The sequence below is a fragment of the Schistosoma haematobium genome, chromosome ZW (assembly GCF_000699445.3).
Source record: "Schistosoma haematobium chromosome ZW, whole genome shotgun sequence".
NCBI lineage: Eukaryota > Metazoa > Platyhelminthes > Trematoda > Strigeidida > Schistosomatidae > Schistosoma > Schistosoma haematobium.
In genome coordinates, this window is record NC_067195.1 from 65,220,410 (window position 1) to 65,355,992 (window position 135,583).

General features: G+C 34.7%; 6 protein-coding genes across 9 annotated transcripts; 2 read left to right on the forward strand and 4 right to left on the reverse strand.

Annotated features, from left to right (window-relative positions):
• Positions 1-16,321: 16,321 nt before the first annotated feature.
• On the reverse strand, positions 16,322-64,914 carry MS3_00004160 (uncharacterized protein). Its single transcript, XM_035732376.2, has 5 exons — positions 64,749-64,914; positions 43,440-43,682; positions 25,442-25,585; positions 23,533-23,646; positions 16,322-16,790 (listed from the first exon to the last, which is right to left on the reverse strand). Exons 2-5 carry the CDS (start codon positions 43,531-43,533, stop codon positions 16,498-16,500), a joined length of 645 nt encoding a protein of 214 aa, XP_035587392.1. The 5' UTR covers positions 43,534-43,682; positions 64,749-64,914; the 3' UTR covers positions 16,322-16,497.
• Positions 64,915-68,265: 3,351 nt separating this feature from the next.
• On the reverse strand, positions 68,266-74,262 carry MS3_00001241 (uncharacterized protein). Its single transcript, XM_051208719.1, has 2 exons — positions 74,179-74,262; positions 68,266-69,087 (listed from the first exon to the last, which is right to left on the reverse strand). The coding sequence occupies exons 1-2, from the start codon at positions 74,195-74,197 to the stop codon at positions 68,807-68,809; spliced, it is 300 nt and encodes a 99-aa protein (XP_051072191.1). The 5' UTR covers positions 74,198-74,262; the 3' UTR covers positions 68,266-68,806.
• Positions 74,263-82,548: 8,286 nt separating this feature from the next.
• On the forward strand, positions 82,549-92,991 carry GTF2F2_1 (General transcription factor IIF subunit 2; the record flags this gene model as incomplete). 3 transcript variants are annotated; one of them, XM_051212052.1, is made up of 5 exons in its annotated part: positions 82,549-82,954; positions 87,713-88,060; positions 88,097-88,297; positions 89,091-89,234; positions 89,274-90,756. In XM_051212052.1, the coding sequence occupies 3 exons, from the start codon at positions 82,664-82,666 to the stop codon at positions 88,145-88,147; spliced, it is 690 nt and encodes a 229-aa protein (XP_051072192.1). In that variant the 3' UTR covers positions 88,148-88,297; positions 89,091-89,234; positions 89,274-90,756. The 3 variants fall into 3 exon arrangements, with proteins under 3 accessions (XP_051072192.1, XP_051072193.1, XP_012797272.1); XM_051212053.1 differs by having other exon boundaries at positions 88,208-88,297; positions 89,546-90,756; XM_012941818.3 differs by lacking the exon at positions 89,274-90,756 and adding an exon at positions 91,824-92,991 and having other exon boundaries at positions 82,664-82,954; positions 88,208-88,297.
• A 518-nt stretch (positions 92,992-93,509) lies between these two features.
• Positions 93,510-107,288, reverse strand: TNFAIP1 (BTB/POZ domain-containing adapter for CUL3-mediated RhoA degradation protein 2). The gene is made up of 6 exons (XM_051212054.1): positions 106,994-107,288; positions 104,198-104,612; positions 100,235-100,500; positions 98,316-98,368; positions 97,391-97,598; positions 93,510-94,507 (listed from the first exon to the last, which is right to left on the reverse strand). Exons 3-6 carry the CDS (start codon positions 100,388-100,390, stop codon positions 94,136-94,138), a joined length of 789 nt encoding a protein of 262 aa, XP_051072194.1. The 5' UTR covers positions 100,391-100,500; positions 104,198-104,612; positions 106,994-107,288; the 3' UTR covers positions 93,510-94,135.
• A 4,664-nt stretch (positions 107,289-111,952) lies between these two features.
• Positions 111,953-120,441, reverse strand: MS3_00001242 (uncharacterized protein). Its single transcript, XM_051208720.1, has 2 exons — positions 119,839-120,441; positions 111,953-115,870 (listed from the first exon to the last, which is right to left on the reverse strand). The coding sequence occupies exons 1-2, from the start codon at positions 120,234-120,236 to the stop codon at positions 114,355-114,357; spliced, it is 1,914 nt and encodes a 637-aa protein (XP_051072195.1). The 5' UTR covers positions 120,237-120,441; the 3' UTR covers positions 111,953-114,354.
• An 11,948-nt stretch (positions 120,442-132,389) lies between these two features.
• Positions 132,390-134,224, forward strand: SSR3_1 (SWI/SNF and RSC complex subunit Ssr3). 2 transcript variants are annotated; one of them, XM_012939417.3, is made up of 6 exons: positions 132,390-132,434; positions 132,480-132,692; positions 132,727-132,853; positions 132,887-132,979; positions 133,010-133,138; positions 134,020-134,224. In XM_012939417.3, exons 2-6 carry the CDS (start codon positions 132,572-132,574, stop codon positions 134,090-134,092), a joined length of 543 nt encoding a protein of 180 aa, XP_012794871.1. In that variant the 5' UTR covers positions 132,390-132,434; positions 132,480-132,571; the 3' UTR covers positions 134,093-134,224. The 2 variants fall into 2 exon arrangements, with proteins under 2 accessions (XP_012794871.1, XP_051072196.1); XM_051212055.1 differs by lacking the exons at positions 132,390-132,434; positions 133,010-133,138 and having other exon boundaries at positions 132,539-132,692.
• Positions 134,225-135,583: the final 1,359 nt, after the last annotated feature.

The following is a 135,583-nucleotide window of genomic DNA, read 5'->3' on the forward strand; positions in this document are numbered from 1 at the left end:
AAGGAAGAGAAGAGGAGAGAGCGAGGCGAAACAGATTGGAGAAGGGATGTTTAATCAAGTGAATCGATATCTATAGTCATACAAAAATAAGTCACAGACATGTGACGAGTAGGATAGGTAATGAAAGCAATCCAGGTTCATAAACAAATAAGTGAGGTCAAAATGTAACTCAAAAAGAATGAATAAATTGATTTGTCGGAAAGCTAGAATAAGCTATATGGGTTTGACATAGCATCCGACACTAAAAATATATTTTATTCCAGTCCAACCTATCCATTCAGATATAATCGTTACTATTTTATAGAAACTGAAATCTAAATTCAGTCAATTTCAAAGTGGAAATTTTATCAATTGTATTATTGAAATACAATAGCCTTATTTTGTTCTACCGCTAATATTTCTAGTAATTGCTTTCATCCTAACTTTATTAGTTAACAGAATTGAATTGTTAATTACACATGGTAAATAACAATGAGTAGAGGATGATAATAAACAAATGAAATTATTTTACAATTATGAACAATACAACAATGTACGTGTCAACATCAACAGCAGCAGCAACAACAGATTTTCTGTTACTATCTAAATCATTTTCTAAATAAATAGATTTTTCAGACTTTTTATTTTTGAATTTGTTTTACTAATCAGAACTATTGTATAAATATCATTTATTCTTTCATTAATTTAGGCTCTAACTATTGAAAAAAAAGTATAATTAAATACAATGAATGAATTAAACTATTTATTCATTAATATTCATCATTCTAAATGCAGTTTCTATATTGTCAGTAATGAAAAACGAGATTATTTGTGGAAAGAAAAGAAAGCTCATTAGTTAAATGTTGATTTGATCATCTAAATTGTTTGATTGACTTTGTATTTTCTTGTAAATATAATAATTAAATACTGTTGATTTGAATTGATGTAGTCAATTAAAAATAATGAAAATTTATAGAGTAGGTATGCTCTTTTTGATAGTGTAGTTTTTCATGAACTAAATAGTTAAATAAATAATATATATGTGTAATATCACAATGAGTAGAAGAATTAGATTTTTTGATGTTTTGTGACTCAGTGTAAGTCACTTCTTCAAAGAATAATTAGTACCTAATTGGATCAATTTTAATTTCATTATTTATTCTCTGAAGAATTGGCTTATATTGAGTCATGAAACGTCAGAAAATCTGATTCTTCTACTCATTGTGATATTACATATATATTATTATTTATAACGATCTAATCAATGCTCAATTTATTCAAAATTATCAAGTCAGACTTTGGTAATGATACCCATAAGTATTTAAATTTAAACATATTCACTCTTGTTTCATACTTACTTACGCCTGTTACTCACAATGGAGCATAGGCCGCAGACAAGCACTCTCCAGCCCACTCTGTCCTGGGCCTTCTTTTCTAGTTCCATCAAATTCTTGTTCATTTCTCTCATGTCTATTTCCATTTCCCGGCGTAATGTGTTCTTTCGTCTTCCTCTCTTCTCCTCCTTTGACATTGAGGATTCCATATGAGGGCTTGTCTTGTGACGCATTTGGGTGATTTCCTCAATGTGTGTCCTATCCACTTCCAACGCTTCTTCCTGATTTCTTCCTCCACTGGGATCAGGTTTGTTCTCTCCCATAGTAGTAGGTTGTTGGTAATAGTGTCTGACCAACGGATCTAAAGTATTTTGTGTCGACAGCTATTATTAAACACATGTATCGTCTGGATGATGGCTTTCGTTGTTCTCCAGGTTTCTGCCCCATACAGTAGAATTGTCTTGACATTTGTATTGAAAGTTCTGAGTTTAGTGTTGATTGACAGATGTTTTGAGTTCCATATGTTCTTCAGTTGTAGATATGGTGCTATTTCTTTACCGATCCTCGCCTCCACATCTGCATCACATCCACCGTGTTCATCAATGATGCTGCCCAAATATGTAAACGTTTTTACATCTTCTAAATCTTCTCCATCAATTGTGATTGGATTGTTGCATACTGTGTTGTATCGGAGAATCTTGGTTTTGTGTTTGTGTATGTTGAGACGTACTGGTGGTGAGGCTGCTGCTACACTGATCGTTTTCTCCTGCATTTGTTGTTGTGTGTGCGATAGAAGGGTCGGATCATCTGCGAAGTCTAGATCGTCATACATCATTGTTATTGACCGATTCAAGCAAAATAAATGTTATTTCATTAAACTAACCAATTTAAAGAAATTAACTTAGCCAATAATTTGTTACTTAAATATACCAACACTAAAAAGGTTCTATCACAAAATAACAGTCTAAAAAGAATATGATTAATTGATATAACCATAAACCTTTCTATACATTTTACTTTATGAAGCATTAGTATTTTTATTTTGAGACTTTGAAAAGTTGAGATCTACACAGTAAACCGATAACTATGTAACAATGTTAAATAAATTTGGTGTTTAACTTGATTTAATGTACTTGATGACGTATTATTATTACAACTTCATTTAAGGATGAAGCATATCAATCTCAAAAGGTTAGACAATAATTTAATCTAATGAGTTTAGAGATGGAGAATTTTATTTATTTATTCAAGAAGTATGAATTCACTGATCTTTTGTTTGTGTCATGAACTAATAGTTGAAAGTTAAATGACATCAATAACTTTTTATTTTCCTTTTAGAAACAATAATTAAGCGAAAAATATATTTTATTCCATTAATATCGCTAGTTGAAGTAAAATATGTAAATCGTCTTGTTTATAGTTCCTATCTGATTGCATTACTTATCTTCAGGTAAATTGCAATAGAATTGAACGGTATGTAAAGGTATTTTTCACTGTATAGAAAATTGTTTAATATGGGAAGTGTGCAATGTTAAATATCAGTAAAAGGGTCTAATACTTAACGATTTTCTATGAACCTAAAACTTTCAGATTGTGAATGTGTACGTTTAAAGAGTCCACTTTTGAGATGTACCATTTGTTCTATATTCTCTAGATTCTAATGATACCTTAGTCGCAATCGTTACATAATGAATTCAAGATATATGTTAGGTGGATCTTCAGAAAAGGCTTGCAGGAAATGAGTAATACAGTTAGTTAAAACCAGAATAAAAGCTACTGAAGCCAACAAGAATAAATATCATTTGTCAAAATGAAACTCAAATGATTTACAGTAGTTGTCATTCTGATTGGACACTTTAAGGACAATATTTTTCAAAATACTTGATATTTTTATAGCGATTGGTGCTTTCATCATTCGAGAGCGATCAACTATTCAGACTTATATTGAATTATTTTTTCAGTAACATTACGATTGACATGTTTCATGTATCTTATCGTACATGCTAACTGATAATAAGGCAGAATAGGTAGGCTAAAGCGGTATGATAACAATGAGTAAGTACTCAACGAAATTACTATGCTTTTCAATGACTTAATCATACGTAAATGGTTATATTTCACTTTGTGGGGTGAAATAAAACAAAAAGAACTTGTTTTTAGAATAAATGTTATTAAGTTGGTGCGATACGGATTATCAACATATTAAAATCCTAATTGTGTTAATACAAAATAAAATATTTATGGTATAATAATAAAAATAGTGATGTAAATGAAAATGGTGTCGAGAATAAATGAATAATTCCTGACTGAAATCTTGAAGATAATAAAGGATTAATATTTAATATAAACTAGGAGATATATTTTAGCATTACAAAATATAATACATACCTATCTTCATTTTGTATAATCCACTTGAATCTTGTATATAGAACTCATTTACTAAAATCTAAGTGTTTTTTATTTATAATTCTATCTCATTTCACGCTTTGATTACAAGCAAAATTTTATGATAATAAATGAAATAGAATTCATGGAGAATTTAGTTTGCTCAAGACTTTATTTTAAATTCATCTTTTTGTCCGTTTATTAATGTTCATAGAAACTTAAACAACAAAAGAATGAAACAATATATGAAAGCCAAGTAATATGATAACTGACAAATATCAATAAAATGAAATCAGTTAGTCGGCTTTGTGATTATTGGCGGTTGATTCTTTAATTGATTTTTCATGTAGATTTTTAATGCATTTAATGATAATGTATATCTGATTGCAGCTTGTACTGAGTTCATCAACACACACACACACACTCATCCATAACGCATTAAAATCAACTTTGAAGTGTAATTACTTAAATACATGCATTGAAATTAACGGATTTGTTTTGAATAATCGTTAGAGTTCAGTAAAGTAATATAAAACAAAATTATCTATAATCATTTAAAGATCCCCGTCATATTAAAAGACTAGTATTTGAACGAAGAATATTCTTTTCATCGTTTAAAGATCCCCGTTATATTAAAAGACCAGTATTTGAACGAAGAATATTCATTTCGATAAATTCTCATCAGGTTCTACAGTTACATATCCAAATCAATAATCCGAAAAATGGCCAGGTTAAGGGCAAAGTACATCGTTTAGAGCATGTGAATTTAGGATTGTGATATACAAAATACAATAAAATCGTTAATGTTAATATGACTCATATAGAATGTAAACTTGAATCAGCTTATATGTTAAGTAAAATTTTAAGATCCATGATCAGAATAAATATTGGGTCAAATAGGGTGAGACAGAAATAATAGTGAAATTACAATTCGATCAAGACGTAATACGGAAGGATGAATGCTAAGTGAATGAATCATGTATAGGGGAGATTAATGATGTTTAACCAATAATAATAATAATAATAATAATAATAATAATAATAATAATAATACAGAGATTTATGAATAAAGATAACAGGGACAATTACAATTGACTACGAAAGGTTATAGTCAAATTAGTTCATTCAATACTTAAGAGTACGATTGATTAATTGGCCTTGATGTTGGCCAGGGGAGGAGGAGTGGTTCAATATATTTAGTTGTGAAGTCTGATCAACAATTAGAACATTTAAAATCAACTCTTGTAGACTGCTGTTACCAATATAAGAACAATAAATTTAGTTACAAAAGCATTCTTACGAAGAAGCACAAGGAAGCTATCAACCTACTTCTTACGGATGAGACGTTACTGATTACAAAACCTGACAAAGGTTCAGGTGTCGTTCTTCTTAATAAAAGTGATTATATTGAAAAAAATGAGTACAATCTTAAATGACAAATCAAAGTTTCAAAAAACAACTGACCAGAAAGATTTGAATAATAAGATAGAGAATGAGCTTACCAGATCTTTGAAGAGGCTCAAGGACCAACAGGCTATCTCATCGGGTTTATATGAAATGATTAAACCAGTGGGAACCCATCTGCCGAGATTGTATGGATTGCCGAAGGTGCACAAACCGGGGGTCCCATTAAGACCTATTTTAGATATGTATAACTCTCCTTACCATACTGTAGCTAAGTGGCTGGTAACTGTATTGAAACCTCTACACGAAAAGCTTGTAAAATATAGTGTTAAGGATGTGTTCCAATTTGTTGATAAAATCAAAAATGCAAATACGTTGGGAGTAAAGATGATGTCATTGGATGTAACATCGTTATTCACAAACGTCCCACTCATAGAGACTGTAGAATATATAGGTGAACAGCTGATAGAAAATGAAATTGAAACTACTGTCCCTATTAGTGTCGTGAAAGATTTATTACTCAAATGCACCATGAATGTAAATTTCAAATTCAACGGTGAAATATATAGACAAACAAATGGTGTTGCCATGGGTTCACCACTGGGCCCTATACTAGCTGATATTTTTCTAGCCAAACTAGAAAATGGTCCACTAAAAGAGATTATTCGCAACTTCACATTTTACTGTAGATACGTGGATGACACGTTCATCCTCTGTAAAGATAATACGTCACCGCAAGAGGTTCTTAAGCGATTTAATGAAGTGCATCCAGTCATTCAGTTTACATCTGAAGAAGAGAGTGATGGCCGAATAGCCTTTTTGGACCTTCTCTTGACCAAGAGAGCGGATGGATCGTTAAAAAGGAATATAAACAGAAAAAGTACATGGACTGGGCAGTATACGAATTTCCTGAGCTTTGTACCTCTTCAGTACAAACGAAATTTGGTCAAAAACCTTAGTTACCGTATTCGCACTATATGTTCTGCTGATATAGTCGAACAAGAGCTTACCACCTTGCATAATACTCTCAGGGAGAACGGCTACCCTAGAAAGTTTATAATTAAATATATGAATACGAAGGAGAAAGTAGGCGAAATACAAACAGTAAAGAAGAAATCCCTGTTCATGCGTCTACAATTCAGAGGGGATGCGGCTAGCGAAATACCAACTCAGAGATTACGTAGGACAATACAAAAGTCTTTTAACGCCGGAGAACTACGATTAGTATTTTCTACGTGCCCAATAGTTACACCGAAGCTAAAAGATGAATTACCTAGAATGACCACCTCATTTTGTATTTATCAGTTCAACTGCTCCTGTGGAGCGAGTTATATTGGTCGAAGTTAGTTGGTCATAAATCTTTACTTCATGCCATTGAACTTCTGTAACTAAAGAAAAGACATAATTATTTGAAAAGAGCAAGAACAAAGTTTCCAGCAGAATAGCATGAATTCATTTTATTTCGTTGGTTCTCGTCAGTTGTTTACAACCCGTGATATTTAGAATCATAATTACATAATGGGTTTAAATTACATACATGAAATGGTTTGGTTGGAAGTTATATTAACGACATATTAGTATAGTATAGCAATGGTGTAAATAAATTTAATATACTGAATATTGTAAATATATACTTTATGTGAAAGAACACTCTACACCATTGATTGTTACAAGGGTTCAAACAGTCAGAAACAAATGGTTACATAATGAAATGAACGTTGATAGGAGTATAATGAGTAGAACTCAGTTGATAAAATAAGATTGTTAATTTGGAAGATAGTTGAAATAAAACTCAAATGCAAGAAAGAGTTTTAAAAAACTTTTAAGATGCAGCGAAGGAATATTTGTCACCAAGGCAAGGAAAGATTAATAACCATCTCCTTTTGAACATTTAAGTTAAGTTTTTGACGTCTGATAGCAACGGCTTCAGCAAACTTCAGAAGACCGGAGTTTGGCTGCTTACTAATCATCTTGAAGGATTGCAATGTGTCGACCTGATGTCCTGTATCAAGGAGATGTTTGGTAATTGAACTGTCTAGAGTCTTTCTTTCTTTTGTTCTGAGGCTTTTTGGAACATGTTCAAAAATCTAAGATTTTCTTTCCTCTCTGTTTGGCTAATGTAGCTGCTTTGGCATTTACACGTAAATTTATAAATACAGTTGGCGGTAAAATAATTTTTTTGGTAAATACAACACTGCGAACCTTTGTTAAAAAAACAGATCCTAGTGTAATCAAATGCGACACGTCAGTTATATATATGAGATTTCAATAACTGGTCATCTAATTTCAATTGAAGAGGAAAATGCTGTTTTATAAACTAAACATTAATACTAACCCAGAAAATGTACTTTCTATGTAATGTAGGTAATTAAGTATTAGTGGACGTCTGTGGTTGCGTGGGTTTTAAAATGAATGCTGTAATATGTTCAAACACACCATTTAATTAGTCATAATTATCAGCAATAAATCTTTCTATTACTTATGCTGTAATTTAATCTTAAACTGGATATTTTTATTAACGTTCTAGATGCAATCAAACATATTTGAAACATAAAGGAAACTTCTATACTCTATCAAATTTTGCGATTACGTAGAAGATCCAATTTTAGTTTTTTGTACGATGAATTTCAGGTATTTAACATTCCCTTAACGTAGACGAACAGTAAGTATGGCGAAGGAATTACACTGATGAATTGGACGTATTCTTTGAGCTAAGAGTTGCACAGTGTATTTACGATACTTTGTATCACGAGGTTAAACTGAAAAAAAGCAAACATTTTCTTCTTTATCGAATTGATTGTAGGGTTTATGTTGATAATGCAACAAAAATATTCTGATTATTTATGTAACAGCTGGAACTGTCTTGGGAGTATATCATGTTTGGAAACTGAACTAACCTAAGTAGTTTTGTGAATGTTTTGAATCAGTGAAAGATATGTTTCGTCAAGTAGTTACACCAGCTAGAAGATTAATAAAATTCAGGCAGCCCTGGGTAGATATTTGCATCATTTTATAACTCTGAGCAATACTGTGGTTAGAGGAAGGGTAGTACATAAGAATGGGAATTGAATTGATAAGGTAACGAAAATTTATCGATTGAAGTAGTTGGGACATATATTACTTGTAATCCCTTACTTCCCAGCTAAACACAAGATGTAGATTAAATTAAATATGGCTAAGCCAATACGCGGTAGGCACAGTGTTTGGACAGTGCCCATGATATAATTCAGACTAGTGGTTGGACATATCCGGTAAAAGGCTTCAGAAATGGTTGCAATGGTGTGGATTCATTGATCGTTTGTCTTCTTTTTGATCCTAAGTTTCTAAATGATCTCAGCTATCTTATTCCATATATTTTTTTCTTCTCAGATCATACTGCCTATATGTAAGTATTCTTTTGTCATGAATTATTAATTTCAGTTCATTGGAATTTATTTTAGGAACTTTGTCTCATTGAGCTGATGTGACACACCAATTTGAACAGATGCACATATATGCCTGATCGTACATTTCTTATATCTGACTGATTGATTAAAGTTATTACACACACAGCTTTCACAATGTAATACGACCGTTGAAGAAAAGTTGAAAATATCATAACACTGTATTCGAGTTAGAGCATCGCATGGTACGTATCCAATTTTATTAGATTATAATTTTATTTCAGAACTAGAATCTGAACTTTATAGTCTTCAGTTTGGTGTTTGGATGCCATCTTGTTAATCTCAAGCATTAAATTCGATCACTCATTGGACATACAATAAGGACGTTTCCAAAAATTCTATCCTCAATGAATGATATATTGATGATGCCTTGTTTTCGGTGGTCACTCAAGTGATGTATATTTGAGGTTAAAATTATTTTCGAGAAAAAAATTCGTGAAATTTATCTAAATTTTATTTCAAAATCAAACTCTAGTTTGTTAACATAATGTTTATATCTTGATGCCTATAGTTCTTCATTACAAAAGAAACTGAATATGGAATGTTTATATCGGTTGATCAGTATTTAACATGTATAGTTGAATATGTTCAGAATTAGGTGATTGATAAATGATTAAATATATCATCTCCTACCATATACCAAGACATTTTGTTACGATCTTTCGATTTTATAAGTGTAAATAGAGCAATACTATGTTACCCTTGAAAACTTGCTTGTTTACTATGAGTAGTTTATGTAAAATTCGTAAGGGTTATACATCAAGATGGTAATTTCCGGAATATTTTGAATTAAAAAACCAAGTTAAATTATATGTAGAACGCATATTTTACATAAACTCACAAGTATACTTTTGGATAACATAAATGTTAGATAGAAAAATAATCAATTTCTTCTATCATGAATAACAAAAGAAACATTTGACAGTTATGAGTAGTAATAAAAGCAAGATAAAAACTATGAGAAGCAACTAATTTTGAGCAACTAAAATAAAAAAAAACAGCAGAAACAATGATCGATTATGAAATAACTAGTATTTCGGCAGTAACCCTTTCAATTCTCAGATCCGAATTCTTTTTAATGCAAACCCACATATATACTGCTACTTGGAAACGTATGACTGATCCATGACACATCGTATCATATCTATCACTCCTGGTTATTTTTGAAAAGAAACAGAGTTTACGCTTATATCTCTGTTTTAATATCACTTATGTTCTATGTTTCATATTCATGTTTTGCTTTATCCTTATTTTTTATTTTATTTCTCGTATTTAAACTATATGTAATCTAATTCTTCGTAACTAATTAGGTGAGAAAATGTTCCATTAAAGTTCACTAGGTTCATTCGCTCTATTATTATGCTATCAATATCAAACAATAACTCCGCCTGTAGCTCTTCTAGAGTTACTGCCGGTCCCAAGCCCGGGTAAAGGAGGAGGGTTGGGCATGGGGTTAGCGTCCCCATCCCGTAGAAAACTAACTCGCTAAAAAAACGCTTACCAGAAAAAATAATTCAAACCATTTTAACTCTGCCCTGAGAGTTAGAAGGTCTTCATTTAGAAGAATTATGACGCTTCATGGTGAAAGCCGAATTCCTTCGGAAGCCACGAGGCCGATGCCCCTTCTAACAACCAGAGCAAAAATTTTTATAGGTACATGGAACGTTAGAACAATGTGGGAAACCGGGAAGACCAGCCAAATAGCAACGGAAATGAGGAGATACAACTTGGCAGTACTGGGAATCAGCGAAACTCACTGGACCCAAGCTGGACAGAAAAGGCTAGCTACGGGAGAGATGCTGCTATACTCCGGTCACGAAGAGGAAAATGCTCCACACACACAGGGAGTTGCTCTAATGCTGTCCAAAGTAGCACGAAATGCACTTGTAGGATGGGAATCCCACGGATCCAGAATCATCAAAGCATCATTCAAAACAAAGAAGGAGGGGATCTTAATGAATATTATCCAATGTTATGCACCCACCAATGATAGCAACGACGACATTAAAGATCAATTCTACGAGCGGCTGCAGTCAATCATAGAGAAATGCTCAAGAAAGGACCTCACCATTCTGATGGGAGATCTAAATGCCAAGGTCGGAATAGACAACACTGGATATGAAGATATTATGGGACGACATGGACTGGGAGAGAGGAACGAAAATGGAGAAAGATTTGCAAATTTGTGTGCATTCAACAAATTAGTCATAGGAGGCACAATATTTCCACACAAACGTATACACAAGGCTACATGGATCTCACCGGACCACACTACAGAGAACCAGATAGACCATATTTGCATCAAAAAAATTCCGAAGGACAATGGAAGATGTGAGAACCAGGAGAGGAGCTGACGTAGCTTCAGATCACCACCTAGTTGTAGCCAATTTAAAACTGAAGCTAAAAAAGAACTGGACAAGTGGACAAACAGCACTACAAAGGTTCAATACAGCCTTCCTTCGAGATACTGACAAACTCAATGAATTCAAGATAGCTCTCAACAACAGATTCCAAGCCTTTCAAGATCTACTGAAGGAAGAAGAAACTACCATGGAGGACAACTGGAAAGGCATCAAAGAAACATTGACTTCAACGTGTCAAGAGGTTCTGGGCCTAAAGAAACACCATCATAAGGAATGGATCTCTATAGAAACACTGGACAAGATCAAAGAAAGGAAGAACAAGAAGACAGCAATTAACAACAGCCGAACACGAGCAGAGAAAGTCCAAGCACAAGCTGAATACATAGAAGCAAACAAGCAAGTGAAGAGGAGCATTAGAGCCGACAGGAAGAAATACGTGGAAGAATTAGCAACGACGGCAGAAAAAGCTGCTAGAGAAGGAAATATGAAACAGCTCTACGATACAACGAAGAAACTATCAGGGAAATACAGTAAACCAGAGAGGCCGGTCAAAGACAAAGAAGGCAAGCCAATCACTGAAATTCAACAACAGCGAAACAGATGGGTAGAATACTTCGAGGAACTCCTGAATAGGCCGGCTCCAATGAATCCACCGAACATCGAAGCAGCACACACAGATCTTCCTATAGATGTCAACCCACCAACGATGGAAGAAATTAGAATGGCCGTCAGACAAATCAAGAACGGGAAAGCAGCAGGACCCGACAACATACCAGCTGAAGCACTGAAATCAGACGTCGAAGTAACCACAAGCATGCTTTACCCTCTATTCAAAAAGATTTGGGAGGAGGAACAAGTGCCAATGGACTGGAAAGAAGGACACCTCATCAAGATTCCAAAGAAAGGAGATCTGAGCAAATGTGAAAACTACAGAGGCATTACACTACTGTCAATACCAGGGAAAGTCTTCAACAGGGTGTTGCTGAACCGGATGAAGGATGCAGTAGATGCCCAACTTCGAGATCAACAAGCTGGATTCCGAAAGGATCGGTCGTGCACAGACCAAATTGCAACACTACGGATCATCGTCGAACAATCAGTTGAGTGGAACTCGTCACTATACATCAACTTCATTGATTATGAAAAGGCATTCGACAGTGTAGATAGGAGGACATTATGGAAACTTCTTCGACACTACGGAGTTCCTAAGAAGATTGTCAATATTATCCGGAACTCATACGACGGACTACAGTGCAAAGTAGTGCATGGAGGACAGCTGACAGATGCATTCCAAGTAAGGACCGGAGTCAGCCAAGGCTGTTTACTCTCTCCCTTCCTCTTTCTTCTGGTGGTCGACTGGATTATGAAGACCTCGACATCTGAAGGAAAACACGGAATACAATGGACAGCTCAGAACCAATTAGACGATCTGGACTTCGCAGATGACCTAGCCCTCCTATCACGTACACGTGAACAGATTCAGATAAAGACAGCCAATGTAGCAGCAGTCTCTGCATCAGTAGGCCTCAGCATACACAAAGGGAAAACCAAGGTCCTCAAATTCAAAGCGGAGAACAGCAATCCAATCACACTTGATGGCGAAACTCTGGAAGATGTAGAATCCTTCACATATCTGGGAAGCATCGTCGATAGACATGGAGGTTCAGATGCAGACGTAAAGGCGAGGATTGGCAAAGCAAGGGCCGCATTCCTACAATTGAAGAACATATGGAACTCAAAACAACTTTCAACCAATATCAAAGTGAAAATCTTCAATACGAACGTCAAGGCAATTCTACTGTATGGAGCTGAAACTTGGAGAACTACAACAACCACAATCAAGAAAGTACAAGTATTTATAAATAGCTGTCTACGCAAGATACTCAACATCCATTGGCCGGATACCATCAGCAATAGCCTTCTGTGGGAGAGAACAAACCAACTTCCAGCTGAAGAGGAAATTAGGAAAAGACGATGTAAATGGATAGGACATACATTGCGCAAATCGTCAAACTGCATCACGAGGCAAGCTCTAACTTGGAATCCTGAAGGGAAGCGGAAAAGAGGAAGGCCAAAGAACACATTACGTCGGATAATAGAAGCAGATATGAAAAGGATGAATTACAACTGGAAGGAGCTGGAAAGGATTGCCCAGGACAGGGTTGGATGGAGAATGCTGGTGAGCGACCTATGCTCCTTCACGAGGAGTAACAGGTGTAAGTAAGTAAGTAAGTAATATCAAACAATCTACACTCTTATTTACAATGACATAAATTTATTTAAACAGATAAACGAACATATTTTTTTCATTTTGTGGTAGTATTTTTGACCTTGTGTCTCTTAAACGTTCTATACTTTCGAGTCAATCTGTTGATATATTCATTTATCTAACTGATGTGAATTGTACCTAATGAAGTTCACACACTATACAACTATGTAATAACACATTAGAAATATTCATCATACCATTTATTTTACATAAATACGATTGCTTTGTTACGGTTAGATTTCTCTTCATTGAAGTGTTTAGTTTAGTTCCTAATTGTGATCATGCATTCGCTTATTAAAATCACTATGTTTAAAGTCTTTTACAAGTGATAACAAGCACCAATTTCATTCATCTTTTATAAAGATGTCAAAAATCAGGTTACGTGAAGTTTCTATAGAGTAGCTCTAAGTTTTTCCAATGTCTAGATAACCAACTTAACATAAAATCGTCACAAGCTCCATTCTTAATTATCCTGATAACTTGACAATCAACATTTCACTGTCAATAGGCGCGTCTATTCTTCCATGTTTTCTTTTAAAGATCTCTTAAATTTCCATACATACGGAGTTATGAAAACTTGGTGTAGATATATTTACTCTTTATCAAGCATATGAATATAGAAATAGGTACCGAGATCCGACTGCAATTATATTCGTTCCACATATCAAAAACATGATTTTTCAAATTAGATAGGATGGATAAATAATAGGTGGTCGAGTACCCATAAAAAACTCCCGGTTACGGAAACGGGGTGTGGTGGCATAGTTAAATATTAGAAAGGTCTAATACAACTTAAGCAAGACAGCATTAGTTCACAAAACATTGGACGTTGGTGCGAGTTATGTTTAGACATACAGAATCAAATAATAAATTCTTTCTATAGTTACAATTTAATACTGAGATTCTAATTCGCAAAAATCAGTCATCGTTCCACATAATTGCCTCCTTTCAAATTGCTTACTTTATATTTTTTCATTTATTTTCCACTTGATTTTATTATATTCTTCTCAAGTGTATACAATGTTTAGACATTACCATAATCAGCATTGCTGCTTTTACAAATGACATGAAGTGTCTCAAATTTATACATATTTATTCCAAGGATTTCGTTGTCGATTACTGATAAATTATCTTCCTTATTATAATTTTCAAAACTGACATAAAATGAAATCAATTAGATTAAAAAATCTTACATTCAAAGAAGACTAAAGGTAACATATGTGGCAAATTTAGCTTAGCAGTAGGTAGGTATTTACTAGTCGACTGATAAGGTTCACTGACTAATAAGAATAAGAATGCATTTACATTAAATATTATGATTGAGATCTTTGATTAAGATTATGGACCAACCCACGTTAGACCACCATTGAAAACCTGGAAGCATTGGAAAACCGTTTTGTCCTAGTGTGTGGCTCTTCAGAGGTGGGCATTCACCATTCCACACTCATAATTCGAAGTAAGGAACTTCGGTCTCGTCCACAAACGCTTAACCTGTAGACCCTTAAGCCGTCATCCAGCAGTGTTAATGTCTACCTTTAACCAGTCCACTATCTCATGCTGATAATTAAGTATTCTGTTATAAATTGAAACAATCTAAAGAATAAACTACGTTAATGCAATGAGTGAAATCATATTAAACTAAAATTTTATCAACTGTTTATGAATTTACTTTCTAACTTCAGAACATTTGTTTTATGCTTAAGCTTTGTGAACAATAAATGATTCTATAATTGATTACAATGAATTTAATTAGATTATAATTAATTTGTGATCATATAACATATTAATAAGTGTTTTTGACGCTGGTCAGTATTATGAAAAGCAAAGATGTTGTAAAATATGGAATTCACTAGTATTATGTATGAATATTTGATGAACAATTTCATAATATTATTACTTATTTTAGACTTTATTGGCCGTTTAGAAAACACATTCAATTAACAAAGAAATGTAATTAATCTGTTATTTTTAGAATGAGGGTTTGTGGAGATTGTTGTAATTTTATTGATTGAATTCATGAGTCAATCTAAGCTAGAGTCCTGCATGTAGGATCATGGATGTTCACTTCTGAAGAGTCCAATATTAGGACGAAACGGCCATCCAGTATTTCCAGGTTTTTAATGGTAGTCTATTTTAGATCGAATCATGAATTCAACCATTAAAATTATAATCTGCTATTTATCAAACTGTACATTGCTATCCCAAACGCAACAACAAATGCAGGAGAAAACGATCAGTGTAGCAGCAGCCTCACCACCAGTACGTCTCAACATACACAAACACAAAACCAAGATTCTCCGATACAACACAGTATGCAACAATCCAATCACAATTGATGGAGAAGATTTAGAAGATGTAAAAACGTTTACATATTTGGGCAGCATCATTGATGAACACGGTGGATGTGATGCAGATGTGGAGGCGAGGATCGGTAAAGAAATAGCACCATATCTACAACTGAAGAACATATGGAACTCAAAACATCTGTCAATCAACACTAAACTCAGAACTTTCAATACAAATGTCAAGACAATTCTACTGTATGGGGCAGAAACCTGGAGAACAACGAAAGCCATCATCCAGACGATACATGTGTTTAATAATAGCTGTCGACACAAAATACTTCAGATCCGTTGGTCAGACACTATTACCAACAACCTACTACTATGGGAGAGAACAAACCTGATCCCAGTGGAGGAAGAAATCAGGAAGAAGCGTTGGAAGTGGATAGGACACACATTGAGGAAATCACCCAAATGCGTCACAAGACAAGCCCTCATATGGAATCCTCAATGTCAAAGGAGGAGAAGAGAGGAGGACCAAAGAACACATTACGCCGGGAAATGGAAATAGACATGAGAGAAATGGACAAGAATTTGATGGATAGAGTGGGTTGTAGAATGCTGGTCGGCGGCCTATACTCCAATGGGACTAACAGGCGTAAGTAAGTAAGTAAGTACATCATCCATTAATTTACTTAGTTCTTTTAACAATTCATGCGAAAAATAAATCAATTTATTATGTTCATTTAGTTCACAGGTAAATAACTAGTGATTTATTATATTATAATAACTAAATAATGTATCACTGATCTACATACATTTCTGCATAAATTAACAACAGAACTCAATGTATAATACATTTCTTTTTTTGTGTATTGTTTATTTTAATCAATCAAACTTATTGCAAATATCATTATTATTATTATTATTAATGAACATATAGTTAACATAGATATTTAAGTTCATGTATATTATGATAGTAAAATCATTTTGTAAGCAAAAAATATTTATGTTTTTCTATTCTCAATAAAATAAATATTAATCAAGAAACCGTTTAACTTGTTGATAAATATGATTTCTCCAAAATTCTTCTTTTTGTTGTCGATTTAATGATTGAAAATTTTCAGCTGGTTCTAAATTATCTAAAAATCCACTAATATAAATACGATGAAATAATGTATATAATTCACTCCATGCACCTAATGGCATACCCAATAAAAATAATTCCATTTCTTTACCAGATTTTACACCTTCCATTAATTTAATTAAATTTTTTAATTGTGTCTCATTTAATTTTGCTGCTCTTGCATAATCTGATACCGTTTTACTTTCTAATTTATATATAAGAAAAATAAAAAAACAAAAAACAAACAAAAGCTATTGGATTAAATAAATAAATAGACAAGATTATTTTGTAATTACAGATTGAACAGTTGAGATCATGAGTCAATTGAAGCTAGACCACCATGGAAAACCTGAAAGCACTGGATGGCCGTTTCGTCCTGTTGTGGGACTCCTCATCAGTGCGCATTCACGAACACGCCTTTCGAGATTTGAACCCAGGATCTATCAGTCTCACAAGCGAGCGCCTAACCACTAGACCACTGGGCCGGCATCCAACGGTGTTACTATCTAACTTCAACTTATTTATCGTTAATACTACTTATTATCGTGGATGCACGCTTCTGAGGAGTCCCACAATAGGACGAAACGGCCGTTCTGTGCTTCCAGGTTTTCCATGGTGGTCTAGCTTCAATTGACTCATGATCTCAACTGGTTAAATTATTACAATCTTCGCAAAACCCTTTCTGATACTGATTAAAGATTGAATCTGGATAGTGATCACATAGTTATAATAACAAATTTAAAATTATTGAAAAATGAAAATCAATAAACAACTGTGAATTAGTTTCTTCCCAACTACAATCATCATTTGCTATTAAACTGCAAAAAAAGATGTTTGTTTTTCTTCTTTATATAAAAACTGTCATTATTCATTTAGGGTTTTAAAAATTAAACATTTAAAATTTATTCATTTAATTAATGAGAAACGTTCATTAAATTTAATGGACTGATTTCATAAGTCAGTAATTTTTTAAAATTATTTTTCATTTCATTTTTAAGCATTTTTTTTCTTTCTATTCTGTAATGAGTGATGTATTTACATTAAATATTTAAAACAGCATGTGGATATAGAAGCATTTGACAGTATAGTCTATTCGTATAATGAAATGTCAAAGAAAGTATGGTATATTTACATGGATAACAATGACATGTTCTGCAAACTGAATTCATATATTTCCACCAAAGGTTTTTTCAGAATACATTACACTAGTCGTATTTAATAAAGAAGTTAATCAGTCAATTAAGAGTTTTTTTAAGATCATTTCTGGTATTCGATTAAGGAAAAAGAATGAGTGTTTTCATTACAACAATAATTAAAAGCACCAGTTTCTTGAACAGAAATAAATAAATATCCATACTGAATAATCTGAACCGTCCGACCTAAGTGAACAAGAATACAAGTGGAGATAATCAAATGTATTTGAATACAAAATTACAGAATCCCTCAATAAAATCTAAGAACTAAATAGTAAATACTTCATTTGTAAAATGTTAATCAATTGTCTGAAACTTGATTATTCCTTCGTTTTTACACCAATCACTCTCTGTTCTCGTTCTCTTCTTTCTGATCTCCTTAACTATCTGCCGCCAAACATTCCAATTTAGTTTGGTGATACATACTACTTATATCTGTCTACGTCGGTTGCATATACCACACTACCATAACGAATGCTGGGATCAAGTATAATTATCGTTTTGATATGAAATATTTCTTTTTAACTCTATATAAAGTATGTTTATAAATTTTGACTTTAAACCACATAAAAAACTTCTTTGATCATATTTTGCCACCCGACGTTTTTGCACTAGTAGTGGTGAAGTAGGGCACTAGAATAAACTTTTACTATCTTCATTAGATATTTTAATTGTTCGTTTGTTTAACCATCTTTTTTTAGCTGTTGAAGGTTTTCTTCAAAACGTAATCACATTATTGCCAAGATTTACTTTCATTTATTGTTTGTAAATATACAACAAAAAAATTAAAGTAGTCAGTTACTCTGAAAAGAAATTTTTTGTTTGACCAACATTTACTTGTACTGTGTGTCAGTTATATATATGTGAAGATTGGATTAACACAGTGCTGATCCGATATCGTAAATGCATTTCAAACGAGATCAAAAGGATTCTAACTTTTCAAAATATAAGATTATTCTTTCGAACAAACCATACTCTATGATCAAAACTAGTAAGAATCAAAGATACAATACACAAGGAGGAACACCAGAATTGTGTTTAAAAAATCAAATGTAGTGACTGTAGTACAACGTATGTAGGTGATACATCAAAGCAACTGAATTTGAGGGTGAAGGAACACAATCTAAGCTTAAAGAACATTTTTTACTCTTCAGTTTAGGTAAGGAAACTCGAGAACAAATCAGCGATAGCATTACACTCGATACAATCGGGCCATACAATTGATTTCAATGTCTCAAGAACCCTTCAAAAAGGCTTTAATTCTTAAAAAGAGACTAACAGCAGAGGCCTTACATATATTGGCAAGTCCAAACAGTATTTATGAGATAGATGGAAGACAACTAGCTATCCCATGGCAACTAATAAAACCTGAACTCTTTATTCCATTTTAACTATCTTGTATTTTCTGAATAACAGAAATTGCATTCGACGATTGTAATGAGTTATCTTGTGTAAATATGTTAAACAATCAAGTAGAACATTAAAATGAAGCAAACTTTCAGTTACATTCTGTGCCTCTAGGTTTTCCACGGTGGTCTAGCTTCAATTGACTCATGATCTCAACCATTGAAATTATTATAATATCCACAAAAACCCTTCTGACATTCATGTTCTTTGAATTTATTCCTTTGTCTTGTTTATTTATCTTCATTTTATGCATGCTGTGACATTTTCGATTCACATCATTTATAAAAATTGTATGTTTTCTTAATGTTTACCGACCAAAGACGATATATAGTGAATGAACTTTTTTCTCCCTTATGTATCCACACAATATATTATGTTAACACTTTTCGTTTCACACCATATTTTTTTTACACACTAATGCAAATACATACTTTAAACATTGTTAACCTTGATTGCATGAAATATTCAGTATACAGTGAACCGAAGAACCATGTAGCAATTTATATTCTATAATTTTGATGTTTGATTAAATTTCCTTGAAAAAGTTTAGACCAGATTGATAGGCGAAACGTTGGATTTACTTCAAATTCATTCGTTAAGATTTTACAAATACATCACATTAACTTGGCGCCTAAATACTATGAAACTATTCGATCAAATTTAGACAAAACTTCTTATTTACAAATAAATATTATTTTCTTTTAATGTATATTTTTTTTTCATTTATCACTATCATTACCTATCTAAGAAATACTCCATGAACATAAAGATGTTAAACAACTTCATATATTAAAGAATTTCAAAAATCTCATAGTTTCATTTTCATGATCATATCTCAAAACATTTCGTACAAATAATAAACTAACATCATTATAATGTTTCTCTTTTTGCTTTGTATAGTCAATATAATGTTGGCTTTCTGGTTCTATTGTTTTCTTTTTCTTTCTTTCTTCCTTTCTCTCTTCCTTTCTTTTTACATCTTTTATTATAAAAATCTCAATTGAAATAATATTACCGGTTATACTTATATTGTTACAATTAAGTAGATTATAAAATTATAGAAGTTTTAACTGGCGACAAACTGGTATAAATATGTAGTTTGTATTGTTGTTTTAATGTTTAAAAATGTTTTATATAAAATGAGTTAAATTTGTTTAATGCAAATGAAATTTCTTCATGATTTAATTATGTTACATTTATTAAGTAGTTAAGACTATATATGAATATCCATGATACCAACTTGTAAATTTCAATTTTGGTGTAGTGACTAATAATAATGTATATATATATATATATATATATATATATATATATATATATATATATATTGGAAGCAGCGGGAACATTAAAAGCAGACGATATGCTGTTTTAATTTTGCGACAATAAATTAAATTTAAAAAAATATTTTCCAGAGTAAAAAGTTTTTTTTAAAAAAATTAAAAAACAACCCGAAAATTTTGTGATTTTTATTTATGGTCTTCGTTTCTTCCTTTTTTTAAATGTTGATTGGATATGAAATGAAATGTGGTTAGCCAATCACTGATTCATTTGTACTACACAATTTGTAGTCAATTGGATGAAGTAATTTAAGGGATAAGTTTCTTTATAAGTTTTATTTAAATAAAAGGGACATTTTACACTTTTGTAAACATGTTCTTAATAGTATCATAAGGTTTATTGACGGCATCTACATTCTTAGTTTAAAACACGAGCTGATCTAAACTGAACCACCATTGAATACCTGCAAGAACAGAATAGCCGTTTAGTTCTAGTCCGGGACTTTTCAACAGTACACATCCACGAGCCCGCATGCGGGACTCATTGCTATGTCTTAAGCTCCAGATCACTGAGGTGACAGTCAACGGTGTTGATGTTTAACTTTAATCAACCCATGATCTTGAGCAACTCTTCATTCATTCGCCGCAGTATATAACTATCTCACGTTTGCTTCGAATTACACTCGACTGGTCACGACATCTAACTAGAACTCTATGAGTTACATCTCGAAGCTAGTCACTAGTGAGCACATGATTGTTATCAGTATGAAGGATTTGTAAATTTTGTCGTATTTTCACAATCGTAATTACGGGTCAATGTGAGGTAGACAAGCACTAATAACCTGGAAGCACTGTTAAGGTGTCCCATATTAGGACCAAACAGCTGTCCAATATTCTAACTAACAAGACGATATATGCAACTGTTTGCCTCCAATGTATGTATGTGTTGGTATTTTATTTATATTCCAAAGATATTGTGTTCACATAGTATAATGATAATGAATAAATAATACAGTTAAACACTTTTTACCTAAACTCTTTAGTTACTATTATTTACATTCAAGAATGAGTACATCATAAAACAAAGTATAACTTTTTATTAAAATAATAAAACTCATCATTAAAGCAAAATATTTTAGTATTCTTTAAGAGTAGAATATATTCATTATGTAGCACTGGGACTTATAAATTCACTTAATCTTCATCATAATACTTAAACAGTACGTATAGTTATCATTATGTATCTAGAAGTGTAATCTATACAAATATAATAATCTCTCATTCATAATCATTGTTATTTCATACAGCAGTTTCATTAGTATATTCCTATCTTAACCAGGCAATCAACTGTAATCTTAATTCATAATGAATTATGAAGAAGTATAAAATGAAATGCAAAATAATTCTATTTGATTTAATGTGAAAATTAATTAGAAGCAGTTATTAATAGAAGTAATATAGTTCTAGAAAAAATCCAGGATAAAGAAAGAATAATATATGAATACAGACTAAGTAATAATGAGAAAAAGAATGAATACACATAAATTCGAAGCAGGAATAAGTATCAGTCATATGGAAATAACCGTTTTCTATTTTTTGAAAAGTTAATTACTATTACTCTCACTAATCAAGATAATGTCTAGACTTTAGTTAAGATTAGACTTTAGTGATTGTCTGGTTAATAAGTGGAATAAATGAATAATTAATGAAAGATTATAGAGTTCTATTAATTAACCATCATAAATTGAATCCAACTGTGTCTGGTTTTGTAAGCACTTAGAAGAAATGCTAAATGGTTTGATAACCCATCATAGAGTGTTTATGACTCATTATGCTCATTCAAAAATATTAGGACGAAACTTGAGAACCATGAGTCTTTCTACTGAAATGAAACAAACTTTGTCTTATAAACGTTTTTAGTCATTGCTAGGATTTGAAGGTTTTTAGATAGATGTCATCTTTTGTAAGACAATCCAAAAGAAATTTATAATTTTATGTTACTATGTAAAATTTGTCATACCTGTAGTTGACTGGTTGAAACTCAATTGCATTGAGCATCAAATCAATGTGACTCACTGCAAATCATTGAACGTTTACAAAACTGTTTAAATAAACAGTTTACGTATCAGTTCTATATTTACAAAGTTTTCTTTAGAATAAAATAGAGGTTTTTTGACAACACCTTTTTCTCCAAATATGTTATCGGTTTTAACTGTGACTCTAAAATGTCAGCTTCGAGAGAATTTCACTTAAATAATATGTCTTCTTCAAAAAGGCATTTCTATTATTATGTTGATCAGTTTTATATTGTTACATAATACAATAAATGATGTCATTCTTTAAAACAATGTGTTTATTATACGAATAGTCGTCAAATAGTTTGACAGGAATTGGGCGCCGAGTATAGAAAAGACATTTTATATAAAAATATGTTTATCAGTAAGCTGGTTTTTCAAAGGGGCAGAATTGTTTTCATAATAAATGATCACAGGAACTGAGGGGTATTTCGTTCTTACATTAGTATTTTCCTAACTAAAAAACAGACAACTAATATGAAAATATGCAGGTTACGACACAAGTTGATTTACGGTAGTAAAATCAATTTTGATTTATATCCCGAAACCTGTCACAGTTTTCAATGTAGTGAATCAAGAATGAACTCCTGCCACTTAAAGAAAATTGAAAAATACGCATGAAATGATGGGTTTTTAATGAATGAAATGAAATATAACTTCAGATGACTCTTTAGAATGATCACTTACGATTATGTGTTCATGAAAGAGTTACTGAATTCGATGGTAAGTGTATTCACCTTGATTTCAACTAGGAAGAGGGTTTAGGGGATTAGGTCAAAATTTTGAAAATGCTACAAATCTACACTAAACATTAATAACTTGTGTTAAAACTAATCATATTAAACAAGACTGACTAGATAATAAAGATTTTTATCATATTTTAATGATCGATATGACTACAAATAATTCGATTTTGAATTCTAACACAATTTTGTCTTTTTAGCATAACCCTGTGAACTTAAAATAAACATATCCAATCAAATAATATCTCTTACCAACAAGTTTGGCAGCTAATTCTTCCGGCGTTCCATATCCTAAAAACTTTGGTACTAGCCAGTTTTGATAACGATGTATGAATCCAGCTAAATGTTCTTGTGCTGGCCTTAACTCTATCAGAAAGTGAATAACAAAATTTATAAAAATTGGTCCTAAAAAACTGTAATGTTGGCAAATGAAATATATTTTAAAAGAAATATGATTAAATTCCCTTGGCATTGTTTTACTTGTATCTTCCAATTGTTATTTAGTATTGCAGTTGATCAGTCTCATGTTGGCATATGTAGATCCTGTGCGGATTGCATCGGTATAGCCTTAAGTCACAAGCTTTTTAAGCAAAGATGGATAATGGCTAGCAGTGGAATCCAGGACGAGCGTTTCGTCCTATTTGATACGTTTATTTACACTAAGTAGTAAATGAAAACCATCAGCATGAAGACTATTCTTTAAACAACTCGTCAGTTCATTTCATTGATACAGATTATTATGGATAATTTTATAGGAATTATACATGGCACAGCTAAAATTATGTGACCCAACAATAATACAATGTTTACACGTTTTTTGGATGTTTTTGTTAACTACAAACAACTGTTAAAATTTATGAAATAATTAAGCTTCATTGACTGTTTGACAAAACTTTAAATAATCATTATGAAGCATTTCTAGCACTTTCACTATCTGGTTTCATTGTTATAGGTAAAATCCATAGTTATTATAATACTAATTCAAATGATTATGGTATAATTTATTTTCAATTAAAATGAATTTGGAAAGCCATCAAATTAAACATTCAGTTTTGTTGATATGGTTCAACTGTTCAATAATTCATGAAAATAAGTAGAGTAGATATAACCGATTAGATTGAAATAAAATTTGAATAAAGCCAATTTTAGTATCAGAAGGGTTTTTGTGGAGATTGTAGTAATTTGACCAGTTGAGATCATGAGTCAATTGAAGCTAGACCACCATGGAAAACCTGGAAGCACAGTACGGCCGTTTCGTCCTATTGTGGGACTCCTCAGCAACGAGCATGCACTATCCCGCCTTGCGGGATTCGAACTTAGGACCTATCAGTTTCGCGTCAGGCGCCTAACCAACTAGACCATTCAGCCGGCATCTAACGCTGTTAATGTCTAACTTCAACTGATCCACGAAATTGAGCGACACATCCACGATCGTCATCAGTGAGTTACTACCTCACAACTGACCCGGTTGAACTCCACTGGTCGTCCAGTGCTTCCAGGTTTTCCATGGTGGTCTAGCTTCAATTGACTCATGGCCTCAACTGTTTAAAAGCCAATTTTATTCACTACAATGTAAACTGCTATGACGAGATGAAAATTCAAAATTAGATTGATTTACTCATTATGATTTTCATTCAACATTAATTCCGTTTGATTCAATTTGATAATCACTCAGTATAGTATTTGTTTCGTTTTTCTCCATGACATTTTATTCTATATCACATACGATATTCTTGTATGATTTATTCTGATTATCAATCAAAAATGGGTGTACAAACCAATATATAAATCAGCGTATTTCCGGCTAGACCTGTCGGGATTACTCGTGTTTCTGGTTGATTGCGGAATATATTTCCTCGTTTTGAACTTTGACTTCACTCTCTAGGTAGCAGAGCTGGAATGCGTCAGAATAGCTAGCTTATTGGTCTTTGGTCACAAAGTCTTTGTTCCGTTCACAAACTAGATGAACTCGTAATCGTTTCAAATATAGCATAAACATAACATACGAACTTTAGAAATCAAATGTTTCACTTTTTATGGTAATGAATTTTATAAATACGATACATATTTGATTTTTGTCTGGCGATATGAGTTCATTTATAATGAGAGTTAGTAAGAATTAAACTTCTTAGAATCTTAAAAATTAGTATATTTAACTTACTTGCCGTACACATTTCAGGATCTTCATCATATTCATCTGGACAATCTGGTTCTCCGTCACATATAAAATCAAAAGATAAACATATTCTAGGTGTTCGACATGGCCAAGGTTGACTTTCTGGACAGTCATTACCACGTTCTACAGCTAAATGTTAAAGTAACAAAATAATATATTGTTTAACAGAAGTTTTATTATAAAATGTTATGAGTTTATAATTTTTAATGAAACTTTAACTCTGAAATAATCAATCAAATGTTTTCAGTCATATAGTCAAGATATTTATGGAACTAATGAAACAATCCAAGTTAATATTTGCAAAGATCTTTCACAGTCTCTCAAATTTTATATTAAAACTAAGTATTATTAATTTCTGATGACCTTTTTGATTTTTTATCTTATTGTGTCAGACATTAGTTTATCACAGTTATATACTAATTAGTGATCGTATATCATCGTATTAACCTGAAATGAGCATTTAATATATAACATATTTTAGACTATTTGGCTAAATTTCAGTTTTGTTTTAAAATTTTTTTAATTATTTTAGCTACGAAAAGCTTTTTTTTGGTGATTTTATCAAAAAAGTCATTTCTAATTAACTTAACCTTTCAAATCATTCGACTAAATATATAAATTAGCGGGGAAATTAAATTGCATAAATATGTATTGTATGAGAACATTTTGGTAATGAATAATTTATTTTAATGATTAGAGAATACAATATTATAGTCTCTAGGGTATTCAAATCTTTCAAATTTAATACCCTTTAACATTTATTAAAATAGTTTGTTAAGTAACCTTGAATGAAATATATGGAATACTGTACAGTAGCAAATAATTTCATAAATTGATCTAGTTTGATTGTCATATGAACGGATTATAAAAATCATTTCGATTATTAGAGGATACTGTAACCAAGAATTGTATCTTTTATTAAAAGAAACATTTTTTTATAGGTTTCATTAAATACTGCGTAGTTAGTAGTTAAACATGAATTAATTTCAAATAATTTCATTAAAGATTTCCTCTATGTTTTTTTATAGCTCTGAATTACCTTTATTGTATTTGTACTGTTAGCCGTATATAATAAAAGTAAAACTGAATGCTTTTTAATTAGATGGTGGTTGGAGGTAGTCAACAGGAAACCCTGGACCCGGGTTTCGTGCTACTTGGCACTCGTCAGCAAGGTGTACCTGTAATCTTAAGGGAACTGGTGCTCCCTGACGGATTCGATCTCGAGTCACCCAGCTTCACAGTCAGAGACGTTACCACTGAGCTATCCGAGTCGTGACTAACCTCCTGTAGGACTGAGATGGAATCACAATTGATTGATCACTGGGTGGTGATCAATGTCATGCTTGTCTAGTCCTTATTAGTGCAGATCGAATGCTATCGATCATGTTGCAATGTGGCCAACAGTGTAGGTGACTCGACACTGTGGGCACTATGTATTGAGATTTAGATGGTGGTTGGAGGTAGTCAACAGGAAAGCCTGGACTCGGGTTTCGTGCTACTTGACACTCGTCAGCAAGGTGTACCTGTAATCTTCAGGGAACTGATGCTCCCTGGCGGATTCGATCTCGTGTCACCCAGCTTCACAGTCAGAGACGTTACCACTGAGCTATCCGAGTCGTGACTAACCTCCTGTAGGACTGAGATGGAATCACAATTGATTGATCACTGGGTGGTGATCAATGTCATGCTTGTCTAGTCCTTATTAGTGCAGATCGAATGCTATCGATCATGTTGCAATGTGGCCAACAGTGTAGGTGACTCGACACTGTGGGCACTATGTATTGAGATTTAGATGGTGGTTGGAGGTAGTCAACAGGAAAGCCTGGACTCGGGTTTCGTGCTACTTGACACTCGTCAGCAAGGTGTACCTGTAATCTTAAGGGAACTGGTGCTCCCTGACGGATTCGATCTCGAGTCACCCAGCTTCACAGTCAGAGACGTTACCACTGAGCTATCCGAGCCCCGACCGACCTCCCGATACTGATCAGCATTCGATCTGCACTAATAAGGACTAGACACGCATGACATTGATCGCCACCCAGTGATCAATCAATTGTGAGTAATTTAATTTTTATTGACTCAACGCTTAAACAATGACGATTCTAATAAAGATGGGAAAAAATATAAATCCATTTTAATACATATTAACGTAATTATCATATGTTTATTTTGTAATAACACAAAAAAGATGAATGAAATTCCAATTGTTATGTTGCTGGTATTTTATATTTAGCTATACGACAAGTTCAAAAGTTTACTATTTCTATTATTGATAAAGAATATATCTCAAGGAGAAGAAATTTACAATAATCCTCTTGAAAATCTGTGAAGTTTATGGTTTTTTAGGTGATAAAACAATGAACTTTTATTACTATCATACAATTATCGGTAGTCCAAATGTCAAATTGAAGAACATATTACAGGATGTTGTTTAAATTATTGAATTTGTTCATTATGTTAAAATTTGAACAATATTTCATGTCATCCTTATAGTAAGAGTTATTAATTAACTTAACCAACATTACAACTCTAAACTAGTTTTGGTCACCAGTTAATATCAGTTTGAAAAAAAAGACATTCTTTAAAAGGCTTTTGATCTGGTGAGTCGTAAAATTATTGTTTTAAATATCTTAGAAATATATTTTATACACTAATTATATTATTTGTTTTTATTGACTGAATTAAATAACTTTTCAGAAGATATTGAATATATCAGATGGGTTTTGTGGATATTATAGTGATTTCAATGGTTAAGATCATGAGTCAGTTGAAGCTAGACTACCATGGAAAACCTGGAAGCACTAGACGGCCGTTTCGTCCTATTGTGGGGCTCCTCAGCAGTGCGTATCCACGACCTCGCCTCCTGATATTGAATATATTCAAATGATTTTATTGATTAGACTATAATTTATGGACAACCTTTGAGCAAAACTTAAATGACCTTGAAAATGTTCAACTACTTACTAGGGTTAAATGAGGGTTATAAATCAGTGTGAGGGATTAGGATTTACATTTGAACGTCAGAGTTAGGAATTATATTTAATGTTTACACCGCGAACTGACATCAGCTATAATGCAGAAATGGTATTTAGTCAAATGAGTGTATGAATCTCGCTCCAAAATCTAAGACCTATTATCTATGACCTGATTGGTTTGTTCATAAATTATAATCTCACTACTATATTTCATAAACTAAAAATGAACAAATATCATTGTGATATAGTTATAATATAACTCGATGGAAACAATAAAAACCCTGATAAATCAAATGATATATGAATAGTTCTAGAACTAATAGTAATAAAAGTAGAATCGCTAAAAAAAAGTTGAATCATGTTAAATGGATTCAAATAACATTCTTTGGATTTAGTATTTTGGCAACGACATTTACAGTAAACATGTGATGCATTTGTGCTTTACATTTTTAGACCAACTGATAATATATCTAAATGTTTTTTGGATTTATTTACTAACTTAAATGAATAAATATAAAATATAGGAGGGTAAAACTGGCGAGAATAATCGTAAAAAAAAGTAATGGAAAATAAAATCGATATTAGATGAATAAATTTTTAAGTAAATTTGGTCTTCCAGTGAAGATAGAAGATTTTGAATTTTAATGTCAAACTGCTCAATAAATTTTAGTAGATCACTTCCGTGCTTTCATATTATGTAAAACACTGGTGCTTCTTTTAATTTGACGATAAAGATGAAGGGATATTTAATCTATAGACTTGTTTTTCCGTTTTAGGTTTGACTACCATCAATTTTCTATTACGACGAATCCACGATGAATCTATTCGCATTAAAAATAATTTTAAAGAAATAAGATGTGATGCAATCATTTACACGACTTAGTATTATTGCTTATTCACCTTTTATTTAACCATTAATCTGAAAAATATGCAATGCCAAATGCATTATTTTTAGGGATAGAAAGCGTAAAAGATTCTTAAAAATTACGGTCTTTCTACAAGTTTATAGACATTTTTGTTGACTTTACTGTATCGAACTTCTAGTTATCAAATTTACTCCATCTTCAGCAATATCTTTTGATTAAATACGATTGAATGAAATAAATAATCCGTCTAACAGGCTTTGTTTAAATAAAAATAGACAAATGCTTTTGAGTATAGCAAAATGTTCCATTCATTTTTTCAACAGAATAAGCATTCAATCTATGCATACGGCCTACTTACTGACAAATGCATTCAAGATAAGGAAATGTTTTTTTCCATTTATGCCTTACTTTAAGGTTGTCCTGAATCGTAGTTTGTGTAATTGAGTAGGAAATTCATATACTTACAGGTATACTGTAGCTTCCGTAACTCTAATGAAGAAACGTGTTTTTTAAAAAATATTCGTCTTAACGCTTGACATATAGACGGAGATCACCTTTACCCATCTACTGCTACACTGGTGGCACTGGTCCTTTAAAGAAACGAAAGACCTAATTCACCTCAGTTCAAGACCTAGAATCGTAAGTCAGGTCTAAATACTACACACCATTAAATGACACACAGACCCGGTGTTAACCCGTTAATAATGACAGTACTGAACCGCCAGCAACGAATCCCTTATACCCTTCAAGTTAATCGGTTAATTAAATGGTAAGTATCATTTCGTGACGGCGTTCTTTTTTAGCTGTTATATGAACACTGATCTCTGTGTAGTTGTATACTGTGTTCCCATCTGACTCGTGAAATGGATAGGAAGCTTGACATAACCTTAAGCAAAAGATATTGAAATAGTTAAACACTAAATGTAGAAACTCACTCAAGTTTTTTAAAAAAAATTGCCGATTCCTCAAAAGTACGAAAACAGACTTCAAAGCTTGTTCTATAAAGCGGCGGATTACGAATGAATCATCCAAAACCAGTTCAATAGTCTAAAGTAAACTAGCTATCTGATCCTAAATGAGTCATTAAGTATTAGGCTGTGTGTGGCTATGTCACCCATGAATTTGATGTTCATGTATAAAGTTTTCTTTTCTACTGTAGTTATCTGTGTTTTTGGCGTCTTTCGCTTTATGTTCTTATCAATGAAAATCTAAGGATATCCATTTTTAATAAATATCTCCTTCAGGTGGCCTAATTCTTCCTCTATGACGTCGTGACATTTATTCTCAATTTTAATATTTATCTTATCATGCTGAGCTATCCGTTTTCCTATCTATCTTTTGATGAATACTTATGTCATTAAAAATCAAACGATTATTAAACTTTCCTTGTTTTTTTTTAAAGAAGTTTTAATAACTTTGTTTATTCAACCTCACTGTCAACAGCTTTGAAAATGAATTCGCCGAAAAGAGAACTTTTCGCTGAACTAATCTTTCTTATTTGAAATGATCCAATATAGCAATTAAAAAAAAGGATGATTTGTTAATTAGAATAAAAAACAATCTGTTAGATGGTATAAATCTAGCAGTCATAAATCATTTTATTTTCAGAAATAAGTTGTTTTTTTATTGATTACGTTTTATTAAGTATAAATGACAATGTTAGTTTTTGAATAGGTTCATTATACAAAAAGATAAGTCCATTATGTAAATGAACATTCCCTATTGTTATTATTATTATTATTATTTTCATATTTCTATCCATTTAGCGTTTTTCTCGTTCCAATTATTATTAATCGAGAAATATAATGAACATAATACAAACAATAAAGTTAGAATGGAATCGACGTATTATAAAAACCTCCAATAAACACTAATGAATGAATAATAAATAAAATCGGTTTATCCATCCGTCAAACTTTTCAGTGATGCAATTAAAAAAAGAAATTTATAAAAAAACAATGAATTAAATTGACAGAATATTGTTTAATTTAATGAATGGATTCAATAAGTTTTACTATTTTATTTTAATAATAAACCTTATTGGATAGTGGCTAGCAGTGGAATCTATACGCACAGTATGCACATATGCCAATAACAAACTGATCAGTTTCAGTTTTAAACCTCAATGGGAAGATACAAGCCAAACAATACCAAGTGAATAATCCATATTATTAACTTAAATAGTTTTTTTCATAAATCTTACATAAATATTAAAAACATACATAAATTTATCATTGTAACTAATTAAAATAATCATAGATATAATATTATTCAATTAGTTATATTATTCTCTGAGAAGTAAATTCAACTGTAATCCTAATAAACATGACAACAGATAGAATAATAGAATAAAGTGTTTTAAAATTAACATTTTGTTACTATCCTAAAAGAATTGTTTGTTACTAAGACGCATTTAAATTTACCAAATAAATTTTAGTGGATCAATAAATATTGGTCAATTAATTTTTCGATTACTGATTTATTCAACATCAATGAATTTCATCTAATGTCATCTATAACAAGGAACTAACATGGATTATTTGTAAATTACAAAATTTCATCTAGATTACATTTGTTATGTTATAAATAGTGAATATATTAGATGAAAGATATTTTTAGTAAACACCAATTAAAAATGTGTAGGGTAGTTTATTGAAATTTAATTTATGATTTATTATATCACAATTGATTGATCACTGGGTGGTGATCAATGTCATGCTTGTCTAGTCCTTATTAGTGCTGATCGATCTACACTAATAAGTGGTAACGTCTCTGACTGTGAAGCTGGGTGACTCGAGATCGATTCCGTCAGGGAGCACCAGTTCCCTCAAGATTACAGATACACCTTGCTGACGAGTGCCAAGTAGCACGAAACTCGGGTCCAGGGTTTCCTGTTGACTACCTCCAACCACCATCTAAATGATTTATTATAGTTTTATTTTAATTTAGTTTATATGATTTAGATTAATGAACAACATTATTAGATTATTATTATTATTATTATTATTAGACAAATTCACTCCTACAAATGGTTTGAGAATTGAAAGCAATTGAGTACAAGGTTTGTATGTATGTAGAATAGTAATAGTAGAATGATTTATTATAACGAACAAACAAAAAATAAACAAGCAGAATATCGAATAATCTAACTAGAATCATGGATGTACAAAATCTCTTCAAGTGCTCACATCTATATGGATCAAATTTTGTAAGATATTTTGAGTCGAAAGACAAGTAAAATGTGTATCTTAAATTTTGTGTCAATAAAACTATGAAACCTAAGTATTTAAAAGGTTTTGCTTTAGTTAATAAACTTTATTATTGAACCTTCAAGTATCACGGTTACCAAAGAAGATGAAATGTACTAATTAGCGGTTAAAATAAAAAAAGAATATTTAGTTATTCGTTTAATGTTTTATGATTTATTCAAACTAAATTGCTGACTGGTAGATCTCCAGCATCAATAAAAAATATACGAATTGTGAATGTGTATGTCCTTATTGTATTGGCTTCATTGTTTGTGACGGATTCGAGAAATTGTGCCGTCTGTGCTCAACGTGTAATTGGGTCAGCTACTTTGAGTTCGTTCGTCGAATGCATAGTATGCGGACGTTTTTTCACTGGTGTAGTTTTGCAGATTGTTTCATGTTCGAAGAATGGCTCACCACTTTAATGGTTCGAGATCTGATGTGCGATAAAAACATATACTGCCGTGATCGATGATTTGAACATAATAATGAACGTCAGTATTAAGGTACGATGCCGAAAAGATAAACTGTATATATAGTATGAACATCACCAAATGACCTCAGTTATGTGGATAAGAATATAATGATGAGACGAAATAACGTGAAAAAATAGAGCAGACTCACTTTTAGCGGGGAAACGTTTTGAGGTATTGGATAATAAAAAACAGTCCACTGAGTTGTGAATATCATGAACATCATCACCAAACAATCTTTTTGGAGTTAGATAGTGAGACACTAAATATTTATGGAACTGGAATAAATTTTATCACTTTTATCACTATCTTTACTTATCACAGCAATCATAAAACACGCCTGTATAAATTAAAGTTGACTACTCAAACAAGTATATCAGTATATGTTTCAATATTAAGCTAACCTTAGTCTTATATACATAGAGACAAAAATAATTTGATGTTACAGTAAGAGTTGTTTTTTTTTCATAAGGCCTAGCATTTATAGTCTAAATTTTGCAGTTTATTTTAAATGGCTGTGTTTATTTATCTTGAACTGAAAAATTATAATCTGTAAACCATATTTGCTAGAACTATTTTTGAATTATAATTAGACAAAAAAATATTACTATTTTTTGAAATCATTTAATCTATTGAAAGTAGAAAAGTTCATGCTTCGGTAAACTTGTGTTGTTATTGACAACATAACTACGAAGTTAATTAAAAATTAAGAATTATACAATCACAACTAAATTGTAGAAGTAATCAACTTTATTGCATATTAAAAGATTTTGAGATGATGGAGAAGAATTGTAGCTCAGATAGAAGTTTGTGCTGATGATGTCGTTCAGAAGAACGATGAAAGCTCCACGACCAAACCATCTAGCTCAGAGAACAAAACTACACCAAAACCATATTAAAAGATGTTAAATTTGTTAAATACTTCAGATAGAAGTTTATGCTGATGATATCGTTCAGAAGAACGATGAAAGCTCCACGACCAAACCATCTAGCTCAGAGAACAAAACTACACCAAAACCATATTAAAAGATGTTAAATTTGTTAAATACTTGAAATTTATCTTATTTCATTGTTTAATTTCTCTTAAATCATAAAATATATTTGGATTTAAATTTAGAATATTGTTCTATTTAAAACAAAAATAATTTTATTTTCAATTAGACTCAAAAATGGTGTCAACATTCATTTGTAATAATGATGATGATAATAAGTAATGAATTCTCTTTTCAAAAATGAAGAATATTTGAGCGAACAATTGTTTTCAATAAATTCATCATCAGGCTCTACAGTTATAAGTTCATAATTATAATATTTTACAAAGGCTAAAAAGAAGGCATGTATTAATGCATTTGACAATGTTACGTGTTAAAAAAAGGTAAACGTTTGCATCTGTTACGATATATATATACTTCAAAATTGTATTATTTGCAAATTAGAAAGATTATTCAATAAAGGTCAGGATGATTTGGAGTAAAAGTGTTCAGTCACCATAAGTATAATAGTATGAAAATGCAAAAAACTTGTGTGAATAAAATGGGTTGACATAAAATGCATAGTAGGAGAATTTAATCTTATCAATTGAGATAATAATAATTTGTTGTGTGAATATAATATGTAATAAGGGGGGTGTTATTAAGGTAATTACGATCAACGAATTCGGAATGATGGATGTGAAGATTAAGATAGAGATAATAAAAAACTATGATCATAAGGAAAAAAATTAAATAAATAAAAATAAAGGAAGGGGGTAAGAGGTTTATAATATTCAGTCTAGGTATTTGGTGATCCAGTCGTAGGCCAAGGTAAACAAAGAGGCTGAATATATTTTTTCTGGATACATAAATTTGGTCTTCTGGAGTTCATCCGGATGGCTTCGGCTATGTAAAGCAGTCGTAATCTAGCTCTGTGAGGTAGATATTTTGGAACCTGATATAAAACAGAGAAAGCTTCCTCTATTTTCATATGATGTTCACTATCTACCAAGTGAGAAAAAATGGTGCTGTTAATCGATTTGGTAACTCCTTTTCCCAGCCAAGCTGGTACATGTTCACGAACACGCAAGGATAAAGCCCTCTGAGTACGGCCTATGTAACTAGCTCAACAGGAGCAGTTGAATTGGTATACACACATGAAGGAGCCCATCTTCGGTAACCTATCCTTGATTAGCTGTGTGAGTACTGGTTTCGTCGAGAAAATTATGTGTAGCCTGGCGGCGTGAAACGTCCTTTCGACAGATCTTTTGAGTCGACGTGTTAAAATATCACCCGATATGTCCCCTTTAAAGTCTAGTCTTAGATATAAGGTGTTTTTACTGACTATGTCACAATTTCTACTTTTTTTTGGTACTTTATACGAGGTATTTTTTAAAGAAATTATCAGGATAACCATTATTTCGTAATGTGTTCTTTAGTATATCTATTTCGTCATCCATACTGTCTTCAGAACACAATAACTTGATTCTGTAGTTGAGACATTTAACCAAATTTATTTTATATTGAAGAGGTGTGAAGCTTTGGAAATGGGTATACTGACCCGTCCATGTACTCTTTCAAAATACATTTCTCTTTTGTTATTTAATATCAAGAATATAACAGTTACTCATATTTATTGGAAGTGAATAGGATGATATTACAAAATGATAACAATCAAAAATTGTTAAACTTATAATTCGAACCTAATTATCTATAGTTACATTCTTTGTTCAGTTTCCATTTTATGTTATAGCTATCTAATATATAATAAGAACTTCAAAATAAGGACAAAACTATTGATTTATTGATATTTATTTTTAAGAAGTTATCTAAAATGATTTCATTATACTCCAAAAGTGTTTCCATAAAAACTCTTTATGAATCTATACCTAATGAATTAACTTTTATTACAAGTGTTAATCGTTAAGAAAAATAAACAAAGAGTAGAACTATTTACTATTCCGTTTGTTTTTCTAAAGAAAACTACAAGTCTCAAATCCAAAAAAAACGAAATATTCAGAAAATAAGCTGGCTCTTTGAATGAAATAGATTTAATAACTATTCCGTTTTTTTTTTTGCATAGAAACAATTCACTTATTATCTGTCTCTAGTAACTATATAGATAGTTAAGTAAATACACAAAGCTAATCAAATTATTATGACAATACAGTGAGTACTTTTCATTGTTCAAATGTTTAAAGACATTCTATTTATTTCTTTTGTAAAAAAAAGGTATTATTTAATTTAATTCACTTAAGTAATTGAATAAAGTAGTTGATAAGAAGTAACTAACAAACAAATGATACTCATAAATAATTCGGCACATTTTAAAAAAAAAACCTTTTAAAGTTAAATATAAATTAAACCTACCTATATCCTTTTTAGAAATATTGTAATAATTCCTATTTATATAAATTTTTTTTTGTTTTTTCCTCCTTTTTTTTCTTTAAAATATAAATCAGTAGTAAATAAATAATCATGAGAAGAAATTAAGTACACCTAATAAAATCAGGAAATAATGCAATTCTTTAAATCAACCCTAAAAAAATTGAAATGCCTATTAGTTTTAATGGAAATTTTGGTATAATGACTTTTATCAGAATGGGTTTTGTGGAGAGTTTTAGAAATTTCACAGGTTTAAATCATAGTCAGTTGAAGCTCAACCGGTCTGTTGTGAGATAACAACTCACTGAAGACAATGGTGTACGGTGGCGCAACTTCGTGGATTGGTTGAAGTTAGACATTAACACCATTGGATGCCGGCTCAGTGGTCTAGTGGTTAAGTGCTCGCGCGCGAAGCCAGTAGGTCCTGTGTTCGGGCCCCGCGTGGTGCGGGATCGTGGATGTGCACTGCTGGGGAGTCCCATACCAGGACGAAACGGCCGTCCAGTGCTTCCAGGTTTTCAATGGTGGTCTAGCTTCAACTGACTCATGATTTCAACCTGTGAAATAATGACTTTTATTATTCTTACTGAGTAGATTTTAAAGATACAAATAATACAGAGATAATTAGTTAGTCATATTCATAAATGATAATCTTCTAGTTTTATATATTGTATCAATAGTTTATGAATAGTTATTGTAAATAGAAGCTTAATTGTTTTGAAATTTTAAAGTAAACTGTAGTTTAGAATAAAAAACATTTTATGTATATCTATGTAACAATCATCAAATTCGAATACCGATGATCTGTGAAGGAATAGGTATAAACGTTTATGAAGTCTGTTTTAGCACTGAAATCTAGAAAATGACAATAAAAATGGACAATGTGAACCAATACTAAAAGCTATCAAATATAATAATATGGGGATCTGTAGAGTTTGTAGTATTTTAACGGTTGAATTCATAAGTCAATCTAAGCTAGACCACACATGAAGACTTGAGATCAATGGATGGCCATCTTGTCCTAGTATGGGACTCCTCAGCAGAGCATATCCACGATCCCGCACGTGAGATTCGAACCAAGGACGATCGGTCTTGTCCACTACCACGGATGGATTGAAGTTAGGTATTAACACCGTTGGATGACGACTCATTAGTCTAGAAATTAAGCGTTTGTACATGAAATCGAAGGCCATGGTCTCGAGTCCTACGTGCAGGATCATGAATGCACACTGCTGAGAAGTCCCATACTAGGACAAAACGGCCGTTCATTGTTTGCAGGCATTAAATGGTTGTCTAGATCGACTTACGAATTCAACTTTTAAATATACACTTATATCACTATTATATTTTCAATGACCTAACGTAATTCAATGAAGCATTTACTGATGACTAGATTGATTAATTAATAAGGATGACAAGAGCAGACATTGGTGAATATGATATCATTTTTCAATACATATTATACGTATCATTATCGATATTCCTACCATGTAACTAAATGAGAAACGTTTGTACTAAGCTAAAAGCATTTTTCTTGACAGGGAAAAATCAAAGTTGGAAATAATGGCTTATCAAAATATTCGATAATTCGGAATCGCTAATATGTACTGAGATATAGTTCAATTTCGGTCAATAGTTTAGAAATGCATTCAGCTTCAAAAAAATGGGATAAATTAATATTTATTTATTTGGAAAAAAATAAGTTGGTTCTATAATATCGTATACATTTATGACTATTTATATCAATAATCACGCTTGATTAGTTTTATTGATTCAATGGACTGTCGCATTACCAATCTAATATTAGATCGGTCGTTAATGTTTAAATAATTTCAACAAAAATGATTTTACAAGCTGAGTTTAAGAAATAGTGACCAGTGGAGCTAATCCGTGTCGAGTAGAGACAGGTATTTACCTAAGTACAATGGAAGATGATCGTACAGTTTTGTGGATTGGTTGAGGTTAGACATTAACACCACTGAATGCCAGCCGAGTCAGTTGTCTAGAAGTTAGGCGTTCGCGCGCAAAACCATAGGCCTCGCAAGAGTTCAAATCTCGCGAGCGTGATCGTGGATGCACACTGCTGAGGAGTCCCACAATGAGAAGAAACAGCTGTTAAGTGCTTCCAGGTTTTCAATGGTAGTCTAACATCAATCGGTTAATGATTTCAATGAAAAACTTAATAATCTCCACAACCCTATGATGATAAATAGTTAACAGAACTTTTACAATTATTGTTTCAATACTTCCTTCAAAATTGAATTGTAGACACAATTGAATATAAATAACCAGTGAAATTAGACTAACAAATTCATTAAACAATAAAATTAGAAAGCTTTCATTAAGTCATTAGATTTATGACTTATATTTATATGAACGTTTCGCTACTTAAAAAATAGAATTTTTTTCATTTCATACTAATCTTTTAGTTTCTAAATATTAATACTCTTCATTTGTAGTTTATTGTGGATATTTGTAGTAAATGTTAATATCAGTGATCTGGTTAAGTATTATTGACTGGAAACATTTATATACTAGATTTTACTGACCAAAAATATTACCCGTTTGTATAAAGTATCTGTATAGAAAATAATGTAGTTTATACGGTTAAACTACAATCATCTTTCATAAACCATGAAAATGTTCTATTTGTAAAGCTTTCATCTATTGAATTTGAATAACCCTTACTCTACGCTGGGTAGTGCGATTTCAGCCTCTTCAATGAAATAATCAAAAATCACTAAGTACAAATAGGATCACAAAACAACTATGTGAACAACTCTTATTTGAAAATCAATTATCATATTCACCCTTGGGCTACAGTTGAGACCAAATATGTCACTTTGGTAAATACGCATAGAAATGATCTATCAAAACGAATAGATTAAGTGGAATTAATAGACAATTAAACTCGCTTTGTGTTACCATATTAGTCGGGAAGGTTTATGAAGACATATAGAAGTATAATAAATTATTAAACAATTGAATGTACTTCGTTGTTGTCAAGTTTAGTTTATGCGTTAAAAATGGTTTTAGAACAAACAAATGCAATTCATATTTGTTCATTAATAAGTTGAAACTGCAACACCAACTGCACTCCATCTTGGCTATCTTAATTTTTTATGTTTGGCTATATAAGAAGGACTTTGATCGTAAGTCTTCTGTCAAAAGACTTAAAATGTTTTTAAGGATTTTGGTTTTATTTATATAAAAGTTGTGCTTTTTTTCGTTGAATGTACTGCTATCGATCTGTTATTAAGTTCTCTTCAATGTTGCAATGATCCAGGAACATATTTTAAACATATTTTGTGTTCCTCTACCCTCATATTTACCAATCAGCCTGTTTCATTTACATAGTAAACACTAGAGTCAGTATAATAGTATATACAGAAACAAACTAATTGTTCCTTTCTCGATACTGTATCATTTACTTCCACCAATGATAAGTTGTAAGTATTGTTCGTTTGAAAATATACTTTTATATCTTGTTTATATTCAATTCATTAATGATAGACCTTTCGTTGTTTCTCAGCCTTTCACTTTAATTTTTTTACATAATTCGCAAGATAAGTATTTATCTTCGGTGCAGATATGGCTAGATTTAGTTTTGTCTTTTTGTCCAGTTTTCTATAACGACATTATAAACTCTGTTTATTAGATTTTTAGCAACTATCATCTCTTTTGGTAAAGCTTATACTGACATATAGCCTAGAAACATTTTAGAATACGTAAGCTTTCAGAGAACACCAAATTTTAAGTATTTATTCAGTTTTCTCAGCCATCCAGTCAAGAAATCCTAGATTATGGTATAGATTCAATCTCCTCACTAGACTTGACGTTATTAGATATACCAATAACATGTTCAAAATGTTCCTCTTATGCATTTCGCTTCGTTATGATAGAAATAACATCTACATACAGTCATTCGTTTATTAGCAAAACTACAAATTTTATAATTGTCATTGTTTTAAATATGTGATATGCAAACTTATTAATGATTTCAGAAAGAATTAATAGGCACCTCTAATTGAGATCGATATCAAATTCTAAACACACATGGGTAATAATAAATAAATGTTTTTGTTATATCCCAATGAGTAGAAAAATTGTATTTCCGACGTTTCGTGACTTATTGTAAACTACCTCTTCAGCGTATGTAATAGATAATATTTAACGATCTTTTGATAGAATGATTACCAAATTATGAGAAAACAACAAAAGTTATGATTAATACACTGTATTCTACATGAATTAAAAAACCTTCAAATGACAAATAAAAAAACTGAGATCGTACTTTCATATTAGTTCATCATAATATAACAGAAGACTACGAAATTTGGATACCTTAATTAGTTTTATAGACAAAAGATGGTTGTATGGATCATGATAACATAAAAACTTTAAGTTTCAATTCATCAGTTTTATCCATAACCATCTTACTTATATTAACAATAATACAAGAAGTTAAATTAAAGTAGATTTTTACGAGATGTTTCTTCAAGACTTAGGAAAATATATTTTGTTCTCGACCAATTACTCTTCATGTTTGACCGTGAAATGCGGTAGTATTCGCATAAATTGTTATTCCATATACACGATTAAATAATATCGAAGACGAAATTATTAACAATAGTAAGATGATAGGTATGACAATAATGCTGAAACTTGGAAGATAAGCAATTAAAACTGGTACCTATCATAAATTATGTACTAACACAACGTAAAGTTTATGAATAATCTAAGTCCAAATTTATGAATAACGGAGATCAGATATGAAAAGAATGCAACACGTCAACATCGTCTTATGAATCACCTGAGTGTGCTAAAAAAGTAGAGTTACTTAGGCCTTTTTTTAATACAAAAACTTAAGGTTAATGGCTCAACTACTTATATGTAAGAAGTGATTTTGAAACATATTAGCTAAATGTGATTGAGTAAGACAAAAATATCAAACTTTTTTAATTGTATCTACAGGGTAACGACCGGGTATAGTGAAATGAAGCTGATTGTATTCCTCGTTCAATCCTGTCGAAACCACGATGATACCGTACGCTTGCATGTTGTATGGAGTAAACATTGAAAGTAGTATTAATCTTTTATAAGGCAATTGACATTTTTGAAATGTTTCTTCACATAAATTTCAGTTTAAAATTATTTTTTGCTTATCTTGTGATGATTAAAATTTCCTTCCTATGATTTGCAGGACAGAAGCCTCATAATATCGTAACAATTTCAACTTCGGCTTCCAAATATAACTTGCTTATTTATGGAGTAAATACTGCTAAACAAGATGCTCAAATTATACCACCTTGACTTATCTGAGAATTTAAATTAGCAATATCTATAATTGAAGACCTCCTACTTCATGTTCATATCTATTTGATGAATTCACACATAAATTCAATCTGGTTACCAATCTATACGTTCAATTCATTAAAAAGATCAAAGGAATAAGAATTAAACTTTCTGAAAGATTATTAGTTTCTTCATGGTGTTAAGTAATAAAATACAAGTATCTTTAAAATTCGAAGCAAAGAATAACGATTAAAGTATTAGTGTTGTTAACATTTCGATGAATTAAAAGGCTTCTAGTTCGATTACATTCATATCGCAATAAAATGGTTTAAAAACCAAGTTCAGAATATATATATATATATATATATATATATATATATATATATATATATATATAGTCTTTAGTCAATTATTTATCAGAAAGGATTTTGTGGAGATTGTAGTAATTTAAACAGTTGAGATCATGAGTCGATTGAAGCTAGACCACCATGGTAAACCTGGAGGCACTGAATGGCCGTTTCGCTCTATTGTGGGACCCCTCAGCAGTGCTCATCCACCACCCCACCTTGCGGGATTCGAACTCAGGACCTAGCAGTCTCGCATGCGAGCGCTTAATCACTAGACCACTGAGCCGATATCCAACGGTGTTACTATCTAACTTCAACTTATCTATCGTTAATACTACTTATTATCTTCTTTATAATACTGAAGTTGATTTTTTGTAAACTACTGACAATATTAACATGTCTGGCTAACTTTAAGATGATGTAAATTCATATTGTAATATTTCAATAAGGATTAACCTGTATTATTCATTACTAACTTTATTTTAAAAACTTTTCTTGGAAAAATACAATGAACTGTCTGGACACTTGTAGATTTATCCAAAACTGAATGTTCTTTTTCCTTCCTCTTTAAAGAAATAACATGCTTCAGTTTAATTGTCTAATAATAAATCGGGAAACACTCAACATAAACATAAAAATTGAATTTAAAAAAGTGTCCACTTTTTGTTGTTAATTTTCACTTGTTATACTTTACTTAACAAGTAATGTTAATTTCTATATGAATCTAAAATAAAATCTCATTGTTTATTAATTGCAGAAGTTATATTATTAACTTAAGAAACAAGCTGTATTAAAACAATGATTTGTGAAGTCACTCTAGCCTGAAGTTGTTTTCTTTCAGCAACTCGCATCAGCTATTAAACGTCGAATTCCAAAACAGTGGTCTTAAGTTACCATTATCACGGTGTTATATACAGGAACAGGGTTCAAGCTAGTGTGAAGTTGCAGAGATAAACTGCTGTGGAATTTGAAATAAATGGAAACAGCTGTTCAGTTTTCTTACCTTTCACTTGTTCTCTATCTTACATCAGTCTACAATGTATGAAAATGTTTAATAATATGAATTTTATTCACTCTTATATCTTGAGGTTTTGACAATCAAAGAATTCCAAGAACATTTCAAATATAATTCACATATGAAATAAAGATAAATTAAAGCTGATAGGTTCAAAAAAACGTTTTCCTGAAGACACTCCATAGATTTTTAACTGAAAATGCACGATATTATCTTTTAATGCTTGACTCAATAATGAAACAACATTATAAGCTTTGCAAAATATGAAAAACTGAAACTGAAATAAACAGCTGTTAGAATGAGCTATATTTCTCAATAGTTCTTTATTTAGGAAGTTACCAAAGAAAATTATTTTCATTTTAAACACGTCTTCACAAATTAAACTTTAATAATTTCTTGAGGACTTACCCGAACTGACTGTTGATTGCCTAGACACATAAATTGTCAATGATAGTAACACCAACAAATGATTGTAGCTTCCTTTCATTGATAGTATGATCATTGTTTTAAATTATTCGAAATGGTATTATAAAATAATAACAGACGTGTAAACGTTCACTCAGTTTTCAAAGTAAACCATTCATTAATCGAATTCAGTATTGATGAATTTGATCACTGTGTGACTATTAATTTGTCCTGTCTTACAGTTAGCTAAAATGATTTAAAAGAGATAACATTAGTAATTGTAGTGACGGTTAAAATGTATGACTGATATACAAAATAAAGTCACCGAAATAACGTCTTTAAATAGCTGAAGTGTGTTTTGATAAACTAATAAAAAACAAAATGTTCAATACCGTTCGCTTTAACTGAAATATTTAGGTACTGTGATAACACTATACTTGTTACGTTCAAGATTTTGCTCTCTTTCGTTATTGAAGTACGGTATATCGATCTATTTGCAATTTACAAACTCAAATTAACAGTAGAACCAAGCTCAAATTTAGGTACCAAGGTTTATTCGCAATTTGCAAATAGTAGACTTAAATACCGTTCTAACAATAGTTGTAACAATTACGGAACAAACCTTCAATTTTGTAGGTTCCCGGAGCAAAAACTCTCGAAATATGCGAAAATAATGATATAAATAAGCAAGTTCAGAAGCTGAGTAAAACGAATGCATCCAAAAAACACAGTGAGATTAATTATATTCAATATAAAAGTTTTGGTCAGCCAAATGTCTTCAGTTCTCCTGTAACAGTACCCTTACCAGTAAAGATAGGTTTCCAAATCTTGGATTCATTTAATAAAATTTCTGCTTCAAACCTATAATGATTACTATTTATTTATTTGATATCATCACTATAATGATTTTTATTGCGGAATAGTGGATCCTCTAAGTTGAAGTATCTTATACTAGGACAACAAAGACTTCCAATGGTGGTCTGACTTAGATTGGATCATGATTTTAATGAAATTCAACAATTTCCACAATCTCATACTAAAAGTTAAATATCTTTATTCATCAACACTGAAATTAAGGGATATGAAATTTATGATCTCATCTACTTAAGATCATATTTCTACTGACTCATCTGAAAATAATTTCTATTCGATTTAATAAAAATTAAGGCATAACTGACCTGTTTAATATCAATCAACTACACAATTGTATCAGAGGTAAGGAATGATGATCAATAAATTGATTTCGAAAACGTTCACAATATAACACTAATTAGAAAGTAATGAGTTATATTGTTTGTTTTGTGTTATTCAGTAAACGACTACTTAGGTTTTTCATTTTGAAAATAAGGAGCCGTTAAAAAGTGTGACAAAATGTTCATAAATTTGTCACCTTTGATTTACATTTCGTTAGTTTATTACACAATGGTGAATTTTTTTTGCTGTTACTAATACTGAAATCTTACGAAAAGTAAGCATCCATAAATTATGAATATGGATTTTATTTGCCTTTCTCAATTTCTGTTATTATTTATTCCTTTGCAGTTTGCTATGTGAAATAATATAGAATATTTAGTTTATCAGTCAGTATGATAAGTCAAAGTTTATTCGGTTAGATTTTCATACAGCCTGATACAAAAAGTTATAGTTACTCAAGGATTTTGAGTTTTCTTAAGTTTGCAAGTTTAATCGACACATTCATTTTAACTGGTAACTTTAACGATACAACGATTATGTAAACTTCGTTTTGTGATGATGTAACTAACTCTCTGATAAGTTAAAATGAAACTGTTATCATTGTTAAAACAGATTAATTGTATAAATAAATAAATCTACCACTATTTTATGACTAACCATGTAATAGCACCATAATATTCCAATGTTTGTCATATAAATTAATATCATCTTTTATCAATTAGGATTGTAAGATATCTATACCATATACTGAATCACACTATGATTAAGGACTTTTATAAGATATAACGTGTTGGATGAAAAAAATCCCCTTTTCATTTGACAAATCTGTAGAAATTATCCAAATTAAGATACATTGAAGTCATAATTTTATCCTAATTTAAATAGAGCGTAATATGTTCTTCAAGACATTAGAATAATAAAAATTATCATTGTTATTATTCTTAGTAAATTTAGTGACATCGTTTTTGTTACTCTTATGTAATACTGTAGAAATACTGCAGAAATGTCTATTATTATTATTATTATCAGCTTTATTCAATATTATATTTTTGGTATAATATAAAATTCTCAGCGTAAAGTATTTCAACAAGTTTCCGTTTCTTTCTTCTTAGTCGGTCCTGGCGATAAATATTGAGTGATCGCCAGTTAGATGTTAGCAGTTCAGTAAATGAGCATCTGAATAATGTGCATTCTTTTCGCTGTATATTGCCAGCAACCACATTGGCTCTTATTGAGTTTTTTGTAACTTTGACAACGAAAGGTTGTACACTTTTCAGAAACTCAGCAGAATAGGTCATGCGATTAATAAACATAATGATATATTAAAACAAACAAAAATAGATAACTTGTTGAAATATCTAGATGGCAGGAACAGGTAGCCCAGATGCTCAAGCAGGCCGCCGTCTATATCACACAACGAAGACCACATATGATGTCAAATAGATGTCATATTGAGATAGTGGAGAAGATTTGTAGACCAGCTGAATGATTTTGATGGACTTTTGTTCTCTGAGCTGGATGGTTTAGTCGTGGAGCTTTCATTGTTCTTCTGAACGACATCATCTGCACAAACTCCTGATTGACTTCCGTCTGAAGTTTGTACTTTGTTTATTTTCTTAAGAATGGCCAACTTCAAATGATATCTGACTGTATTTCAAAAATCGGATACTAACCATATTTACACTTGCTTGTAAGTTATTATCGTGTATTAGTTACTAAAGTCATCGACAAAATCCGCGATTGATTTGATACTTTGGAACTATATATTATTAAGGTTATTCAATATGAGTGATTTCGTGCGTAAAATTTGTCAGTTTGTATTTAAAACTCGTCTAATTAAAACCTAAGATGACCTTTTATTCAATTGGTTTCCGAACGTACATGAGAAAGTTTAACTTTTAAGTAATTAATCAGTTTTCTTTCTTAAACATCCATACTCCAACAGTTACCGAAGCTGACCTTTTATTTATTTGTTAAGCTATGAAATATAACTCTTCTGAGACATGAGCATTTTAGTGTAAATCGTATAGAGTACAGGTTCTAAAATACTGTCAAGTACTAAACTGACAAAAAATGACCATTCAATGCTTCTTAATTTTGCTACTTAAATTCCTCACACATGAATTAGTTATACTTAGATTAATAATCGAATGATTTTAAACTGTATATACTATAAATTGATGTAACCAGGTAATTGTTTGGAATGTAGGATTCAGGTGTCTTACCTCCTATTATATGCTTTTTTCATTTTCTATTTAAAAAAAAAAATAAATAAAGCATTATCTGTTATTTATTCATGAATAGTAAACTGATTTCCTCCGTCAGTCACTATAGTTACCACACTTTATAATTTCCTGGTAGTTATTTTTTTATTCAATAGCATTATATTTGTGCTCTTTTTATATTTCAATAATCCATTTCCTGTATACTAGTTAATTGGCTATTTATTTTCAAATATTTAACAATAAAAGTTCAGTCAAACAAATGAATAAGTAAAATCAAAATGGTGGTACAATACTAAATTGAATAAGTTTTATACTTTTATTTACTTTTTAAAAGAATATTAGATAAAAAGAGAATAACTTTGTGAGAAAAATAATAATGGATTATTTAATGTAGCGATTAGTAAATGAATTATTATCTCTATCTTTACTATTTCATTAATTAATCAGTTATAAAATAACAAAGGTCTAGTTTTCAAATATCTATGAATTGAATAGTAAAACAGAAGAATTTATAAAAGTTATCAAATCTTTTTAGTTAATTATGGAATACATTTTCCTGGCAAATCATAGGATTTAATCTCAAAACAACTGTAGTTTAGATTACTTAAAGATTTATATTCAACATAAATCTTGATGACGTTTTGTTCTTTGTGCTAGATGGAGAACAAAACACCATCAATATCATCCACTTGAACTGTAAATCTTCACCATCTCAACATAAATCTTTTCATGAAATAAAAATTAATCATGATACAACAGTGAATAAATTTTGTATCACCACCAAGGTTTGAGATAAAACTTTTGCTAAACATTCGCTGTTTCAAAATACAATATATATATATATATATATATATATATATATATATATTCAAAGAAATCTAGGCAAACTTAAATTTTCAATATAAACAATTTCATTTCGGCAATTAGGTTATGAAAGTTGATAAACTTAGAGAATATTAAACAGATGTGACGATTTTCTAAACAGTAATAAATGTGTAATATGTGTGTATACCATGTATAATCTCTTAATATATATATTCATGTATCAAGTAAATTATGAAACTAATCTTTTCAAACGTTTGTTATTCCAGAGTTTTTATGTTTGATTTAATGTTTCTGTCAACTAGATACATGATCAAGTAATATTTTCTATATAATGTCAATAACCAACGCAACGTAGCAAATCTATAAGTCAATGTATACAATTATTCTTAATAAATAAAACCTCACTAATTAGTATTGTTCTTGAGTTTTTATTTCTTGTCCTAAAATAAAATTCATACTGATAATGATGACAAACATTTCGACTTTTTAATTGGAATTGATACTCATGATTTGATCAAAAGAAGTTAGTTTCAATGAAGAAGATTTTTACTGCAAGAATTACTCTGTTGAAAAGTAAGATTTGGGTAGTTGTATAAGCAGTTACTAGAACTTTTCCTTATCAAGCCTGATATTCAAGTTCTAATCTTGTTTTCCAAACATTGATCAATAAATTTTAATAACTCCTAATGTCTCATCAGCCCTTGTGGTCTTGTGTGTGACGAAATCTCAGCACGGATACAGAAGGCTCGACTAGCTTTTGCCAACTTGCGTCATTTATGGCGTAGGCGAGATATCCGTCTATCAACGAAAGGACGGGTTTACTACGCAGCAGTTCGTTTCGTCTTACTTTATGGCAGTGAAACTTCATCAGTTGAGATGGCTGGGACACGTGTTACGTATGCCCAACCACCGACTGCCCTGACGTGCGATGTTCAATGGTATAGGTGTAGGTTGGAAGAAAGCTAAGGGCAGCCAGACCAAAACATGGCACAAGTCCATGAAGTCACTGACAAGTGGACTGAGTCATGTTGGCAGTTGCAGACTATCTGGTTGAGGACCGCGAGATGATAGCAACCGATGGTTAGAGACCTTGAATGACATGGCTCAAAATCGTTTGCAATGGCGCAGGTGCATACACAATTTGTGTTCTTCCAAATTCTAATCTTCTGATTTCTTCATGTCCCTTTCTTTTTTCTCTTTCCAAATTTATTTCACTGGATTATACTCCTTGAATAACATCTTCAAACCCTAATTTTTCTGATTGCAGCTTATAATTTTACTACATCTAGCACTACGGCATTTGAATCGATCACTGCATCTCTGTGCTAATGTGGTGTGGCAACTCGAACTGATGTACGTACGTACGAAGTTCTACGTTGTTACTGACTGACTGACTGAACAACTCCTAATGTTATTCAGAAGTTGATAGGAAAACAAAAATCTGTGATCTACCTTTTAATACGTAATTAATGCTAATATACTTTTTATACTGAACTCATCTAAATAAAATTTCGAAACAATATTAAACTAACTAGCAATAACTGTATAATCCATCATTTAAATATTGAGGATAAAACAAAATTAACTGTTCACATCAAATGATATAAACATACATCAATGGGTTTTCACTATCCATTATTATTATACTGAATGTTACAATAATAAATGAACCATATTGCTTAAGTAAACATCAATTTGACCTATTTCAGTGATTTCAATTTAATTTTATGAAACAAATAATATACTTTTTTTTATTATTTTTAATCTAATTTAACTTTAAATAATAAACGGAAGTTCATTTATTGAATTGTCGACTGGATTCACTATAATTCCCTTAGATACTTGACCCAGAATTCATTTTACAATATAATAGCTTTATATGACTATAAACTACAGTTCATCTTTTAAATGATCAGTAGAAAGCATACGCCATAATTTTATGAAATGTTTTTCTCATAATATGCATTATTACAAATGACAAATATATTATTTAATTAAATTGACAAATTTTAAGTTTGTACAAGGCACATATTAAAGCATCAAGATTAATTTTGTATGGAATAGAAAATAAAAAATGATTATGCGGTGAAATAGTCAACTGAATTGAAAGTCTGATAAAAACCATATATGTAGAAATAAAAAACAGAATGAAACTTATGGATTTTGAATAACATTTGTACAAGCATACTTGACAAAATGACAACGATATAAGTTAATGTGAGTCTTGGCCGGTGTGTGATCAACAACAGTGGTTATAATAACTAGAAGAATAATTCAGATCGATTTCAGTTGAGATGTCTATGTAGATTAATTGATATTGAAATTAGTTTCCGTCACATAATAACATAAACTATGAAACCAGTGAAAGTTTGAAACATAGATGTTTCTATCATTGAACGTTAGAAACTTTACAGCAAATGGAACCAAAGTACTTAAAATTTTGAAAAGAACTTTTAATCTTTCAACCACTGAGATGAAATTCTGTGATTCACATTTTCAACTTCCGTCGATTCGTGTTAGCAAAGAAAATTATCCGATGACAGTATCGAGTAAATGCTTAACTCCCAACATGATTGAATGTTACTTCTGACGACTTCAACTACTTATCTAATTTCGGATGTTTTCATTTCTGAAACCTAGTGGAAATTCATAACATTTATTGATTTTTTTCTGATTTCTTCTGAGGATCAACGTGATTTACAATGGATCAACGATAATACTTGTAAAATGAGCTTTCACAGTTATCAGTAAGAAAAAAATGTATTCGACCAAACATTTAGATAATTATATTCAAAACGATAAACAGATAAACCACTATCTAATATTAAACAAGAAAGTTCTTCCATACCTGACTACAACAATCTAATATAATGAAAAAAATTATTACATATAACACATACAGAATATTTTGGTGGAGTTTTGTTCTCTGAGCTGGATGGTTTGGTCGTGGAGCTTCAGATAGAAGTCTATCTGAAGTTTGTGCTGATGATGTCATTCAGAAGAACGATGAAAGCTCCACGACCAAACCATCCAGCTCAGAGAACAAAACTCCACCTGAGCTACAGATCTTCTCCACCATCTCAAAATCATATGAGCGTAATGCGCTTCTCGTTGTTCGGAAATGGGAGAATTTCGCCAAAAGGCAGGCTTCCACTCAAGAACAACTATATTTTCTCCATGAGTGTCTTCGCCGGCATGTTCTACCAACAAGTGTAAGATATAGACCTCCAATCAGCTGCCCATTAGGATGGAGAATAGCTGAACAAAGTGGAAGAAAAATGGTACACATAGAGAACATCCTAAACAGTTTGTCCTTGATGTTGATCACATCAACATGTAATGTCAACACTTATTACAAACAAAAATTTCAATCTCGCCAACAACTTAAATTAAAATCAATACTATTTTGGAGAATTTATTGAGATAAGTAAATCTTCATCAAAATGAAACTTGTATTCACTTCATACAAAATCAATTAGTTGGGAAATGGAAACTATAGTGTAAGATATCAGAAACAAAAGAACAAGAATAACTAAGCGTCATCTTTACTCATGATAAGCTTTCATTTTTATAGGATCTAAATATCTTTTTTACCAAAAACATAAAATAGACGTTGACTACTGTGAAAATTACAAATGTAGAATAAGTTTCTATTATTACACTTTCAACATTTTTTATAGTTTGAATTTCGATAATACAATGAGAAGACGAAGTTTATCAGAATTTTGCGATATATTTGCGCAATACATTTCGAACAATCTGATCACACATATACTTGCTAAGACATTTTTATATGACAATTAAGAGGTCAATTAGACAGATTAAAGGTAAGTCGTATCAAAGAAAAAGAAGAAAATAACAATAAAGCACACAAAAACAATGTGATTATCACTCTGGATAATAAATCAGTATTACCAGGGTAGGTTAAGGGTAAGGACAAATTGTTTTTGAACGCACAAAGAGGGTTTCACTTTCCGTATAACCAAGGCTTCAATAAACCTTAGTATACGTCTTTGAAGGCTTTTGTATAACACAACAAATGCTGATATGATGTCAACCTCATGAACAGTCTCAATCAAATGTTTCGCAATGGAGGATGATGTCTGTCTATCCTGTGATCTTATTTGACCATTGGAGTTCATTTGCTTCTTCAACCATTTTGGTATGTGTTCACCCTCCCGTAATTGCAAATTACGATTGCCCCTCCCTTGAATTGTTATAACTATCATTAAGATATTCGTTTCTTGACAAACTTCTTATGCTTATGTACAGCTATGCATGAATGGATATTTCAATAAAATTGTATAATTTTCAATTATCACATTCTTCATATTCTCATCAGATAAATATGTACACTAAAAAGTGTTAATATACCTAATGAAATTCGAGCATTACATTTATCTTTCAAATCTTCTGATGTATTTTTCCCTATTACTCAATTAAAATCAAAATATTGTAATGAATAATTTTTAATCATCCTTTTTTATTTCCATCTAATCAGAAAATAAAATTCATCATAAATTCCATATTAAACAAATGGTCAAATAATCTGTTATAACTTGTGGGCTTGTGCCCTGTTAATGTATAATGTAGTGATACCGGCAATTAGAGAATTGTGATTTATCGACCAGACCAATGATGCATAAAACAAGTACGCGCAGACAACAGTCTTTATCGGTCCTTATTTCTGCCTGGTCCTGCTTGTTAAGTCTAGAACACCAGTTTCAACCTCTGCAATATCAATCAGGTATTTCAAATATAATGGGTTTATATACAAACCAAACAGATCATATCGTACCACAAAATAGAAAATAACATTTGTACAACTTTTAGCCAAAAGTGGTTGTGAATATGGGATAGACTGTAATTGATAGACTGAGTATAACTCAAGAACGGTAAGTCGTATAATAATAGTTCATAGATCAAATTAAAGCTTATCATCAGAGAAACACGAATATGAATAATTTAGTGACTTAACAATTATACAATAAAAATAAATGTATAATATTCATCCAGAAATAGATTCCAACAGTTACTATTCATTATTCTTATTGGGATATAACATAATCAATATAAGACAAAAATATGATAACAAATTTAGATCACAAACAAAACAATTCATCAACAAGGGACAACTATAATAAAAGTTAGAAAAAAAAACTGAATGTAAAACAAAGAAATATAACCAATGATAATAATAAATCTATTCAATAATAGTTAATCATCAAAGTGTTGTTTATCTTTTCAACTCTCAAAATAAGATTGTCCACTTTTCAATTAAAAATCATAATTAATGATCTAAAAGATATTTTTCAATTAGTTTTATATTCATTGTTTTGTGTATTAAAAACATCATCTCATTAAAACAATGAAAATATAAGATAAATGATTTTGTTTACCTTTTTTTTTCATTGTAGAGGGTTTCATGAATTAGTGTTTAATCATAGTCATGTTAAGAATAATAATAATAAAATAACAGTGAAACTCACATGATCATCTTTATCAACAAACTAGATTCTCTTATAGAAAACAAATGAACAACTAATCACACATAATAAAAATGTGAAGAGGATGTCATTAACTAATTTGTTGTCACTAAACCCATATTTACTTATTTTGAAACTGAAATTAAAGTTAATTTTACAAGATTATTGAAGGATAACACATATAAACTTAATTGATATTATCTTAAATAGTTTTTCTTAAGTATTGAAATAAATTGAAAAATCAAAATGCTCTAAATGGGTGTTTTTCACACAATTGAGACTTTTCAGAAATACACACTTATGACTTCATGAGGATTTGGGATTTGAGCGTTATTATTTATAGCTTTATAAGGATAGCTAATGCACATTATTAATATGTCCCGAAACTAGAAAAACACACATCTGTTTAATGATTTCTGTTTCTCAAATTATTCTCAGCTAATTTGTAAATTAAAATGTTTTTAACGAGTTACCATTCAGGACGTTTTTATGAGTACAGGGTTGTGGATATGAGATCATGAATCGATCAAACCACCATTATCGATTTTGTGGATTGGTTGAAGTTAGACAATAACACCAGTTGATGCCGGCCTAGTGATGTAAAGGTTAAGCGATCGTGCGCGAGGCCGGAGATTTTGGGTTCGGATTCGCGCAGAGGATCGTATATACCCACTGTAGGGAGGTATGAAATGGCCGTTCAGTGCTTCCAGGTTTACAATGATGGTCTAATACTGGCAGATTCATGATCTCAATCAGAAAGTTTTAAATCAGAATTCTTAGCTTATTAATTTCTATCTACAATCGGTTAACAACAAGACTGAACTATGCCTGGAACTTTAGGGTGACTCCTCTTATCGAATCATCTCAATCGTTCACCATTTGAATTTATCGTAACTATATATCCATTTTATGAAAACAACTTAATTGTAAAGTTAAATATAAGAACAAATATCATTTTTAACATTGTCATCAGCTGTAAACTAAGTCTCGTTTTTTGAATAAATTTACATAATTTAAATCATCAGTCTATTCAATTTTTCTTTTGACATTAAATTTTATCTCTTGTCATGCAATAACTTTTTTTGAAGTAGGTGTTTGATCCCATTTTTGTACAGTCTAATGAGTTATCGACTCTCAATTTAAGTACAATCAAATATTTTTTTGTATTGAAACGACAATTGAAAGTGAAAGAGTTAAACTATGAAGCTGAGACATCAGTATCATCGATAACCCTATATGCCTTAAAATTTATAATTTTATACCATTAAACGAGAGAATAAAATTGTATTGTCAATTTATTTTACTCATTTCTGACAAAACAAAAACCATTGCAACTTATAATCAACATTTGTAACTTTTTTTTAAATGACTAGTCTATTTGATCTTAAATTAAGATGTTTTTAAGAGATAATTCATAAAAATCAGTCAGTCTTTTTATTCGAAACGAAAAGGGATTTTGTCTTAATGAGATATCTATACGCAAAACCTAATACTATATTACTGCAACGATTATTTAATAGATTCACTTTACCCTTTTCATTGTTTTTATCTCTTCAATAAATCTATAAATAATCATGTTTACATTTAAATAAGGAATGAATTCCACCGTTAAACTAATTTGGAAAATACAGTTACTTATTGTTTAACAAGTGATACAAGATATAATGTAGTGATGACCATACCTTCTTTTCTTACAATGATCATTTTAAACAAATATAATTGTGTTATGATAAGGAATAAAAGATTTTCTGCCCTGTTTAAAAAAAAAAGACAAAAAAAGGAAAAAACCAAATATTCGATATTCGAATCAATTTATTTATCTGCAGTAACCAGATATATCTTTCATTAACAAAAAAAACAATGAAAATATCACTCTAATTTCCATTGTGAGTAAACGATAACGAGTGTACTATTTATGATTTCATTAGCTGATATGTTTCTGAATTTTTCTTTTTAGTTGTTGAATACACTAGGAAACTATTTCTAAAAGAATAAGTGTATAATAAATTATTATTATTTATTATTTGAACAGCATTTTCTGTTACTCAAATGGGACTTAAATCCATCATATACATTTGTGAATACAAATGTTAAGTAAATAACTAGGCATTATAGTGAGCTTCGTAAATTAAAACGAATTTTCTTCGTCTTAAAGGAGTCTTATTGTCAACCATGAAAATTATTTAATTTCATGTATAGATCATTTTATAACGTCATGTGATAATCAAATATTGATTATTATTTATTATATTTATTTAAATATATAAACATTACTACAAGGAGGCACCAAATAGATATGCACCACGTAAATCATTCGATTTTTGTGAAGGCTGTGATACTAAGTGCTCAAGCCGAAGTAGGTGGTTTTCTTAGGGGGCCACAACCGGACCCTTCGACCTAAAGGTCTAATCTACAAAGCAGTGGAGCATCGTAAGGAGATGCAGTCCCATGGTAGCCTGTGACCAACGATTGGTTCATACGTTATTTCTTCCTTCAGGATCCTGGAGCCGAAATGTACCATTGGTTTGAAGTCAGGGTTTCCCAACTCCCCTGAGTGGACTCTCCATATCCACCAATCCGGTTAAAGTGTCGGACATTCGCTTTTCGTCCGCTCACTTTCGTAAACAACACTCCCGCCTCGACTTCCCTGGCAGTGGTTGTATGCACATGGTCATGTAAGAATGTTTGGAGAGGGAGAGCGGACTCTCCTCACTCTCCGTCATACCAAATCACTTGAGGGCAAGCAAATATTTTAATGTTTTATACATTACCAACAGTAGAAGTATAAAATAATTTGAATAATAGAATATTCATCAGTGTATGGACAAATAATAAATGTTATAAACTGAATAAATGATTGTAAAATGTTAGAAGAATCACATAGATATATGGTTAATATTAAATAACATAATTATAAAAAAGAAAGAGAGAAAAAAATCTTGGACAAAAAAATTACTAATTAATCTCTGACTCCGGAAAATTATTAATATTGATTAAAATCGATAAAAGTTTACTGTTTATGAGTTAGTATTTGCTTTAACATTACATATTCATAGAACTGTAATAGGAAGATGTATATACTCATGTAATCCATAATAGAAATAACGTTTTTTTTTAATTTTTTTCTTTTTATTTTAAAAATATAATCCCTCTATATATGAATTACTGATCATTTAATTCAATAGGTTTCTTGTTTATTTAAAAAAGATAACCTACAAAAAATATTCAATAAGTTACTCTAATCCTTCTAAAAACTTTAGAACATTCTCAATATTTTATTATTTATTAAGTTCTTAGTAAAATAATTACTAAATTAGTTTTCATTAAAATAGAGGTAAGATCTTATTATTATCAAGTATTTTGTATATTCAATCGTTGAAGTCATGAATCAATCGAAGCTAGACCACTATGGAAAACCTGGAAGCACTGGACGGCCGTTTCGTCCATGGTGGTCTAGCTTCAATTCGCTCATGATTTCAACCATTGAAATTTGTAAAAATCTCCACAAAACCTGTTCTGATAATAATCATCTGCTCACTGGTGATTGACTTCAGGAGACACTCCTGGAGTTCTAGTGAGAAGCCGTGACCAGTGGAGAACAACCAGGTCTGTTGTGAGATATCAGCTGACTGAAGAAAATGGTGTACAGTGGCTTTATTTCGTATATTGGTTGAATTTAGACATTAACACTATTGGATGCCGGCTCAGTAGTCTAATGGTTAAGCGCTCGCGCGCGAAACTGATAGGTCCTGAGTTCGAATGTCTCGGGAGGCGGGATCGTGGATGCGCATTGCTGAGGAGTCCCATACTAGGACGAAACAGCCGTCCAGTGCTTCCAGGTTTTCCATGGTGGTCTAGCTTCAATTGACTCATGATTTCAACTACTGAAATTTGTAAAAATCTCAACAAAACCCCTTCTGATATTTTGTTTATGTTTATCTTACAAAAGTGAAATTGTAGTGAATAAGAACACCAGTAGGGACAATCAAATGTATTTGACGGGAAATTACAGAACTTGTTCATAAAATTTAACAATCATATAGTAAATGCTTAATTTGCGGAATCTCCATCAATTGTCTTAAAATGACTCATTCTTCATTGTTCTTGCATTTTCATACAAATTATATTCTATTTCCATTCTTTACTGTTCGATCTTCTAGTCTCTCTGCTGTTAGACATCCTGTTCTTAACTAACCTCATATACTACTTACGTCAATATAAGTAGCACATATCACAAAATTACTTATGATTAATTTGACTCTAGTGAATTTTTTTATAAATTATATTTATAATTCAATAGTTGTTAGTCGTATGAATATTTAAACAATAACTGTACACCACTAAAACATCTTGTTTAACTATAATCTATTGCATTATTTAAAATTATTTAGAAAATAAACCAAAGAATAAAATAGGATTTGATTCAACTATCAAATGATAATCAATTAAATACTTTTATTTGAGTTTCTATTTATAACTTTTAGAAAATTTATTCAATGTATTGGTATCATTTGAATAGATGAACTAAGGGTTCATAAAGTAGATTCATTTGAAGTTGTTGTATTCTGTGAGTTTATATTTCTTACTTATAGTTGTTCTGGACAAAAATTAATCACGTCTAATCGAAATGAAAATCTTTATATACTTTTTCATACTAAGTTGCTTTGCATTAACTATCTAGAAGTGGTTATTAAATAATGTTTAAAGAACAGTTATACAAATGAATAATGTACAACTAATTTAGTCGAATTTACATTTTCCTATTGTGCTTTAGTCTTAACAAAGTGAATATTTGCAAACCGGATGACTCATTTTGTCAATGTTCACTTAACGAGAGAGGGGTTTTGTAGAGATTGTAGTAATTTAATCATTGAATTCATGAGCCAATTGAAGCTAGACCACCATAGAAAACCTGGTAGTACTGGACTGTCATTTCATCCTAGTATAGGACTCCTCAGCAGTGTACATCCACGACGCGCCCTGCAAGATTCGAGCACAGGACCAATCAGTCTCGCGCGCGGTTTAATTTATTTATAAACTTTATAAGTAGTTAAGAAGATTAAACAATATGAAAAATCTCATCATTACTTAGTTACTTATTTACTTACGCCTGTTACTACCAATGGAGCATAGGCCGCAGACCAGTACTCTCCAGCCCACTCTGTCCTGGGCCTTCTTTTCTAGTTCCATCAAATTCTTGTTCATTTCTCTCATGTCTATTTCCATTTCCCGGCGTAATGTGTTCTTTGGTCTTCCTTTCTTCTCCTCCTTTGACATTGAGGATTCCATATGAGGGCTTGTCTTGTGACGCATTTGGGTGATTTCCTCAATGTGTGTCCTATCCACTTCCAACGCTTCTTCTTGATTTCTTCCTCCACTGAGATCTGGTTTGTTCTCTCCCATAGTAGTAGGTTGTTGCTGATAGTGTCTGGCAAACGGATCTGAAGTATTTTGTGTCGACAGCTATTAGTAAACACTTGTATCTTCTAGATGATGGCTTTCGTTGTTCTCCAGGTTTCTGCCCCATACAGTAGAATTGTCTTGACATTTGTATTGAAAGTTCTGACCTTAGTGTTTGTTGACAGATGTTTTGAGTTCCATATGCTCTTCAGTTGTAAATATGCTGCTCTTGCTTTACCGATCCTCGCCTTCACATCTGCATCACATCCACCGTGTTCATCAATGATGCTGCCCAGATATGTGAAGATTTTACATCTTCCAAATCGTCTCTGTCAATTGTGACTGGATTAGTGCATGCTGTGTTGTATCGAAGACTCTTGCTTTTCCCTTTTTGTATCTTGAGACCTACTACTGCTGAGGCTACTGCTACACTGGTCGTCTTCTCCTGTATTTGTTGTTGCGTTTGGGATAGAAGGACCAGATCATCTGCAAAGTTTAGATCGTCTAACTGCATCCTAGAAGTCCACTGTATTCCGTGCTTCCCAAAATCTCATCATTGGATCTTCAATTTCTTTTTTTTCAATTAAGTAAGTATAATTTAAGAACATAAAACTTGTCTTTATTATAGAGAAAAAAGAAAACAGTAATTCTATAATGTCACCTTTTTTTAAGTTTATCAATGTAAATCTATTGAGCTAGTTGTTTCCTTTTTTTTATTGATTAATTACTCTTGTTAATTGGAAGTCTATTCACTGTAAAAATAAATAACTTAATTGAAAAAAAATCATTTATTCATATGATTTTCATTGGTTGATTTATGTATTTTCATTTATTCAATAATAAATTCTAGAAATGTCCATTGGATTTATTTTAAAATTGTTACTGTACTACTGTGTTTCTATAGTTGGTTCATCTGTCAATATTATGTTCACATACATCATTAGCTTCATGTGTAATCATTCATGTATGATTATATATATATATATATATATATATATATATATATATACCATGATATCATAAAAAGTATACTTACGTCAGTATGCAGTAAATTATCTTCTACATACAAAATAGTTATACTAAACAACCCATGAAAGTATTAGATATAAATTAGTAATCATAGTTCCCCATATTCCTCTTCTAACAACTTTTGAATCTATTCAATGAAATGTTCAATACATCACATTTTTCTCTGTTCAACCATTTTTTTTAGTCAAACTTTGTTACTGTATTTAGATATCGCTGAAAAAAAGACTATAATTTCATGGACTTCATATGATTTTTGGTTGTAATTTGATATGATGACATTACAAAACAGATATAAACAAGTTATCATTATTAAAGAGGAAGAATGTATTTGTAAAATATCAGCGAAAGAATTTGAAGTAATTCCAACGATAATTTTGTTGTTTGATTATATTTTTCTTGAAAACGCTTGGACCAAATTGCCAAGCGAAACGTTGAATTTACTTCAAATTCTTTCACTGAAATTTTACAAACACATTCTTTCTCTTTAATGACTCACATTAACTCGGCGCCCAAATATTGTGAAATTAATCGTTCAAATTTAGACGAAAATTCTTATATAAGTTATCATTATTGTTCAAAAATTCAATTTAGATATTCTAATAAAGTGTTATATATTTCGAACGGTGATTCTAAATAATGTGGAGAAATTCAATTTCATTAGCTCTATAAAATATAATGATTTTCATTTGAGTTAAACATGAAATAATTCGAAAAATGATATTTTTATTAAATTTCTAGGAACTAATGTTATCAGTAAATAAGTCAATATAAGATTTAGACAACGTGTATGTAACAGGAATTTAGTACATTTACCGGTAATGGCTAAATTTGGAGGTGATCAATACAATTTAAGATGTGTATTTTGATTTATTTAACAGATACTAGTTATAAATTTCAAACTGAGTATCAAATATTTGTATTTGTTCAAAGATAATGACAATCTTTTATACAAAATTTTATCTTAATCTTGTTAAAAGTAGCTTTACTCAATTTTGTTCTTATATAAATAGAATAAGTTTCAAATCTACTTTGTAAAGCTTAAGTAAAAATCAATATAAAATTAGGTAATTTATTTCAGATAAGATGATCTACAACCTAACGCCTATGATAAAGCCTTACATGATCAACTGAAGGAAGAAGAAACTACTATGGAGGACAACTGGAAAGAAGCATTAATTTCAACGTGTCAAGAGGTCCTGGGCCTCAAGAAGCATCATCATAAGGAATGGACCTTTATAAAAACACTGGACAGGATTAAAGAAAGGAAGAACAAGAAGACAGCAATTAACAACAGCCGAACACGAGCAGAGAAAGTCCAAACACAAGCTGAGTACATAGAAGCAAACAGGCAAGTGAAGAAGAGGACTAGAGCCGACAAGAAGAAATACGTGGAAGAACTAGCAACGACGGTGGAAAAAGCTGCAAGAGACGGAAATGTGAAACAGCTTTCCGATACAGCGAAGAAACTAGCAAGGAAATATAGTAAACCAGAGAGACCGGTCAAAGACAAAGAAGGCAGGCCAATCACTGAAATTCAGGAACAGCGGAACAGATGGTAGAGTACTTCAAGGAACCCCTCAAAAGGCCGGCTCCAATGAATCCACCGGACATCGAAGCAACACATACAGATCTTCCTATAGATGTCAATCCACCAACGACGGAAGAAATCAGAATGACCATCAGACAAATCAAGAGCGGGAAAGCAGCAGGACCTGACAACATACCAGCTGAAGCACTGAAGTCAGACATTGAAGTAACTACAAACATGCTTCACCTTCTATTCAGAAAGATTTGGGAGGAGGAACAAGTGCCGATGGACTGGAAAGAAGGACACCTCGTCAAGATTCCAAAGAAAGGAGATCTGAGCAGATGTGAAAACTACAGAGGCATTACACTACTGTCAATACCAGGGAAAGTCTTCAACAGAGTGTTGCTGAACCGGAAGAAAGACGCAGCAGACACCCAACTTCGAGATCAACAAGCTGGGTTCTGTAAGGATCAGTCGTGCACAGACCAAATTGCGACACTACGGATCATCGTCGAACAATCAGTTGAGTGGAACTCGTCACTGTACATCAACTTCACTGATTATGAAAAGGCATTTGACAGTGTAGATAGGAGGACGTTATGGAAACTTCTCCGACACTATGGAGTTCCTGAGAAGATTGTCAACATTATCCGGAACTCATACGACGGACTACAGTGCAAAGTAGTGCATGGAGGACGGATGACAGACGCACTCGAAGTAAGGACCGGAGTCAGACAAGGCTGTCTACTCTCTTCCTTCTGGTGCTTGACTGGATTATGAAGACCTTGACATCTAAGGGAAAGCATGGAATACAATTGTTATAATCTCTTTCTTCTTACGGTAATGACCCAGCTATTCCTATTGCTTAATATTCTTGGACACCGATTCACTCGACAAGACCCCAAATCAGAACACGGTTGAACAGGAAAGAGATTATATTCCAAATAGCAAGTCAGAAGCCAGTAGGAAGCACAATAGAGAAAACGTCAGTATATTTATAGTTTTTACATGAGAAGATTCTTGAGTATTCTCCAACTATCGACTAGTGCTGATTGGATAAGAATTAGCCAATCAGAGTGCACCAAAGCAATCATGCATTGAGCATGTTTTAATCCAGCCTATGTCCCGCTAACAACAATGGACACCTCAGAATCAATTAGATGATTTGGACTTCACAGATGACATAGCCCTCCTATCGCATACACATGAACAAATGCAGATAAAGACAGTCAGTGTAGCAGCAGTCTCTGCATCAGTAGGCCTCAACATACACAAGGGAAAAAGCAAGATTCTCAAATACAACACGGAGAACACCAGCCCAATAACAAACAATTGGTGGAGAAACTCTGGAAGATGTAGAATCCTTCACATACCTGAGAAGCATCATCGATAGACAAGGAGGTTTAGATGCAGACGTGAATGCAACGATTGATAAATCAAAGGTCACGTTCCTACAATTGAAGAACATATGGAACTCAAAACAACTGTCAATCAATATCAAAGTCACAATCTTCGATATGAACGTCGAGGCAGTTCTACTGTACGGAGCTAAAACGTGGAGAACTACAACAACCATCGTCAAGAAGGTGCAAGTATTTATAGATGATTGTCTCCGCAAGATACTCAACATCCATTGGCCGGATACCATCAGTAACGGCTTTCTGTGGGAGAGAACAAACCAGCTTCCAGCTGAAGAGGAAATTAGGAAAAGACTCTGGAAGTAGATAGGACATATATTGCGCGAATCATCAAACTGCATGTCGAGGCAAGCCCTAGGTTGGAATTCTGAAGGGAAGAGGAAAAGAGGAAGGCCAAGGAACACATTATGTTGGAAAATCGAAGCAGATGTGGAAAGGATGAATTGCAACTGGAAAGGGTTGCCCAGGAAGGTTTTGGAATTAGAGTGCTTGTGAGAGGCCTATTTTCCACCACGAGGGGTAACAGGCGTCAGTAAAAAGTAAGTAAATTTGTAATTAATATACTGAAAACATTGAATAATCTAAACAACAGTTTGGTGGTAATTTATATTTATCAAAAACATTTTACAATGAAGTATTACAGCTTACTACTTTAAAATTGACAAATTTTATAATCACATTAATCACTTAATGAGTTTTAGATGAAAAAAACGTTTTAAACATTTACTGAATGTTTAAAGTTAAACGGAAAAATTATTTACACTGATTTATTTGGTCATATGCTCAAAGCATCTAAAATAGGTGATCTTAATCAATGATGTATAGTCTACAGATATGAAAATAAGGACATTTAATAACCTTTCATCTGTACTTTCTAATACGGAATTAGTAAGTAACCTAACTTTTTATTCAATGAAGAAAGATTGGATAAATTACTTGAACGCATCTTTATTAAAATACCTTGTTTTCAGCTTAGTTTGATACAATCTTGTACATATGATGAATTGACTTTTTTATCACTGAGATATGGAAGAAGTTATTGATGTTTTCTTGTTGCATAGTTTGATTTGATAACATCCTATTAAGAGCTATATGAAAGATTAATTTCTTAATATTCAATTTTTAAAACTTCTGTAAAGAGAAAAACATTTGTTTACATTAATATAAGTGGTTACTTCGGAATATGATAAAAAGTTTTCCAAGGGAAATTAGGTAAACAGTAAAAAATTATGGAACGACAACAGTCTTTTCAAATTTTGATTACCATAGTGACTAATTAACAACTAATTAATAATCAGTTCCATATAGTATTAACTTCTTTGACAAAGATCTATCTGTTATCAGTACATCTACTAATCTTTAAAAAGTCTATTCGTGGATTGATTGAAGTTAGACATTAACACTGTTGGATGCCAGTTCAGTGGTGTAGTGGTTGAGCGCTCGCGTACGAAAACGATAGGTCCTGAGTTCGAATCTCGCGGGGGGTGGGATCGTAGATGCGAACTGCTGAGGATTCCCATGCTAATATGAAACAACCATCCAGTGCTTCCAGGTTTTCCATGATAGTCTAGCTTCAATTGACTCATGATAACCATTTAAATTACTACAATCTCCACAAAACCCTTTTTGATATAAAAATCTATTCGATTATATCAACTTCAAAAAAGTTAAAAACGCCAAATAATATTTCATTCCATTCTGTCGATTCATTATTCATATAGATATATTTAGAGAAATAAATAAACACAATCATTTTTACTTAATTCAATAAGTAACTTTCTAAAGCTAAGCATTTATTTAGTTATAATTAATTTAAATAATCAATAATTATATAGGTATCATTACCAAGGTTTGATTTGATAATTTCGAATAAATTGAGCATTGTGTAGATTGTTATAAATAAATAATATATTTGTAATATCTCAACGAGTAGAAAAAATAGATTTTCTGACTTTTCGTGTCCTAGTGTAAGTCATTTCTTCAGAGAATAAATAACCAAGAATAATAATAACACATATTATTCTTATTGTTCCATTGTACTATTTAAACTTGGATTAATTTTAATTTGGTTATTTATTCTCTAAAGAAGTGACTTACACTAAGCCACGAAACGTCAGAAAAATCTAATTGTTCTACTCATCTGGATATTAAAAATCTATTAATTTATTTACAATAATTATATATCCATTTTTAAATAAATCACTTACCTTGGAGATAATTTTAAAAACAAAATTTAATAAAAAAAATTTATTCCTCAAATTATTGTTTATTTAACATAAATTAAATGTTATTTAAATTGTGTTTAGTTTAACGTTCATTTACTTAAATAGTGAGTTAATTTCTTGATAGAAACTAATTAAATGAACATTTCCCATTTTATTTAATTAATTTTATGATAAATTAATTTGATTGGTTCATTTTTATATAATTGAAATTATATGAGACGATGAATATGATTTGAGTAAAGTGGGCGATATAGAAAGTTTATGAATGGTTACATAAATTTATTAAAATAGAGAATTGAAAATTTTTCTTTACTTTACAATATAATAAAATGAATTTCACAAAATCTTTATACTTTTACTTTAGTTATTACATTGGTAACAAAGAATCTTATCTCTTATTCTTCTTCTTATTTATTTATTTTAACACATAAATATTGGTACAAGGAGGCACCAAATATATATGCGCCACACAAATCTCATTCGATATGTGTAAGGGCTGTGATACTGCCCGGATGCCCAAACTGAAGCAGGTGGTTATCTTAGGGGGCCACACCCCGAGCCTTCGACCTAGAGGTCTGACCCACAAGGCAGTGGGGCATCGTAAGGAGATACAGTCCCAGACCAACAATTGGTTCATACTCCATTTGTTCCTTTAGGATACTGGAGCCCATGTGCACCATTGGTTTGGAATCCGGTTAAAGCGCCGGACATTCGCTTTTCGTCCTCTCATTTTCGTAAACAACACCCCCGCCACGAGAATGCGGTGAGTAGGACTTCCCTGGCAGAGGCTGTATACGCGTGGCCATGTGAGAGCGTTTCGAGAGGGAAAGGAATCTACTCATTTTGTATCATTTGTGTATAAATTCTACTATATTTTACTTGAATTTCATTATTATCTTTGAATTTGTTTTAATAAACTTCTTTAAAACTTATTTATATTATATATATATAATCTCTAATTGACGGTAACCTTATGTCATATCGGTAGCTGACAAGTTTCACTTTCGTATAATTTAAAACCTAATTTTAAATGAATCCGGATATTCTTTTTTATGTCACAGAAAGTGTCAGTACACTAGATGATAAAAATGAATTTAAAATCTATACTGTCGGTTTAGAATATCGACTTTATTTCACTTAGGTTTAAATAATTCCTGTGATTGTATATTTATTTTGTCTTTACCGCTGAGTAACTAACTGATGACAATACTTTATTTTTCCACAAATAACTAATATATCTATCTTTTGGTTGTTTGCTTCTTGTTTAATATAATAAATGACAGTGATCTTATTTAAATCTCAATATTATTTTAAAAACACCTGTTACATTCTTTATTCCTTCTAAACACTAAGCAACAAATACACGTTTTTCTTTCCATTTTCAATCATTTCAAACTTCCAGAAGAAAAACATAACCGCCGTCAAAACTGTCCAACTATGTTAAGAATGATGATATGATAGACTTTGTTAAATATTATTTCAGGTTACTTCATTCTGCGCTCTAAAATAATGTGGATTTTAAAGCAAGAAACAACATTTACTGTTTAATAAGATAAAATGCATAAGCACAATTTAAGAATTAGACTATATTCAATTTCTCCATTAGTTTAGTTATATCTACACTTAAGACATTTTATTTATTTCTAAATATCTCCATCTTTATAATTGCTAATGAAAATGGTATTAAAATATATTCGAAAAAGTAGTCGGTATACGTTTATACAAAATTAAATATGAAAATAATATTCAGTGAGTTCTACTTCTGTAAAGCAATACAATAAGGTGAAACCAGCCAGTTAGAATAGCTTATTTGGTCTTTAGAATCTGTGCTATAGTGATTACAAGAATCTTTTAAAATTTAAAGATATCCTATATTTGTCGTGTCAATTACCAGTACACCATTGAAAAGCTCCTCTTTACTAAAAATCAGATATCATGATACTAGGAGCTAATACTACAAAGGACTTCAATATTTAATTTGTTACTTCAGTTATATAACTCTTTACTGAATAGCTTATTTATACAATATCTTACTGCGTTTATTGGATGATACCCTTAATTCAGTGAACATGGAAATGAAGTTCTCCTAATTATTATATTTTCACAGTTTAGGAAAAAAACATTTATACTATAACATGAAGAAAGAAAGCATTAAAATGAAATAAATTCAAAAAACTTTCGGGCTGTTTTTTAAGTGTTTCAACCCTCGAATATATATTTTGAATGAAACGTTTATTAAAAATAGTCCTCAATATACTTTTTATTTTGATACCTTTACGGTTACCAATCAAACGACTTACTTACTTCTTACCTACTTACGCCTGTTACCCCTCGCGGAGGAGCACAGGCCTCCCACAAGCACTCTGAATCAAACACCGTCCAGGGCAATCCTTCTCAGCTCTTTCCAGTTGTTATTCATCCTTTTCATATCTGCTTCGATTTCCCAATATAATGTGTTCCTTGGCCTTCCTCTTTTCCTCTTCCCTTCAGAATTCCAACCTAGGGCTTGCCTCGACATGCAGTTTGATGATTCGCGCAATATATGTCCTATCTACTTCCAGAGTCTTTTCCTAATTTCCTCTTCAGCTGGAAGCTGGTTTGTTCTCTCCCACAGAAAGCCGTTACTGATGGTATCCGGCCAATGGATGTTGAGTATCTTGCGGAGACAATCATCTATAAATACTTGCACCTTCTTGACGATGGTTGTTGTAGTTCTCCACGTTTTAGCTCCGTACAGTAGAACTGCCTCGACGTTCATATCGAAGATTGTGACTTTGATATTGATTGACAGTTGTTTTGAGTTCCATATGTTCTTCAATTGTAGGAACGTGACCTTTGATTTATCAATCGTTGCATTCACGTCTGCATCTAAACCTCCTTGTCTATCGATGATGCTTCTCAGGTATGTGAAGGATTCTACATCTTCCAGAGTTTCTCCACCAATTGTTTGTTATTGGGCTGGTGTTCTCCGTGTTGTATTTGAGAATCTTGCTTTTTCCCTTGTGTATGTTGAGGCCTACTGATGTAGAGGTTGCTGCTACACTATTTGTTTTCATCTTCGTTAAATCGTGTGTATGCGATAGGAGGGCTATGTCATCTGTGAAGTCAAAATCGTCTAATTGGTTATGAGCTGTCCATTGTATTCCATACTTTCCCTTAGATGTCGAGGTCTTCATAATCCAGTCGACCACCAGAAGAAAGAGGAAGGGAGAGAGTAGACTGCCTTGTTTGACTCCAGTCCTTACTTAATTTGCCTCTAGCTCTTCCAGAGTTACTGCCGGTCTCAAACTCGGATCAAATACTCTATCCCTTAGAAAAACATTTAGTTAAAAACTACCAACCAGACAAATTAAACGTGAAGAATATGAATTATAATAGTGTTATATAAATCGGAAGACTAAAAACAACACCGACATTAGAAGTAATTGTAAAGAGATTTATTAATTATGAACTAATGAACAGGAAATTTACATGTAATCTTTCTCTAGAGATATTTCATCATATATATTAGAATGGAAGGATTTGAAAATTGAAGAACTAATGAATAGTTAATTATGTAAGACAATACAATGAATCATTAAAAGGAAGACCAATTGAATATTAAATTTACTCAATTAATAAAACATAAATATAAAGTAATTAGTCCCTTTTATAAATTTCGATGGAACAATGAGAAGACGGAGTTTATCTGAAAAATGTGATGTATTTGCGCTATACATTTCGAACAATCTGGTCACATATATACTTTAAATAAGAAAGATTAGTTCAGCGAAGAGCTCTCTTTTCGGCGAATTCATTTTCAAAGCTGTACAATCGCAAATATATATACTTATTTTTACAGGGTGATAATAATACTGATAATAAACTTCTGTTATACATGGTGACATATGTACTTGTTAGGCCATTTTTATATGAAAATTAATAAAGGTCCATTAAATGAAAGTTCAAGTATGATGACAAAAGGGGAGAGAAAGAATAAGAAATTGTCGCGTTATCAGACGCCATAGAATGACTTAAGGATTACCAAGGTAAATTCAAGGTTACGACAAATTGTTTTTGTACACATAAGGGGGGGTAAATTTACGAATAGCCAAGGCTTCAATAAACTTAAGAATTCGTCCTTGACAATTTCTACACAACGTTCTAAAAGCTGTATTAATGTCAATTTTGTGCCCCGTTTCAATTATATGTTTCGCTATCGATGAACCTGATTTTCTACCTCCCACATTGATCGAATCATTTGACACACATTGATTTTGAAGCCATCTAGGCACATGTTCACTGACCATTGATTGCATTATTTGATTAATATAATAAATATCTAGAGTAAAGTTAAATTGGACATTCATAATTTTGAATAAGTGAAATACATTTAAACTTTTTTTGATTTTAAATGGTTCAATTAAAATGATTATGAATGTACTAATTAATGAGCATAATTTTTAAAATAACAAATTGTGCATCCATTTTCCATATAACTATATATACGAATGTACAGCTTAAGTAAATGATTTCGTCGAAAAGAAAACTTTCTTCGCTGAATTCTCTTTTTCTTATTCAATGATACTAACTACTACTTTTGTTTAGTTTAACAAGTTTTACCTTAGTTCATAACGTTTTCGGATCTGATGTTACAAAAGTATGGCGATCTTCACAGTATCTTCATCACTTGCCAACAAGTGAAGATAACTCTATTTTTTTAAGCAATGAGGGATAGCAGTGGAATCCAGGGCGCGCGTCTCGTCCTATTTGGGACTCGTCAGCTGGGTGTACCTGCATCTCAGAGTTGATGTTCACTCCCAAATAGGACGAAACGTGCGTCCTGGATTCCACTGCTAGCCACTATCCATCATTGCTTACTAAAAGCTTGAGAATTAAGGCAATATCGAGGCATACGCACAGAATGCACATATGCCAATAACAGACTGATCAATTGCAGTTTTAAACCTTAACGGGAAGATACAAGCCAAACAATACCAAGTGAATTTAACTCTATTTTTGCCTTCATAATTTTCATCAGATTTGTTTAATTTGACATTTCACTAAAACAAAACACTAGGTTTTTTTGTGAAAAGAAAAGGCGAATTGATTCACTATTATACCATACAAATGAGAAATACTACAATACACTTTTAGCTAATCTGTATTTCTCCCAACATTATACAGTTGATTTTAGCATTCTATATGGTGCTTATATAATTCTTACCTATTGAAGTGACAATTTGTACTTGTTTACTAGAATAAAACAATACAGTATTTCACCTCATATACAGCAATATGAACTGCCTAAAAAAAGTCCTGAATTTTACTACTTTACAAGTGAGTCTCTTCATAAGTTCAAATGACAATCATACAGTATGTACATTACAATATGTTCATATTTCTATGAAATTTCTCATGAGGTTTTAGTACCTATGACCCTTCTCTCCGAATTATTTTTTTTTAAAAATAAAACATTAATTAGAAAACTCATTCAATACAAAATAACAATTAATTCTTATAAAGGCTAATATTTCTTCCGATATTTTATTTAATTTCACTATTTTAAACAACTTTGGCTTTTTTCATCATTTAAATTCTTGTATAATATATGATGACAGCTAGTAATGAAATGAAAATTTTATGTTTTATCAGTTAGATACACATGAATTGTATGATTTGTCATTAATTTTTCAGATAACTAATGTCCAATATATGTTACTTTAAATATTAAAAAAATGTTATATGTATATAAGTAACAAAGTTTTAAACAAATAAAGGCGTATCCCGTATTTCAACATCAATTAATTTATTCACTTTTGTAAATTAATAAAAGGTGTTTAGTTTCCTTATATACACAATAGTCTCCAACAGAACAGGAAAATAGAATGCTGATATTGATAGAAAGTTTTTTTTTCAAAACTTTCAGAACTCATTTATTTCTCCTTAAACATAGTGTAGGACAAATAAAAAGCGTCATATTTTCTTGCAAAATGTAATGAAACAATATGCTTTGAAGGCATAATAATTGATTAAACAATAGATAACCTATTGTTTATCGGTGATTAAACCTTTTACTTGGTCACAGTTACATCTATGTTTATTTTATCCTCTTCAATAAAACAATTATGTTTATATCATCTGAATTAGAAGCACGGTTGACTTGTTTCAAACCTGTTTATAATATGATCAGAACATCCATTTTCATTTTTGGACTTTTAAGTAAGGCAATAGATTTTGAGGGGAAAATAAAGGAACTAACGACAATAAGGTTTTATCCGTAATAACAAAGAGAAGGAATCTATCGACTTCGTTAACATCTTATTCCACTGATTTATTTAGTGTACCAGTTGTAATAGGGTTCCATACACAAATATGCACAGATGTTTATTTCCTTAACTTGAGGATGTTTTCTGATGAATATACGGCTTCATCAGGATACTATCTCAAGGACCACTATAGTGACCCCTGATTAAAATTAGTGTGTTAAGGTGACTTGTTTTGCTCAATAAATTATAATCTGTGAAGCTTCTGCTTCCTTCACATTTGAAAAAGGCTATAAGAAGTCTATCTTTAGGTGTCATAGATTTAATGTAATCTTCTTACAGCCGATCTGTTCTAGATCGGTATTCACACCTAAATTTTTCAAGGCCTATTGACCAGAAAAAGTTCCAGAATTGTTTCCTACACCCCAGTAGCTTACGGGTTTCCTTGTTGATCAATGGAGGGCGACGTGGCAGCCTACGGATTTATAGCAGACATCCTATATTCAATTTCGATCATAGTTAATTTTGGTTAAGACGTTTTATTAACTTAACAGACAATGTTATTCGAACAGTAACAATTCACGTATTTCTTTATACTATCATGAACACTATCATATCTATATAAACGTGTACGCTTGAGCATGTAGTGACTCACATTTATCACGAGAACACGACTGGTTTAATAAAAACAATTATTATTATAACCAACTGTACCAGTGTTTGTTTTAACGTGCTTTTGTTTGACTGTGCTAATGACAGCTATTTTGTGCTTCCATTCTTATACTTACACTTTGATTGTAACTTCGCGCGAATTCGGTTACGTTCTGTAACCAAGCTCGTATCCTGGCACGATCTCGGTATCCTTTCGATGCCACGAGATCGCCAGCAAATAAACCTCGACTTGGTCCATTAATTGCCTTCTGGTATTCGGCTTCTCGGGGATTTTATGGAGTCATTTGGAACGAGCTTCTTACGCCTTCTGATCTATTTGGCACGTGTTTCTTGGTAGCGGTATTCATAGTTAATCACAACTCGACGCCACGCTACAAGCACATGTGACAGCCTACGCACATAACTCTCTCTAGCTTAAGTTTCGATAGCTTAAATACTGTTCGATGAGTCATTCACTTTCCTATGTATATGTGTACTCCGATTCTTGATTCGATTTGACTATAAATTCGCCTTTATTTGCTCGCACACACACATTCACCTCTCTGCCCCAAGTTTGCTCGATGTGCCTATAACCTTGTTGTCTGTGCTATCCGCTAATAAGCTATTGCCACCGCTTCTTATTGCCTTCTGATTTAAAACACTGTTGAGATTTTTTATGATAAAGGTTATAAAGATGATCGATTAACGAATCTGAGCCACCACAGGTTGACCATGGGATGTATAGTGATGCTATGGGCTCGGACGTGGCTTTAGACTTATCCCACTCGTCTTCGATAAATCCATCTGCACTGACCCACCAGTCTGTTGAAATAGCCCAGTTTCTGATTTCAGGAATGTCAGCTCGCCAGATTTTGGTACGGGGTGGAGCAGATATATACTGTAGTCTCTGTGTCCAAAGCCCAGAGTACAGTACTATGTCATCACTATTTGCTGATGGGGGTGATGCTGGACTTAAAAACAAAGTCCAGTAATGGCGGTTCACGTTCAAAATAGATATGTATCGGTTTTGCGATACATTGTACAAATGCACACCGAATAATAGTTGACAGCAGGTTCCCGTTAAAACATTCACCCGAAGTTGTAAGCTCTATCCAATTGATATTTTCAACGATGAGACCACATTTGGCCTTACTTCAAGAACGAATTTGTCTTAAGAAAAAGTTGTCCGCATGATGACACGGACTACTTTATATTTCTCCTATAGTCACTAACCCGTGTCTAGATTTATTTGTACAACGATCTACCTCTTATGTACCTCTGTCATGCATCTCTAATGTGCACAACTGTACACGAAATTGATCCCATACACGTAGAATTATGCCTTTTCCCCATGCGATTTATAGCTCTATCACTTCCAATACAGATGTAGCCTGTGATGATGGGAGAATAGTTTATATCTATAATGGTCCATGTTTCTGTGACAACAACTATATCGGGAATAATAAATATATTTTTGTTATACCTCAATGAGTAGAAAAATTGTGTTTCTGACTTCTCTTGACTTAATGTAGTCCACAATGAAGAAGTGCCTTACATTAAGTCAAGAGACTTCAGAAACACAATTTTTCTACTCATTGGGATATTTGAAAAATATATTTATCATTAATACTACCCAATGCTCAATTTATTTAAAACTATCAAGTCCTACCTTGGCATTAATACTTATAAAATTATATCGTGACTCAATTTATACACCATCAAACTTAGCTCATATGTTTTATTTTTAAGACTATGAGCGTCCGTGTAGCGCACATTTAAAGGTTTTGAGAATCACTCGTTCTATCCATGCGGATCTCGGAAGCATTAACTTTCAAAACCCGACTACATAAAACCCTTACTATTACGGTTTATTTTGCCACTTAGTTTTCCAGTTTTTTGACTCCGTGAGGGCATTCTCCTACTTAAGTTGACCTTTAAGTGACCAATCCGATCGGATACGAATATTCGAATCACAAGTCTCGATTGTGTTATTTAGTAGGACATCCCTTTCTTCGTAACTTTTGAGTACTAACTCAAGTATCCTTCTTAGTGAGATCCTTCCTTCAACTTACTTAATGAGTCTTATTACTTCAGTCATATGTAAATCTTAAACATCTTCTGGCAGTACTTTTTGGAGAGCAGATTCAACTAAATCTAAATTGTGTGGATCCTTTTTACTTGATCATTTTATTTGGCTTCTCCAGATTCGAAATATGTAATCTGGGAACGAATTTGACTTCTTAATACCAGGTCCATACATTAACGATGTCATTAAAAAAACAACGTTCTGTCTTATGAGATGGTAGTGACTCACATTTATCACGAGAACACGACTGGTTTAATAAAAACAATTATTATTATAACCAGTCGTGTTCTCGTGATAAATGTGAGTCACTACAAGATAATCAGAAACACAGATTCAATACTAGGTTACTTGTTCCTTGTAAATTATGCATGAAGGACACTGTCCCCCAAATTATATAAGTAAATAGGTCTATGCATACCATTTCGCTTACTTAAGGCCAAATCTTTCATAAAAAGACTGGACGTTAGATTTAGTTTTACGAAGATTTCCACTAATCAAGTGTCCTCTTTTATCCTTTATTCTCAGAAGGACTATATGTGGTGTTTGAATGAATTAATGATTCCTTTGTACTTGTTAAATGCTTGGTTTCGAATTCCAAATACAGTACATTTTTCTGTGCTTATCGAGTACTTCTTGATCCAATTGAGTTATTTCTGGGATTCCTAGTTCATATTACAATTCAAATACTCCTAACTACAGTATTGGCGTCGCGATGGAGCCTGCGATGGAACAGTTAGATATCCATTCAACTCCTGAAGCTTTTGCTGATTATTTGGAAAGGTTTGGAATCTGGAGCATGACCAAGAACGATGTTAAAGGTGATAAAATTGTGGCACACTTCCTGATATTCGTCGGAAGAGAAGCGTACAGTTTATTAAAAACTTTGGCATATCCAGAAAAACCCATCTCACTTCCTTATGCAAATCTTAAGGAGCTATTATTAAATCATGTAAAGTGCACTAGTTTCGAATGCCGTGAAAGGGCGAAATTTCATAAGATGGTTCGTCAAAATGACCAAAAGGTTGGGGAATTCGTCTTTGAATTGCAGAAACAAGCTGCCAAATGTAATTTCGGTGATCAGCTTCATGTGCAGCTGAGAGATCGATTGATTGCAAGAATTAACATACCGGGTCTGAAGAGAGAGCTGTTGAAAATGCTGAACTGTTCCTTTCAAGATGCTAGAACTGCGTGTATTATTTATGAGGCAGTGAATGAATTTGATATCCAGTCGATGAAGATTTCTGATACTTTGCTTAGTCGTCATGATGAAATACAATCTCAGGGTCAATCAAACTTGCGTTCGTTTAACAGTGATTGCTGTTCTCGTGTAAATATGAAAGCTGTTTCAACAAGGAGTTAAAAAGCAAGTCACGATGGTGAGATGAAGTTTGCTAAATGTTTATCATGTGGAAAGTTTCATTCTCGTAATTCATGTGCATTTCGTAATGCTAAATGTTTTAAATGTGATAAGATAGGACACATTCAGTCAGTATGCAAAGCTACTGTTCATTTTGCTTCAAGTAGTACTAGATCTTGTAATTTAGATCCCAATAATTTGGCTGTTTCTAATGATCATATATCTTTGTCCACCATTTCGAAAGGTAATGCTTATATCCAAAAGCGATTATATACATTGCTTGGTTCATGTCATGACCTCATTGTGGACACAGGAAGTATAGAGTCCATTATTTCATTCAAGAACTTGAAACCTTTAGATCCTAACGTTGTGGTACTACCCACTGAAGTATCAATATTGGGGGTTACTGGACACAAACTGCCCATACGAGGATGTTTTGAATCGCTAAAAAGAGATGATAATTCCCCATACATACCTTGTGAATTTTTAGTTAGCGAAACAGAACTGTCAATACTAGGTTTAAGGAATTTGAAAAAGCTTAAAGTGGAGTTGTCTTTCCTAGTTTCTAAAGAAAGTTCTGATGCTTTACTTAAAGATTTGATAGCTACGTGTGCTAAGTGCAGTGGAGGTATAAAAATTCAGCCTATAAATCTTCAAGTACAGGGTGATCCAGTCTTTCTTAAAAGACGAATAATTCCTTATGGTCTTCGAGAGGCAGTACATAAGACATTAAACGATTTGTGTGAGAAAGGCATAATTGAACCGATTCAGCATGAAACCACTGAAGTCGGACGGCAAGACCACTAGAATATGTGGTGACTATAGATTGACATTGAACTCCCATTTGTTGAGACAAACGTGCACAACGGTAGAGGCTGAGAATATTCTAAATTGACTTCATGGTTCTAAAATGTTCTCGAAAGTTGACCTAAAAGATGTTTATCTTCAAATCGCTTTACATCAATCTTCATCTATTTTGACGACATTAACACTCCTTTCGGTCTGTTCAAATACAATTTCCTTCCATTTGGTCTAAGTTGTTCTTCATCCATATTTCACGAAGTTATGAATAAAATAGTTAGTGATCTTGAAGGTGTTGACGTTTATCAAGATGATCTCAGTGTTCATGATTCTGATAAGGTAGTTCATGACCAGAGACTTATTGCTTTATTGCGTCGTTTAATTGAGAAGAATATCACAGTGAATCCAAATAAGTGTTCATTTTGTGTATCTAGTTTTGAATGTCTTGGATACCTAGTTGATGGTAATGGTTTTAGACCAGATATGAAACGACTAGCTCCAGTGACAAATGCACCGTCTCCAAAGAATCTTACGGAACTACGTTCACTAGTGGGTGCTCTTCAATACTATCCCCGTTTTATTCCTAATTTTTCTTATCGTGCAAATTGTTTATTTATTATTTTGACATCCAATTCATTCAAATGGGGTGAGGAACAGGAGTTGTGCTTACGAAGTCTACTAAAGTTTCTTCAAAGTGATGTTGTTCTCAGAACTTACTTCCCTAGTGTACATTCTGTGCTTATTACTGATACATCACCTGTAGGTATTGGCGCAGTTTTGGAGCAGGAAGGTAGACCACTTATTTGTGTTTCACGCAAACTTACTGTTACTGAACAAGGTTATTCACAGACTCAGAGGGAAGCATTAGCTGTATTTTGGGCTGTTAAAAGACTTCATAAATATTTACTCGGAAAGAAATAAACTATTGTTACTGATCATGAAGCTTTGAAGTTCATTCATCATCCTGAAAAATCCTTAGCACGTTCCTCAGTTTCTATGGCTCATCGATGGAATATTGCTTTGGGTGTCTATGACTATATGTTTCAGTACAGAAAGGCCAAGCAAATTCAACACGTTGACCACATTTCTCGACAATTATTACAAGATAGACCCGTCAATACTTCAGACTGCTTGTTAGTGCAACCTTTCCCAGTGAGACATCCAGATCTCATTAGAGAAACTCGTAGATACTTTGGATGTATACTCAATGCTATACGGAAAGGCTGGAATCCTAATTTGAAACGTAGATTTCCTGTCTATTTTTCAAGGCGGGATGAGCTATCTACTACTCCTGATGGTATTCTGTGTTTAAATGATCGTGTTGTTATTCCTTCTTCATTGAGTAAATCTGTCCTTGAAGATCTTCATAGTGCATATTTAGGTGCTGAGAAAATGAAGTCCTTGGCAAGGCTCGCATGTTGGTGGCCAGAAATAAATGCAGATGTATGCCGTACAGCAAACAATTGTTAAAAATGTCATCAGTTGAAAAATCAGCCTTTGAAGTGGACTCCATGGCCAGTATCGTCTGAGACCTGGCAGAGAATTCATGCAGACTATTGTGGTACATTTCTTGGCAAATACTATGCACTTGTAGTCATTGATTCTTCTTCAAAGTGGCCTGAAGTTTTTTCCACAACTTCACCAAATTTTGACTTCACAATCCAAGCATTAAGGACGGTGTTTAGTCTAGAAGAGGTTCCTATGGTGTTAGTGGCCGATAATGGCTCTCATTTTGCTGCAGATGCAGTCAATACCTTGTAGAATGGTATAGGGTGCAAACATCTGTTTTCTACTCCCAGACATCCTTGTCCTAATGGTCGGGCAGAAAATTTCGTCAGGACATGAAAGACTGCTATTGATTCTATAGCCGCCTCAACATTTAATGAGCTGGGAAATGGAATAGATACCTTTCTATTGCAATATAGAAACGCCAGATATTCGGTGACAAAGGAGACTCCATCGAAGCTATTGAAAGGAAGAATTCTTCGGTCGAATATGAAATGTTTGGAGTCTGCAGAAGTTACATATTATCGTGGAAACGATCTTCGACCATCCACGGGGATTGTGATGAAGAATGTCGGATAATATATGGTGCGAATTCTATATATCAGTGACTTAAGTACACACAATCGACATGTTGATCAAACACAATTCCAGAAACCAGGTGAGTCTGTTCCAATTTCGGTTGTTAATTCTTATACTAATTAGTACATTCTTGATAAATCAAAATCCTTATCCAAAACACTGTCCGACAGACACAGGATGAACTTGAGAAGACGTACAATTGATTATAGACACCCAGACTTCAATTTAAGCTGTGGCGGATGTGGTGTTTGATTGAACTATTGATTCCTTTGTACTTGTTGAATGCTTGATTTCGAATTCCAAATACAGTGCATTCGTCTGTGTTTATCGAGTACTTCTTGATCCAATTGAGTTATTTCTGGGATTCTTAGTTCATATTATAATTAAAATACTCCTAAATATCACACTATACCATTTTGTGATTAAGAACTGGCCTTTGATACCTACACGCTAACGTCAATGGACAATAAATAAGTCAGATCAGCCCATCAAAATTTGCAACTTAACTCAAAAAATAAGATGTTTCATATACATAACACTTTTATGATTTTGTAGGTCAGCTGTCTGAATGGACCGAAACGACGAAAATGTAAACGAATATTACGGAGACTAGTCTAAACTTTAGAAACCCTTCTTCTAAATCTATTCGTCTTGGCAAACATGACCGGGGATCCAGGACCAAAGTAATCAATTGTAACAATCTATCACTAAAATGAAAACTAAGTGAACAAATGTTTCCAGTTCGCAAATTTTTATAATCAGGAGGGTCTGGTCCGCTAATGCTACCAACTCCTGATATTTCCAGATCACCTTAAGCAATAATGAATATTTCCCACTACCTAGTCCCCAATCAACACTACAACTACTTATTCATAATTGTTTCTGGATATCGTCATAACGCATTATTATGACTTGACAATCACGTGATATGATTGGTAAGACTGATGAAACTACAACCAAGCTCGGTCGATAAACCGACTTACGATTATCATAAGGTATTGTTTTCTCGTATTTATCTTAATCTTGTGGCGGTAAAGAAATCCCCAAAATAAATAGCTCCACAAGTCCTCAACTTTTAATACTGACCTCATCAATTAACTGGGTACACCTAACTAAAGGTGCATTGTCACGCATCCCCACCAGACCAAGAGTACGCACACCGTATTGCCCATCCCTTCCAACCGTTAACTAGCTTGGGATAAACCCTTCACGATCAATTGGTAGTCTTCCAAATATATCTTCCAACCACTTCATTTCTGACTTCTGATTTGACTGGGTTGACATACTTAGATTATAAAAGTGTTACGTGTAAAGGCGTTGTCCAACTCCGAAAACGTGTATCACCTTTAATCTGTTTTAGATTATTTCAGTAAGTTTATCTATCAGTTGCTCATATAGTAGACATCTTGGAACCTTGTCCGTCTAATTGGAAGTTTAGTGACACAAACATCCATGCGAACTGTCAGTATAAGCAGTTGATCAAATCTCCTGCAAACTGAGAACAACATTTTCAAATTTGCCTCAATACTAACAAAGATACATGTCATTATCTCAGACCTGAGTTGAGTTTTACTCCTCTTAGTTACAACTTACGCGCTCTCTGATAATCTCATGACCAGCACTCACTGTTTATCATCTTGTAGGGATTGATATGGTTGAAAGCATTGCATAACGCCATGTCGCATATATTTGTTGCCTAAAAGTATAGCTGATTTCAACACCTTATAGTCACTCGTTCATGCGAATCGTCTTCTATATTACCACAAACTTGATACACCACCAACCAGTGTGTATGAATACAAAAACCTGGTTCGTCGTACATCAGAACATTGATTCTAGAACATGTCTCTCATGGATGCGATCACGTTCAACGAACTACCATCAGTTATCTGTCGAAAATCCATATAATTATCTGTATTTCCACGTATTAAATGCAGTTTTGATAACAGTTCGTATGTATTATTAGTACTACTAAATCTTATCACGGTTAAGCAATAACGAGGTTGATAAAAGCTCCCTTTAACTAAATAAACCGAACTAAACTTAATAAACTAACTGAAACGCTAGTTAGAATTCATGCTCTTCAAGACTGTACTTCTGTTCCTTCAGTTAGCCTATCAATACAAATGCAATCGAAAATCAGCATGCCAATACGAATATTAAAATTGACTTTCTAATTACGACCAAATAAAACACTGTTATCAGCATCTCTTTGCAATATTGATTGTTCTCCTAAGAAGAGGCACACATCCCACATGCAACTTGCAACTAGTGCTGAGTATAGTGAGCCGTGACGAGCCTGGTATTATACTTATGTGGTGTTTGAATGAACTAATGATTTATTTGTGTTTCTTGAATGCTTGATTTCAAATTCTAAATACAGTATATTCGTTCGTGCTTGTCTAGTACTTCTCGATTCAGTTGCGTTATTTCTGTGATTCTTAGTTCGTACTATAATTCAAATACTCCTGATTACCACAACTAAATACACTGTCTCCGAATATTATCGCACTAATAGGGTTACGTGAGTATATCACACATCATCCACCCTCCTTATGGTGTCGGTTGAGAGATGAGGTGTGTATTCATCTGTACTTAGTTCTTCATTTCGTATTGTAGACGGGCCCCACGTTTTCGTTATCAGGACAATTTCTGGCTAGGTAATTGAAAGAGACATCCTAGGTTCTGTTGTTTTATTACTTACCCGACGTTTCCAACGGCCTGAATTAGTCAGAGAAACCTCTTGATTCATTAAGCAAACATTACGAACCCGTGAGCTCTTTATATTGTGAAAAATCCTCATTTTATTCAGGTTTTTGGGTTAGCTTACTTTTAGGACATATTGTACGGAAATTATTATGGTAACCAGATTACCTTGACATTTAACTCTGGAAGGTCATATATTATCCATAACTAATCACTCGTATATTTACGTTTTTAAGCGTTTTACGTGTCCACTTAGGCATATAACGTGTACGTGATCAAGTGTCATTTTTCTACTAATGCTTACCAACACAAATCACTTGATGCAGTAACCTGATGTTGATGGACTCCTAGTAAGAGTGTACATGAGTAAATGAGGTAGACAATATAAAAAATTATGCATGACAACGTCACAAAAAACCCACGATCTTGATACCAGCCGCATACAACCATATTCAAGTTTTTTCGAGTAAACTGAAAAGCAAAGTGTAGTTCAAAGCCAAAAGTCACAATAAGACTGACTATTAACTAACTGTATAGGGACTATTTTTAGGGGAATGGAGAAACCCGTGAGTTATGTTCTTCTGAATGAACTAGTTGGTTAGTACCACTCACCTATTGTTTGTTTCAATCTGACGATTAAGCTGATTGAAGAATTAGCTGCGATTCAGCACACCAGTGGATGGTCACAACGGTTGCTGAGGCAGGACGAAGAACGCAACAGGACAATATATACCTATTTATCAAGAAACAATGATTAACTGCTTACCCAAAATAAATAGTTCATGACCAGATAGAGAAGTGAGATCAGCAATTGATGAGCTAAATGAAAGTCTATGAAATTAGACCGGTATTAACTTCACTTTGCTTCCGTTATATATTTAATCTGACTCTGCCAACATTTCAATATTGTTCAGCCATATTGATGTTGTGGAGGTTGGACGTAATGGATTTGATGAGGTCATACAAATTTCGACTACATCAATGGACCAACCCCATTGGTGCCTGTAACATGTTGAGTGATCTGCAGTTACTACCACTGACTGATCTTAGTTAAACAACTGTTCACCATCGGAAAGCATTGAATAACTGCTTCCCTGCAGCATGGGACTCCATATTGTTGGGCACCTATGACCCAGTCGTGACTAAATGCAAGACCTTCATTTTTATCCATTAGTTCACAAGTTTAACTTTCATACCTTCTCATGGCCCATGGATACTTTTCGCCATCACTAGTGGATTACGGGCTCATATATATACTCCTGACTGAAGAACTATATAATACTGCTTTGAAATTTACCTAAGACGTCATTTCGAAAAAAATCTCTCATTGTGTGCTCTCACATTAAGAGGTATATTCCCGTCCTTGTAAAGTGTTCGTTTATGTACCAAATTGCACTGAAGTAGACATCTGTTTAGGATAAAAAAATGTATAAGTTCTAAAAAAATCTGTGCAAATCTCTTGTGGGCAAAACCGCCAAACTGTCGAACTCATCATCAGATGTGGCAGTAACAAAACCTTTTATGGACTCTCCTAAAAAATACCCGGCTCCTACTAAAATTTTGTAGGCATCAGAGTGATAGCAGTATGTGATGCTCTACTATCACTTCCACCATTCGTAACTAACCAGTTTTATCCTACAGGCTCAGAAGAAACACAAGAAGAATCATAACTTTAGATTAATTAAAACTCTCCTGCTTCCCAGATATAAATGTCAAGGAACAAATAGCATGCTCATTCTTCCAAACAATGTTGGTATTCGGAAGTCTTAGTCGTATGTCCAACCCCGATGGTTGTGGTTGCACACAACAGAATAGTTCCACTATGGAATAAGACAATTGTTCAAGGCTTTCTGGGTTTCAGCGGTATTCTAAGAACGATCAGTTCGTGACGTAAACTCTGAATTCCACTATCCTCATAGGCTGACAACTAAATTTTGTGGCGGGTAGTACGTCATTCGAGGTCATTATGTCCAATGTAAAACCGAAGAGTGTGTCGGATATATTTTGTGATGCACATGCTTTGCATGTAGTTGACACAAGCAGAGCCAAAGACGGAGTTTGGTTAGTCAAAGTTCCAAAATATTTGGCTGAACTTTGGCATAATGCTGGTCCTGATGGTGTAGTTGGCAAAGTTGTGATCGCAAGTTCAACTAGTGCATCTCAGAATAGTAACAAAGGCCCAGGGTCACAAGTCACTCTTGTTACTGATTCAGAACTATTAAATCAAGTCGGAGAGTCCGGAAATCTGATACCAAAGGTAGGTAGTACGTTTTATACAAAACCACACGTTAAGATTGTAAGGTTGTGTGTAATTTACTGTTTCTTCATTGTACTACTAAAAATCAGTTCAAAACAGTCCCTGAAGCATCAGTCTTGATTCCTTTGTTCTTCCACATCATACAATGAACTTCGAATATCGTATTTACGTCTAAATTTACGCCAAATCATCTCATTTTAGTCTAAACAGAAACCGTTCACGCACATTTCTATGCTTGTAGCTCTAAATTTCTTCTGTGGTCGCCTTTATTTCTATTGCAAAACACGTTTAGAACAGCAGTAAAAGGGTTTCATTTCAAATTAGTACTTACATCTTTTGTTTTCGTTCAACGACGCTTTTGTAGTTTATCTCATGTGAAAGTCCCCTTGCGTCGCGATATCAGCGCGCCTAATGAATATGAAGGAAAAGCACTTTTAATTCGTAAGTCTGCACCCCTTAAATACCAACTGGTGTTAAGTGGTTGGCAACGTCAGGTTTCACGAGTCCAACACAGCGTATGCGAGCTTTATTAGTATCATCCACAAGTTGCGTCACCATGCACATCTGGAATGTAATGCGATAATCCGATAAATATGATAGCCCTTCAAATTTGTTTCTCATATCTCCTTGTTGAAGAGATGCATCTAACGTCCGTAGTTCCTCTTCAGATGACAAACGGAACTGTACACTTGGAAGTCCAATGTTAAGTTTCGTGGATAATCACATCCATCAGCTTAGACACTAGCTGCATAATGTTTTCACACTAGTCTGATATTTCTGATAATATGTCCGGCAGAACAGCATGTAGTTTTCTGAATGTTCAACATTAACTTAAATCCCAAATGTGACATACTCAGCCGTTAACCCACTGTCAACACGCTTTGAAATGGACGTGGAGGACGACGTTTCTAATTGTTAAAAACTTGTTTATTAGCATTATAAATAAAACACCCTTACTTTTCAATTAGTGGCACTGTAGTGTCTAGTAACCTAAACTATATTTCGAACGTGGCTGTTTCCAGCCTGCATTCCAGACACGTCCATATCAACGGAATTATACAAAAACCCTTGTTTCCGTCTCAATGCCTCCACAAAAAATTAGTACGGTTACTAATAGCCTCTTAGCCTTCTCTATGTTTAGTGCATAGTTGTTTTCGTCCGTCAAAATATTGACATGGTAGCCAGCCAGTTTACTGAATAAAACAAGTCCTCAGTTTGCTTTTGTTTGTTGAGGAAACGAATGCCTCTGTAACTCACTATAGCAGTTGATAAACTTGCATTTGATGATTGGCCAGTTGTCATTTGGTTGAGCACTTATCCAGGTGAGTATCCATAAAGTTGTTAAGATACAAACGAAGTTCTTTTTTACTTGCTGCGATTGGAACCTTCGTGCTTGACGCACTGATGAGTACAAACTGACTAGTAGTACGCTTGACAGTATATAATAGTTAGGAATTTATTCAAAATGATAACATTAACAAGAAATACAAAAACATATTCACATGAATGTATGTAGCGACAGAATGATTACTACATTATTAAAGCAGTTTACGGAAATACACTTACAGTATATATCGTTAGTGAAAACCCACATATGCTCATGACTAACTTCCGAGCACACAAATATATCTATGCTACTAGAAGAGAATGCTTCCGTAAAGTAATCTCGTGAGTCAGTGAGTTCTAAATTTAATTAGTCTATTTTCCCCTATGTCAATGATTAGCCCAGGTTTATTGTGTGTTGTTATTACGTAATCCGACTTAAGTGACTTTAGTGTTCTTAGGCATAACTATTCATTTTTTGTGGTCGTACTTGACGGACGTGTCTATATTAATTCCCGACATGCTAGCTCAAGGTCTACCAAAGAAAGATATATTTTCCTCACAACGCTAAGCTGCTTGCTTTGTTATAGCTTAAACACTATGCACCGATTTCTTAATCTACCTCATATAACAAATCCCAAGTCTCATGCTAACGAACGTCATCAGGAAGGTACTTTAACAAATGAGCATTATAGATTAAGGGTTCCGGTCCGCAACACCCTTCATATTGTGAGAAACTTAATTAACTCATTTCTAACTGAATCCGTTGCCATGATGCACTAACATATATCGTTGATAGTAAACTTTTAAAATTTAATCAAGATGGTAGTGGTAGAAAAATTTTAAGAATTATGGAGCCAAAATAGAGAAGGAACAATGGAAATTATATCCCTTTCCATACGGAACTGAAGTCTAATGTACGACATTTATTTATACCCCGTGATTATAGATTTGTTCATGTTTCTAAGTCTGTTGTAAAAGAAACCTATCCATAGATTGATTAGTCTTCTCATCACTCCCAAGTACACTATGTGTATTAGGTCTAGAAAGAATGTTTTTAATTCATATTAGCTGGAAGTGTCTAAAAATCAGAAAGTCCTTGATGGTTAATTGGTTGAATCTGTTGACGGGAATTGTCGTCACTTTGCAAATTGTGTTCGTTTGAAAACGTCCATCTTTCGAGGTGACGACCTACAACATACATATCACAGCCTAATTTTCTATTGTGGTTAACTGTGCATCTAACATCTGAATAAACAGGTGCGTCACATATAACGATTACTAGTTTAATAGTTATATATTTGTTGAACTTAACACTGTATACCCCCAGGTCGCCCATTTCCTTTATTTCAAAAATGTTGTCAGCAGATATGGTCTATATTAAGACCGGTCGTTGCCCTTAGGTTTAGTGATGTGTTCATGGTAGATGCTTATGGAGGGAATATTAAGCCGGCCAAATCTTAACAAAATTTCTGTTGACACCATCTCTGAAATAAAATAAATAAGCGAACTTTCATCATGAAGCTTGAAGTTTCCAGCTACTTCACACTATTTGGCATTTAAGAAGTGCAGGCTTACGAATTAAAAGTTCTTTCCCCTTCATAATCATTAGGCGCACTGACAAGGGGACTTTCACGACATGAGATAAACTACAAAAGCGTCGTTGGACGAAAACAAAAGATGTAAGTACTAGTTTGGGATGATAACGGTTCATTGCTGTTTTTATAGGTAGTGTTCAGTGTTGATGAACATTACCATAAATCCGACCTTTTTGGCAGTTGTTTAAAAAGCATGTCAATTAAACACTTAACAATAAAGACGCATTCTTAACAAATAACTCATTAGCTATTACCTGTAACTGTCTTTGGCAGATCATCGTAAAGGACAGCGGAGCTTCGCAGTTACAATCAAAGTCCGTGACGAACATCTGTATGTCATTAATCCCTTTAAACGATTATGTTATTTCCTGCCAATGAATATCCTCAACTATGTGTCGTTTTTTAATCCAGTCGACTATGTCTAAACGTTTTTTCGCAATGGCAATTAAGGGGACCACATGGGACATTTGGGGCTACAAGCATAGAATTGTGCGTGAACTCTACCCGAACGGATGTGATAAGGAGAGAATTCGGCGCAAATTTCAATAAAAAGTAGATAATTGGCAGTAATAAAAATATACAGCAATGAAAGGAGGGTGTCGTACTATTTTCATACACGAGTCGAAAAATAAGACTCTTTAGCACTTTTTACCGCTTATTTTCCTGCTGAATATCCCCTTTGTTTCTCTTTTCAGTTGCTTAGGTCACTCCAAGCCCTTGTCATCAAAAACGTCGCATTGTATTAATCCATGATCTTAATTTCATGAAAAGTATCTGAGTTACTACAAAACCTTTCTGTACAGTGATCAGTCTTGCGGCTTCCTTTGACAGATGTACTTATGTTCTTAATAATCCCAGGCTTTATCTGAATAAATATTCCGTCCGGTTCTGATGATTGAGTGACCGATTTTTTCAAATAATAAGCCAATGTTGTTTTACTTAAGGCAATTGAACTAGCTCTCTCCACTCAAATGATTGTTTCTTCGATTCATTCAGGAGCACTTGTGACTAAAACTGTGCCACGTGCTCTACATGCAGCAGATTTTTGTGTCTCCCAATTTTCAATAGAAAAATCACTTATATCAGTTGTTTTTTTTAGTATAAATCACTCCCATTTCTATGGGTCTTGTTTTATGTTGATCGTATGTAAATTTCTGGTATTACACATTAAGAGGATGATAACCTCTAGGGTCGAAAAGTTTCTTCTAGAAACAGCTTCGTAGCACTAGAAAAAGTTAATCTACTTTCAAAATCCAATTCATGCTAAAGTTAACCGGGGACCATACCTAACTTCACCTATAGTTCTCAACAGTGGAAAACAGTTTCACACCAGAATTGTTTTGTGCGAGACTGATTCGTTAAAAGCAAGTAGACGGACTATTTTCACTCGCAGGTTCTTAATAAATAATTAACATTGAATCCACAGGCCACTTAGTTTGCAGATGGAGCAACACGTTAATCGGTTTCAGCAATTTTAGATTTCCTCGATTTTAGGGGTTTCTAGTTATCTATATCATTACAGAAATCTCCTTGCTAGAAAAAAAAACGTTTGACCTTACTGGGAATATTGTTATCATAATTGGTAAAGTTCGATAATATCTTGTCTCTATAAGAAGTACTGAATAAGAATTCTATGGTTGGTAATATTGAGAAAAGTATCTCTAACCAAACTTCTGACCTTTTACGTGTAAGTCTCCACATTTTATCTGGGTGATGCGTTTATATACTTTTGTATTCACTTTATTTGATCTTGACATCATCACATTGTAACTGTTACTTGCACCAACCAAGTAAATCTATGTTTAATTAGTGAATGAAGTCTTATTTATACTTTCAGGAACATCAGTTTCTGATTCAAACTTCTGCATCATCAAATAGTACACCTGGGACTGCTCGCCCAGGTCAAACTACTCCAAGTTCGACAGTTCAAAGGCGTCCTGGGACTATATCTGGACAAGAACTCATAATTTTATGTGAAGACGACCTTGGATGTGCTCAAACCAACTCGTTTCCATCTTCGACGACCAACACAACTTTAATTTCCTCTGCAGCCCCACATTCTCCATTCTCAAATAAACCGTACGCTCGTTACTCTCGGCGACTATCTTTGTTTGGTCGTGTTAACAGTAGAGCTGAATGCAGACCACCACCCAATACAAGATATATGATGCTCAAAGCTCAACAGGTAAAAATCTTTGATTTTATCTAGAGGCTTATGTAGGTTCATAAAATATTTCCTAATCTTGAATGTCCTATTTTGTACCCATCCTAGTTCTAGAAATACTTAACCCTCACTCTTGTCCTAGTTTTATATTTCTTTTATTTCCTCAAGCTCAAAGCAAAGAATCGACCGCGACATGAAGTCTGTCTCCTTTATGAACCAGTAAGAAATTACAAACCAGTTTCCAATCATGTCAACAATGTAAGTATATTTTCTTTATTTCATTCATGTTACCGTCCATTTTCTTTGCAACTTACTATTCATTGTTGAAACAAAGTATTATTATGGTATAGTGATATATATATTGAACTCGAATATTATCTCAACCTAACATAGATATAACAACGGTAGTTTTGCGATGTCAGTGTTACGTTTTCCTTCCATTATTCTCGTAAACAGGTAGTGTAATTTAACCGACACTTAGCAAAATTTTCAGATTCATAACCGCTGACTTGATTTCTCACTGGTATCCATAATAACTTACAAATTTGTTGATTTCATGCTTAAATTCCATCCGCTACTTGGTTTATACTATGGTGCTTCCAATTTCGACTTAGGACTGATACGCATAGCTCGTGAAATATATCCACTTCAGTTTATGTGACGACTAGAAACAAGACTGATTCGTGGGGGTTGTGACTTGGCCTAAATGCTAATGGCTGCTGCTGGTATGACTGGTTAATAAGTGTCACCTCACTATTTCAAGTAATAAGTTGATAAACCATAGATAACAGCTTGCTTTATGTTACAAATCCACTTTTACCCTGATTAATCAAAGGAATAGTCTTTTTAGACTTGTCTACTCTGTTATAGATTGCTGACCTTATACTCTCTATACTTTTGTCCACCTGAAATCTCACTGGAAACTTTACATTATTAACCACCGTCTATAATATCAACAAATTCGTTTGCGTTTGTATATTAATGTATTTTAATCACTGCTAAGTTTCCGCTGACTACTTTGCATTAAAATCATTAAATATTTGTTTTCTAGATCGAGTATGAAAATCGGAAAAAGGTTGAGGGTAAAAATCTTAGACGTGAAAAAGAAGACGTTTTGCAGGATTTGTTCAAAGCTTTCGAAAGACACCAATATTACTCTATTAAAGATTTGGTTGTACTTACTAAGCAACCATTGGTAAGCATCTACATAATTTGCTCTCTATATCTTTGTTAGTTTCAGTTAGTTTTAATCATAATCCTGATCAAATTCGAAATACGTTGATACCGTAGAATCTACTAACACGTATCACGTTCGATGATTGGTCGTATATGTCTCATCGTCGTTTACTTATAACTAGTCAAAATCCTCAGTAATTATTGGTTAAAACTGTGTTTATTATATCCATTATTTTTAGATGTTAGATTAATTCTGTCAATTTATTGTACATATAATCACTGATATGTTTTTCACCCTTAACCTTCTCTTGTTTATCTTGCGTTTACAAGCAAAAGCACCATCATAAAAATGAATTTCTGTCGATAACCATGACGGGATTCAAGAAAGGAAGAACAAGAAAACAGCAATTAACAGCAGCCGAACAGCAATAGAGGAAGTCAAGGCATAATCTGGACACACCAAAGCAAACAAGCAAGTGAAAAGAAGAATTAGAGCTGACAAACAGAAATACGCAGAAGACCTGGCAGCGACAGCGGAAGAAGTTGCTAAGGGAGAGAATATGAGACAACCATATGACAAAACGAAGAAACGAGCAGGGAAATATAGTTAACCAGAACAACCAGTCAAGGACAAAGAATGCAAACCAATCACTGAGGTTCAAAAACAGAAGAAAAGTTGGTAGAGCACTTTGAAGAACCCTTGAATAGTCCAGCCCCACTGAACCCACCGGACATCGAAGCATTACACACAAACCTCCCTATAGCTGTCAGTAACAACGATCAAAGAAATTAGGAGTGAAAAAGCAGCAGGACCTGACAACATACTAGCCGAAGCAGTGAAGTCATATCAGGCGGCCTGTTTGAATATCTGGGCCTACCTGTCTCTGCCATCAAGATATTTCAACAAGTTACCTGTTTTCTTGTTTTTCTTAACACATCATTATGCCCGTTAGTCTCATAACCTATTCAGGTGTGTTTGTGAAAAGTTTACTGCATTTCGCTGTACAACTTACGAAAGAGCCTAATCAGAGACACCGTGGTTGTTGGCAATATGCTTCGAAAAGAATATACATGATTCAGATGTCGATTCCTGCTAACATCTAACTGGCGACCACTCAATATTTATCGCAAGGATCGGTCAAGAAATAAGAAAAGGAAACTTGTTGAAATACTGTGCTGAGAATTCTATACTGTACCAAAAATATAATATTGAATAAACGTTTCTAACAATGTATCAATAAACCGACTGAAGGATTCAGTAGACATACAGCTTCGAGATCAACAGGTCGGATTCCGTAAGGGTCGGTTATGCACAGACCAAATCGCAACACCAGAGGTCATCGTTAAACAACCAGTTAAATAGAACTCGTCACTGTGCATCAACTTTCTTGACTTGAGTGCTGTTAGAGGTATGAGGGTGGTTATCACTTCCCGGTTGCCTACACCGTGGAAGGGTTCTTCTGGAAATACCTGAAAAGGAAATTGGATTAGAGGTGGTCTTAGTGACCTGAGGGCGTGACCGCAGTGCCCAAGGGACAACTGCTTGAGGTCGATCACACACGACCTTTTTATGAGTAATTTTTGTGTTAGCTCCGCACTTGTTGAGACCCTACCGCGGGGGACGGATATCCGTGGGATAAGGCGAGGTGTGCATTTTTGGGGTCGACCTTTTCTAACTCCACCCCTCCTTGTGGAAAGGCAGCATCGCTGTCATGTTGATTGTCTGAAGAAAATACCTTACTGCTATCACACCTCTGTACAGTCAGCAGTACGACTTCGCCTTCGGACCTTAGGTTTGTTGCTTTTAGTCTTACCGCTCTTCAACCGACCTGTCTGACATGGTAGGGCCTTGAGTAACGGTTGTTCCAGTCAGTATAGCTCGGTTGCTTCATCACGATAGGCAAGCCCGACCACCACGCCAAGGTAGCACCAACAGTCGGTGTCCATCTTGTTGTGTTAATGAGGTATGGCAACTTGGACCGATGCATATGTGTGCCTGGTCCTACGTTGTAGCTGACTGACTGACTTCCTTGACTGTGCGAAGGAGTTCGACAGTATGGATAGGAGAAACTTATGGAACCTTCTTCGACACAGGTGTAACTGAGAAGATCGTCAAAATCATCTGAAATTCATTCTCTTCTGGTGGTTGACTGAACTATAAAGATCACATCTGAGGGTAAGCACGGAATATAATGAACAGCTTGCATGAAACTAGACGATTTGGACTTCTCAGATGGCCTAGCCCTTCTATTCCATACACTCCAACAGATGCAGGTCAAGGTAACCAATGTAGCGTATGCCTCTGCATCAGTAAATCTCAACGTACACAAGGGAAGAAGCAAGATTAACGTTAGATCCACATCTGATTGACGCAATGAAAATTGAAACATAAAGTAAGACTAACTCCACAACATAACGCCTTTGAAGTAGATGCAAGGTATTTAATTTGTTTTGAAATCTAGGCCTGTCGTTCATGTACCCTCACATTAGCAAATATTAATCTGGAAATATTCACGTAACCAATAAATTTGTTTCGTTAGTTTTCTATAAACTAAAATATTTAATTTCAGTTTTTCATGTGTATGATATATCCTTTTTTTATTTTCAGGCCTATCTTACAGAGATACTAAAGGAAATTGCTATCTTCAACACTCACATTCCACACAAAAATATGTGGGAGCTGAAACCTGAATACAGACATTACACACAGCCTGAAACTAAGACTGAATCTAACATGGAATAAACCATGTAAACGTACACCAATTTGTAAATTAATAAAGGCGTTCCTTCCTGTAATTGTTTTTACCTTAACTCATTACTTAATTTGCTTAACTCCCAAGTTTCAAGCATAATTGTTTCCACTGTTTAAAAAATGCTTTAACTAACTGTTTATATCCATCTGCCTTCAAAATTTAATTTGAAAAGTTCTCGATTGCTTTATGTTTAAATCTGCCACCACAAAATGTTGAGAATGTGTATAAGCTAACTTTCAGATAGCAGGTCGGGTTCCTTACTTCAATGACGTTCTCATTAACCACTAGACGATACAACCCAAAGAAGTATTGCAACCAAATCTTGTATGAACTCAAAGCAAGACTGCTCTCCGTTTGTTGGACAAAACTGTGTTCCGTGAACATATCTTAGAAAAAGGTTTTGTCGTTCTCAATGCATTATACAGAACATCCAATAAAAAGCATGAAACCACCAACGCATTGCTGACAACCAGGAGTTAAAGAGTGTTCTTGTCCATCATCACCAGCCTTCCCTTAGCATTACACTCGATGACGCTCTAGAAGCAGTTTCTGGAAGTACTGTAGCATTGTGGGTCCACAGAACCTAGAAATGCCATAATCTGTGTTAGTGTATACCACAATACAACGTATAAGATTGTCACATACACAATCAGACGCTGATCAGGATTATTGTGGTATCTGCTTCGAACTAAATTGTGAAGTACATCTACCATAAAGACAAAACTGCTATCATTTACCATCAGTGAACCATTGGGAATATGGTAAAAGAAGTTATGGGATTGCTGTGATGATAAAGTCCATCTCTTTAGCAAACTACAGAACAACACACACCGCCTTCGGCTACCTTTAGTACCGATACGAAGTTAGTTTCTCTGAAAGGTTAAGTAAATACATCTTATGTATGGCTTTTTAGCAGCTGCTATATCGAACAATGGTGGTAGTCAGAGTGAGACTATAACTAATTAACAAACCAATCGAATTTAAGATTGCGAGTTGTGGACATTGGCGCGGGATCCATTCATATCTATTTGGCCAAATAGCATTTTAGCACCATGGCTGGTGTCAGTTCGTTATGTGAACCGTAACCCTATTACCGAACCTTACTCCCAATTCTAAATCCCGATTCAGATTTTGCACTCATTTATAACCCTCTCTTACCTTGGTAATCTTGCAAAGGTTACTTGGGCATCGCTCGAAGGTTGTTCATGAATAACAATCTCGCCATACTCAATACCGGCACAGTCGATCCCTTGAGTTCACCCGTAGGTATCAAACGTTTCAATGACTCCAAATGCCAGATTGTTCGAAGCCGGAGTTAACAGCCGTCTTACCGCAGTCGCTCTGTGTATTTTACGTAAGTTGTACGACTTGATAGCTGATGATATTAGTGGAGTTAGTGTTGGCTGTTTTTACATCTTGTCTATATCCTTTAAAGGCTTTTCGCCGTACAACTGTGTTATATTTTTTATGAAGATACCTTGTTTTCTATACACATTTACTGGTCCCTGATTGTATTAAGTAATTCTTTACATTTAAAAGCGTTTTTCTGTGAAAGATTTTTATTTTTGGTAATTACAATTTATCGTCTGTTGGGTAAAGGAGATCTTGTACAGTTACAATAGTTATGATTAGTAGCATTTTTCTGTAAAAATGCTCAATACATAGTGATTTCATTGGAGTATAGCCTGTACCTTAACGTGCTGGCACAGTTCACTCGAGTAATTTATAGGAAAATCGGATAGATGCATAACTTTAACAGAATAAAGAAGGCATAACATCTACAAAAGGTAACATAAGGTGTCCCAATTTGATGTGTTTATCTTTAATGAGAAAAACAATTTTCCAGCTTTGGGTTTCATTTTTGAACAAATCATAAATAAGAAAAAACAATATCACATTTCGATTTCTGATGTATTTTGTCGCATAAATTATGCACTGGTTACTGAATATTTCTCATTCATGTATTGCACTTTACCGGGAATTCCGGTTTATTCGATTACCTAGAAGTGTGTGTACATAAACGCAGCAAAGTTGTAATGCAATAAGTAGGTAAGCCAATGGTTTTCTCGCACACAGCGATAAAATAAAAATGATATATATTGTTGATTGTCATCTGCAGTCATTTTTGGCGCTTTACAATTCGAAAGGAGTAGGTAATGAGCAAATATTAGCGCCTCCCAAGGCGAACTGATGCTCCGAACGAACTCCGAGAACTCCCAGCACTAAGTGGATTCCCATGGTTGTCTAGAAGACCAGTTGCGGTAGCTGGTCGTGCAGGTGGTATTGAAGTGCTCAAAAGGCTTCCTGTCGTTGTGGTATTGGTGGAGGATTGATCTAAATCTTGATCTTCTGTTTCCTGCTGCGAGTTGCTAGTAGTCCCGGGAACAGAGTAACTGACTAACGCACCACTAACTGAACCTGAAACACAATTTGCTTTCCGCATGGCAATTTCCAGAAGTTCTGCATCACTTAAATTTCGGCTTGCGACTGAAAGTAGTGAGAGCATTTCCTCATGAATACGTGATTCTGGGAATTCTACCTGGATAAATGTATAAAAACGAAAGCATCTGTGTAAATAAAAGCAAACTATACATGAATATAATTAAGATACACTACTTATTACGAAAAGTTAATAAATATGCAGTAAGAGATGGTTATTTAATAAACAGGTGTTAAAGTCTGTGGAATTTGGTATTTCTGAATGATTAGAGAAGTCTCGCCAAGTATAAATTACATATGCCAATTTCAACAACTAGTTCCTTTCACACCCTTTAAAGACGCTACATTTTTATGTTAAAATTCGTGCCAAAATCACCAGCGCTTGTGAAGCGCAGGTTACGGAACTTGCTGTACTAATAATCTGATATATATAATGAACTAGATCGATTGACTTTTCCATCGTAATTACTGAAATAATTTTGTAAGTAAAGGACTGCTCAGTATTTAAGAATTGTCATTATGGATGCACAGAAACGATTTATTACCGCCAAGTTTGTATTTTACCAGCAATACTTAATAAAATACCAACTGCCTGGAGGTCAGTCAGCTACAACGTACGATCAGGCACATATATGCATCGGTCCAAGTTGCCATAACCTCATGGTGGTAATATATAAAAGAAAGATTGCATATAAGGATATAATATACAGAGGAAAGAATTAGTTCGTAGAAAGAAAGATATGAAGCGATTTTAATCTCTTAGTTTAAGGGAAGACAGAGAGTGTATAGACCGATGCCGTTGTGATAGATTCTGAGCCATGTCACCAAGAGTCTCCAAACAATGGTTACAATAGTCATTCGGACCCCACCCAAGTAGTCTGCATCTCCAACATGGCTCAGACCGGAAGTTAGTGTCTTCAAGCACTGATACCACGTTTTGGTTTGGCCTCCAATAACTTTCTTCCAACCATCCCCTACACCGGTTAGCATTGCACGTCGTGGTAATTGGTGTCCAGGCATATGTAACACGTGGCCCAACCATCTCATTCGATGAAGATTTACAACCTCATCAACGATCGTTCCCTAATACCCTGCGTCTAACCTCACTATTACTTACCCGGTGATCCCAGCAGACGCCAGCAATACTTCTAAGGCATCTGTGGTCAAATACTAATAGCTTACGAGTATCTCCTACTCTTATTGGCCACGTTTCGCAGCCGTAAAGTAAGACAGAACGAACTGCCACTCAGTATACTCGTCTCTTAATTGATAGACGGATATCTCGCTCTCGCCATAAGTGACGTAAGGTGGCAGAAGCCAGACGAGATTCCCGAGTTCGTGCAGAAATTTCGTCAGACACCAACCCATTTGGGCTGATCAGACTTCCAAGATAAGTGGAGTTATCAACGCGTTCGACTACTTCACTCCCTATCCATAGTTCAAGTGTTGACGCAGGCCAGTGTTGAAGCAACAGTCTGCATTTAGAAGGGGAAAAACGCATCCCAAACATTCTGGCATTGTTGATCAGTGTTACCAAAAGACTCTGCACTTTAATAGCATCTTTACCAAATAGGACTATATCATCTGCATATTCTATGTCGATAAGTGGACCTCCTGGTAGGAGATTAATACCTGAAAATTCAGTCGACAAGAACGTTGTTTTCATCAGTAGGTCTATGATGATGTCGAACAAAAATGGAAATAATGGACAGTCTTACCGGACACCACTTGGGGTTGCAAAAGCAGATGACAGTTCTCCATAAGCTATGACTCGACTGGTAGTGTTCGAGTTAAAAGCCTTCACAAGGTTTATGTACTTCCGAGGTACGCCTTTCAATGACAGACACTGCCACAGAATTTCGCGATCAACAGAGTCAAATGCTGCTTTTAAGTCAAGAAAGACCACCATTGTCGGACGCCGATAAGCATGCCTGTGTTCCAGAACCTGACGAATGGTGAATATGTAGTCTATGCAGCCACGACCAGATCTGAAGCCAGCTTGATTCTCTCGTCTTTGCAGTTCACGAGTCTTAGTCAGGCGGCCGATAATCATTGAGGCTAGTGTTTTAGGTGCTATGTTAGTCAAACTAATCCCTCTATGGTTGTCACAGGATGATTTTGACCCTCTCTTGCATACTGGGACGATAAGTGATTGTGACCAGTTGCCTGAAGTAAAGGTTAACGGTTGGCCAAACTAAAGTAGGTGGTCTGTACCCACACTATTAAGATAATGAATCATGGCCCCAGGTAAAACAGAAACTGAAGTGCATTTGAAAACTAACTGAAATATGTACATAAGTGAGAGACTAAGAAGGGGAGTTGAAATGTTTAAGTCTTTAAGGGTAGAAACCAAAGAGCATGAGCGCTAGTTGAAGTTTCACGCAAAATTGCAAATCTGTTAGGCACAATGTGTGTGCTTAGCAGCAGTGAGAATGCAATACAACAAACTAATATTTCAACATTTAAAATGAATATATCATTAAAAGTTGGGGAACGCTGAAAGACGAAGAGTGTAGATACACAAAACACAAACGTAACAAAAATAAAGTCAATAAATACGAGATGGAAAGGATCAACCCAAAATCATTTGTTAAGTTTGTTCATTTATGGAGAGAATAAAGCAATGTAAAATACTTTCAAATATGAAAACCATGGTTTTTAGTTCGAACCACTATACGTAAAAGGAAAGTTTGGACCCTGTCGGTAAATAATATACATAATATACATATTTTATTCGAACTTAAGGAATGCATATAAGGCACTACATTAACAAATAACTTTAAGTCCATCCAACAGTTGTCTCTGTAAGTTTTGACGGTATTCCTAGACCATCCAAAGTATTGTATATCAAGAATGATTTAAACTCATGACAGAAAATTTGTAGGTCAGTTGCCTGAATCATAATCTACTGACAACTCAAGATGCATAGGGTCCCATACACACTATTAGTGCCAAAATTTCACAAATAAGTAGTAAGATTTACCTTTATAAGACGCTTTTCTGATGAGTAATGAATAGCTATACAGTCTATACTTTTCAAACGATGACCCCGACAGTAATAGCTCCATTCACAAATTTCATTCTGCTCACTTTTATCACGAACATCCTTCACGAATAACACAGTAGCAGGAAACATAAGAGCATATTTCTCCAGACATTCAATATTGCGCAAGAGATTGTCGTGTGAATTACTGTATATGGTAGTGAGAGAAATAAATTTAAAATCATTAAAGTAGATATTAACATCCATTGGCAAAGGAAATGTGTAACCAAATACGCTTCTTTATGAAGCCTGAAATATATGGTGTACAATTAAAATTGTAAAGCATGGTTAGCAAGAAGTGCGTTAGGAAGAGTAATAAATCATTACATCCAAAATAATCCATTGTGAGGATAGAAACATCTTAAGTTGAATTCGTAATAACTAAGTGAACTATCTAAACAGATTTGGAACAAGCCCCAGTTGTTTGATAGCCAACTTGAAGATTTTATTGGCTACCTTATGAATTACGCACTAAATTTGTTGCTCCAGAAAAATCAGACTAATTTAAATATGATAGTCGTTTGCTTGTATACCAGTGTCCGCACTCACTTTGTCGGGTTGGGGCATACTTTGTTATTCTCTGTAAAGATAAAAATTATCATCTATCCGGTTCCTAAGCTGAAAACAGACTTACATGAAATTACCACGTTTCTCTATTACTACACTAATCATATAAAAATACATTATAGTGGACATTAAGATAACAATTATAAAAATGATATTCGTTAATATAAAACAGCAGTTTATTTAATTTCTACAGGTAACTGGTGCTGGATATAACGAAAACTGTCAGTAGACAAGTGTAAGGTTACTAATAACAAGTACTAACGAAATCACCGCGCAAAACCTTTGTATTAGGACTTACCTTGTGTATGAAAACACGTTATTATACCGGTTCATTGTAAGTTTAACAACAGGCTAGAAAGAACGAAAAAAAGAAATACTAATCTGGAGATTAGCAAATAGCATACATTTTTATTTTGTCGAAAAACTATAAGTAGGGTAATCATTTACTTATAAACAGACAAAGGTTTTGCCGTAGTAGTTTCTTATATCATATTATTAAGCAAATACTTTAGTTTTAAATATATACTATATTTTAACAAAGTTTTAGCAGTTACAATAATTCAGCATCAGTATATGAATAATGACACAGGTTTTTATTAGCTCGTACATTAAAACACCTACCCAGAAATATTAAAGGTTAAATAAATCGTGTGCCATCACTGGGAGTTTTGTTATCTGAGCTAGGTAGTTTGGTCGTGAAGTCTTCATTGTTCTTCTGAACAACATCGGCTTCAAAAACTTCATGTAAAGGTGGAGAATCTGCATTTCTCCACATATGGTTCTCAACTTGTCCTGCCAACCTCGATCTTGATTGGTTATTGTTGACCCTTAACCCATCATTATCTGTCTCTTTATTTTGATTGTATCTCCCTTTGATCTGATTCTTGGTCCTATATTTGTCCATGATTTTTCTGATTGGTTGATAGGTTGGATCGATCCCGATGTGTTTGTTGATTGCTGACTTACCTAAGTGCCAAGATTCTGAAAATTCCCTGGTATTTTTAGTATTCTATCTATCCAAGATTGCAACATTTTTCCAGTCAAATATATGTCTACACGTATTGATATAAGCGAAGATATGTCATGGGGTTCGGCAGGACAAAGTGAGACATGTGGAGAAATACGAATACTCCACTTCTGCTGATGCTGTTCAGAAGAATAATGAAAGCACGACAACCAAACCATCCAGCTCAGGAAACGAAACTTAACCACGATCATCCACCTGAGCTACAAATCTCCACCATTTCAAAACCATATGATTGTGTTAAATTAAAAGATAAAAATGAATAACGAGATCGATAACTTATAGCTCGAGATTTTTGGGATGTAGATGGAAAGTTAGCATCAATACAATTAGCTGAATAGACTTTGCATAAGATAAGATTATTCTATAGCTCTATTAGGAAAGTGAGTGGAATCTAGGAAATTTCACACACGTGAGATACTATGACACATTAACACTGTCTGACTGAATCATTCTATAAATAGATTTTAAAATATAGAACGCTCCTAGGTTAGAACTTGATTTCTAAAAAAGATTGTACACCTTATCATCCTTTAACCATAGTGATGAAATTTAAGTCAACCAGAGTCTGTGAGCAAACGAGTAATCCAGGAAAAGCTCAAATTCATTACCGTCATCAGCGACTAAGTTGAATACAAACATTTAACGAATCATTCCGGAATGCCTATGAATGTCGTCAGGTCGTATCAGTACCAAATAGTGCATTTGAATAACCACGTACATGATCATGTGCTAGACTGAGTTATATCTGTTCCAGAAGAGAGTACTTAAGCCCTAAAACATCCCTAGATGAATCTTGAGATCATTCTTCTTATAAAACTGTAAGTCCTCGAGTACAAGGCCCTTAGTATCATGATATCTAGACTAGAAGCTTCAAGACTATGCATTGTCACAATACCAGAAAATATGATGAAAAGAGGTGTGTAGGTTAATTAATATGTTGCGTCTTCAACAAACAAGTGAAGACAGAACCGATACATTCCCGACTACCAGCTTTGAAATAAATAAACCTTCGTTTGTCGGCAGAACAATTACTATTTGAACAAATAATAAACACTAAAGGATGTATGGCATAAATCCTCGTAAACCAGTTCGAGTTTAAAGTGAATTTCATAGCATGTTAATAATACTGCCATTCATACGCATAGAATAGCAACATATTTAAAGGAGTTACCCGAATAACCTATACTTACCTTACGGGTAGTAGAAAGCAAAGATTTTGCTGCATTAGGACATTTGACGATAATAATGGTTGCACGATTTTGAAGGTCTTCGTAATTTGTCAAACGACCAAGCGCCTCTTCACATGCTAAACATAAACCTTTAACGCAGAAATATTTGGCTTCCATAGCTAGTTCTTCTAACTCTTTCCTATTTTCTGGCAGAGGGGCTGAACCATCTCGAATATAGTTCAAGATCGTCCCAAAATGTTTGCCACTACGGTCAATAAGTACCCAGCCTAAAAATAAGAACCGATACCCTCTGGTTATAAGAAAGATTAATATTCACAAATGCTACATTTAACTACCAAAATGTTCGGAAGCGCAATGTGGGTAGGAAATGCACTGGCATGCGTAACCAACAAACAATAAGGCTTAAATAAAGGTTGAATATATATAATCTCGCGACTAATTATCCTATCTGATGTCATATTTGCAAGTTTCTAGTCTTCATAAATATTTGTCTGTCTTTTAATATTGACTGGTTTCTGTAAACCAAGCTTTTGTGTGTCACTGAATAATAAATGTTAACTCAACATTAGATACCGATGCCAAGGCTGAACTTGACCGAAGCTGTTACCTTGACGCGGTGGTCGGGCTTGCCTATCGTGATGACCCAACAGAGCTATATTGGCTGGAACATATGTTCCTGTAGGTTCTACCATGTCAGGCAGGTCGATTGGAGAACGGTAAGACTAAAAGCAGCAACTCAAGGTCTGGGGGCGAAGTCGTACTCAGTCAGTAATAACGTAGAACTTCGTACGTACGTACATCAGTTCGAGTTGCCACACCACCTTAACACAGAGATGCAGTTGTCGATTCAAATCCCGTAGTGGTAGAGGTAGCAAGAGTATAAGCAGTAATCGTCTCTGCCTAATCTCCCACTGACTGCAGCTCAGATGATGTAAAAGATGAGTTTTACAGAAAGCTCTCCGACCTTCTTCGAAAACTAGGCGCTCGGATGTAGTAATAATGGCCGGTGACTTTAATGCTCAAGTAGGTAAACTAAGCGATGGGGAAAGACACCTAGGTGGATCTTATGGTGTCGTGGCTCAAAGAACAGATAATGGCGACCGTCTGTTGCAGCTATGCTCAGATAACCGCCTCTTCCTTGCAAATACTAACTTTAAGCATAAGGAAAAACATCTTTTAACATGGCGACCCCCTAATTCGTCCCAACGTTGGACCCAAATAGATCACATCGCTATCAGCCACCGATGGAGGGGCTCGATAGAAGACTGTCGCTCATTTTGGAGCACATGCTTAGGTTCAGATCATGCTCTAGTACGAGCGCGTATCTGTCTGCGTCTTACTGGACGTAGGAAAGACGCTGCAAGGAAACCTCTTAGGGCCCTACTTAATGATAGTCAAGCTAAGAGTATATTTCAGGAACAACTAGGAAAACAATTAGGCAGCCATGTATGTGATGCCCACCCCGATGCAGCATGGAATGATATCCGAAAAGCTGTGGAAACAGCAGTGATATCTGCTAGTAAGGTAAACCGCAAGGTTAAGGAGCAACACTGGATCTCAGCAGCATCTATTGCACTGATAGATGCTCGGAAACTCATTCCACCTGGCTCTGAACATTGTGAAGAGCGGAGTCAGCTTAAGCGCAAGCTGACAAGAAGTCTACGCAATGATCGTGAACAGTGGTGGGTAGCGAAAGCAGGAGAGATGGAAAAGGCAGCGGCAATAGGTAATAGCAGACAATTGTTCAGACTTGTTAAGGAAACCGGTATTAGGAAACCGACTGTTAGCGAAACACTCTGAGAGAAAGATGGACACATTATACATTCTCGATCCAGGGGATTGTATCGATGGGCAGAACACTTTAGGGATCAGTTCAAGTGGCCTTCAGCCACACTTCGGTTTCCCACGATCTCCAGTCAACCTGAATGGCAAGTTAATGTAGGTCCTCCGACTCTTTACGAAGTTGAAAAAGCTATAGGAAATCTGAAGCGAGGGAGAGCAGCAGGCCCTGACAAGTTTACTCCTGAGATTTTTAAGGATGGTGGTTCAGTATTAGCAGTGAGATTAACTGAGGTCTTAGGTAGAATTTGGGAACCGGACGTAATCCCATCTGACTGGTCTCAATCACTGATTGTGCCAGTCTATAAGAAAGGACAAAAGTCCTCTTGTGACAATCACAGAGGAATCAGTTTGACAAATATTAGCTTCAATAATACTTCGACGCCTAACTAAAGCTCGTGAAGAACAGGCTAGAGAAAACCAGGCTGGTTTTCGACCTGGACGTGGTTGTATAGACCAGATATTCACACTACGTCAGGTCCTAGAACACAGACACACGTTCAGACGCCACACAATCGTAGTATTTCTCGATCTTAAGGCGTCATTCGACTCTGTCGATCGTAAGGTTCTATGACAGTGTTTGTCACTGAAAGGAGTACCAAAGAAGTACATTAACCTTATAAAGGCTCTCTACTCGAACACAACTAGCCGAGTCAAAGCTTATGGCGAACTGTCATCAGAATTGATTACCTCAAGTGGTGTTCGTCAGGGCTGTCCACTCTCTCTATTCTTGTTCAACTTTGTCGTCGACGTACTTTTAGAGATAACATTTTCCTCGTCTAGATTTCCAGGGGTTGAACTTCTATCGGGAGGTTCACTTGTTGACTTAGAATATGCTAATGACATAGTTTTATTTGGCGAAGACGCTGACAAAATGCAGAGTCTTCTGACCACTCTAAGCAACAATGCAAGCATGTTCGGGATGCGATTCTCCCCCTCGAAATGCGAAATGTTGCTTCAAGATTGGGTTGCATTGACACCCGAACTAATGATAGGGAGTGAAGTAATTGAGTGTGTCGATCGCTTCACTTATCTTGGAAGTCTCATCAGCCCTTGTGGTCTGGTGTGTGACGAAATCTCAGCACGGATACAGAAGGCTCGACTAGCTTTTACCAACTTGCGTCATTTATGGCGTAGGCGAGATATCCGTCTATCAACCAAAGAACGGGTTTACTGCGCAGCAGTTCGTTCCGTCCTACTTTATGGCAGTGAAACATGGCCGGTAAGAGTAGAGGATATTCGCAGGTTACTAGTATTTGATCATAGGTGTCTTCGAAATATTGCTCGTATATCCTGGGACCACCGAGTAAGTAACGCAGTTGTTAGGAAACGGGTACTAGGTAAGGATGGCAAATCAATTGATGAAGTAGTGAAACTTCATCAGTTGAGATGGCTGGGACACGTGTTACGTATGCCCAACGACCGACTTCCTCGACGTGCGATGTTTTCTGGTGTAGGAGTAGGTTGGAAGAAAGCAAGGGGCGGCCAGACCAAAACATGGCACAAGTCCATGAAGTCATTGACAAGTGGACTGAGTCATGTTGGCAGGTGTAGACTACCTGGTTGGGGACCGCGAGATGATAGCAACCGATGGTTAGAGACCCTGAATGACATGGCTGAAAATCGTTTGAAATGGCGCAAGTGCATCCACTCTTTGTGTTCTCTCAAATTCTAATCTTCTGAATTCTTCATGTCCCTTTTTTTCTCTTTCCAAATTTATTTCACCGGATTATTTTTTTGAATATCATCTTCGAACCCTAATTTTTCTGATTACAGCTTATAATTTTACTATATCTAGTACTACAGGATTTGAATCGACCACTACATCTGTGTGCTAATGTGGTGTGGCAACTCGAACTGGTGTACGTACGTACGAAGTTCTACGTTGTTACTGATTGACTGTTTAAAATAAATTGAGCACTGGGCAGGAAATTAATAACAATTAAATATGTCACGATATTCCAATGAGTAGAAACTTGTTCTTCTGACATTTTGTGACCTAATTTAAGTCACTTATTAAGAGTAAATAAATAAATAACCGAGATAAATTCATACAAGTCTGAATAGTACAAAAGAAATAAAGCAGAATATTTTTAATACAGTTAACATCATAACAGCCCTTACCATATCAATGTCATGTTATTTCTGGTCAAGGAGACTCTGTATGAGACGTCACTGTGTTTATGATGCTGGGTATGGAAAGTGAATAATTTGTAGTATGAAGTAATGAAGTTAAAATGTTGAGTGTATAGAAACATGGTTGTTCGGGAAAACAGTACAAGTTTGATGAATAGTTAGGCCTTCTTTCCTGTTGAGGGCAGAAAAATTAAGCCTCTCACCTGAATCACTTCGATATTTTCAATATTGACTTGGTGGTTATTGAAAATATTATGTATCGCCATTAGTGATTTGACTTGTGAATTATCCACCTCTATAGGATTATTAGGTCTTTTAGTGTAGCTCAAGTGTTCTTTAGCACGAGTCAAGATTTCACAAGAAACTTCCAATGAAGAGAACATCGCAATCGACAGAGCCTAACCTGTAGACACAATTTTGTGTGGAAGTAAAGGGGATCTTATCTTCAATTCTAAATAAAATGTTTTGTTGTGTTTGTTGCTTTATAGAAAGTTTTATTACAACATTAAAGCTATTTATTTAACGACAGACCGATGACATTAACAGGTTCTTTTCGAGTTGGAAATATTGCCATACTTTAAGAAAAATTAGTTGGCTCCTCGATAGAAATACTTTTAAAACTTTTTTTAGTTTGATTGTGAAATGTTTTCTGAATGTTTTAAATAAGTATGAAATCGCAAGGGCAAACAAATGCATTTTTTGGTGCTCTCGTTTTTAAAAATGGTGTTTTTTTCACTAGTTGACAAATGGATGATATCCAAGTCAAGTTTTGTCTGAATGCCGTGGCTTTTAATTGGAAATGGAATTCCCATACTGAAAGACCGACTGACTGTTTATCACGGTTGTTTAAAATACACGTAACTTGAGGCAATTAGAAATGGGACTGAACCGGTTATCTTTAAAAGTCTTTAAAAAGTAACTGACGATTAGACTGAAAAAACACTGGTTGGAGTGCTGGCACCTTTTACTTGGAAGTTTTCAACCGACGATTTTTCTAGTTTGTGAAGACGAATATCCTCATATCAGTTATTAGAAGCCAACTTAAGTAACAAATTCTTAGGTTATAGAATTTCTAACTAGAGCCATAGGAAAACGGTGATGAAATTAGGCGAAACTTGTTTTCAACTAAGTCACAAATTTACCATCTGTAAAGACTACACGATAAAAATTTACCAGCACCAGACTTCTGAAACACTTTTTAATATGACGGCTACTTATAAATAGCAAATTAGTCCCAAGTTCTTACAAGTGTTGTGAGAGCATATTACATCACTAAATACTACTAATTTAGGCACTGATGGTTGTACACTGAAGTGGTAAAAATTATACAGACCCTTTACATTGGGTGATGCTTGTTGAAGACACAATATTCAATTCCATAGACTTTATCACGCTTACAAATGTAATGAATATATTGGGTTTTCAGTTGATATCTAAAAGTACTTTTCTCTGTACAAGTACATAATAGTTTTGTTACGTGTGGATGCTAATAAAATAAGTCAAATATTTCGAGCAAAAGCTTTAGAACAAAGTACTTCCCAACCTAAAGCGCTATCTCAGTCATTTATGGCCAGTTTATTTATTTATTTGAACACATAAATATTGGTACAAGAGAGCGCCAATATATATGCGCCAGTGCACAGCTCGAGATAAGGTATTGAACAAATTAAACCCACTGACAATTTGACTCAGCCGAATCACAGTAACCATATATATTTTATTTAAATTTCCTGTGGGCTTTTTCATTTATTGAATTAACGTGTTCACCAACTGCTTGAGCGTGAGTTACACGGATAATAATAGTACCCGGTTGCCCAAACCGAAGAGGGTGAGGGAGGGTACGATATTAAAAACACGGAAGTTTATTGCTTCAACTGCTACGTCACCGATGGGCAAAGAAATTATAGGCTGTACGTTTTCAATCTAGGAGTACCATAATCAACAGATTGGTGAGCTCTGTCTTTTCAAGATTATAAGATTATTCTAGATTTTGTCTCCCAAGCTGAAATCATGAACTGTTCATAGCTAAACCCCCATTAAAAACTTGGAAGCATTAGATGGCCATTTTGTCTTAGTATGGGACTCCCCAACAATTTTTACTCAAGTCCCCGTACATGAGAATCGAATCCATGGCCTTTGGTCTAGAAAGTAAAAGCTCGAACTCCATACCACTGAGCTGGTATCTAATGGTGTCAATATCTAGCTCTAGGTAATGCAATCTTCACTCATCGCTCGCTTTATGGTTTCAGTGGAATCCTACAACCTTCATAACTTCATAGATACGATTATCATGTACTCACAAGTGACTAGCTTGAAGAGAAATTTCGAAAAATATAGTGAGAAGTTATGACCAGTAGAATCTAGCCTTGTCAGGTACGAGGGAAATACTGGCCAAGGACAACAGATGGTTGCGTAAAATATTATACTGATTACAGTCAAACTTAAGCATTATTCGATCCCGGTTCAGTGACCTGATAGTTGAGCGCTGGCACGCGAGACTGATAATTGTGACCCTGACTCCAGTCGACGTCAATGAGGATTGCTGAGAAATCCCATACTAGAATAAGACAGCCGTCCAATACTTACAGGTTTTCAATGGTGGTCTAGATATGACCAGTTCATGATGGGTATGGTTTTCGCCCTTTTACAACCGTCAGTTTGATCTAGAAAATTCCATTTCCAAAGATCGTAAACCACAACACATTTCGTTTAGGCGAAAAGTATAACATGCACAGATTGTACGTTATAAGTGCGTAAAAGGACAAACCTAGTTAATAAACTTACCGTCATCATCAGTTTTAACTTCCATTCGACCACTAAACATTGCAGTAAGCATTGTGCCACCGCGTAGAAGCGTTCCAATAGTGGTATAGAACAAGCATCCACCGACATTAAGCTTAACGTAACTATTGAGGCGCTCTACAGTACCCGACTCCGCAGACATTTTAAAAGAGCAAAAACCCTGCCTTTCGAATCTTCCCCAATATATCCTATTCAATATCCAATTAGCGGAATAAGGACAACTGTTCAGTCTTCAGTCTTCAGTAATAAGGATAGGAGGTCTGTCGACCTATATTAATCCTTGCAGTTTGTAATGCTGTGGAGGTCCAATCTCGTTTTGAATATATTAACAGACGGTGCTGATATTACGTGTTCCGGTAGGGAATTCCAGTAATTCACTACTCGGTGCGAGAAACGGAACTCCAGACGTAAACGGTTTGATCTCGGTTTTTGAACTTTCTTCGAATGTCCTCTCAAATGATCGGTTCTAGACGGAAGCAAAAGATAAGACATGTTAATACCAAGGTCATCGTTCAGTATACGATAAGCCAATATTAGATCACCCCGTACTCTACGGTAAGATAACGGAAATAAGTTAAGGTGTCTCAGTCTGTCTTCATAAGATAGGCCAGATAGACCCTGTACCATCTTAGTACCTCGTCGTTGGACTCTTTCTAGCATATCTGCTTCATATTTGAAACAAGGACTCGCTGCTTGAATCCCGTATTCTAAATGTGGTCGCACATAAATCGGGTATAGTAATCCAAACATTTCATCATCTAAATACTGAAAAGACCTACGAATTGACCATGATACCCTATAGCCTTTTGCAGCAGCAGCCTTACAGTGACTAGTCGTTTTGAGATCATTGCTTAATATAACTCCTAAGTCTTTATAGTTTCTTGCTTTGGGTAGCACGAATCCACGTAGTGTATAGTCGTACGATTCATCAGAGTTATTTAACTTCATCACTACACTCTTATTAGGATTTACTTCTAGTGACCACCTGTCTAACCATGCCACCAATGAGCTAAGATCGTCCTGTAATACTATTCTGTCCGACATACTATGTATGGGTCTCCAAATCTTTATGTCATCAGCGAAGAGTAGAACGGATGATTTTGCTACAGTCGGCAATTCACTTACATAAAGTAAAAAGAGAAGAGGACCTAGGATTGTACCTTGGGGAACCCCACTTTTTACAGGTACCCACGAGGAGAGAGCCCCATTAACCCCTACCTTTGTCTCCTGTCATGGAGAAAGTTACTTATCCAATCGACGACTGTGTTATGGATTCCAAAACGTTTCAGTTTGAATTTAAGACCAGAGTGTGAAACCTTATCAAAGGCTTCACTTAGATCTATGAAAATTACATCCACAGGAGCATTCCGATCCTTTGTCGCAGCCCACTCTTCTCGTGCAATGAGAAGATTTGTCAAGCAAGATAGGCCTTTCCGAAAACCATGTTGTGCCCTGGAGAAAAGATTTTGCCCTTCAACATAGTTTATAACAGCTATCCGAATGATTTTCTCCATCAGTTTCACAACTGCACTAGTTAAGCTAACGGGTCTATAGTTACTAACTAAATCCCTACTCCCAGCCTTATACACCGGACTTATTATGGCGTCTTTCCAGTCTCTAGGATGTCTGGACTGTCTCAGAGACATGTCGAATAGTATCGCTAATGGTTCAGCAATTTCATCTGATATGGCTTTCATAATCCTAGGATGAATATCATCAGGACCACTGGACTTATCAGGTTTGAGATGCTGAAGTAGCCTTAAAACAGTATCTTTCTCAATGACTACAGGATCCATCAGCGAGCCGTCACGGTCACGATGAATCATTGGTCGTTCCTCATTACCGATAGAAAACACTTTACTAAAATATTCCGATAAAGCTTCAGCTTTTTCGGCATCATTCTCTGCTAAGATTAACGGATTGTCTCGTATCAAAAGTGATGGAATTCCATCGCTTCTCTTAGTTCGCCTTTTTATATACGAGAATAACCGTTTCGGACTATATCTAGAATCCCTAACCAATTGTTTTTCGTATGAATGTCTAGTCTTGCTTATTAACGCTTTACAGGCATTCGTAATCTTACAATAACTGGATCTGTATTGTTCTAAGCCAGTAGAGATGAACATATTCCAGTGATTCTTCCTTTTTCTAAGGAGTTTCCTGACCGTTTTAGTTATCCATGGTGGACTATTATTCGGTCTTCGCGGTACCAGGTATGGTATGAACGGGGACGTAACTAGTCTAAATTTACCTTTAAATACAGACCATGCTTCTTCAACTGATATGCTAGTATCTACTAACCAATCTGTCTCAGTAGCGCATTCCTGAATGGCTGATATGTTAGCTTTCCATACATTTGGGCGCGGTGTAACCTGATCGTATAACATGTCCCTAGTTCTAAACGCGAATGACAAAACAGCGTGATCGCTGTTTACTAACGGTGGAAGAATATTTAAGTCGACAATATCCTCAGTCTCATGAGTGATTACCACATCCAGCAGAGAAGAACCCTGGTTAACACCAAAACGTGTGGGTTGGGATACATGCTGCACTAGTGCATGCTCCATTATTGTTATCAGTAACCTACTAACAAAGGAGTTTATAGATCCTTCTGTGGTCATATCAGTCCAACTAATATCAGGTGCGTTAAAGTCTCCTATTATCAAGCACCTGGTATTATCACTTCAAAGATGAATGTGCTCTAAAACAAAGTCATCAGCTAAGCAGATTGGGCTCCGATAGATGACATCTAGCATAAATGTACTACATCCTATTGCCAACTTACAGCTAATGACTTCACAAGTGCCGCTATCATGGGATTCGCTAGTAGAGGAGCGGATATTTATGCCATTGGCTATATATAACAGGACGCCGCCTCCTTTTCTACATCTATGTCTATCACTCCTGATGCAATGGTATCCGGATAATTCTGGAGTAATGTCTAAGTCATGGACTAACCAAGTTTCTGTCACTGCTACTATGAGTGGCTTTAACCTGTCTACTAGTGCTTCTAGTTCATAGAACTTATTTCGTAAACTACGAGCGTTGGCATATAAAACTCCTAAGTAGAACAGCCTATCCACACAGGCCTTGGTAGCATTCGCTTCCAAGACCTGACTATCCATAAACCCACTAGTCGGAGATTTTCCTCGCCGTTTTGCCGACGGGTTTCAAGTTCAGCTAGTGCTTTCTTCCTCTTTATTCTATCTTCGAGAGACATGTCAGGTCTAACTCGGATGTCAGAATTGTCGTGACAACGAGCGCTACTTAACAAGAGATCCCGTTGCTTCTCCGATCCTAGGATTACCTTAAGGAGTCTGCATGGACGGGGTTCAACATTGTCCTCGGTCCTCTTGCCTATTCTTACCAATTTTTTGACCCGAACTCCTTTGGAGTTATCTGGTAAAATACTACGAATGTATTCTCCTAGCTTTTCTAAGTCATGCGCGTGTCTAATTTTCGGATCAGGGTCGTTTGACTCCCGCAATTTGCTCACAATAATATTCGATGTTATTAGATTTTTCTTCTCAGTCACGCCAGGATGGGTTTCACTCTTACCTTCAGATTTTGGTAGTGCAATTTGTGGCTCACAATTTGGGTCCACCAATGAGTTACTAACTACCTGTGTACTGCTTACAGCTTTTTTCTTTTCGTTTCGTTTCCTACGTACCGTAGTCCATTTTTCATCCCTCATAACACTGGGACTATTTGGAACGGTGACTGTTTTATCCAGATCTTCGGTTCCCATTAAAGGTGTATTATTAACAATGTCAGTACCAGGTGGTACTACTCCCCCTGTTAATGTCAACGAAGATTCCACTTTTACGTCAGTCAGAGTCGGTTGTTTGAGGCGTCGCGTAACAGCAGGTACTACACTGATACATTCGTCGCTGTCAGTGCCCGTGTTGTCGGCGCATATGCCATCCTTCTTTTTACAGGCCAAAGCCAACAGGCTCATAGCCTCCTGTATTAGTAATGCCTTGTTGGCACAGCAAAACATGCAAAGCCAATGTGAGTTAGACTTCGAGCATCTTTTGTATGCGGTGGGACTTAAGCGGGTGCACATTTTGTGGAACCACTTATGGCATTCGTCACACTGCATCCCCTCTTCCACAGGGAACAAACAGTTTGGTTGCCCACATTTGTGAGTCTTACCAACCATTGTAATTCGATTTAAAAGGTTTAAAAACAATGATTGACTCCTTGGAACTATCTATCTCACATAATTTATCACAGACACTTCAGATATTCTTTGATCGAAACATATCTAGCTGCTGTGAGAGTTTCAATAACCTAGTAATATGTTTTGTATATATCAATTTTTTGCAATTGCATATATTCGTGTACTTGACTGCAACCACAGTTTTATTTAGTCCTATTTAATATTCAGTCGAATTAAAAATTTCAGATGATCGCCAAAAGTTAATAAATTCATGAACAATCCTTTGATGTCACACACATTCTATAACTCCAATCCCTTCAAATACATTATTTAAAGATTATTTCTGAAGCCAATTAGTTACCTGAGTATCCTCTCATGAGTCATGATCTAGAGAATCATGCCTTCGGTAATATATATGGCCTGATAGTTTTGTTTGTCGGTTATACTCATTTCTTTTTTATAATAATAAGATATTGTAGAACACCTATAACTCAAAATAATCCGTTTTTGTTTTGTCGATTGTTTCTTCCTGTCTTGCATGGGACTTAGAAGTTTACTCCACAAATTCCTCAGTAGAATGATTTAGTCGTATCCGATATACTTTGAAAGTACATTCAAACTAGAGTGAAGTATTCTTGCTTGACAGATCTTAAAGTTTGTACAATTATCCAAATACAACGATAGAGGTACCTGCAAACATTTGTTCGAATCATGGCCAGCTACTAACCTGAATAGTTTCTTTTACCACCTAAAACTTGGTACAATATCTTCGTTATGCTGTTGACTACGTAGACTCAGGAAACTTGTGAGTTCCTAATATAATGACGACTTGTCTTATGTAACTCCCAGATCTGTATGGTTTTCATATTTTTACAACTGTCACTCTCATTTAGGATAATATTATTATGAGTGTTATAAATCAAATGGAAAAGGCCATCGGAGGAGTAGATGGAGAATTTCTAATAGATAAACCCATACAAAACAGCTGCACCACAATCTCATTATGATTTTCATAAAAGCAGACACTGTATTATCAATCTGTCTTCGCTGGAAACATTTGAATAATGTTAAAGAAGTGTGGGTTTTCGTGAAAACTTTTACTTAGATTTTTAGGAACTCCGTCCAACTGACACAGATAATTTACGTAACCGAGTAAAAAAGTAGTTTAGTGAGTTGCGAATGTCATGATATGAATGTAATGTTCATAATATCATAACTCGATGAATGAGTAATATAATAGCGTAAATGCCATAATTTAATTTCAGTATGAATACTGGTTATAATTCCATGATAATCTGATCATGAAAACGTAGTAATTGTAATAATCACTGTGGATAGATCCGAAAAGTAGATGAATGAGAAGAATTAATACTCGAACAAAGTACCGATAAGAATATGATTTGAGCATTTCCATGTCATTGATGTACTGGCTTCGTTGCCGGCGTCGAATTTTAGAGACTACGCCGTCTGCGTTGCTTGTCGACATAGCCGGGTACGTGGCGTTTGTTCTTTGAATTCGTAGTTGGAAAGGTACTTCCACGACGTGTTTTTGTACGTTGAGGTCAATTCGAAATACGGTGCACCAGTTTAGCGATTTATGATCTGACTCCGAGTTTATAGTATGATGAGGTCAATGAACAAAACGAGAATCTGGCTATGAGAAAAATGCGATAGATGATTTTGTGTGACGGTCAACCTTTGATTGTTGACACACTGAACACTCTTACCCATTTTTATACTACTATTTGTAAATTTGGCCATAGATATCTGGCACTGATTGGCTTGGTAGTAGCTTTCGCGCCGAGATGAGATGTAGTATGAAGAATATTAAGTATTAATTTCCTCACATTTTGTGTGGACGAAGGTCGAGGCATCACCCTGGTCATGTGACCCAAAATCAACATGCCTTTAATAGGTGATGGTAGATGTCCTAGTTTGAGACTGATGTGCTCTGATACAAGTAGGTTCTGAAATTCTTGATCTTTCTGGTTGTCTCTCAACGCTTCTACACCTTTTGCAGCTTGTTGAATTATGTTAATTTCTAGCCGAGATAATACAGCCACCGTCTTATTTTCCTGACCGTTGGCATGTTGTATATCACTGGTGAACTCTGATATAGTCATGTCGGACCTCTCGAGAAGAATATTTGAGGCTCTTGATTTTAATGCACTGGTTGGTGGTTAGTGATCCATACGAACAATGAAGTCCCTGCTTTCCAACATGTGCCAAAAATGCATAGCGGTCAGATAGACTACGATAGATTCTCGTTCGAAGGTAGAATATCTCAACTTTGCTGAAGCGAGTCGGTTTTCAGGAGTTTTCAACTAGTTCGTTAAGAGAACTGTAGGATCCAAACCACGTTTGGACTGCTGGACAGCTGCCTGGATAAGTTCGATACGCGCCCTCGCCCGTTTGAAACCAAAACAAGGTAATTGGGTAAGATAGCGGTTCTATAATTTATCATAAATTTAAGTATACATTATTACCTAAACAAATATAACCACACAGCTATCCAACCAATAATTGTTTAATTGATCAAATCTAAACTACAATAAATAAGAAAGTTGATAAAGAATGCAAGAAAATTACCAATCACCACAAATAAATGTTATTCTATCCTGTCTGGATAGATCACGTACAGATTCGTTCAAAAGGTAATAATTGGTCACTCTATAACACAGTGTTTTCAATTCTGGAAGAGTGCTTCAATTCACAACCAAAATGCACAATTCCAGTCAACACAGGTCAAGCAATCAAAGGCAGGAACCAACCAAAATGACTGCCGCTCAGACTTAGTATAAAGTAAAACAACATAAGTGCAGTTCGGGAAGAAACATGGGGAATTAGTGAAGGTGTGGTAAAAACAAAAACTATAATAAAATACAAAGATTAACAATTCAAATGTAGTCCAAAAGTTAACAATGTACAACTAAGAAGATCAATAGGAACAAAGTGCAAGTATATACATGGAGGGATTTTCACAAACACACAAGGCATTCAAAATGGATCTTACACCGGCCCCCAAAATCCCTCCATATCACACAAGCTACCTTGATGCCTACGGTCATGGTTCATTATATAACATATCACACCATAGGAACGAGTAGGACTTACAACAGTACGCCTACTCGACCTAACTACATCAATAACAACAAAGACTAATCCAAAGCTTCAAGGAGACCTACTTCTCCTGTTCTCTCGTGATCAACAATAACAGTCTTGGTATAGACCTAATCACTATTCCCCAAATTACACCCATGCTGTTGGATGAGGACCTCGCTGACAATTCAATATTTATCTTCTGCTGATTCGAATGTTGCACAAACCTCCTTAATTCAGAATCTGCTCCCCTGAAGCTTGACGCACTATCACTGTAAATCTCCGGAGGTTTCCTTCTTCTTCCAATAAAACGTAATAAGGCCATTATAAATGAACCAGTAATCAAACTATACATCAGTTCAATATGTATTGCCCATGTTTGCAAACAAGTAAACACATATCTATATCCTTTTTCTAATGACCTTCCTATGTGTCCTGGTTCTTTATGACAATGTCTAATTATCGTTTCCGTCACTAAGTGTCGACTGGGTAAAATTACTGGACGTTCAAAAGCATTGAATAATTTTGAGTAGCTTAGACGACCTGTAACACAGAGTAACCCATCAAGCATTATCGGTGATAAACCTTTCAGATCATTATGACTTACTACTTTACTTCTGTTTCTAAATTCACTAAATAATTCTCCACACACTTCCTTTTGAACCATCAATAAATTCTTACCCTTGGCGATGTCAGGCTCCTTGACCTTTAAACATCCTAGATGAACGGATCCTTCATGACTCGGTGAACGAAGCACCATCAGAAATTCTATGAACCTTCTAAGCCAGGCTACGGCCCCTACTAATTTCAACCACTCGGATTTATAAGAGAGAATGGGTGACATGTTTTGCTTTATACTACTCAGGTTAACCACAGCAATTTTTCTAAACTCAATATCGTCAGGAGTAGGTTCCGGGCAGTCAGTGATTGTTATATAAAATTTGCCATGCAATAAAGTAGGACATTTGAACCAATATTCAAGATCGATCATTTTTTGCATACTTCCTCTACATAATAATTCACTTATATGCTTAACGAAACTCTTTGCTTGATCACAATTGGGAATGGATATCAAGCAATCATCAACATAGAAATTATTCTTGACAGCATCTACAACATAACCATCATAACCGTCAGAGAATATTTGAGCCGTCTTATTCAAGGTAAAGTTCGCACGAAACGGCGATGATATGGCACTAAATGGATGAGATGTCATTTGAAACTCAGATGGTTCCCTCGACATGTCTCCCTCCTGCCACCACAGAAATCTTGAAGCTCCTCGATCAGACTCAGAGACCAATTGCATGAACACTTCTTCAACATCTGCAGGGATTGTAACTGCCTCCTTGCGAAAACTTAATAATATACACATTAACTCATCAGTGGTATCGGGTTCTTGATAAATCATATCATTTGTGGAAAACCCTGCAAACTCGGCGGCACAATCAAGGACCACTCTAAGTTCCTCTGGTTTTTTCATGTTCAACACTGCATGATGAGGTAAATACCCTCGAGGGCGATAATTAGGCTGCAAATATATTTCAAGGACCCTCTCCGCATAAGTCTTAGTAAAATTACTTTCAATACTTTTGATGTACCTGATGTTCAGGCTGACGTCCTTCGACAACATACCTTTCAAACTTTGTAATCTACGGTTTGCTACTTCATAATTATCCACTTTCATATTTGGATTCTTTTTCCACGGTATAGAAACTACAAAATGACCGTCGCCGAAGTGCGTGCCCCCTTCCACAATCTTTATAGCCCCCTTGTCGTCTACTGATAATGATTTATCACTTGAATAAGCATCTGAAAACTCATCATAAAGCTTACGTATTTCGTTCTCCAGTGTCCGTACCTTACTGATATGATTAACAACTCTTTTCCTATATTCCGAGCATGATGGCTTATCATTTACGACGTTGCCTGTCGAGTCAGTGTGCAGCAGAACGTGATGCCTCTTCTTACAACTGTCAACGTTACAGAGCCTTGTCATCTTACATTCATTAATCTTATGTCCTTGTCTAAGACAAACAAAACAGATACCCTTGCTTTTAGCGTGAGACCATCGGTCTTGGACTGTAAGCGCTAAGAACTGTGGACATTTATCAATAGCATGGTCGTAGGAACACATACTGCATTTAGTTTTCGTCGTCGAACTATTCCCTTGCACCGATTTCACGTGGCAGTTCGTCTTCACGTTATGTCCTTTTCTTGAACGGTTTGCTAACCGTCCAAATCTACTACAAGCCACTCTTGCACGCGATGCGATAAACTGAGTGAGCTCGTCGAAGGTCGGTTCCCTGTTATCTTCAGTCAATTTATCCACCCAGTCCGCCCACTGGGCTTGCAAAGATTGCGGCAAGAGTCTCACTATTCTTTCCAAGGTAACTAAGGAATTTAGATCAGAAGTATAATTCATCTGCTCCAAGACCATGGCACAGTTTTCCATCTTAATAGCCAAATTTGATAGTTGGTCCCCGTCAATATACTCAAAATTCGCAGCACTGAATAAGTCCTCTAGTGTTTCTCGAGCAATTACGTGAGGCTGTCCGAAAAAACGTTTTAAAATCTCCCTTGCTCTTTTATAGCCAGAGGATGCCTCCGTCATGACGCAACCTTCAAAAGCTGTTTTAGCCTTGCCCTTACAGTAGTGTATCAAATAGAGTAAGCGCTGGCTATCATCCGTGACTCTTGACGCTACATACGTCTCAAATTGCCTTATAAATTTCCAATAACCTCTTGGCTCTCCATCGAAATAACTCAATTCAACCTTTGGTAGCTCTGGGCCAACAACGTGGACTATAGGCGACATGCTCTTTCCTAGTAATTCAGGCCTTTGCTCCTCCTTTAAACTAAGATTTTTACATCATCTGACATCGAATTAAGGCTAGAATCACTGCCATGATAATTAACCCTATTTAAGTCTGAACCATGACCCTTAAGGACATCAAAAGGTACTTGCTTGACGATAGGGGATTCTTCGTTAACATCGACGAACTTTGAGCCTGATCTCCGACGACGATTAACTGGCATTATAAGCGACACGACCAATTATTTCCAGAAAATCCGTGAACGATTACCAAAGGATTTCGGCCAAGTAATATTTGTTTAGAACTGTAGGGAAACGACCAAATATTTTCAAGAAGGATAACCAAAATCCACGAAACGATTCCCAAACGACTTTGACCAATTAATATTTGTTTAGAACTGTAGGATCCAAACCACGTTTGGACTGCTGGACAGCTGCCTGGATAAGTTCGATACGCGCCCTCGCCCGTTTGAAACCAAAACAAGGTAATTGGGTAAGATAGCGGTTCTATAATTTATCATAAATTTAAGTATACATTATTACCTAAACAAATATAACCACACAGCTATCCAACCAATAATTGTTTAATTGATCAAATCTAAACTACAATAAATAAGAAAGTTGATAAAGAATGCAAGAAAATTACCAATCACCACAAATAAATGTTATTCTATCCTGTCTGGATAGATCACGTACAGATTCGTTCAAAAGGTAATAATTGGTCACTCTATAACACAGTGTTTTCAATTCTGGAAGAGTGCTTCAATTCACAACCAAAATGCACAATTCCAGTCAACACAGGTCAAGCAATCAAAGGCAGGAACCAACCAAAATGACTGCCGCTCAGACTTAGTATAAAGTAAAACAACATAAGTGCAGTTCGGGAAGAAACATGGGGAATTAGTGAAGGTGTGGTAAAAACAAAAACTATAATAAAATACAAAGATTAACAATTCAAATGTAGTCCAAAAGTTAACAATGTACAACTAAGAAGATCAATAGGAACAAAGTGCAAGTATATACATGGAGGGATTTTCACAAACACACAAGGCATTCAAAATGGATCTTACACCGGCCCCCAAAATCCCTCCATATCACACAAGCTACCTTGATGCCTACGGTCATGGTTCATTATATAACATATCACACCATAGGAACGAGTAGGACTTACAACAGTACGCCTACTCGACCTAACTACATCAATAACAACAAAGACTAATCCAAAGCTTCAAGGAGACCTACTTCTCCTGTTCTCTCGTGATCAACAATAACAGTCTTGGTATAGACCTAATCACTATTCCCCAAATTACACCCATGCTGTTGGATGAGGACCTCGCTGACAATTCAATATTTATCTTCTGCTGATTCGAATGTTGCACAAACCTCCTTAATTCAGAATCTGCTCCCCTGAAGCTTGACGCACTATCACTGTAAATCTCCGGAGGTTTCCTTCTTCTTCCAATAAAACGTAATAAGGCCATTATAAATGAACCAGTAATCAAACTATACATCAGTTCAATATGTATTGCCCATGTTTGCAAACAAGTAAACACATATCTATATCCTTTTTCTAATGACCTTCCTATGTGTCCTGGTTCTTTATGACAATGTCTAATTATCGTTTCCGTCACTAAGTGTCGACTGGGTAAAATTACTGGACGTTCAAAAGCATTGAATAATTTTGAGTAGCTTAGACGACCTGTAACACAGAGTAACCCATCAAGCATTATCGGTGATAAACCTTTCAGATCATTATGACTTACTACTTTACTTCTGTTTCTAAATTCACTAAATAATTCTCCACACACTTCCTTTTGAACCATCAATAAATTCTTACCCTTGGCGATGTCAGGCTCCTTGACCTTTAAACATCCTAGATGAACGGATCCTTCATGACTCGGTGAACGAAGCACCATCAGAAATTCTATGAACCTTCTAAGCCAGGCTACGGCCCCTACTAATTTCAACCACTCGGATTTATAAGAGAGAATGGGTGACATGTTTTGCTTTATACTACTCAGGTTAACCACAGCAATTTTTCTAAACTCAATATCGTCAGGAGTAGGTTCCGGGCAGTCAGTGATTGTTATATAAAATTTGCCATGCAATAAAGTAGGACATTTGAACCAATATTCAAGATCGATCATTTTTTGCATACTTCCTCTACATAATAATTCACTTATATGCTTAACGAAACTCTTTGCTTGATCACAATTGGGAATGGATATCAAGCAATCATCAACATAGAAATTATTCTTGACAGCATCTACAACATAACCATCATAACCGTCAGAGAATATTTGAGCCGTCTTATTCAAGGTAAAGTTCGCACGAAACGGCGATGATATGGCACTAAATGGATGAGATGTCATTTGAAACTCAGATGGTTCCCTCGACATGTCTCCCTCCTGCCACCACAGAAATCTTGAAGCTCCTCGATCAGACTCAGAGACCAATTGCATGAACACTTCTTCAACATCTGCAGGGATTGTAACTGCCTCCTTGCGAAAACTTAATAATATACACATTAACTCATCAGTGGTATCGGGTTCTTGATAAATCATATCATTTGTGGAAAACCCTGCAAACTCGGCGGCACAATCAAGGACCACTCTAAGTTCCTCTGGTTTTTTCATGTTCAACACTGCATGATGAGGTAAATACCCTCGAGGGCGATAATTAGGCTGCAAATATATTTCAAGGACCCTCTCCGCATAAGTCTTAGTAAAATTACTTTCAATACTTTTGATGTACCTGATGTTCAGGCTGACGTCCTTCGACAACATACCTTTCAAACTTTGTAATCTACGGTTTGCTACTTCATAATTATCCACTTTCATATTTGGATTCTTTTTCCACGGTATAGAAACTACAAAATGACCGTCGCCGAAGTGCGTGCCCCCTTCCACAATCTTTATAGCCCCCTTGTCGTCTACTGATAATGATTTATCACTTGAATAAGCATCTGAAAACTCATCATAAAGCTTACGTATTTCGTTCTCCAGTGTCCGTACCTTACTGATATGATTAACAACTCTTTTCCTATATTCCGAGCATGATGGCTTATCATTTACGACGTTGCCTGTCGAGTCAGTGTGCAGCAGAACGTGATGCCTCTTCTTACAACTGTCAACGTTACAGAGCCTTGTCATCTTACATTCATTAATCTTATGTCCTTGTCTAAGACAAACAAAACAGATACCCTTGCTTTTAGCGTGAGACCATCGGTCTTGGACTGTAAGCGCTAAGAACTGTGGACATTTATCAATAGCATGGTCGTAGGAACACATACTGCATTTAGTTTTCGTCGTCGAACTATTCCCTTGCACCGATTTCACGTGGCAGTTCGTCTTCACGTTATGTCCTTTTCTTGAACGGTTTGCTAACCGTCCAAATCTACTACAAGCCACTCTTGCACGCGATGCGATAAACTGAGTGAGCTCGTCGAAGGTCGGTTCCCTGTTATCTTCAGTCAATTTATCCACCCAGTCCGCCCACTGGGCTTGCAAAGATTGCGGCAAGAGTCTCACTATTCTTTCCAAGGTAACTAAGGAATTTAGATCAGAAGTATAATTCATCTGCTCCAAGACCATGGCACAGTTTTCCATCTTAATAGCCAAATTTGATAGTTGGTCCCCGTCAATATACTCAAAATTCGCAGCACTGAATAAGTCCTCTAGTGTTTCTCGAGCAATTACGTGAGGCTGTCCGAAAAAACGTTTTAAAATCTCCCTTGCTCTTTTATAGCCAGAGGATGCCTCCGTCATGACGCAACCTTCAAAAGCTGTTTTAGCCTTGCCCTTACAGTAGTGTATCAAATAGAGTAAGCGCTGGCTATCATCCGTGACTCTTGACGCTACATACGTCTCAAATTGCCTTATAAATTTCCAATAACCTCTTGGCTCTCCATCGAAATAACTCAATTCAACCTTTGGTAGCTCTGGGCCAACAACGTGGACTATAGGCGACATGCTCTTTCCTAGTAATTCAGGCCTTTGCTCCTCCTTTAAACTAAGATTTTTACATCATCTGACATCGAATTAAGGCTAGAATCACTGCCATGATAATTAACCCTATTTAAGTCTGAACCATGACCCTTAAGGACATCAAAAGGTACTTGCTTGACGATAGGGGATTCTTCGTTAACATCGACGAACTTTGAGCCTGATCTCCGACGACGATTAACTGGCATTATAAGCGACACGACCAATTATTTCCAGAAAATCCGTGAACGATTACCAAAGGATTTCGGCCAAGTAATATTTGTTTAGAACTGTAGGAAACGACCAAATATTTTCAAGAAGGATAACCAAAATCCACGAAACGATTCCCAAACGACTTTGACCAATTAATATTTGTTTAGAACTGTAGGATCCAAACCACGTTTGGACTGCTGGACAGCTGCCTGGATAAGTTCGATACGCGCCCTCGCCCGTTTGAAACCAAAACAAGGTAATTGGGTAAGATAGCGGTTCTATAATTTATCATAAATTTAAGTATACATTATTACCTAAACAAATATAACCACACAGCTATCCAACCAATAATTGTTTAATTGATCAAATCTAAACTACAATAAATAAGAAAGTTGATAAAGAATGCAAGAAAATTACCAATCACCACAAATAAATGTTATTCTATCCTGTCTGGATAGATCACGTACAGATTCGTTCAAAAGGTAATAATTGGTCACTCTATAACACAGTGTTTTCAATTCTGGAAGAGTGCTTCAATTCACAACCAAAATGCACAATTCCAGTCAACACAGGTCAAGCAATCAAAGGCAGGAACCAACCAAAATGACTGCCGCTCAGACTTAGTATAAAGTAAAACAACATAAGTGCAGTTCGGGAAGAAACATGGGGAATTAGTGAAGGTGTGGTAAAAACAAAAACTATAATAAAATACAAAGATTAACAATTCAAATGTAGTCCAAAAGTTAACAATGTACAACTAAGAAGATCAATAGGAACAAAGTGCAAGTATATACATGGAGGGATTTTCACAAACACACAAGGCATTCAAAATGGATCTTACACCGGCCCCCAAAATCCCTCCATATCACACAAGCTACCTTGATGCCTACGGTCATGGTTCATTATATAACATATCACACCATAGGAACGAGTAGGACTTACAACAGTACGCCTACTCGACCTAACTACATCAATAACAACAAAGACTAATCCAAAGCTTCAAGGAGACCTACTTCTCCTGTTCTCTCGTGATCAACAATAACAGTCTTGGTATAGACCTAATCACTATTCCCCAAATTACACCCATGCTGTTGGATGAGGACCTCGCTGACAATTCAATATTTATCTTCTGCTGATTCGAATGTTGCACAAACCTCCTTAATTCAGAATCTGCTCCCCTGAAGCTTGACGCACTATCACTGTAAATCTCCGGAGGTTTCCTTCTTCTTCCAATAAAACGTAATAAGGCCATTATAAATGAACCAGTAATCAAACTATACATCAGTTCAATATGTATTGCCCATGTTTGCAAACAAGTAAACACATATCTATATCCTTTTTCTAATGACCTTCCTATGTGTCCTGGTTCTTTATGACAATGTCTAATTATCGTTTCCGTCACTAAGTGTCGACTGGGTAAAATTACTGGACGTTCAAAAGCATTGAATAATTTTGAGTAGCTTAGACGACCTGTAACACAGAGTAACCCATCAAGCATTATCGGTGATAAACCTTTCAGATCATTATGACTTACTACTTTACTTCTGTTTCTAAATTCACTAAATAATTCTCCACACACTTCCTTTTGAACCATCAATAAATTCTTACCCTTGGCGATGTCAGGCTCCTTGACCTTTAAACATCCTAGATGAACGGATCCTTCATGACTCGGTGAACGAAGCACCATCAGAAATTCTATGAACCTTCTAAGCCAGGCTACGGCCCCTACTAATTTCAACCACTCGGATTTATAAGAGAGAATGGGTGACATGTTTTGCTTTATACTACTCAGGTTAACCACAGCAATTTTTCTAAACTCAATATCGTCAGGAGTAGGTTCCGGGCAGTCAGTGATTGTTATATAAAATTTGCCATGCAATAAAGTAGGACATTTGAACCAATATTCAAGATCGATCATTTTTTGCATACTTCCTCTACATAATAATTCACTTATATGCTTAACGAAACTCTTTGCTTGATCACAATTGGGAATGGATATCAAGCAATCATCAACATAGAAATTATTCTTGACAGCATCTACAACATAACCATCATAACCGTCAGAGAATATTTGAGCCGTCTTATTCAAGGTAAAGTTCGCACGAAACGGCGATGATATGGCACTAAATGGATGAGATGTCATTTGAAACTCAGATGGTTCCCTCGACATGTCTCCCTCCTGCCACCACAGAAATCTTGAAGCTCCTCGATCAGACTCAGAGACCAATTGCATGAACACTTCTTCAACATCTGCAGGGATTGTAACTGCCTCCTTGCGAAAACTTAATAATATACACATTAACTCATCAGTGGTATCGGGTTCTTGATAAATCATATCATTTGTGGAAAACCCTGCAAACTCGGCGGCACAATCAAGGACCACTCTAAGTTCCTCTGGTTTTTTCATGTTCAACACTGCATGATGAGGTAAATACCCTCGAGGGCGATAATTAGGCTGCAAATATATTTCAAGGACCCTCTCCGCATAAGTCTTAGTAAAATTACTTTCAATACTTTTGATGTACCTGATGTTCAGGCTGACGTCCTTCGACAACATACCTTTCAAACTTTGTAATCTACGGTTTGCTACTTCATAATTATCCACTTTCATATTTGGATTCTTTTTCCACGGTATAGAAACTACAAAATGACCGTCGCCGAAGTGCGTGCCCCCTTCCACAATCTTTATAGCCCCCTTGTCGTCTACTGATAATGATTTATCACTTGAATAAGCATCTGAAAACTCATCATAAAGCTTACGTATTTCGTTCTCCAGTGTCCGTACCTTACTGATATGATTAACAACTCTTTTCCTATATTCCGAGCATGATGGCTTATCATTTACGACGTTGCCTGTCGAGTCAGTGTGCAGCAGAACGTGATGCCTCTTCTTACAACTGTCAACGTTACAGAGCCTTGTCATCTTACATTCATTAATCTTATGTCCTTGTCTAAGACAAACAAAACAGATACCCTTGCTTTTAGCGTGAGACCATCGGTCTTGGACTGTAAGCGCTAAGAACTGTGGACATTTATCAATAGCATGGTCGTAGGAACACATACTGCATTTAGTTTTCGTCGTCGAACTATTCCCTTGCACCGATTTCACGTGGCAGTTCGTCTTCACGTTATGTCCTTTTCTTGAACGGTTTGCTAACCGTCCAAATCTACTACAAGCCACTCTTGCACGCGATGCGATAAACTGAGTGAGCTCGTCGAAGGTCGGTTCCCTGTTATCTTCAGTCAATTTATCCACCCAGTCCGCCCACTGGGCTTGCAAAGATTGCGGCAAGAGTCTCACTATTCTTTCCAAGGTAACTAAGGAATTTAGATCAGAAGTATAATTCATCTGCTCCAAGACCATGGCACAGTTTTCCATCTTAATAGCCAAATTTGATAGTTGGTCCCCGTCAATATACTCAAAATTCGCAGCACTGAATAAGTCCTCTAGTGTTTCTCGAGCAATTACGTGAGGCTGTCCGAAAAAACGTTTTAAAATCTCCCTTGCTCTTTTATAGCCAGAGGATGCCTCCGTCATGACGCAACCTTCAAAAGCTGTTTTAGCCTTGCCCTTACAGTAGTGTATCAAATAGAGTAAGCGCTGGCTATCATCCGTGACTCTTGACGCTACATACGTCTCAAATTGCCTTATAAATTTCCAATAACCTCTTGGCTCTCCATCGAAATAACTCAATTCAACCTTTGGTAGCTCTGGGCCAACAACGTGGACTATAGGCGACATGCTCTTTCCTAGTAATTCAGGCCTTTGCTCCTCCTTTAAACTAAGATTTTTTACATCATCTGACATCGAATTAAGGCTAGAATCACTGCCATGATAATTAACCCTATTTAAGTCTGAACCATGACCCTTAAGGACATCAAAAGGTACTTGCTTGACGATAGGGGATTCTTCGTTAACATCGACGAACTTTGAGCCTGATCTCCGACGACGATTAACTGGCATTATAAGCGACACGACCAATTATTTCCAGAAAATCCGTGAACGATTACCAAAGGATTTCGGCCAAGTAATATTTGTTTAGAACTGTAGGGAAACGACCAAATATTTTCAAGAAGGATAACCAAAATCCACGAAACGATTCCCAAACGACTTTGACCAATTAATATTTGTTTAGAACTGTAGGGATCCAAACCACGTTTGGACTGCTGGACAGCTGCCTGGATAAGTTCGATACGCGCCCTCGCCCGTTTGAAACCAAAACAAGGTAATTGGGTAAGATAGCGGTTCTATAATTTATCATAAATTTAAGTATACATTATTACCTAAACAAATATAACCACACAGCTATCCAACCAATAATTGTTTAATTGATCAAATCTAAACTACAATAAATAAGAAAGTTGATAAAGAATGCAAGAAAATTACCAATCACCACAAATAAATGTTATTCTATCCTGTCTGGATAGATCACGTACAGATTCGTTCAAAAGGTAATAATTGGTCACTCTATAACACAGTGTTTTCAATTCTGGAAGAGTGCTTCAATTCACAACCAAAATGCACAATTCCAGTCAACACAGGTCAAGCAATCAAAGGCAGGAACCAACCAAAATGACTGCCGCTCAGACTTAGTATAAAGTAAAACAACATAAGTGCAGTTCGGGAAGAAACATGGGGAATTAGTGAAGGTGTGGTAAAAACAAAAACTATAATAAAATACAAAGATTAACAATTCAAATGTAGTCCAAAAGTTAACAATGTACAACTAAGAAGATCAATAGGAACAAAGTGCAAGTATATACATGGAGGGATTTTCACAAACACACAAGGCATTCAAAATGGATCTTACAAGTACCGCCTACTACATTCTCCGTAGCATCCAACATCAAAGCGAGTGGGGACTGTGAATTCGGATACGTCAGTGTAGACTATTGAGCTAGTTTACCTTTTAGCTGCCTAACAGCCTCAGTAGCCTCACAAGTTAAATTAAATTCTCTCGATTTTCCTTTAAGGAAAACTGTCGAATTTTGCGTTACTTGTGCAAGACTACGTATGAATCCACGATAAACTTAACCAAAACTAGAAGACTTTCTAAGTTGTGTTAGAGAAGAAGGTATGGATTACTGCCTAATAGTGTCCAGCTCTTTCTTGATCGGTGTAATCCTTTCTCGGCTTATTGAGTGTCCGAGAAATTCTAGAATTTGAACACCTAAAACACACTTTGATGTATGTGCATTCCATTTTCATTTAGCCATTTTAACACTGTCTCATGTGCTATCCGTTTGATTTCAAATCCGAACTGGCAATTAACAAATCGTCTATATAACTATGTGCAAAGGGTATATTACTCAGCAGATTGTGCATAAATCTTTGGAATGTCTGTGCTGCAATTTTCAGACCGAATGGCAAGTGTAAAAACTGGAACAGTCGAAAAAGTATAGTAATAGCTAGTGGGATATTGTGATATGCACTGAGTAAGTCAGTTTCATTATATATGTTAATATCATGTCAGCTGTTTGTGAAATCTTGGATATGATGTATTGGGTACTGTTTGACGGTTGGAGGACCTGTAATGCGACTTTCCTCGCCTTTTTTAAATGGAAGTTCCTTTCACTGTCAAACATCTTTTTTAGTGTTGACTAGAAATTCATATCGCTCTAAAAAGACCATTGCTAGTATTGCCAGATCTAAATCGGACGAAGTGAAAACGGAAGGTATTTGCCTCTTCGACCCGTTCCATGACTCAGATCTCGGTCGCTGTGACGACTGCCTCCTGTTTTGTGACCTTTTTGCATTTATGTGACAGCCTCTGCGAGATTTTAACACTTGCAATTAGTTCTGCTGTGACTGGAAAATTTGGTGATTCCTCTTTTTGTGTATAATGTATCGTACACGATCCAGTTGGGGAACCTTCATCTATTGGTCTGCCTGCAACAGGAGCCAGGTGAGATAAAGGGGTGTCCGTGTTTTGTATATCCAAACAGTGTTGGACGTAGTAATGGAGAGCTTGAACCCATTCTTGTTTTGTGAATGCTTCACCCACCTTTTTGTCACTCACTAAGAATCTGAGGTGACACGAAAGCTGTGATGGTGACCTATCAGCTGACGTTTCTCCTTGGAATAGCCATTGGATTTTTCGGCCATCTAATCGACATAAAAGGGTTCATTATCCCTCGTCTTGAAATGGTGTATGATTGTGGTGTTAGTGGACTCAAAACTAAGTCGCGAACTTTTTTGGAGACTGCAGGAGGGATGACAGCATATAAATTCCGATACCAAATTTCCTCAGATTCAATTTTGTGCCTTGTGAAAGTATGTTTTAATTTAGCAGTCATCAACCCAGGGACAGGAACTCAGACCTTCGTATTCATAGTAGTGTCTGTCTCTACCAGTGACGAATTACATTTATCCCCGAGGCTTTCAATTTGGACTGAGTCTGATATGTGGCATTTAACCAATATAGTAATATAATGTGGTTGGTTAAAATAGTGATCACAATACAAATACTTTGTGATAGAAAACATTATACACAAATATATGGACGAAATTTATGCTAAAAACAATCAGAAGGTTTACTTTTACGACTAAGCAAAAGGTAATAATAAAATGAGCAGGACGGAAATTAGATCAGGGTCCAAAATAGGGCTCACCAATTTCGTTTCGGTGGATGCTCCTTGTTCTGTCGATAGAAGAAACCAGACACGTGGTGAATAGGTCTTTATTTCTATAATAGACCGTACAGCTGGAGGGCGAGGTTATCTTTTCAAGCACAGGTTTTCTCAACATTTATTGTAAAATATGAAATATAATGCCTAAAAAATAAGGGAGTGTATAGATATCTGAGTTACAATGTTCTGACATTTACTTAGACGTTTGCTGTTCACTAATAAACGATCACCCTGATTTGTTGCGACCATCTAAAATAAACGTAGACTGAATTGTTTTCGCTTGATTATTGTTAGTCGAATTTTCTTAGATGGATTATGGAACAGGCCATAGAAGTCTGGCAAGGAGATACTGAATTTGACGAATGAAGTACAAATAAAAGTCGGAACGGATCAATGTTAAATAAGGCTCTATTACTTTCAGGGATTAGTGAATCGGGTTTGTCTCTCCAGCATCATATGCGTTCTTCAGAAACTCCACCTTCGCTTCATTTCGATAGTTATACCCTTAAAACTATCATGTATATTTTCCCGCTTCCAAGACACTGACAAAATATGGCGGGCTCTTTTTGCATTATTGAATCGCCTATACGATAATTATAACTGAACTAAGTTTATAGAGGCTCTGAATACTGACCAAATGCAAACTTAGATCAGAGAACGATTATGAAGAAGTTACCTTAAACTTGTTTTACATAGTGCTAGTTTGCGATTCTATGATATATGTGAGTCAATCTATAATTATATATTTCTAAAAAATTATTATATATTTACTCCAAACTTTGTTAACACTCACCCAGCTTCAAGAAAAAAGACACTGATCTTCAGCACGAGTTATCTTCAACAACCTTCAAGCTGCGCCTCAAACAGATGGGAAGAGGTAAGGAAACTTTACTTTGTGACATATCTACAGGTAGGGATCGCCCAATCGTGCCGAAACATTGTCGACGCAACGTCTTCAATACGTTGCACAAACTTTCTCATCCAGGTGTGCGTGCGACCATCAAGCTTATAGCAGAACGGTTTTGTTGGCCTGGAATGAAGACATGAGGGAGTGGGCACGCTCCTGCGTAAGCTGCCATAAATCTAAGGTTATCAGACACAACAAATATCCCTTAGGCTCTTTCAAAACCCCCGATGCTCGTTTCGACCAAGTTCATCTGGATTTGGTAGGACCTCTACCAGATTCAAATGGATACTCTTACCTCTTAACCTGCGTAGACCGTTCCACTCGATGGCCAGAAGCAGTACCTATCAAGGACATCATCGCTGAAACAGTGGCTCGCGCCTTTGTCGAACGATGAGTAGCAAACTTCGGCTGCCCTTCAACTATCAGTACAGACCGCGGACGCCAGTTTGAATCTGATCTTTTCCGTCGTCTGACCACACTTTTAGGAATCACTCGATTCCGAACGACGGCCTACCACCCATAAGGAAATGGTTTGGTTGAACGTTTTCACTGACAACTAAAAGCTTCGCTATCAGCTAAAAACGTTTCACAGTGGACTGATACTCTTCCACTCGTCTTACAGGGTATTTGCAATGCAGTCAGAGCTGACATTGGATACACTGCGGCTCAACTCGTTTGTGGAACGACACTTCGACTTCCAGGAGAATTCGTGGATCCTTCATCCTCTTCAATGAACATGGATCTAACCTCCTACACGAACAGGCTTACAAACGCAATGCGTTCAGTTAAACCTGCTTCCACTCGACCTCAATCAACTGATGTTTTCGTTCAACCTGACTTACGATATAGTACACACGTTTTCGTTCGTCGAGATTCGCATCGACGACCATTCGAATCAGCATACGAAGGACCCTTCAAAGTTCTTCAACGTGAATCTAAGTACTATATAGTCGATAAGAACGGAACCAACGATAGCATCAGCATCGATCGCTTAAAAGCAGCGTATTTAGAAGGAAATCCTATCTACGTCGATTTTCCTTCGTTACAATCGAACGACACGACTCCGACACTTATAATACCTCATTCGACAACCAACGCGCAGGATGATACTTCGGTAGTATCTGAAAATAAACTTCAAACAACGCGTTCTGGAAGATAGGTAAGATTTCCAGAACATTTAAACGACTATTGCACGTAAGACACCAGCCAACATTTTATTTCATCTCGGTTTTCCATGGTAATATATATAATATAAAAAAATCAATTTCTCTATGCTTATGTTTGTTTATATTTATTATGTTGCTAATATGTGTGCTAAAATTTTTTTTAAAAAGCAAACAAAAAACTTTTTTAAAAATCGCTTTTACGCCATTTTCCTTTTTTCGCCCACTTTGTGTCGTAAAGCGCATACGAGTTTATGTCGACATGCACTTACATATTCTTTTTTCTTTTCCAGGACGGCTGGAAAAGACGATAAAAAAACGGTGAGCTTTACGAGGAACCAAAAATTTTCATTGTATATTATTTTTTTACTAGATTGTATTAAATGGCCCCTTATAATAAGAAAAGACGACCAGATGCTGCTAAACCTAGCAAGCTATCAGAAGTGTTTCTCAGTGACAAACCCTTTGGGTTTAAACTTCTGGCTAGCCACGTCTTAGAGTCATCATTACCGCACTAGTGGGGAGTGATCTGTAGCGGTAAATAAGTCCCCAAAATAAATAGCTCTGTAAGTCTTCGACATTGGATGCTGTTCACATTAGTTTTAATGGACTCATCTAGCTGAAGTCTCTCGGTCATGCATCCGTACCAGATCACGAGTGGGAACGCCGTGCTCAACAACCCCTGCGATCGCTAGCCAGATTAGATCAGGCGATCCTCAATATATTGATAGCCTATCAAGTATACCCTCGAACCTCCTCGCCTCTGTCTTTTGATTTCACGTGGTGGGTACGATTCATATTAGAAGGTGTTACTGGTTAAAGCGTTGTCAAACTCCAAATACCTGTGGCATCTTCATTGGTGGGGCTGACGTGATCTGGTACACCAATTTGCAAACCGTGAGTCTGTTCCTTTTTGAAATTTTATATATCATTGACTTATTTTAATTTTCATACATTTTGATACGTTTTTCCCGTGTTTTTAGATACATGTTTTCTATTCACTCGTTCATTCTCGTACTTGATATTTCACTAAGACTGAACAGACACCCACCTTCGTTTCAACTGATGCCCTTCTATCCAGACAACATCAAAGCCTGGTTCCGCCAAGCAGAAGCCAACTTCTCCGAGCACGGCGTGATCGACAGACGTGCACAACTCCTCGCAGTATTCATGGCACTACCTGTGGCATCTTTAAGGCTTAAAAATAGTGAATTATGTCATAAACGTTTAGAATGACTATATCGGTTGAATAAACGAGTATGCGCTCAACACGAAAAAAATTCTTCAACTGTATTATGTAGTTTAGTGGCTATCAAGACATGAGGAAACATATTTTAAAAATATTTGATCACCTGTTGTTCACATACATGGTAATCTATGTTTCACAACAAATCATAGCTTCAAATATCGAGCATTGATGGAATGATCACCACAAAACTCTTGTTATCTTTCGAACAACATATGAGTCCTGGTGCCCTACGATTTAAAGTCTTACGCTAACTGTGACAAAAATGCCTTCCGTGCAAACCTTGCACTGGTAACGTTGAAGCGCATTTTTGGCCAGTTCGACGGAAGAACTTTCCATATGATTTTCAGTAGTTTCATCCATCCCCACTTAGAGTACAGAAACATAGTACTTCCCTCCTCACTCCAAAAGGACAAGGACACTTTGGAGTGTATCCAACGGCGAGACACGAAATCAGTTCGAGGACTCAAATTTAAACCTTACGAAGAGAGCCTCCATTCACTTAACCATTACCCATTAGAGTATAGGCGTCTTAGAGGTGATCTATTCGTGGCTTATAGTATTCTCGACACTTCTGGACATCCTCTTAAACACCTACTTAAGCTTAGTTCGAACACTAACCTAAGGGGTAAAACCCAAAGTCTGTAGACACAATATAGCAAAACGGAATGTAGACATAAATTCTATTCCTTAAGAGGTTTCAAATGCTGGAACTCGCTGCCGGCCGAGCTAGTCCAAGCGACTTCCCAGGAGTCCTTTAAGAGACAACTTGACCCATTCTTAAGGACCAAGGACAGCATCATACTATGATTTACCGATTTCTTTTTCCTCTTTTATTGTTAGCATACCTAGGTTCCTGCCTGGAAGTTTTGGTGATCCCCTGCTACTAGACACGGAAGCCTGTTAAGCGAAAGCTTCTTATATTCTGTCCACAACCATTTGAACCATTTGAACCCAGTGCCTTCAGCCAGGCCGTGTCCAGTGAAACTAACGAAGTCAGCATTAATGTTGAAGACTTATACAACCACTTATTTTGGGGATTTATTCACTAAATCTTATAAACAGGGAAAGAAATGAGACCGTTACTGATCAGGTTTCTGAGGGATCGATATTTAATAATGATCTTCCTTAATTCCTCCAAATGCGACATCGTGTTTGTTGACATAGACTTAAGCTGTTAACGGAGATGGATACTAAATCATTGATTTGTCAGTTAAACTTAGAAGATGAAGTTAATTGTTTGAATATGATAGGTAAAATACGTATATTCTGGTGGTCTATTGTTTGCATGGCTCAGAGGATAATACGTAACAAACGACCAATTCAAAGGTGACGTTACACAACGATGGTCGTTAAAATTACCAAGGAGGATGAAAGACTCTTGGAAGAATACAGTCAAGCAGCTTCGAAAAGTTCTGAAAAGCTAGTTTACGTTAACGCCATTATGATATCTTCGATTCCTATCTGTATGTTGTTAAAATATAAACCTAACTTAACTAGGGTTATTTTGGGGCGTTCACAAAATGCCTCTGATAGCTAATTCATTCTTGTATGTAATCATTTCACTGGCCTCAACCTTCCTCATATCTATCGCATACAAAAATTCAAAAACGCCTTTGATGGAAAAGTGATTATTTGTCGTATCATACATTGTCTTTAGGATTGCTATCCGTCGAACCGAAGCAATTACTAAAGAAGTCAATAACGAAGCTGGTAGAGACAAAAAGTTGTCGAAGAAGAACAGAGAGGATGTGTAAGTGTGACTTTTAATTAATTTTCTCAGTGTCCGTGAACGAACTAAAAAGGTTGCTGATTACGAATCTACGACTTTCTCAATATTTTACAATAATTGTCTATTTCTCCTAGTCTTACTGTTACTTTCTGCCGTCCTTCATCATTTTTCGAATCAAGTGTATCCTTTTAAAGTGTTGCCAGAATCGTTCACATAGTGGACAATACCTCATGCGTCATTTTGTATTTTTCTAGTTCATTTTCTACTGTGTTGCTATTTTCTGGGAAATTGATCGATAGAAACCGTTGACTTAGAGGAATGTCTATAATGCTTAGTCGTTAATGACTCTGTTCTCTTTTTGAACTAATCTAACACAATAACTGCGGTCACTATCCTAACGGGTGTTGAGTGTCGAGTATGTGAATATGGACTGTTCATAGACGACTCATAAGGCAAGGCATGGGTTTTATTGCTTTGCCTTTTCTAACAGTACCATATGGTAGAATCCTGTCTTTCAGTTGCCTAATGTCCTGCTTGTATTTGGTTTCAGCTGTATTGTCGGATGGTTTGCTTATGAATGAGCTTTTTTACCTCTTACCTTCTCTGTAAACATAAAGCACTTTAATTTTACCTTGACTGTTTTAGTTATAATCAGGTACGTGTTTATCGTTCATAATCGTTGTGCTCAGATGAATTATTAGGTTGTCCGTCATCTGATCAATCCCACTAGTCATTTCACATGAAAATTTTTAGCTTGCTAACAATTTTACAATTATTTGACAACATACTCTGTTTTTGACCGCAGTAAGTCTAAAGGTGTTTACTTAACGGAATATACTATGATACTTAACGTTCGTTTAAAACGTGAAAGACCACTAGCTTGTTTTTCTTTGCTTTTTCATTTCATAACCTTCATTTGGGGTAGTTGTAAAATGAAACCGAGTTTCAAAGTTTGCTTGGTGTTTCATAATATCAATCACAAGGCAATGCTATTACCAAAGTAATTTACGTATGACGAGATGTAGTTTTAATGTTTTCCATTTCCTTAACTAATAAATTAGGAATTACTCTGTATCGATGTTACTCGCTGCCGGCGCAACTGCTTTCTTGTCATCCGGGAAAGGATCATTTTGATTCCATCAGTAATATACGCTTTTCGAAATGCTTGCCTTCTAAAGTCGATTGTGAAAGTAATTTGATCAATGTTAGTAAAAGTTTCATTAATGTTGTGTATATGTAAATTATCAAGATTTCATTGCATTGGAATTATATGTTTTGTTGCGTTCTAAAACTCACGTCGTTTGCAAAACATACGTAGATTTTTCGAAAAGAAACGGTTTGGTATGCATACATCCCAGTGATCTGCGTTTTTCGCAAATCCACCACCTAGGTCTTTACATATATTTTTAGAGAAAAAGGAACTGCAACACAATAAATCTCATAATTCTAAAAGCAGAAGTAAATCAGAAGTGAGGTCTAAAAACGAAATCAGTATATGGTAATACAGAGAGTTAAATCAAGACAGAGGAAGCGATGGTCTCATGACCTGTATACGTGAATCACAGTTTTTTTGGCAAATCTCAACTTAGAAACACACCTCCCACCTCTTAGACCGATCACCAATAACTTTATAGATCCCATATCTAGGTTGGAACATACCTCTTAGTTCAATAACAATGAGTAACCACGTTGAAAATTGTGGTTGAATCTCACAGTAATGATCTGGAGTCATTGCGATATATGCTACTTTCACGTAGTTTTTTATGCTTATGCAGTGTAGTTCCTAATCTTTTATTAATATGACTTGCAACACTGCTTCAGTATTCACCCTAATGATTTGAAATCTTTAAATTGATGTAATATGGAAACTTGGTCCAAAGCCCTTGTACTAAGTTCTACTTTGTTTATAACCACACAGGTTTAGACAAAATAATGAGGTATGCTGAAGACTATCTGAGGTCCGAAAACCTAAAGACTCCATAGTTATAAAAGTTTCATTCTTTTAAAAGTATGCAAACAATGACCTACAGATGTGCTTCTATGTGAAGATCCTTTTAGTGTATGGGATCACTCTTAACGCTAACTTACTTGGGGTTGTAGAGGCGTAATTTTTGTCGTCTTCTAGTAAATACTAAGGCTCGGTCTTTCGACCCGTTTGTAAATTTGGTAAAATTATTTGTGTAAACGACTATTCACAAGCTACCTTCCCTGTGCTCTAATTTTTCATCTTGAAATATCAAGGTTCTGGGTCATCAATTAACGGTATTAGATTATTTAAGAGGGGAAACGAGCAACGAGATAAAGTAGACGGTCTTCGTAACAATGCACAGTGTGTACTTTTGTAGATGCACCCCTTTTTAACACAGAATGTAGTAACTTTGAATTTTCGAATCGCAGTGCAGTGGTCTCAGATGCCATATTTTGCGACAGGTTACTAAAGGAAATGTCAGGTAATACATGAATAACCCAACAAGATGTATTCTGGATTCCAAAAGTAACGAAGAATGAATACGACTACACTAGTGTGTATGGTTTGTACACATTCACACTTCGACTGATGGTCTTTAGAATTCTTTTAATTTTAAACTGGAGTCCAAAATCGTCCAGACTAATAATTTGATTTAT

Coding starts and splice junctions, on each gene's coding strand:
- TNFAIP1 (XM_051212054.1), bottom strand. CDS start 100,390: ATGGAAGCCAAATATTTCTGCGTTAAAGGTTTATGTTTAGCATGTGAA. Junction 97,599..98,315: donor AACGTGTTTTCATACACAAG/GTAAGTCCTAAT, acceptor TACCATATACAG/TAATTCACACGACAATCTCT. Junction 94,508..97,390: donor CAGAAAAGCGTCTTATAAAG/GTAAATCTTACT, acceptor ACATTTATCCAG/GTAGAATTCCCAGAATCACG.
- SSR3_1 (XM_012939417.3), top strand. CDS start 132,572: ATGGTCGTTAAAATTACCAAGGAGGATGAAAGACTCTTGGAAGAATAC. Junction 132,693..132,726: donor GATATCTTCGATTCCTATCT/GTATGTTGTTAA, acceptor TAACTTAACTAG/GGTTATTTTGGGGCGTTCAC. Junction 132,980..133,009: donor AAGAAGAACAGAGAGGATGT/GTAAGTGTGACT, acceptor TAATTTTCTCAG/TGTCCGTGAACGAACTAAAA.
- MS3_00004160 (XM_035732376.2), bottom strand. CDS start 43,533: ATGATCATACTATCAATGAAAGGAAGCTACAATCATTTGTTGGTGTTA. Junction 25,586..43,439: donor GCAATCAACAGTCAGTTCGG/GTAAGTCCTCAA, acceptor TTTAACATTTAG/CTGTAGAACGTGGTAATGAC. Junction 23,647..25,441: donor TCCTGAAATGTGTACGGCAA/GTAAGTTAAATA, acceptor ACTTTCTGATAG/AGTTAAGGCCAGCACAAGAA.
- MS3_00001242 (XM_051208720.1), bottom strand. CDS start 120,236: ATGACAAGGCTCTGTAACGTTGACAGTTGTAAGAAGAGGCATCACGTT. Junction 115,871..119,838: donor GACGTCAGCCTGAACATCAG/GTACATCAAAAG, acceptor CCTGAACATCAG/GTACATCAAAAGTATTGAAA.